The following is a 143,854-nucleotide window of genomic DNA, read 5'->3' on the forward strand; positions in this document are numbered from 1 at the left end:
GGAAATGGCTGAAGTTCAGCCTTTCTCAGTCTTCTCATTACATACAGCTCTTCCCTGCCTTCCTGAGGCAGTTGGCTTGGAAATCCAGAGGCCTGGGTCTGTGCAACTTCTGTCACGGTGGGACCTGGGGTTCTTCCCTTCCCCTCTGCGGGGCCCCCTTGTCCTCAGCTGTACAATAGGGGTGGGGCTTCATCTGACGATCTCCAGTGTCCCCTGAAAGCTCAATTGTTATATTGAGTTTATAGCAATCAAATAAATCTGCCTTGTGCACCCTCTAGGCGAAGGAAGGGTTTAAAGACTCAACGTGGATGAGGGGCTTTGGAAAAAGTCCTGCCTAGAAATTCTAGCAGGTGGGACAAAGTGGGGGGAGGGGGAGGGAGAGCCACAGGTCATTGCCATACCCACAATCCCCTCGGGTGTCCGATGGCCCTGGTGGCCCAAACCTGGGGAGTAAAAAGGGAGCCGTCAGCCCCAGTCACACCAGCCCTCCCTTGGATATCTGTGCCCTGGAACAACGCCCAGCTCGTTGTGCGCTAGTTCCTGCTTTGGGTAGGAAAATGGGAGGTAATTATAGGAGGGCATAAGTAGGAAGAGAGGCCAATTAAGACGTGTAGATGAGCGTGGAGGAGGAGAGGTCGGTCTGACAGGTAGCTGGCTGGTCTCTGCCCTGCCCTGCCCTGCCCCAGGGGATCAGCTGGGTGGATGGAGCCTCTTCCAAGGGCTTTTTTTCTGAAGGCTGCCAGGGTGCCTCCGACAGGCTGACAGGCGTGGGGGGAGGGGGGATTCGGACGGGGGGGGGGGTTTGTCGCGGTTGGGCACTTTCTCCCCGGGCCAGAGATGGGGGTGTGAATGAAGAGCATCTTGAATAAAATGAGTCTACGCTCTCTGCGAGGTGGTATAATGCGGGGGGAGGAGGGAGGGGGGGCACTGCTTCCCACTGAGGTGCCCCCTGCCCTGGGTCTTTCTGTTCTTTCCGAGGGGAGGGGGGAGAGAAACATCCTTCCCTGGGGTCTCCCAGGTCCAGGGCGGTCCGTGGGGCCAGGGGACCCTCGTCCTCAGCCCGCGTCTCTCTCTGCCCTGCCCCCTTCCATCCGCCCACCGCACGCAGGCGGGGGAGCACTTCTAGGTACTTCAGGCCCCGCTGGAGTTAAACCCGGCTGGCCGCGGGCGGCTGAGGGGGTGGACCCACGTCAGCCTCTGACGTCAAGTCCGTGCCGGAGCTTGTGCGCAACTCCGCGGCGGTGGCCGTGGCCGTGGCGGCGGCGGCGGGGCGGGCGAGGAAAGCCCAGAGTTCAGATCGTGACTGATAGGCGCCCTCGTGGGGGGACGGACGGGGTGGGCGCGTCGGCCCCCGGCGGCCAGACGGGGACGGATGCATGACCACGGGACCCGACCACACCGGTCCTGGCCAGCATCGTAGAGCCCAGCCCGCGCAGTCACAGCTAGGAGAGCTGGAGAGCCGAAATGGCCCAGCTGCGAGGACATTTAGAACCCAACCCCCGACGTGCCCGACTGTGGCGCAGGGATCCGAGCTGCCTTCGGGTTGGGCGGAGCTCGGTTCGAGTTCCAGCTTAGAGCTGGGTCCCTCAGAGCAAGTCCCTCCAGCTCGCCGGGACTCAGTATTCACACCTGGAAAAGGAGGGGGTCCGACCAGACGCCTCTGGGGACCCTTCCCGCTCTGGTCTCTTAAGTATTTGACAGCCCGTGAGGAGAGGGCCCTTTGAGATGCGCGAAACCCACCCTCTCGTCTTACAGAGGGAGAAACTGAGGCAGCCAACGACCCAGCACGTTTTAAGGCTGGGGGGGGGGGGGAGGATGCAAATACAAGAGAGCCAACTCTGGTTCCTGCCCTCTAGGAATTTCCCAGGTTTGAGCCAGGGGAAGGGAAGGGAACCCCCAGAGTTGGGGATCAGAATTTTAAGCCAGGGCTCTAGATTTGACCGTCCAGTCCCATCTGCTTTACACCAGGCAGGGGTGTCCCCCCCCCTCAAGGATTCCTCCTTCCCCTCCCGGAAAGCCCCCTGTGTGGCGTGTTGGGTGGGGGAGGGGGTGTCCCCAGACTAAACTCCTCGGACCCGAGAGGTCCATTAGCAACTTTGGACTCCCCCCTCTTCGAGTAAGCCATCTTTAGGAGGTCCGGACAAGGGTCGGGGAGGCTCAGGGTGGTCAGGAACGGGTCTCTTCAGGCCCCAGCCTGGGTGTTTGGCCCCGCGAGGGTAAAGGAGCGAGGAGCGTGGACTTCTGCCCAGGCCGGGCCCCGCCCCTCCCCCCTCCCTCCTTCCTTTCCGCGCAGGGCGCCCTAATCTGGGGCCGCGGTCAGGGACTTGTGGGGCTGCCCTCCTGGAGGGAGAGGAGGGGTGTCTGCGGGCGGCGCCTCTGGCTGCCGGGAGACTTTAGCTCAGATCCTTATCTGGGGCCCGGTGGGGAGGAAGAGAGGGGAGGAGGGAGCGGGAGGCCCTATCTTCTTCCCCCTCCCCACCCCGGGCAGAGACTGCAAACCCAGCCATTAATCAGGGGGGACTGGGGCTAAGTGATAACAGGCCTGGGTCTGGAGCGGCGAGTGGAGGAGGGGCGGCGGGGGACCTGGGGGAGGGGACGGGAGGGGAGGGCGTGCCTTGAGTACGTGTGTCCGTCTTTGGGCGTCTGTACACTGTGTGTCTGTACCTCTGGCCAGCCCTGGGCAAAGGCAGATTCCAGCCTTGTTTCCCTTCCCCACCCTCCCCTTTCAGAGGCCAGCCCTTTCCTCCCGGCTGCCTTGGGAGGAGGTAGAGTGCCCTCATTTTACAGATAAGGAAACTGAGGCCCAGAGAGGGATTCAGGCCAGGGAATGCCTCAGGGAAAATGAATATACTCTGTTCTTGGCCTGCCCTGCCATACACTGGCTTCGCTGACGTCTAGCCTCAGTTTCCCCAGCTGTAAAATGAGGGGTTTGGCCAAAGTCTTGACCTATGTTCGGGTCTGGTTCAGAGTTCCTTTCAGCTGTGCCCCCGCGTGAGTGTGTGTGTTAAAGGGCCTCCTCCGTCTCCCGTTCCGCATTCTAGGGTTCCTTCTAGTTTTTCTTGCGTTCTGTGATTTATGTTCTAAGGCTGCGCCCCAGCCCTGCCTTTTCTGGCCTCCAGGCCCTCCGCGCCCTGCTAGCCTCTGGCCCAAAGCCCCTCGGAGCCCCTCTTCCTAAGGTTTGGCGCCTGGCCCGGCTCGGCCCTGGGCTCGACGGGCCCTCCCGGAGCGGCGGCCGGGTCTAGGAGTGTGAGGCGCTAAATCTACAGAATCTGCCTCGGCGGGCCGTGTGGGGGAAGGGAGAGCCGGCGGCCCCGGGGGCTCCCCTTTCCGTGCTCGCGGGCCCTCCCTCGGACCCCCTTTCCTTTCCCTTGACTCGGATTCCCGGGGACCCTTGAGGGGCAACCAGGCGGGTGGGCTCCGGGGACCCTGCTTGCTCCCGGTGGCCTTGACCTTCGGAAGAAAGCCGAGAAGGGCCTCAGACGTTGCAGGCTTAAATCAGCGGGCTCCTGGCTGCCAGTTCTGTGTCTTTAATTAAATGCAGGGGCCTGGGAGGGGGCAGGGAAGGGAGGCGGGTCTGGGCTGGGAGCCTGAGGAGCCTCAGTTGGCCCTGAGGCTCTGGGAGGGAGGCTCAGCCCAGAGGCTTAACTGCTTAGGGAGGGGGCAATGGGGAGGTCCCCAGTGCTGGGGAGGCTCCGCTGGGGCTCCCTTCTGGCCCTGTGCTTCTCAGGGGGTCACAGGACGAGGTCCCTTGGAAGGGGGAGTCAGCCCCTAGAACCAGCTCCCTGGGGGGTTGGGGGGCTCTTTTCCGAGGTCCTCTGTGGCCAAAAGAGGCTGCCTGGTCTGGGTGTCTGTCTCCAGGCCTCAGTTTCCTCCTCTCTAAAACTTCCAGCTTTGGATGGCAGAGGACGAGGGAATCCAATGCCTAGTCTGCCTCAGTCTTCCTGGAAGTGTGGCCCAAGTCTCTGAGGCTGTTTTCTGGTCCGTAAAATGGGAATCATCGCATTTCCTCCCTGGGAGGATCTCCATCAGTCAGGCAGCCAGAGGGCTTCCTCGGGGCTTTGTGAACCTGGAAGTGCTCTGGCCTTGGGAACTGGTGGGAATAGGATGAGCCAGAGTGGAGGCTTGCCCAGCTCGTCCCCCAAGTCCAGTTCAGAACCGACGGTAAAGGGGAGCTGGGGTCTGGCCATCCCCTTCTGCCCTCTGGCCTCCTCCCCCACCTCCCGAGTCTCAGCCGCCTCTCCCTTGGGGTGCAGCTCAGGTAGAGGCAGCGGAGGATGGAGGGAGCTGGGGAAGGAGGTGCCGCCCCCCCCCAGGTCCTCGCCACCTACGGATCCCCTCCTCCACCCCCACAGTTTGAGCAGAGTCCCACGGGGTGGGGCCCCAATCACGCAGGATGTGGTAGGGCCGGAAAGTTGCGACAGGAGGCATGGGGTTTTCTACTTTCTGGGAAAGGAGGCTGGACTCCCTGAACCACTCTTCCTTCCTCCCTCCCCTGGCCCACAAGGCCTCCCATCGAGAACTGGGGAGAGATCAGGAGGAGCTCCTCAGGTCTTTCCCCTCCATCCCAGCAGACCCCCTTCCTCCAGTTGTCCTTTGAGTCACACACCCTGCCCCCCACCTAGTTCCTCCCAAACCAGGTTTCCTGTTTTGAAATGTGGATGCTGTGAGGCTGGGGGGAGAAACAGCTCCAACCTGGCCATCTGTCTATCTGCTTCTCCTCCTCCCCTTCTCCAGGTTGAAGCCAGTGGTGGGGACTCCCCCACTCTACTGGGGGAGCTGAGGAACCTTCCGAGCCTTCTATCCTGTTCAGAAAGCCCTGGAGCCACAGACCAGGGGGCCTTGCAGCCTGACTTGGACATGCCCCTGGTCTTAGTCCTTCAGAAAATGACACATCTCCTCCTCTCTAGGCTGGCTGAGGACAGGGACCCTCGGACTGCCGGGCTTTGGGGCTCCTCTCCCTTACCGGAGAGTAAACGAGGAATGAGCCCTGGGGTGACAGACTCCCTAGCTGGTTGACCCTGGGCAAGTCACTCAACTCCAGTTGCCCAGTCCTGGCCACTCTTCTGCCTTGGAACGGATACTCGGTATCCATTCTGAGACAAAGGAGAAAAAGGAAATCCTTCATGGAAACTAGTCTTCTGGGTTGACTGAGTTCCTTTCCATTGTTCCCTATACTCTTTCCCCAAAGCTCTGAGGTGAGAATGCCAAGATGAGGGGGGAAAAGAGGGGATCATGATAAAAAAAAAATGCTATCGGGGCAGCTAGGTGGCTTCGTGGGCAGAGAACCAGCCCTTGGAGATGGGAGGTCCTGGGTTCAAATCTGTACTCACAGTCTAGCCATGTGATCCTGGGCAAGTACCTAAACCCCATTCCCTTGCCTTTTCCACTCTTCTGCCTTGGGATTGACACTTGGTATTGATTCTAAAACAAGGTGAGGGTTTATTAAAAAAAAAAAGAAGAAAAAAAGAAAAATGCCATCCACCTCTGGAGAAAGAACTGATGAAGTCTGAAAGTAGATCAAAGCCTACTAGTTTTTCACTTAATTTTCTTTGTATTTTTTGTTGTTGTTGCTTTATATTGGTCTTCTTCTACAACATAACCAAGGGGGAAATGTTTTGTATTATTTTACATGTATAACCTAGATCAAATTGCTTACCATCTTGAGGATGGGAGGGAGGAGTAAGAAAAGGAAAGAAGTTGGAACTCAGAATTTTGGAAAGCTAATGTTACAATTTGTTATTACAGGGGAAGCTAGGTGGCTCAGGGAAAAGAGAGCCAGTCCTAGAGATGGGAGATTCTGGGTTCAAATTTGACTTCAGATACTTCCTAGCTGTGTGAACCTGGATAGGTCACTTAAACTCCATTGCTTATCTCTTACCACTCTTCTGTATTGAGGAGGAGAAGAAAGGGGGAGGAGGAGGAGGAGAAGAAGAAGGAGAAGGTGGAGGAGAAGAAGGAGGAGGAGAAGGTGGAGAAGGAGAAGGAAGAGGAGGAGGAGAAGAAAAAGAATAAGAAAAAGAGGAGTAGGAGAAGGTGGAGGAGGAAAAGAAGAAGGAGGAGAAGGAGAAGGTGGAGGAGGAGAAGGTGGAGAAGGAGGAGGGGGAAGAAGGGGAGAAGGCAGAGAAGAAGGAGGAGGAGGAGGAGAACAAGAACAAGAAAAAGAAGAATGTGGAGGAGAAGAAGAAAAAAGAGGAGAAGGAGAAGAAAGACCAATTTCAAAACTTTGGTAATAGGATAGGAAGATGGCAAAGAGGGCCTATATCTGGGTGAGGATGGGTGAGTGGAGAGAAGGGAGAATATATCAGAGCTTTTTGAGGTTTTTCAAAGCATTTTCCTCACAACAAATAGTAGGAGCCAGATAGACAATGCAAGCCTTCTTAGGTCTTGGATGAGGAAATTGAGGCTCCAACATGAACTCAGTATCTATCACAGGATCTATCAGCTAGCACCCATCTCCACAAGGACTCAAACTCAGGTCTCTTTTGTTGTTCAGGTGTTTCTGTTGTGCCAAACTCTTCATCACCCCATTGGGGGTTTTCTTGGCAGAGATACTGGAGTGGCTTGCCATTTCCTTCTCCAACTCATTTGACAGATGAGGAAACTGAGGCAAACAGGGTTAAGAGACTTGCCCAGGTCACAGCTAGTGTCTAAGAGACAGATTTGAACTCAGGAAGAGGGGTCCAGACCCTGTGCTCTCACTCCTGTGCCACCTAGCTGCCCCCAAGCCTATTCTGAGGCCACACAAGTGTTGTTAATGTTCTGTGAGTCGTGTGGTTAAGAACTGAGAGACTCCCCGACTTTCTCCCTTCTCCCTGGGTGTGGGGCCCCACAGGCTCTGCAGGGAGATGTCTGGGAGAAGCTCCCCTCTGGGATAAGAGGTCGGGTGGATGGGCCCTGGCGCTGACAGCCTGGAGCTTGGCTCTCCCTCTTGCCATGTCCCCAGCCACCCCACACCCCTGAGAGTGACCACCAGCCTATTTTTACCCGGGTCTCCAGCTATTTTCAGAGCCTGAGTAAGTCTGGTCTTACAATCCAGCCACCTTCATAGGCTCGTCACCCCCAGCTGGGCAGAAGGCTAGCACTGAGCTTAGGAGAAAGGTGGGAAGGATCCTTGAGTTTCTCCTTAGATTCCAGGGATGCCTGAGGGAGCTCCCCCATTCAAAGGCTCCCATGGCTCCCTATTGTCTCTCAGGGTCAAAATCCAGCTGCCTGGGTTTGGCTTGTCGAACCCTCCACCATCTGAGTCATTCCTATTTTTGTAGCTGGCTTTAGGTCACTCCCCTTCTTGCATTCTGTACTCCAGCCAGACTGGCCGATTTGCTGTCTCCATCCCACTCTCCCTCACACAGGGCCTGGGACATCATAAGCGACCAATAAATAAAATGCTTGTTGATTGACCGACTGATCCTCTGTACATAACATTCCATCTCCTGCCTATGTAATTAGCCTCTGCTCTCCAGGCCTGGAATGTTCTCCCTCCTTACCTTTGCCTCTGGGACCCTCCCTCCATTCCAAGTTCAACTCAATGCCTTTCAAAAGGCTCTTCTTAATTAAAATAATAATAATAAATAAATAAATAAATAAATAAAATAAAGTGGTTAGCTGACTTGCCCAAAGTCACAGGTTTTGAGAAACAAGATTTGAACTCAGGGCCTTGTAAAGAATTTAAAATCACTATATTTTCTTTTTTAAAAAAAGGTCCTTCTTGCTACCCCTCCCACCACCAATTATGACTTGGTACTTATTGCTCTGCTTAGGTGTTACTTTCCCTTCAGTGGAATGTAAGCCGGCAGGGAAGAGACGATTTAGAAGCAGTAAGTTGGCACAGCAGATAGAGTTCAACCTACAGACAGGAAGACCTGAGTTCAAATCCAGATTCTGGCATTGAGAAACTAGAGGACCCTAAACAAGCCACTTAACCTCTGCCTCAGTTTCTTCCTCTGTAAAATGATGATGATAACAGTATTGACCTCCAAGGATTGTTGAGGATCAAATGAGATACTACTTATAAAGTACTCTGCAAACCTTAAAATCCATGTAAATATTAACTATCATTAATATTATTCTTTTCCTTTTTTTCCCTTTGTATCTCTGGTACCTGGCACATTTGGGGCATCATGTATGTGTTGAATTTATTTTAACAATTACTAGCCACGACTTAAGTGCAGAGTCCTCATATGGAGGAGGAAGGGGAAGAGGTCTGAGTTTGAAATTTTTTTTGTATTTGTGCTTTTTTCTTTTGCATTTTTTCTTTTTCATTTTTTATTTAATTCATTAACTTAGAATATTTTTCCGTGGTTCCATGATTCATGTTCTTTCCCTCCCCCCTCCCGGAGCCAAAGAACAATGTCACTGGGTTTTACATGTGTCATTGATCAAGACCTACTTCCATATTATTGATATTCTGAGTTCAGATTATGACTGGCACTTCTCCTCCCCTCTCTGGGTCTTGATCTGCTTCTTGGTGAGCTGTAGGGGTAGGCTGGATCACTCTGAGATGAGCCTCTGCTCCCAGTCCTGGAGTTTGGCTAATCCCTGTGAGGAGAAGAGTGTTGGGGAACCAGGCTTTGCTAAGGGAAAGTCTCCTTCCCTCCATTGTCAAGAATTTAGGAGTGAAAATCTGAAAATCCTTCTGAGGGCCCTTCTGGGTCCCAGCGTCCGCCACAGGAGCCAGCCAGGTTAGAACAGCTCCATTTTATCCAGGGCTCATCATGGATGCTCTTGTGGATTGATGACGAGGAGGTCTGGGTTCCAGTCCAGTCTCTGCCATAAACTCTTTCAGTGGCCTTGGGTCAGCCTCTTCTTTTTGTGCTCAGTTTCCCCATCTGTAAAATGAATGGGTTGGACTGGATGAGGCCCCTTCCAGTTCTGACCTTCTCTCCCAGCTCTGAATTCTGTATTCAATTCATCGATAAACATTTATGAAGCACCTACTATGTGCCAGGCATTGTGCTAAGTGTTGGGGATAAGATGAGGAAAAAGCCTTTGGGGAGCTTCCAGTGGAAGAGGGGATAGACCCAACATGAGGCTCTGAACAGGACAAATCAGAAATCATAGCAGAGGGAAAGCCCTGGGAAGAAGAGGCCTTAGGGAGGGCTTCCTGGAGATGGTGGTGGTGGCGTTTTCATGGAGACTTAGAGAGCAGGGCAGGTCAGGAGGCAGAGAAGAGGAGGGAGAGTGTTCCAGACATGGAAAGCAGACGCCTGGAGTCTGGAGATGTGTCTGGTTCAGGTGGAAGAGCCAGGGGGCCGGGGTCCTAGATTCTAGGGTGCTCTCCCTTATTCAGAGAGAGAAAGGAGGGGCTCTGGGTCCCTGGGCCAGGAAGCAGGTGTTTCTGTCTTCACTAGCTCCTGTTGCCTCTTTCCCAGCAGAGCTCCCTGCTGGCCCTTCTATCCTTCCCTCCCCCCTCCCCAAGGCCGTCATCTCTGCCCGAGCACTGGGGGTGGGGGTGGGGGCTGGGGAGAGGGCAGAGGAAGGTATAAATAGCACCCCCCCCCCTACTCCTCCCCACGCTGTCCCTGTCCCCGGCAAACCTACGTAGAGCCTGCATCAGCTCTGTGCGGGGCAGCTGGCTGCCATGGCAACTCTGACATCATCAGGGCAGAGGCAGGTACCAGGCTGGACAGCAGCCCCAGGAGAGGGGAGGGGAGGTCAGGGGGAGGAAAGGAGCAGCCTTGCTTGCCCTCAGCTGGCACTCTACTGGGCTGGGCAGCCACTAGCAAGGGCTCTGGGGGAGATTCAGCACCCCGACACCGGTGGGCAACCAATGGGGCAAGGTCATGCTCCATCCTGGCCGTGGACCCCCTCAGAGAAGGTGATAGACTGCTGGACTTGTAAAGAGGAAGACCAGAATTCAAATCCTGCCTCAGATGCTTCTAAGCTTTTGTGCCCCTGGGCAAGTCACTTAACTGCTGCCTGCCTCAGTTTCCTCCTTTGGGAAAATGGGGTTAATTTTGGCACCTACCCCCATAGGGTTATTGTGAGGAACAACTGGGTTAACATAGGTAAAACTCCCTGCACGTACTATGTAAATGTTGGCTATCATGATTATTCTGCTTCAAGGTGGGTGCTGCTCTTCTTCCCACTACACAGAGAGGGAAACGGAGATACAGGAGGTTTCACACAGGTTCACACAGCTTAGTGTCTCAGGGGGGATTTGAACCCAGCTGACTTCAAGTCCAGGACGTATCCTCTCTGGGACTTGGGGTTCCAAATCCCCATTTTCTCCTCAAGCCTGTGGGACTGGACAAGTCACTTCTTGGCCTTATTGGACATTAGTTTAGTTTCTTCATGTGTTACAGAGAAAAGTTGGATTGAAAGAGATCTAAGGTGTTATACTGGAGAGTGGAGGGGGGGGGAGGAGAGAGAAAGAGAGAGAAAGGGAGAGAGAGGGAGAAAGAGGGGGGAGAGAGGGAAAGGGAAAGAGGGAGAGAGAGGGAGAGAAAGAGAGGGGGAAAGAGGGAGAGAGGGAAAGGGAGAGAGAGAGAGAGAGACAAAGAGAGAGAGGAGAGATGGAGAGAGAGAAAGGAAGAGAGGGAGAGAGAAAGAGAGAGGGAGAGAGGGAAAGGGAGACAGAGAGGAAGAGAGAGAGAGAGAGAGAGAGAGAGAGAGAGAGAGAGAGAGAGAGAGAGAGAGAGAGAAGGAGGGAAAGGGAAAGAAGGAGAGAGGGAAAGGGAGGGAGGGAGAGAGACAAAGAGAGGGAGGAGAGAGAGAGGAGAGATGGAGAGAGAGGGCAGAGAGAGAAGGAGGGAGGGAGAAGAGAGAGAAAGGGAGAGAGAGAGGGAGAGGGAGGGAGGAAGAGAGAGAGAGAGAGAGAGGGAGGGAGAAGAGACAGAGGAGAGGGAGAGGGAGGGAGAAGGAGGGAGAGAGAGGGAGAGGGGGGGAGGAGAGGGAGAGACAAAAGGACAGAGAGGAAGGGAGGGAAAGGGAGAGGGAGGGGAGGGTTTCAGGGTGGTGGTGATGAGGAATGTCTGTTCAGTCTTTTTTCAGTTATGTCTGACTCTTCTTGATCTGACTTGGAGTTATCTTGGCAAAAATACTGAAGGATTTACCATTTCTTTCACCAGTTCATTTGACAGATGACAGACGAGGAAACTGAGGCCAATGGGGTTAAGTGATGTGCCCAGGGTCACAAGCTAGGAAGTGTCAGAGGCCAGATCTGAACTCAGAGAGATGAGTCTTCCTGACTAGGTCCTGCACTCTGTCCCCTGTATCACTTGGCCACCTGAGGGGTATGTAGAGGGACACAATCCTCCTTCCCAATCCAATGTAATAAATATATATTTTTCAATCTCTTACCTTCTGTCTTAGAATCTAAGTCTTGTTCCAAGTCAGAAGAGTGCCAAGGGCTAGGCAATTGGGTTTAAGTGACTTTATTTCTCTCTCCTTTAAAAAGATATTTAAATAAATCTACCTAACTTAGTAATCATTGAATTAGCACCTGTTCATTTATTCCAGAAACATTTCTGAAGTGTTTTACATGTGCCAGGCACGATGCTAAGTGCTGTGTCCTTGCCCTCAAGGAGCCTCTGTGCTATTGAGGATAAAAAACCACATCCCTAGAAAATGATTAAAAAGGGCAGCAGTGGACAGAGGACTCGGGTTCCAGTCTGAACTCAGATGCTTGCTAGCTGTGTGATTTTGAGCAAGTTACGCAATTGCTCTCACTGTTCGTCTACCTTGGAACTGATGCCTAGTAGAAGGAGAGAATTTGAAAAAAAGAAAAGAAATCTATATAAACTTATTTTTGAGGGGGAAGGTTCTAGCAGCTGAGGGCAATCAGGACAGGCTTCCTGCAGGAGGGGGCTGCTCTTGATCTGGCCTCTGAAGGAAGCTGTGGTAGCTCGGGAGGGTGAGGCCTCCCAATAAAGAGAGAACCCAAGTTTAACTGTGAAGTAGATTAAAGATTCTGAGCCATGCAGTGTCTTACAGTGAGGAATCATCTGAGGCTCTATTTGAACTCAGATCTTGTGCTCTAACCACTGAAGAACCGCTGCCACTCCATTAAACTCAGACTTACATTTTCCTTTTAACATTGGAGAAAGCCAAAGCCATACCTTAAGAATAGGCAGGCTCTGGATTTGAACCCAGATCTTCTGACTCAAATCCATGTTCCGGGGAGACTTAAAACTGGTGCTGTCAGAACCTAGAAGGCCCTAATATTCCCCATCATCTAACCCTCCTCCCTTTACTCCTGAGGCAGGAGGAATGGGAGGCTCAGGAAGTCCTGGGTCGCTGGGGCCGTCACAATCGTGTCTCCTCCTTTGTCAAAGGCTGACCTGGCCCAGCTTGTCCCAGGGCCTTCCTGCGCTGGTCTCAGATGGGTCGGACACCCTCGGGAGGTTCCCCGCTGCAGGGCCTTTCGGTGGTGTGGCCCAATCATCTCTGAAGGCTTTGGAGCCTCTCAGAGAGCCTCCACTTCCTCCTGGTAGGTAGAAAGTTGGGGCCAAGATCCAGCCTCGATGGCAAGGAGACCATAGACATTTGGAAGATGGACATGAAGGAGCTGAGGCTGGGTCCCAAGGAAGGCTGCCAGGGTGCACAGACCCTCTCTCAGCTCCCGCCTCCAATCATTGACCAGATCTCTGCCAGGCACCACCTCTTCCCCTCTGTCCCCTTCCCTCCAGCCAGGTTCCAGCCCTTCTCACCTCTCCCCTGTTCTCCTGCAGCAGCCTCCTCACTGACCTCCTTGCCTCCAGGCTCTCTTCCCTCCCATGCATCCTCCACCCAGCTGCCAAGGGCACCCTCCAAGAGGGCGGCACTCCCTTTCTCCAGGATCTTCCGTGACAGTAGCTCCATGCTATCTCCAGGAGGAAATCAACTCCTCAGCCTGGCATTTCAATCCAGTGGACTTCCAGCCTCCCACCCTTTGGGCACCCATGGGTCCAGGCAAACCTGCCTCCGTGCTGGCTTCCCAAATGAACATTCCAGGTCCCACCCAGAGGCCTTTGCCAGGTCTGCCCACCCGTCCTACCTCTCCTCCACCTCCACGGCTTAGAAACCTTGACTTCCTTGAAGGTTTGGCTCCTGGGAAGTCTTTCCTGGTTTCTCTCCTTATTAGCTCAGTTTCCTCACCTATAAAATGGGGTAATAATAACAGCTGCCTCCCGTGCTTGTCAGAAGGATCAAATGTGTAATATTTGTTTTGGTTTTGGTTTTGTATGTCGATAAGTTTATTTTTTAATTTATTTATTTTAAGAATATTTTTCCATGTTTCCATGATTCATGTTCTCTCCCTCCCTTTTTCCCTCTCCCCTCCCAGAGCCAACAAGCAATTCCCCTGCGTTATACGTGTATTGTCACTTGACACCGGTTTCCATGTTATTCCAAATGAATAGCATTTGTAAAGTGCTTAGCATGTGTGCATGCTTTGTAGTTGTCATTTATCATCCTTTAGTCGTTTTTCAATCGGGTCCAAATCATTGTGAGCTCTTTTGGAGTTTTCCGGGCAGAGGTCTGTCATTTCCTTCTCCGGCTCTTTTGACAAATGAAGAAACTGAGGCAAATTGAATTAAGTGACTTGCCCGCTTAGCAGGGGCCCACTGCTCTCTGAGATTGGATTTGAACTCAGATCTTCCTGATCCCTCTGTGCCACCTTGTTACTCTGGCTCATAGTAGGCATCTCATAAATAGTTATTATTTTGCATTCTATATTCGATTATTGAAGTATTCCCTTCTCTTTCTTCTGTGCTTACCTCTGGGATCAAATGTCACCTGCTCTTTGGCATTTCGCGCTCTTTTTAACCTGGTCCTCTCATCCCTCCGTTCTTAGATATTAATCGTCCCCTTCCACTCCCTCCCATGAATGAATCCATCAACCATTTATTAAATGCCTGCATGCGTCAGGCACGGTGCAAAGGGCTGGGGATACCAAAAGAGGACAAAAGACAGTCCCAGCCTTCTAGGAGCTCCTAATCTAGTGGGAGAGACGATGGGCTAACAAATATATACAAAGCAAGATACATATAGGGAATCATCGAGAGAGGGAAGGCATTGGAATCCAGAGGAGCCAGGGAAGGCTTCCTGAAGAGGGCAACTTCGAGGAAACTGAGGTCAGTAGGGAGAGGAGAGGAGAGATTCCACGCGGAGGGGACATCCAGAGAAAATGCCCAGAGCCGAGAGATGGAGGGGCTCGTTCGTGGAACAGCCAGGAGGCCAGGGTCACTGGACCAGAAAGGGTTTGGAAGGCTGGCTAAGTAGGAGGCAGCCAGGTTAGGAAGGGCTCTGAAGGACCAACAGCATTTTATGCTTACTCCAAGAAGCCATCAGAAGCCACTGGAGTTTATTGAGGGGAAAGGGGGCAGCCTTGAACATGACTAGGCCTGCACTTTTGGAAAACCACTTTAGTGGCTGAATGAAGGATAGACGGAGGTGGGGAGAACCTAGCAGCAGGCTATTGCAGTAACCAGAGGGTGAGGTGCCGAGGGACCAGAGCAGCGGCCGTGCCAGAGAAGGGGACATATTTGAGAGATGTAAAGGGGAACACCAAACAGGCCGTGGCAGCTTTTTAGATGTGACAGATGAGCGAGATGGAGGAATCCAGGGCTCCTAGGATGCAGGTCTTAGGGACCAGGAAGAAAGTGTTGGGTGGGATGCTGGGAGGGCTTAAGGGGACGCTTCGGACATACATACATGGCCATCTAAGTCACTCTCAACATTCCATCTCCCACGTTCTTACCTTTCCACTGGTCATCCCCTCTCCCTGGAATCCTTGGTCCCCCCAGCTGCAAATGCCTCTCCCTCCAAGTTTCCCTCCTAGCCTGGAGATGCAAACAGCCAAGACCAGCAGAGAAAGCTCAGCTGGGTGGCTCAGTAGATGGAGATCCTGGATTGAAATCTGGCCTCCAATACTTCCTCACTGAGTGACCCTGGGCAAGTCACTTACCCCAATTATCTAGCCCTTATGGCCCTTCTGCCTTGTGGAACCCATACTTCGTATCCGTTCTAGGGCAGGAGGTAAGGGTTGAAAATAAATGAATAAATGCTTGCTGGATCTGCTGGTGCACTTGTATGGTATGCCTCCAGTAGAATGGAAGGCCCTCAAGGGCAGAAATCGTTTCTTCTCTTGCCTTTCTCTCCCCACTCAGCCCTGTGCTTGCCATTTTGTGTCATGTGCTCTGGCTTTGACCCTGGCCATCGGAGGTGGGCGGCCAGCTCTCTGAGCTCGCAGGACCTTATTCTGCCACCTGCTAGCAGGGCCGTAACACGGCTATATTTATCTTGTCGTCATCCAGCAGGAATCCTTAGACGCTGGTACTCTGCAGCTTGGAACAGACTGGGAAGCCTCAGCGCACTCTCTTTCTATATTGCTATTGGGCTCACAGCTTCCCAGCCCTGAAAACAACCCGAGACCATCTAACAGCACTGTTTTACAGATATGGAAACTGAGGTCCAGAGATAGGGAAAGACTGGCTAAAAAAACCAAACCCTCAGCAACAGAGGTGGGCCTCGGACCTAGCTAGCTCTCCGGATTCCTGGTTAATTCCATTACACGTCATTGGTGTCCATAAACATGTAGTAGAGATGTGCTGGGTGGCACCAGGGATGGGTGCTAGGCCTGTAGTCAAGGAGACCTGAATTCAGAAGCTTAGACACTGGGAGACTTGGGGCAAAATCATTTCCCCTCCCAGCCTCTGTTCCTGCATCTGTAAAGTGGGGCTAACCGTAGCCCTGTGCTCCCGGGGAGATTGTGGAAGATGTAATGAGATAACATGGATTTTTTTTAACCTTTACCTTCTGCCTTAGAATCAATACTATGTACTGGCTCCAGGGCAGAAGAGCGGTAAGGGCTAGGCAGTGGGGGTTGAATGACTTGTCCAGGGTCACACAGCTAGGAAGTGTCTAAGGCCAGATCTGAATCTAGGACCATCCAATGAGCCACCCAGCTGCCCCTGATAGCATGTATTTTTTATAAATCTTAATTCAAATGTGATGCATACTACAAACCTGAATACAAATGTTAGCTGCTATTTGCCAGTGGGTGTCAAGCTAAGTACTAAAGATATACAGAGTCATTTTCCTGGGGGAAAGTTCAGTTCCTTATACACACCTGCACCCCACCCCACCTTCCCATTTTACAGCTTGTCTGACCTTGGACAATCTTTCTTTCCTCCCTGGGCAAAGGTACCCCCCCCCCCAGCTCCATGCTGTGACCATAGGGGGAGAGAGAGAGCGGGAGAGAGACAGACAGATAGACAGAGAGAGGGAGGAGAGGAGAGATAGAGAGGGAGAGGGAGAGGGGGGGATGGGGAGAGAGAGAGAGAGGGAGAGAGATGGGGAGAGAGAGAGAGGGAGGGGGGAGAGAAAGAGAGAGGGAGAGAGAGGGGGAGAGAGAAAGAGAGAGGAACAGGGAGAGAGAGGGGGCAGGGAGAGAGAGGGGGAGAGAGAAAGAGAGAGGAAGAGAGAGAAAGAGAGAGGAACAGGGAGAGAGAGGGGGGCAGGGAGAGAGGGGGAGAGAGAAAGAGAGGAGAGAGAGGGGGAGAGAGAGAGAGAGGGAGAGAGATGGGGAGAGAGAGAGAGAGAGGGAGGGGGAGAGAGAGAGAGGAACAGGGAGAGAGAGGGGGCAGGGAGAGAGAGGGGGAGAGAGAAAGAGAGGAGAGAGAGGGGGAGAGAGGGGGGGGGAGAGGGAGAGGGAGAGGGAGAGAGGGAGAGAGAGAGGAACAGGGAGAGAGAGGGGGGCAGGGAGAGAGGGGGAGAGAGAAAGAGAGAGGAAGAGAGAGAAAGAGAGAGGAACAGGGAGAGAGAGGGGGGCAGGGAGAGAGGGGGAGAGAGAAAGAGAGGAGAGAGAGGGGGAGAGAGAGAGAGAGGGAGAGAGATGGGGAGAGAGAGAGAGAGAGGGAGGGGGAGAGAGAGAGAGGAACAGGGAGAGAGAGGGGGCAGGGAGAGAGAGGGGGAGAGAGAAAGAGAGGAGAGAGAGGGGGAGAGAGAGGGGGGGAGAGGGAGAGGGAGAGAGAGGGAGAGAGGGAGAGAGAGAGGAACAGGGAGAGAGAGGGGGGCAGGGAGAGAGGGGGAGAGAGAAAGAGAGAGGAAGAGAGAGAAAGAGAGAGGAACAGGGAGAGAGAGGGGGGCAGGGAGAGAGGGGGAGAGAGAAAGAGAGGAGAGAGAGGGGGAGAGAGAAAGAGAGAGGAAGAGAGAGAAAGAGAGAGGAACAGGGAGAGAGAGGGGGGCAGGGAGAGAGGGGGAGAGAGAAAGAGAGAGGAAGAGAGAGAAAGAGAGAGGAACAGGGAGAGAGAGGGGGCAGGGAGAGAGAGGGGGAGAGAGAAAGAGAGGAGAGAGAGGGGGAGAGAGAGGGGGGAGAGGGAGAGGGAGAGAGAGGGAGAGAGGGAGAGAGAGAGGAACAGGGAGAGAGAGGGGGGCAGGGAGAGAGGGGGAGAGAGAAAGAGAGAGGAAGAGAGAGAAAGAGAGAGGAACAGGGAGAGAGAGGGGGGCAGGGAGAGAGGGGGAGAGAGAAAGAGAGAGGAAGAGAGAGAAAGAGAGAGGAACAGGGAGAGAGAGGGGGAGAGAGAAAGAGAGAGGAAGAGAGAGAAAGAGAGAGGAACAGGGAGAGAGAGGGGGGCAGGGAGAGAGGGGGAGAGAGAAAGAGAGAGGAAGAGAGAGAAAGAGAGAGGAACAGGGAGAGAGAGGGGGAGAGAGAAAGACAGAGGAAGAGAGAGAAAGAGAGAGGAACAGGGAGAGAGATAGGAAGAGAGAAAGAGAGAGAGACAGGGAGAGAGAGGGAGGGAAAGAGAGAGAGAGAGGGAGGCTGTTGTGGTGGAATGACTTGACCAGGGGCACACGACAGGATTCGGACTGAAATGTAGCACGCTATTCCTTCTACCTCCCTGCTTCTTGACCAAGGGAAAGGGAAAGGCTCGTCTCTCCCACATATATTATATGGGCACGTGTGTGAGTCTATCTGATGTGTGGCTGTGCTGAAGCCAGACTGAAGGCTCTTCCAAAGACATCGCTTCCGGGAGGCAAAGGAAAAGCACCTTTAGTGGCGGGGGTGGGCAAACAGGGCCTCTCCTGCCCGTCCCCTTTGGGCAGCCTTGGTCAAGGTTCAAAGGATTGAACCAAGTGATCCGAGGTCCCCGTCCAGCCCCAGCACTTTGGAATGGGTTGTAAGACAAGCAGGCTCAGAAAGGGAGAGGCCGGCTGGCCTGGCTCCTGGGGTTAAGTGCGGGCCGCTGGGGGCCGGGCAGGCTTCCGTAGAAGGCCCAGAGCCCTGGGCCCCCTCCCAGACCCAGGGGAGGTCTTTCCCTTTGACCTCTGGCCCAGCCCAGGCCTGCCCGACAGTTTTATGGCCAGGAAAATTTGCTGCGATGGTCATGGAATGAACTTCGTGGGCTCCTTGGGGGCGCGGGAGACGACCCCCTCTTGTCCTGAGGCCGAGGTCCCCACGTTCAACTCAAGGGAACCCCGGGCCGTGATGGGGTCCCAACACAAGGCAAGAGGCAGAGGCCGAGAGCGAAAGAGAGGCCCTAAAGCCTCTGGGGTGGGGTGGGGAGAGCCGGACATGTGGGCCCAACTCCGCCCTGTTTGCTTACTTACATGATATGTGGCCTGGTGCAGATTCCTTCTGAGGAGAGAAACCGTGGTGGGACGGAGGGCTCTGGAATCAGGTCCTAGCAGTGTGATCTTGGGCGCATCCTCTTACCATCCACCCAGGGGCTCCGTTTCCTCATTTGTAAAATGAAGAAGTTGTACCCTTCCAGCTCAACATCTATACTCCTGGAAGCCCGCTTTACTCCTTTGTGAAACAGGGGCTCCTCTTTGTCCTAAGTGGCCTAGAACGCAGTTCTGCTTTCAGTCGTGTCTCTAGGATTTTGGTCCAGCGTTGGAGTTCTGCTTGAGGAAGGACTCTGAGAGGGGAGAGGGAGGCCTCCCGAATGACTCACCTAGGATGGCAAGGGGCCTGGAAGCCATGCCGTGGGAGGGTTGTCCAGCGGACCCGAGGATGTCACCGAGAAGGGAACCGGCATTTTTTATATGGATATTTTATTTTACCAATTATATGTACTAACATTTTATATATTACACATTTTATATAGTTATATATTAAAATTTTAATATATTTAATATATTTTTATATTTTACATTACAAATGTTATATATTACAAATCACCTCCTTCTCTCCCCCTTCATAGAAATGGTAAGCAATTTGATCTGGGTTACATTATCAGGCAAAAGTTTCCATATGGTTTGAAACAGCATTTTTTAAGGGCCTACTGTGTGCCAGGGACTGTGGAAGGGCTTTACAGTTATCTCATTTAAGCCCAATGATAATCTGCATTTTCCAGTTGAGGAACCTGGAACAGAGGTTAAGTGACTTGCCCAGGATCACACAGCTAGTATGTGAGGCCACTGCTCTATCCATCCCCTGAGCCATCCAGCTGCTGAGAGGGGATCTGGGGGTGAGTGGGGAGAATGAGCTGAACGCCATAGCCTCTGAGATGCCTCCCAGCCTTCTGGGATTTTGAGAAGTTTAGTGGCCAAAGAAGAGGTTTGATGTTCATTTCTGAGGAAGAGAGAGCTATGCCAGAGGGCACAGCTAGATGTGAAGGAGTTAGTTTAATGGATACGGAATTTTTTTTAATGAAAAAATTTAATTAATTAATTTTGAATATTTTCCATGGTCACATGATTCATGTTCTTTCCCTCCCTTCCTCCCACCCCCCTCCCATAGCCAATGAGCAGTTCCACTGGGTTTTACATGTGTCCTTGATCAAGACCAATTTCCATATTATTGATATTTGCACTAAAGTGATCATTTACATCCCTAGTTATATCCCCATCGACCATGTGATCAAGCAGTTGTTTTTCTTCTGAGTTTCTGCTCCCACGGTTCTTTCTCTGGATGTCGATAGTGTTCTTTCTCATAAGTCCCTCAGAATCAGATGTGAAATTTAGATGAATCCATCTGAGCTGTCTCCCATTTGCAGAGAAGCTTGGGATTGGGGGGCAGCAGAGAGAATAGTAGAGACAGGTAATGAGCTTGCCACCCTTGACAGTGTTCAAGCAAGAGGTGAAAGGATCACTCGGGCAGGATGCTGGGTGGAGACAGATCTCCTCTTCTCTCCCTTCCCCAACCTAAAAGTCCATGAAGACACCCCATTTAGTAACTGCTTATTGCTGGGGTCTGAGGGGCCTTCTGCCAGCCTAAGCAAATCACTTCTTCTTCTTTTTTTTTTTTTTTATAAATGACGAAATGCAAAAAGCATCCTTGAAAAAAAGGGAAAAGAAAGGCACAAAAATGCCACCGTTTGCTCAGTGGAGACTTTCCAGGGACAACGTCACTGGGCTCAAGTGCCTGTCCTCCCTCCCTCCCTCTCTCTCCCTACAGCCCAAACTTCTGTGGGATTTGTGGAAAAAAGGCCCAGCCCACTAAAGAGCAGGATTCCTGATGAAAACATCCCTCGTCGCCGTGGTGATGGGGAGAAGCCCAGCTGGACAGGAACAGCCCCTCTCCCTCTGTCTCCACCCCAGAGATGCTGGGCTGACCAGCAAGAGTCCCCCCCCCCCCCCCCCGCTCTGCTTTTGGGGGGCAAAGGGGGAAAGCCTGGTCCCCTCCTGCAGAAGAGGAGGAGGAGAGGGAGGGGAAGAAAAGGCTTCAAGGGAAAAGGATGGGGTGGGGGCAGGGGGAGAGGTTAGGAAGACAGGCTGAGTATTTTTAGACACTGAACACAGGCCTGAGTTATTTCTCGGGCCCCTCCCTCTGGCTTTCAGGACTGGCTGTGGAACTATTCCTAGGTTCCCTCCCAGCACAGAACCTATGAGTCATGGCTGGTCCGAGTCAACAGAGCTGTGTATACTTTGCAAAATAAGTGCTCTTATAAAATGAAAGATCACGTGGCCCCAAGGTAAATACTTGTTTAAGCCAGTACACCATGTTAGGCTCAAGGGGGCTGAGGCTTGGGCCGTGAAAGGGGGAAGAAGAAGAAGAAGAAAAGCTGAACAGGATTACTTTATGCGGCACCATTATGTCCATTTGACAGATGAGAAAAACTGAGGCCCAGAGAAAGGAAAGCAGCTTGTCTCAGTGGCCTCTAAGGTTCTTTCGAGCTCTAAATCTCTTACCCTTGAGTTTCTTAGCTCACCATTTGCTAAAAGACCAATGTTGGCCAATTCCATCCGCCATGATGAACAGGTGCATTCTTTCTTCCTCTCGGGCAAGCTGACCCTGACACAGGGCCTCGTTACTCATGTTTTGGTCCTTGAGCCAGAAGCAAATAATATTCTTCATCATGGTTCAATACTGGAACGTGGAAGTGGCCTTAGAGGTCCTCGAATCCCCACAGCCTTTTCTTGGAAGATGAAGAGCATGAGTCCAGAGGAGCTAAAGGTCTTCTTGTTCAAGTTCACAAGGCACGTCAGGGGCAGGTTATGGCTGGGAGAGTCTTCTCTTGGCCTACCAGTTGGCCTCCCTAAATCCAGTGGTCCAAGTTTATCCGCCATAACCGAAGACATAGACTATTGGATTTCTAAGCTGGGATAGACCTTGGGACATGGAGCCCAGAATGTAGAGCTGGAAGGGGCCTGAGAACACGGATTATTGAAGGTCAGAGCTGGTGGGAGGGCGAAGAGCAGAGTCAGGAGAGGGAGCTTTAGAGAGGAAAATATAGACATTCAGGGCTGAGAAAACCCTTAAAAAATGGAATGGGTTAGCTGAGAGCAGTCTCAAAACAGGGAATGGGAGAGCTAGAAGAATTTGAGAACATGGAATGTCAGAGTCGGGAGGCAGAACCGGGAAGGTCCTTAGAATATAGGTTGTTGAGTAGCGAAGGATTTTGTAACAGAATGTCAGAGCTGTGGACCCCACAGAAAATAGAATAAAATACCAGAGATGGGGGAGCCCCAAGGACTCAGAATATCAGAGCTGGGCCCTTCCAATGCTGAATATAGACTGTCAGAACAGAAAGGGCCCTTAGAACATGGAATATCAGAGCCAGAAAGGACCAACCTACAACGTCAGAGATGAAAGGTTCAATAGCACCAAGGACATGGAATATAGCTTGTTGGAGCTGAAAGGAGCCTTAGAACACGGAATAAAGGATGTCAGAGCTACAGGCCACCTTAGAACTGTCATAAGCAGTTGGGCCTTTAGGAGATAGACAGTCACAGCTGGGAAGGACCTTAGAATTTAAAGTGTTGGCACTGGGAGGGCCTTAGAATACAGGGTAATAGAGACGTGGAGAGCCTTAAAATGTAGAATGTCAGAGCTGGGAGGGCCCTGAGTACAAAGAGTACAAAGAAGGCCCTTAGAACACAGAAATTCAAAGCTGGAAGGGCTCTTAGAATGTAGAGGGGAGGGAGGGAAATAATGTGATTATTGTAACCAAGGAATAATGTTCTAGATTGACTAAATAAATGTTAAAAAAAAAAAGGAATAGCAAATCTAAGATCTGATTCCAAATTAAAAAAAAAAAAGAATGTAGCATGTCGGGGCCGGGAGGGCCTCAGATCAATTGTCGGGGCTTTACAGGTCCCTTAGAACACAGCGTGTCAGAGCTGGGAGGGCCCTGAGAGCACCAGGCTAGCTCTCTCATCTTGACTTCCCTGACATCCAGCTTTCTCCCTTGTAATTTGGTAGCCCACATGATCTGTTCTGACCGACATGGGGGGTATGGCCCTCCTGCCCTTTCAGTGTCTGTCACCAAATAGGGAGACGGCATAAAACACCCTTAAAATAACCTGGCACTGCGTGAACTCCTGCAGTCTCTCTATCCATGCCTGCTAGCTGGATGCCAGGGGCAGCAGGGGGCACTCCCAGCTCCGGTGAGTCATGCTGTCCTAGCGGCTTGGAGTGGTAGTTACAGCATTTTAGCCTGTTAGCAAAAGTCAGGAGTTAAGGGGGGCACCAGGGGCTCTTCTGCCCCCTCCCCCCACATCCTCGTTCCACCTGCCGAGACAGGTAACGCACCTGGTGCTCGGGTCTGTAATAGCTGGCGCCCCGTGATTAGGCTGAGCGAGGAGCCAACGTCTGGACTTGAAGCTTATTATCAACCAGATAATAACTGGTTAGGACTGCTCTCTCCTGAGTAGAAGGGAAGGGCCTCCCGGCTCTAAGGGATCATTACATGGCAAGGAAGGCCCTGAAAGGCTGACATTAGGAACTGGTTCCTTTATAGTCAGTTTCTCTTCTTGTTCTGGGGAGCCGGAAGCCAGTTTCTCAGAATCCCAGAGAGGAGTGTGAGGATGAGGTCCCTGGTAGCCTGTGTGGGTGTGCCCGTGCTAGTGGAGAGGGCACGTCCCAACTCGCTGCTTGGTCATGCTTGAAAATCGGAAGTCCCTTGGCAAGGGGGAGAGGGGCATGGATTCTAAGGCACGGGCCGGGGGACCATCCCCAGGGGAGGCACCGTGCCCTCCGCCGGGACGGCTCTGATTCAGCGATGCTGGAGAGGCAAAGGTTCCCATCAGAGGCCTGGCCCGCAGGATGGATGCACAAAACACAGGCTCTGCTCTCAGAGCTGACATTCGGTTAGGGAGAACCGTCCACAAGCGAAAGTAATCGGGCACTAGCCATTGGGGGAACCCTAAGAGGTTTCCCCTAGGGGGAGGCACCTAAGGTACACCATCTCGAAGGGCAGCAGTGAAGGGGAGCATTCCAGGCCTGAGGTCACAGACAGGGTCAGTCTGACTGGAAGATGGACGTGGAAGGGGAGGCTGCTCTTCCATCGCGCCACCGGAGGTATCGCTCTGCATCCTTGGCATTGAATTGTTTGTGCCTTCCTCGTGTCTTTTTCATGCAAGCAAATGGCATTGTGATTATTTTATATTCCTGCTTTATCCCTTTTGGGGCAAAATTTGGGATGAATTGTTCAGACCTTGTACCCTACCTTGAATGGGGTGGGGCCATTTATTAAATCTTCACTGAATGGATAAATTAAGCCATTTCCCAAAGAAAGGCCAGTTGGGAAGAACATCAAAGGTAGGATTTCTACCTAATCGAAGCAGCAGCAACAAGGCTAAGAGAAACGAGGAAAAACAAGAGGGATTTGGGAAAAGAAAGGGAGGACAGTGTAGCATGGCAGCCAAAAATGCCAACTCCATCTTAGGGAGCACTAAGAGTACAGAAGAAGGGAGAATCTCACTCTCCTGCCCTGGTTAGGCTATTTCAGGAGTATTGTGTTCAGTCCTGAGTCCACATGAAGTTGGAGAGCATCCTGGGAATGACCACTAGGATGGCGTTAGGCCTTGAATCTGTGCCATGTAAGAATTGATTGAAAGAAAAAAGAACAAGTAGCTTGGACAAGATGGTATTTGAAGGTCTATTACATAGGAGAATATGGAATAGGCTTGGGATCAGCACTATGGTTACATGGAATCTCTGAAGCCATCTGGTTTTCCTGAGAAAACTGAGGTCCAATTTAACTTGACCAGGATCACACAAGGAAGAATTGTCAGACAGTGGGATTTGAACCCAGATCATGACTCCAGAGATAGTGCTTACTCACAGTACAACATTCTCTTTAGCCCCTGAGCAGAACCAGGAGACATATAGGAAGCTGCAGATTTAGGCCAGAAGGAAATACTTCCTAACAATCCCAAAAGTGGAATAGGCTGCCTCATTAGGTAGTGACCCCACCCTGCCCGCCATCACTAGCACAAAGGGTTAATTACCAATTGGTTGGGGATATTAGAGAAAATTCCTACACAGGATTAAGTCAGACTAAATGCTTTTTCTGGCAGCCAGACAGTTCAGTGAATAAAGTGATGGGTTTGAAGTCAGGAAGACATCAGTTTAAATTCAGCCTCACTCACTAGCTGTGTGACCCTGGGCAAGTCACTTAACCTATTTGTCTTAGCAAAGCTTAGAAAAGCAAATGGCAATTCACTCTAGTATCTTTATCAGTGCATGGTATGGACTGCGGGGTCATGAGTTACTTCAGCATGCCTGAACAAGATGTAGTGAGGCCTTTTCTGATTTGGGGATTTTGTAAAATTTAAGATTTTAGGCTAAATCCATTATTCAGAACTTAGGTTAACCAGGGAGAATTGACTAGACAGAAAGGTGTGACACTTGCATCAGTAGAAGTAACGTAGGCCGGTATAGACAACAATTCACATGGAAAAGATCTGTGGATTTTCACAGCTATAAACCCAACTTCAGTCCACAAAGCAGCATGGTGCCCCCCCTCCCCCCAAGATACTTTGATCCTACTATTAACATAGCATCCAGACCAACTGATTGGACCTGCCATGGTGTGTCCAACTGGTACCATGTCTAGCTCTGGCTACATTTTATGCAAGTCATTGACAAATAAGAGTCTAGAAGAGGGCCATAACGATGGGGAGAGGCCTAGCAGCTCTGCTAAAAGGGAAATCTGTTAACAGAATAGAGGCTGAAAAAGACTTCAATGATCATGTCTTCCAATACCGGAAAGGTGATCATGGGAAAGATGGGAGCAGACACTACTTTGCCCCAAAGGGTAGAACCAGGACCAATGACAGGAAATTGCAGAAAGGTAGATTTGAGCTCTCTAGACCACTTGTCAATAATGTATAGAGGTGATTCCAATTGGAGCCTCATATAAACTTACAAGATTTCACTTATGGCAGTTTAATAACCTTCCCAGGGAGGAAAAAGGGTTCACAACAGTTCATTTAAGGGAATGAGTTGTAGCTCCACTGAGACTGCCGGAGATGCTGAAGAATTGTGGCAATGGGTAGGAGGTTGGACTAGATGACTTCTGAGGTTCCTTTCTAGTTCTCAGTAACACGATTCTAAGATCTGGAACAATTTCCTTATTCTCTGTAACATAAATGTTCCAAGTGCAAAGATAGGGAAAATGATGTGGGCACAGCTTGGCCAAAAATATAAGAAGCAAGTAATAGTCTACAGGTTAACACTGTATTTATTCCAATCACCATTCAGGATGGATTCAACCACGTTATCATTAAGAAAATATGCATGTATAAAACCACATTAACCTATGTTTATTGTTGCTGACAACATTGAATATGGTTTGCTTTTTCATTTTTACCTTTTAAAAATGGGAGTCACCTCTCAGATAAAACCTTGTCACCTGTAACATTCCCAGCCCAGCCCCCCTCCCCAAAATCTGGCTCTTATTTTTCAAGATAAATTAGTAAGACAAAAATAGACAATCTCTTATTTCTAGAGGATACAGGCTTCTTATTTCTAAAGCAGTTCGAAAAATTCAAGGAGAATATTTTTTCAAGTATTTCTTGCTGCATCCCTATACGGCTTCAGTTTGAGATTTTCCCAGAATCAGAAATAGTAACTGTCAGAGACCCAGGATAGCATATACATGGTATGATTTCCCCTACTATACACTTTAAAACAGGGGTCCCCAAACTGTGGCCCCCGGAGGCCATTTATCCAGCCCCCACCACATTTTCAGAAGGGGCACCTCTTTCATTGGTGGTCAGGGAGAGGAGCGCTATATGCGGCAACACCACAAAGTGCAGCGCCGCTCACGTACAGTACCACTTCTGGTGACATAATCCTTTGCGTGGCACCTTGTTCTGAGAGCAACTGAAGGAGAACAAGGCACCGCACAAAGGACTATGTGGCTGCACAATGGAAGATGTCAGCATGGTGAGTGGCGATCTGGAGGAGGGGATTCCACACTGTGTATACTGCTGCCTGGTATAGTGGTGGCAGTGCTGGGCCTGTGCAAGGTGTGACAGGCCCATCACAGCCAGCCCTGCAGCCTCCACTATCCCAGACAGCGGTATACAGTGTCACAGGCCCAGCACTGCCACGGGCCTTCCAACAATCTGAGAGACAGTGAACTGGCCCCCTGTGTAAAAAGTTTGGGGAACCCTGCTCTAAAAGATACATCCAAAAGGTTGAAGTCTGCCCATATTTCAGATGTATCTCCAAAAGTTCTCCCCACACATTTTCAGAGAAGCATTTCAAAGCAAAATCCTGGCTACAATCTTCATACATCAAGTGTCTTTGAAAAAGTAGAAAAAAGGGGAAGGGGAGGGGAGAATTTTTTCTCCCTAGAAGATGAAATGAATGTACAGGATGATATTAGAATTTCAAACTTCTGAAAAAGAAAGGTATAAATATTATGTTTTTACCCCCAGAATCTCGAAGTTTAAAAGGTTCTGTGAAATAACAAGTGTTTCTGAAAACTATTCTGTATGCGATATACTTTTTTTTTTTAAACTCTTGCCTTCTGTCTTGGAATAGATACTAAGTATTGGTTCTAAAGCAGAAGAGTGGTAAGGGCTGGGCAACTGAGGTTAAGTGACTTGCCCAAGATGTCTGAGGTCACATTTGAACCCAGGTCCTCCCAACTCCAGGTGCTCTATACTTCAAAGAACCCGGAGAAAATAGGTTTGCCAGTAGAGCAGCTCTAGTGTATAGTGAACATCTAACTTCAAAACCCAAATCCACCATTTTTCTATGGAATGGGATTTCCTAAGAAGCCAGAGTGGAAATATGTTCCACAGCAGCCTGAGAATGAACAATCAACATACTCGTCTGTTGAGCATGTAGAAAAGAATTATTCATTTTCAGCTTATGGTTGTATTACTTTTATTTCAGTCACAAACTCAAGTGGTTTCCCCAAAACAAATACTGGGAGAACGGGAAAACAACTCTGATAATTATTCTCTGAAACAAGTTCCAACCCCTATTTTTAGTTAAAAAAAAAAAGACAACAACGACAAAAGAAGCAGCAGCAGCAAGGCTGGAACGTACTAAAGGAAACACATCCCTGACAGTTTCAGGGCTTGTAACTTTGAAGGAAAAAACCTGCCATGTGTCAGAAATGCCCAAATCCTAAAGCAAACATCACAAGACAGACGGCAGTATAATAAAACCCCTCTGGAAATGCCTGAAATATTCTAAAAACAGGAACAAGGCACACTACATTCAGCTATACTTAAAAAAAAGTGTTCAGAATCTTTAAGATGAAATAGCACTGAACTTTTCTTAGGAATCAAGTTCCTTGGAACCAAGAATATAAAAAAAATGAATAGTATCAGCACATTTCTAACTCTAGAAGGGCAGCTAAAACATGTGAGGAAAGAATACCCTAACTTTACCTAAAGAAGACAATTTGAAAGAATTACAAAAGATGTGATTGATGGGATTTCCCCCCAACACCTGCCCAGCCCCCAACTTTCCTTTTTTAAAAAGATTCATTAACTGAAAATTAGAAACGCAACTCCAAATCACAAGGGCAAGTACAGGGCAGCAGCAAAGGGTCTTCCCATCAGTCTCACTGCTTTCCAGCCTGCCGGCCTGGCTTCTTCTCCTGCTGCCCTCTCCCGCTGCCCGGAATGCCTCCTCGGCCTCGGCCTCCAAACACACCTGTGGGAACACAAAAATCTTGAGTCTAAGTCAGTCCTTTGTTTCTCTTCATATTGTTCTGTAGCTGATTATGTTTTCCCACAATATAAAGCATCAAGCACCCTCAGGAAATGGAGCTACACTCAAATCCATATGCAAAAAGGGCTGCTGCCAAGATGGATGGCCACATTTAGCCCACATTCTTGGTGTAAAGTCTTGACCTGTTCAGGCACATTCACCTCATTCTGATTATTTTAGCTGCCCTGTGAGAAGTGAAGGAGGAAGATTCTGCTTGTTTAATCACAAGATCAGTAGGAAAGACTGGAGGAAAACAGCTCTCAAACACTGTCACAACTAGACTTGGATCTATTGACTGCTGACTGGAAACTCAAATCTGGTCCAGGTTTCAGGGGCTACCTCTCAGCCTCATACCCACGCATTGGGAAGAAAAGGCTGCTGACAAGACTCCAGCTGCTCCCAAAGCCATGTTTTCTGAAGGTGATAGGATATTGAACCTGGGATATAATGCAGAATCTATTTAAGACATAGTTGGTAGATGAATGGCAACAATTAGATTTCTCTTTCACAAATCCCTATAATAGGGCAACATGCTCAGAGAATTTGTAGTCTATGATTACTGTCTGATGGGGAGGCCATTGGAGCGCTTGGTGGGAGACCAAATACTAGAGCTTATCATCCCAGAAACTGAAAGTCTCCAAGGATGTTTGCTCTCCACTTCTAGGACACTCTCCTGGCTAACAGATTGGATAAGCAAGGCAAAGTGGAACTGTCTTAAGCATTAAGTTAGCCATAAAAAAAAAAAAGCAACAATTTTTGAGATTCTTTCCTGACAGCCCATAGTCCTCTCCAGGGGAATTCAATTATTGAATTAATTTATAGCATTAAAGTAAGAGAAGTAAACACTGGGGTAGAGCGGGGAACAACAGAATTTTGCTAAAGAAACCCTAAACACTAGCCCAGGAGTTAAGAAATCCCAGTCCTAGCTCTACTCGTCACATGACCTCAGTCATGTCACAAAGAGGCAGCATTAAGCTTAATCTTAGAAAGAATGTTCTAACAATGAAAGCTGTCAGAAAATGGAATGGGCTGATACATGAGATACTGAGCTCCCCAACACTGGAGGTATCGATATATGAGATATGAGAGCTTGTTGGGTATACTAACAAGTAGTCCATCTTACCTCTGGCTTTCTATATATTAAGGTTCTTCCTAGCTCTAAAGTTTTATGCTCAAAATCCCCTGCCAGCTCTGATATTCTATATTCTAAATGTTGCCCAGATGTCACATTCTATATTCTAAGATCTCCCCATTTCTAGCTTCAAACATCCAATGTTCTAAGGCCCCTTCCAGCTCTGCCATTCTGTGTTTCATTCAAGACAACCAGCAACTAAGGCTTCAGTAAATAACTTTGGTTGACTTAGAAGTAAATCCTGGGGAGCAGCTAGGTGGCTCAGTGGATTAAGAATCAGGTCTAAAGATGAGACACTCTGGGTTCAAATATCCTTCCTAGCTATGTGACCCTGGGCAAGTCACTTACCTTCCATTTCCTAGCCCTTATCACTCTTTTGCCTTGGAAACAATAAACAGTATTGATTCTAAGATGGAAAAAATAAGGGTTTAAAAAAAATTCTGACAGGGTTTTATAAAAGGATCGAGTTATGGCAAAGTCTCCCCCAAACTCCATATAGCACGAGCCTTTCTTATGAACTGCTTTTTGAAATAGGCAGAAAGAGACCATACGTGAGTTTTAGTGACTGAAATGACAGTCTCAGCCAAGGATGTCAATGCAGAGTTAGAAGATGGGTAGCCACCCTACTCCCTGTCACCACCTCCTTTTCAGGGTTAAGTCCCAACAACGGGTCAATGTTGGCCAACCTGCCACCCTTGAGCCCGCCAGGCTCAGCCCAGGGCCAGCTAGAGAACTCACCTCGGCCAGCTCCACCTGCTCCACGCCCCTTCTGCTGCTTCTGCTGTTGTACACCACCTCGGCCTCTACCCTTGGACACCACCTCTTCTTTTACCATGTCAATAATCTCATCAGGAATCCGTAAGTATTTAATGGTGCTGCCTCGGATATAACATTCAGGCATGCGCCAGAACTTATCACCATCCTGGGGAGGAAATAGCAGTGTTTTCAGGCTGGAGGGCAGTGATATCACTGTCCACCACAGAGCAGTTACTCCCTCTCACCCATCCCCTCCAGGCTTAGGAAGGTGTGTGTGTGTGTGTGTGTGTGTGTGTGTGTGTGTGTGTGTGTGTGTGTGTGTGTGTGTGAAAAACAACATGTAGAAGTTTAGAGTGCATCTCATGGAGCAGAGCTCCCTCTGGGGCCTGTGAACTGAACATGATCCTTTCCAACTCTAAATCCAACACATTGTTCTTTTTTTTTTTTAAACTCCTGGAAAGCCCTTTCCCTTCCACTGGGCCCCCATGAAGAGACCCTCCAGGAGGCCTTTCCCAAACATTCTGGCCCACAATCATTTCTTTTGTCATGAAACAGCAATATCAGGGCTGGGGATCATTTTGCCCAACCTCATTTTATAGGTGGAGAAACTGAGGTCCAAAGAAAGGAAAGGCCTTTATTTTTCTCATTTGCTAAAAAAAGGAGATCAGATGATTTCCAGGATCTAAAATTCTATGACTCCATTAAGAGGGTTCCTCATCTTCCCACTCAAAGCCACTTCATTCCACCTAATCTAACCCAATATCACCTATCACCTTGGACTGTTCTCTTTGTCATTTTACACGTCTAGTCCTGACTCCAGAGCCTGCAAGTCCCTTAAAGGCAGTGATTACCTCTCATCTTTCTTTTCTGTCTCTTGTAATACTTAGGACAATGCATATAACCCAATAAATAATTGACTAACTAACAAGCAAAACCCCAAACTCCTTTAGACACAAAATAAAGGAAATTAAACATGCCCAATCTGCAGCAATAGCAGCAGCAGCAGCAGACTCCATCCTGGTCCTGAATTCTGACCCTCTTAAAATGAGAGTCTTAGACATCACCATACAGGGTCCATTATCTGTGTTTTACACTTGAATGCTTTTCCAACTCTGACATTATGAATATGAATAACAGCTTTTAAGTTGCTTTAAGGTTTACAAGGCATTTCCTCTACATTAGCCCATTTGATCCTCCCAACTCTGGCTCTATCGGAAATTGTCTCTAAAGGTATCATCGCCATTCTCATTTTACAAATTAAGAAATAGAGGTTAAGAGGATAATTATCTTTAAGCCATACAGTCAACCAATAAGTACCTGAGCCAGAATTCAAACTATGGCCTCTTGTTACTCTAAGAACATTCATTCACTATAAAAATTTCATTTAAATTGGTCAAAGAATTTATCCCCCTGCTTTTTTCTGCCTTTTACAGAGGCAATTGAATTGGTTGGTACAATGGGCAGAGTTCTGAACTTGGAGTCAGGAAGATCCAAGTTCAAAAACAGCCTCAGAAACCTAATTGGCTCTGGGACCTGGGAAAGTTACTTAATTTCTCTTAGCCTCAGTTTCCTCACCTGCAAAATGAAAATAAAAATAAACCTGCCTTAAAGGGCTATTCTGATACCTGTAAAACATTCTGCAAACCATAAAACACTATATAAATGCTGACTTTTATTATTACTTGCACTTTGCCCCTTTCCCTTCCTGGTCTGAAATTCAAATTCACCAGAATGTATTATGACCTTCATGTTATCAGTCCCCTGTCCCCACCCCAGTTCTGATATTTTACATTCTAGGGTCCCTTTCTGCTCTAAGTCCTACCTCCCAATTATTTGGCTATAGCCTGAAGAGAAACAGCCCAGTGCAGAATGGGAGATAAGGAGTTCGGAGATCTCTAGGGTCTACTCTTGGTTCTGATTCTAACTAACTTGTCATATGGTGAACGGCAAAGGAAAAGCCCATCTCCCGGGCTTACGTTTCCCCATCTTTGGAATGACAGAGTAGGGACTAGATGACTTCTAAGCTTTAAAGCTCTGTTCATTAAGTGTAGAAGATATTTCAATGAATACCAAAACAAATTTAAGAGAGAATTTTAGCATTAAAGACGAACCCTCCATTCACTTCATGAGCCTATGCTGGGTAGACAGAACCAATGCCTCCCCTTCAGGGTTGCCATTAGGAATAACCTTCTTATTTTCTACAAACACACAGGGAGAAATCTTGCTACATTTAAGACAACTTTCCCAGGGGAGCGGTCCATCTTGGACCATGCTGGGTGGCATTTAACTCAGGGTACAAGGAAGGTTGGTAGCCTGTTTTGTCTCTTTACTTCCTCCTTTCAGTTCTCTGCTGAGGAATAAACAAGCTAATCTTTCCTTTAGTGCCAGCAAAGTGCGTTTTTTGACTTCCAATGCTGTTCTTGGCACCATCTAGTGGCCATTTCTAGGTTTTGTTCAGAAATGGTTATCCCCCCCACCCCCCCCCCACCCCTTACCTCCGCTAGAATGTTCCAAGTCCATTAAATGACAAACTTTGCTTTAGAGCCCATTGGGACTCTAGTTTAGTACAGGACTTCTTGACCTGTAGTCTGTGAACTATTAAAAAACATTGATAACTATTGTTGTTTAGTCATTTTCCAATCCTCATCTGACTCTTCTTGACCCCATTTGGGGTTTTCTTGACAAAGATACTGGAGTGGTTTGACATTTCCTTCTCCACTTTTCAGATGAGGAACTGAGGCAAGCAAGGTTAAGTGACTTACCCAGGGTCACACAGCTGGGAAGTCTCTATGGCTAGATAGGATTTCAGGAAGATGAGTCTTCCTAATTCCAGGGATGACACTCTATCCAATTTGTCACTTAAGTGACCACATTAAGAACTGTGCCTCACTATAATTGATTTCCTTAGTAATCCTAAGAATTTTTATACATTTAAAAATGCTATTCTGAGAAAGGTTCTATAAGCCTCACTAGATTGCCAAAGGGATACACGACACAAAAAAGTCAAATCCTGACCTAATCTAAGCTTTACTTTACAGACGAAAAAGCTAGAAGCCCACAGCAGGAAAGAAGCTTGTCCAAGGTTATAATAGTCTAAGAGAGTTACTAGGATCTAGGTCTTTTTTTTTTTTTAACCCTTACCTTTTGTCTAAGAATCAATACTATGGACTGGTTCCATAGCAGAAGAATAGTAAGGGCTAGGCAATGGAGTGAAGTGACTTGCCCAGGGTCACACAGCTAGGAAATGTATGAATCCAGATTTGAACCCAAGACCTCACATCTCTAGGCCAGGCTCTCAATACACATCCAGCTGCCCCCAGGACCTAGGTCTTTTGAGGCACTTAGGGTTACGAAAATCAAGTTAAAAAAAAATACTGTCCTTAACATCAATCAGAAGCAAGCATCCTCTGTGATAAAAGAAAAAAGGCAGCCAGCTGCTTAAACTCCAGCCAGCTGGGCCTAGCAGTCTTGGTCCAATCTACAACCCGAAACTTCCCTCAATTAAGTTACCATGATGCCAGAGTAGAAAGAATACAGGATCTGGAGCCAGGAAGATTTGGATTCAAATCCAGCCTCAGAAAATTATTACCTATGTGACCCTGGGCAAGTCACTCCACCTCTGATGCCTCAGTTCCCTCAATTATAAAATGAAGTTAATAATAGCACCTATCTCACAAGGTTATTGTGAAGATCAATTTAGACATGTGTAAAGTGATTAATTCTGTGCTTGGCACCCGGTAGGTGCTATGTAAATGTTCACTTCCTTCCCTTCCCTTCCCTTTCAATTTTACTATCCCATGAGTCCTCCAAAGTCACTCTTCTTCATCTAAATTAATATTGGTCAATTCTAACTTTCAATGCAGCAGGTCCCTTGGAAGTAGTCTTGATGAGTAAGGGAGAGAAAAATATTAACAAGTCACAATGTCGGCCTTAAGGAACTTTTGGCTGGCAGCAAGGAAGGAAAGAAAGAAGATGGATTTTCTTTTAAAATCAGTAGTCTCCTCTATGTGGGTGGTAAGAAGGAGCCTGGCTCTGAAGGGGGAAGTCCAACCTCCACAGCAGGGCCCTGCTGCCCAGCAGCTAAGTGAGTCCAGCCATCTTTCTTCACCTTCCTAAGTCTGTTTTCTCCTTTGTAAAATCAAGGTAGGAAGACAGTACTTTGAAAACCATAAAGCATTTTAGAAAGTTTGGTTCTCATTATTAATAGTAGCAACAGCAACAAGAACAAGTGATTCTAGTAGTCTAGTGCACAACAATATGCACACTCAGGTGAGCAAAATACATTTGCCAACTAAAGCAGCCAGTGAATTTTACAGAAGAGACTTGGAGACAGAATTAGGAAGCTCAGTAGCTAAAGTGTGAGTGGAGAGATATTTGTGTGACTCTGGCCAAGACACTCAACCCTAATGCCTAGCTTTGGAACCAATACATAGTATTGATTCTAAGATGGAAGATTAAGGACTTAAATTTTAAAAAAAGAGAGAGAAACTAGGAAGGACAAGACTACTATAAGGAAGGCTATTCCTAGGCAGTTTTCAAAGGAAGAAATCTAAGTTATCCAGTCTTATGAAAAAAAAATGCTCCAAATCACTCACAATTAGAGAAATGCAAACAAAAAATATGAGGTTCTGTTTCATACCTATCAGATTGGCAAAGATGAAATCTCTCTTGATTGGAGAAATGCAAATTAAAACAATTCTGACATACCACCTGACACCTAGAAGACTGGCCAATATGACAGTAAAGGAAAATGATAAATATTGGAGGGGATGTGGCAAAATTAGGACACTAATGCATTGTGCAGAGTTGAGAACTGATCCAACCATTCTGAAGGGCAATTTGGAATTATTCCCAAAGGCATATAAAAGAATGCATTCCCTTTGATCCAGTAATACTACTTCTGGGTCTGTATTCCAAAGAGATTTAAAAAAAAAAGGAAAAGGATCTGTTCAAAAATATTTATAGCTGCTCTTTTTGTGGTGGCAAAGAATTGGAAATTGAGGGGATGTCCTTCAATTGAGGAATGGCTGAACAAATTGTGGTCTATGATGGTGATGGAATACTATTGTGCTATAAGGAATGATGAGCAGAATGATTTCAGAAAGAGCTGGAAAGACTTCCATGAACTGATGGAGAATGAAATAAGCAGAACAGGAGATCATTATACACAGAACCTGCAATACCATGGAACAATGAAATGTGACAGACTTTGCTACTAACAGCAATACAATGATCCAGGACAATTCTGAGGGACTTATGAAAAAGAATGCTATCCATATCTAGAGAAAGAAATGTGGGAGTAGGAATGCAGATAACATAGGATTTATCACTTGTTTATTTGTGCATTTGTTCTGGGATTTTAGTTCTATAAGATTATTCGCTTACAAAAATGAATAATATAGAAATGTTTTGCATGATAATACATGTATAACCCAGATTGAATTGCTTGTCAGCTCTGGGAGGGTGAAGGGGAAAAGAGAGGGAGACAATATAGAGCATATAACTGGAAAACTTGTGTGGAAATTTACTATTAAAATAATAAAAAAAAAATTGGCAAAGATGACAAAAAAAGGAAAGTGATAAATGTTGGAGGGGTTGCAGGAAAATGGATAATGTACATTAATGCACTATTAGTAAGGCTGTGAACTGGTCCGGCTATTCTGGAAAGCAATTTGGAATTATTCTTTCAAAATCCCTAAACTGTGCATCACCTTTGAATCAATGACACCACAACTAAACCTACTTTCACATCAAAGAAAGGGGAAAAGAACCCATATGTACAAAAATATTTGTAGCAGTGTCTTTTTTTTTTTGTAATAACAAAGAATCAAAAAGAAGGGACTGCTCACCAATTCAGGAACAGTTCAATAAATTATGGTATATGAATATAACAGAATACTGTTGTGTTTTAAGAAATTACTAATGGTACTGAACCCTGTTGGCAATTCCTGACAGGGTTATTGGATTCAAGATGCAGAATAAGACATATATTTTCCAACGGTCAATGAAGAAATTTGGTTTTGTTTGTGTTAAAAGGTTTTGCTAAAAGGGTTCATTTTTCATTTCTTCTCAATAGGGTGGTGATAGGATGGGAAAAGAGAAAATACATTTTTGTTAGATAAAAAAAAAAGTCACTTTGGGATTAAGGAAAATCTGGTCCAGTAGAAATAGCACTGGGCTTATAGACAGATGACCTAGGCTTAAATTCTACTTTGGCATCCCATTTCAAAAGAAGTTTCTCAAGGGCAGGGCCTGCCTTACTTTTATCTTTGTATCTCAGATCCTAGCAAAGATCCTGGCACATATGAATGAACACATAGATGGCTGTTACCTTTGTGACTTACATGTTCTATTTCTCGATTTTCAGATTTATAACAGTAACAGGTCCCCTCTAGCTTTCAATTCAGTGAAATATATATATTTCTATAGTTTGGGTCAGAGGCTACCAGGAAAGGTGTTCTGCAAAGGCCTACTTACCCTGGATGTACAGATGACCTCTCGCAAATTGATGTTCATCCAGTTATCACAGCTCACAAGGTGCCCATTGTAGGTTTCACCATTTTTTAGTTCTACCAACTAGAAAAATAAAGTTCAAGCCATAAATCAGATAATCAATTACCAAGTATTTATATTTGTTATGTGCTAGGGATATTATTGTCTTCAATAAACTTAATCATGCACCTATGAAGAAATACTATAAAATAGCATATAATTAAGTGCTAATGGTTCTAAGTTTTCTGTTTCACAGGAGTATAAGGGGGAAGAATAAAAATTATAATACTCATGAAAAGAGGCTGACTTGAAATTGGACCATTAAAAAAAATAAAACCCTTACCTTCTTAGAATCGATACTAAGTATCGGTTGCAAGGCAGAAAAATGATAAAGGCTAGGCAATTGAGGTTAAGTGACTTGCCCAGGGCACACACTGGAAGTGTCTGAGTCCAGATTTGAATCCTGAACTTCCTCCTGTCTCTAGGCCCAGCTCTCTATCCACTGAGCCATCTAGCTGCTCCTAAAATTGAACCATTCTTTAATGGCTCAGATTTTAACAGTAGGGGATGGGACAAAGGATAATTCACATAAAGGCAATCAATGTGAATGAGTACAGAGGTGGGAATGAGCATAGCTAAATCCTGGAACAGTGAAGAAACTGACATAATTGGATAGAAAGTATGACCTTAGCCACAAGTAAGAAATAAGGTCAGAAAGTGGTAGGGTGAGGCCCCTTCCAGAAGGGTCTTAAAAGCCAGGCAGTTTTTGCTTTGATTCAGTAGGAGAAAGGAATTATTAAAGATCTAGAGGTATGGTAGAAAGAGCAATCTGACATTGGTGTGCAGGTGAAATTACAGGAGGGAGACACCAGAAGTAGGGAGGCTAGCTTCTAACCAGTAGAGAAGCAGCTGTGGTATACTGAGAAGACCAGTCCATTGAGGGTTAGAGAGACTAGGTTTAAATCTTGGCTCTATAACTACTTACTTACCTGTGTGATATGGGCCAATTCAATTCCAAAAACATTCATTATTCTCCTACTCTGTATGTGCTAGGCACTAGGCTAGGTGCTGGTGATACAAAGGTAGAAACCAGTCTTTGCTCTCAAGGCACTTATATTCTACTGGGGGCACACAATGAGTATACAAATAAGCACAGTTCTATGTGGATGCTCCCAAGATCAACCCAGGCGGCAATCGAGCTATAATGTGTCTCCCAAAAATTTAGTTTCCAAGTTAAAAAAAATTCACCCCACCCCCTGCAGTCCACTGACTAAAGAGACTCTCTGAAATAAATCAGATGAATGCTAAGTAAGACAAGCGAACTACAATCTGTCATGGGGCCCACCCTCAAGCCTTTCCAGCTTGACAGGACCTACATTACAGATGGTATCTATAAGCATGGGAAACATGGATATTCCATCAGATTCCATTGCTGCTCTGCATGAACTGTCTTGGTTTTGCCTTTTCCCTTTGTTATAGGAATGTCTCTCTGCGTAAGGAGGGGGAAAGGGATGTAACTGGATATCAAGGTGATGTCAAAACAAAAGATCTCAAGATAAACATTTCTAATAAAAGAAAACATGGATATTTTCCTAGCCAACCAAAAATTAAGAATAGAAACACATAAGGTTCAAGATCTCTTTTACTCTTCATGTTCTCCTCTTTAGATTTTGTCCAAGACTGATGTTCATCAAGCAGTCGCCACATTGGCCTACTTACCATGGGGTGATTCTGGGCTGTCTTCAATAAGGATAAGGGCAGCTAAGAAAGCAAACAAGACAATTGAGAATTCTACTGGCTAAAGCATAAACCTGTCTTTCTTCCAACAGAGATCACAGTTCCCACAAGATTAGAACACTGGACCTTAAGAGGCCCCCTAGTCCTTCCCCCTCATTTTCTAGGTGACATGTGATTTTTAAATAATGAAGATATAAGCAGTGATTCTTGAATTGAACAATGAGATTTACCTGGGCATTAATCCATCTATGCCTACAACACTATATTGATATTTTTCCTCTCCCTAAAAGCCCCAGGATGCCTGCCCAAAGTAGCCAATCCCTTCATGGACCTTACTTTCAAGTAAACGCTCCTTTAGCAATGGACACTATTTTTCACTTTAGTTTATTTGTATTTTTATTTGGGGGTTTTGGTTTTATATGAGTATTCTCTTATAACAGTGACCAATATGAAAGTATGTTTTGCATAATACATATACAACTAGAGACAATTTGGAGCTTGTAATTTCAGAAAATATATGTTGGGAAATTGTTATTACATGTAACTGGAGAAATAAAATACTTATAAGACAAAAAAAAATTTCACAAGTCTTTTCACTATGGACTTATTTTTCAATCATGTTATTGAGTCATATAAATAGCCCTGGAATGGGAGTCTTCAGTTCTGGCTCAGCAACTTATTTAATGTGTAGTTCCAGGCACTGAGCCTCAGTTTTCTCCTCTATAAAATAAGGAGGTTGGAGAGGATGATCTCTAAGAGCCTTTTCAGCTCTTATAATCTATGGTCCACAGCCAATCTTGAGGAGCTCTGGGAAGGAAGAAATACCACAGATTTTAAAATTTCAGTATGTTACTAGAATAAGCATCTGAGGATTTTCCAAAGAAAAGGAGCTCTGGGGAATCTCCTTCAATGGATCACCCATAAGCATGAGCCACTGCTAAGCAGGAAAAAGTCCATTGCCTTAGCTGGTTTCCTGAAGGAATTCTGTGATGACCAAATGTGCAGACCTGCAGCTAAATGACAGAGAGGAGGTCCAGCACAGGAAGAACAGGGAAAGAAAAGGATAGAAATAGAGATGAAACTTAAGTTTAAACAGGAGGAAGTAAAGAAGCCCTACCCTTTTTTACTAGAGTTCCTTGATTATACACATTCTTGAACCCTACCTTCTTCTCACAACTCAAGGTGGATGGAAAAAGAAATAAAGGATGGGTGAGAAAGGAGAGCAAAACTATTGGCAAGATGAGAGAAAAAGACAGAGAGAGAAGGGATAAAAGTGGTGGTGGTAAAAATACATGAGGTGGTAGTGGGGAGAGGAAAATAAAGGGGATAGGAAAGGAGGTAGAATATGGAGAAATGATGGAGGATAAGGGAAAATAAGAGATAAGAGAAGGGGAATGAATAGGGGGATGAAGTGTTGGGGATGAGGGAGAGAAAGGAGAAGAGGGGGATGAGTCAGGAAAGAAACATTTATTAAGGGTCCATTTTGTACAAGACACTGTATTAAGTACTAAAGATAACAAAGTGTAGACAATGAATAAATAAATATGTACAATCCTACTATGTACAAGATAAAGAGTAATCATTAACAGAGGGGAGGCACCAGAATTAAGAGGGAATGGGAAAGGCTTCTTGCAGAAGATTTTAGTTGGAACTTAAGAGGAAGTCAGAAGACAGAGGTAAAGAATGAAGGTATTGAGGCATAGGGGACCACCAGAGAAAATGCTGGGACCTAAGAGATGGAGTGTCTTGTGCCAAAGACAGCAAGGAAATCAGTGTCTCTGGAACGAAGAATACGTGGTAGAGAGTAAAGTGTAAGAAAACTGTAATAATAGGAGGGGGATAGGTTATGAACGGCTTTGAATGGTATGTAGAAGATTTGCAATTGATTTTGGAAATGAAAGGGAAGAATGAATAGAGGGGGATGGGTAGGATGGGAATGAGAGGCTGTGGAGGGAGGTATGAAAAGAAAGATTGTGAAGAGAGGAATTAAAGAGGGAGATGAGGAAGAAAAGGAGAAAGGATGAGGAGGGAGATGTGTAGGAAGGGGAATAAGGAAACGAATGAAGGAAGAGATAAGGAGGGAGATGAAGAGTAGGAGTAGGGGAAGGGGAAGAAAAGATTGAAAGGAATGGGAAACGAGGAGGACTGAGATATAAAAGAGGATGAGGAAATGAGAGGGAAAAGGAGTGAGGAAGAGGAATATGAGAACGACAAGAGGGATGGGATGAAATAAGGGCTGAGGGAAATGAGAAGGGATATGAAAAGGAGGAGATGAAGGGGAGACCAGGTAGAGTCTCGCCGTGCCAGACCCGCCATAACCCCCTAGGTTTACCGAGAACCAGCCTCCCTCCCTGCTCTCCTCGTGCCAGTGCCGGGGACTGAGCCTCGGAGTAGCTCCCGCCCGACCCGTCTCCCCCAGAGTCCCCTCACCATGGTGCCGGCCGAGCCGGGGCGGGACTCCTCTGGTCACTTCCGCCGCCGCCCGCCGTAGCTCAGGGACTCAGAATTCCCTCCAGGCTTCACGGTACGGAACAGGGCGGGCTGACGCCTCTACCAGCCAATTCCGCCCCAGTCCTACGCCACCTCGACCAATCCCGAGAGGCGTAGGGGGCGGGAAAAAAGGCCGAGAGCTCCAAGAGGTGGAGAGTGACCTCGCGCCCTGGACACGCAACTGCCGTAAAGCAGGCCTCCGTCAGGGGCTGAAAAGAACTGCGCGGCGCGGGGCATTCTGGGTAATGTACGATGGGATTGGCACGCTGTATTTTTCTAAGAGGAAACCTGGAGGCAGTGGGAGTCTTTGGGCCTCTCTCAGTGTGTCGGCTTTGTGAAAAGGGCCGAGTAATCGCAATATACGTGGGGATGAGGGCCTAGGGTGCCTTAGAAGGGGCGTAGAGTAGTTAGGCCTTGAGAGAGGACGAGACTTGAACACCACCTCTTACACAAGGAGGCACCTGGGAGAGGTAGAGCTCAAGCTCATAAGGCTTAACTCCACATTCAAGTCACTTATGCTCACTGATTCCCAGTTTCCCCTTCTGTAGAATGGAAACAATAAACCGCACCCGCTTCCCCAAGGCTTTTATAAGGGAAGTGCTTATTCAGAGATACAGGGGCACTATAGGAATGGGATCTTCAGCTTCCAAATCAGCCCCCAAGCCTATACTAAGTGCAGAATGGGAAAGTGTGTTCCCCACAGGGCAGATGATAATCCTGCTCCCTTCTACCCTGTTCAGATCACTCCTGGAGGATGGTGGTGAGTTTGGGGGCCATATCTAGGATGTGAGAGCACTGGAGACCCCAGAAGGAGTTGAAAGAATTGCAAATGGTTTTATCTTGGAGAAAAGATTTGGCAGAGCTGGAGGGTTCAGCTGTCTTCTAGGATTTCCAGAGTGGTCCTGTGAATTAAATTTGTTACAAGCAATGGGAGGAAGGTGCAGAGGGCCAGACTCAGGGTTCAACATGAACCAGCTCCCAATAATCATAGCAATCCTTTTACCACCTTGAAGATGCATGTCATTGGAAGTTTGCAGAGCATATTTTCAGGTTACAGAGTCTAGCATTTGAGTGAGGTTCAAGTGAGGATTTTATGAAGTGCTTTGCAAAGCTTAAAGCATTATGCAATTGTTTTTTTTTTTTATTGAACTGTAATGCAAGAGAAGAAACTATTATTGCAATCACCTTTTTCTGTGTAAATTATTGTGTTGGGCCCTGGGGAATAGCCTTGTATTTGAAGTTGGAAGGAATCTTATAGATCACTTTTCAGATAAGGAAGCCAAGACCCAGAGAGGTAGTGGCTTGCTAGAAATTAAGACACAGCTCCAAGGTGTAAATCTTGAAATTTCTCAGACTTGTGAATGTTAAAAATTTCCACATTGAGGAATCCTCCATTGGAACAAATTCCCTACTGGGAAACATTCCCCATTTTGATGTGAGAACTCGACAGGATCAGAAATGGGAGGACCTCTACTCCACCGGTACTTAAGACTGCTTTAGGGGAGAAAAATCCTTGCTAAACAATGAAAGTACTTGGACCCATGTTTATAATAAGGCAAGGAGTTCTTTGAGCCATGCCTGTTTTTTAGAATTGATACAATGAGATGCTAGGTACCTAAAAGGGTTGGGCAAGTTTTCTCTTAATGAGATTAGTTGTCTCAGCCGAGTTTTCACTGGTTCAGATTTACCGAGGAGATTAGTTGACTTAGCAGGAATTCAGATGGGCAGTCCTTTGGAAAATGTCTACAGTGATTGGTAGATGTAAGGACTTAGGGGAGGTTACATAGGAGAAAAACCCCTATATAAGAAAAAGCAGAATCTCTTGAGAGGAAGAATCCTTTTGGAGGATCTCTGATGAGGATTGCTTGGGAAGAATCTCTTGAGAGAGGCTCTGGAGAAGGGAAGCTCTTGGAGGACAATCTCTAAGGAGGTCTCGCTGGAGCTCCTCTGAGGGGACTCTGTCCCTCTGGAGGCTCTGGAGAGAGGCCCTTTGGAACAGTCTCTGGCTGGAAGGTTCTTTAAAGGAGGACTCTGGCTGGAACTCTCTCTGGTGAAGTCAGTTGAGATGGAGCTGGCCTGGTGTTACTAGAATCCTTGCTTAGACAGACCTTGTGGTGAGTGTTAAAAGACTGACTGACTGATCTCTCTCTCTTAAGACTCAGGTCTAGGCCATGTTGGCTTAAGGCCCTTCATACTTATTTCCCTTTTCTCTCTTTTTCTCTTTTCTTTAATTCCACATTTGTATTAATTAAAATCTCTATAAAACCCAGTTGACTTGGGTATTTGAATAATTGGGAATATTTCCCTGGCGACCACCTTATATTTGATTTAAAAACCAAGACACTGTAGTGAAACATATTTTCTGCGGTCAAATTTACTCACCCTCTCTTATATCTATCACAATTTATATCTTCCACCATTTTAACTCACTACAGTTTACAACATCACTCTTTTAACTGTTACAGTTTAAGGCCTTCAACCATTTTAAATCTAACAAAGGTCTAACATAAATGTTCTGAAGGGGAAAGAGCTCTAAAGTTAAAATCAGTACCTTAGTTTAAAACCCAGCTCTCCTCCCAAATAGTTGTGGGGCAAGTCAGTTTTATGTGCATCATCTTCCTCGTCTGTAAAATGAGCAAGTGTGACTAAATGATTTTCTTTATAATGATTATAATTATTTGTCTACTGTCCAGATAACTCTATGTGATAAGTGCATGGTGTTAAACTGGAAAAAATACAGGGCAGTCAGTTAGCAAACTTAACAGTGATTGAACATGAGTTATTCAAATAATGAAAAGAAAAGGGTAAAGACCTCAGTATCCATTAAGTAGGGTAACATGAAAGGATTTTGAGCAGAGGAGTGACCACAGCTATGTGGAATATTAATCTGATATTAGGGAAAGGATACATTGGACCGATTGTAATTTTAAAATTATTTTTAATTAGATCAGACAAGAGTAAAACAAGATAAAACAGTAAAAACAAAGAAGACAAGATGTTCTAAAGATTAGATTCCAACACTGGCATACAGAAATAGAATGTCCTAGTGACCCTATGCTCTCTACCTAGTCCAGTGTCTCCCTTTCCTTCTTCCACTTCTCTAGGGCCTCATTTTCTTCCTCTGCTTGTGGGACCTCAGTCTTCAGGTGCCTTAGTTGTCTTACTTTTTCTCTATATTAGGGATAAAAAAGTTGTTGCCAAAAGATACTCCACAGTTAACTATTTCTGAAACTCCCCTACACAGAACTTGTACGCTGTTCACAAACAAGCAACATATGCCCTCTAGTGTCCAGTTCTTTAAAAGCTTTTCAATTTCCTTACTAAATGGTTGAATATATATTGTAGGTATACTTTCCTCTAAGAACTTCAAAGAATAAAGTAAAATGAGTTCTTAGAAATTCTTCAGCTTTGCTTTCATCTCATATTCTCTCAAGGAAAAACTAGTTGTCTTTTTTACAAAGGTAAATTCATCTCTTTTAACTCATTCTGTTCTCTTTGAGATATCTTTCTCCTTCCTCTAGCTGTAGAAATTCTACATCTTTTAAGATATAGTAATTCAGATGCCCTCTCCATGAAGCTTTCTATGATTGTTGCTTTTGATCTTCCCCCTTTAGGTCTGAAATTTAGTTTTCATGTCTCATGCATCTTACATAGCATGTATCATGGTTATTTGAATGTATGTTTGACTAGATTGTGAACACCACAAGGCAGGACCATATCTTTTTAGTGGGTACTTAATGTTTGTGGAAGTATAAGCCTTTTAACATGTACTGTATTCAAAACTACTCCTTCATTGTTTAGATGGACAAAAAAACGGCTAATTCATTAAACAAATTCCTGTATGCAAGGCTAAATAATCTATATTTAAAGATGAACAAGATCCAGTCTCTGCCTTCAGGGAGTTTACAGTCTACTTGAGATAATCACTTACAGATAAAACTCATAACTTTTCTCTACAGATAATCTTTAGTACATATAGCTTTTTTGCAGATAAAATATAGAAATTTTATAACTAATAAAATATAGGGCAGTGCCAATCTGCTAATATGCTGATTTTCTTTAAGCTCAACTTTCAAGAACTTCCTTCCTTCCTTCCTTCCTTCCTTCCTTCCTTCCTTCCTTCCTTCCTTCCTTCCTTCCCCTCCTTCCCTCCCTCCCTCCCTCCCTCCTTCCTTCCTTCCTTCCTTCCTTCCTTCCTTCCTTCCTTCCTTCCTTCCTTCCTTCCTTCCTTCCTTCCTTCCCTCCTTCCCTCCTTCCCTCCTTCCCTCCTTCCCTCCTTCCCTCCTTCCCTCCTTCCCTCCTTCCTTCCTTCCAATTTGAACTCAGGTACTTCTTATGCCAGGCCTGGCACTCTATAAGATGCTACCCATCTGTCCTAAGCACCCCTTTCTACATGAAGCTTTCCAGGTCCCTACAACAGCTAAAGCATTCCCCCCCAAATTACTGTGCATATATTTTGTATATGTTATATATATATGTTGCCTTGCCCATCTAAATGTAAATTTCTTGAGGGCAAGAACATTTGTACTTTTGTCTGTGCTGTGCTTGACATATTGCAGGGGTTTATAATGTTATTGCTTGATAAAATCCAAAATAACTTTACAAATAATGGGGTTATAGAAGTTTAAAGGAAGAAGAGATCCACCTGGAATGATCCAGTAATAATATCTTACATTTATATAGCAAATATTTATTTATATTCTTTTGTTTGACCTTTCATCCTTTCCTCAGTCCTCCTCTTTGATCTTCCCGCTACTTTTGGACACTCTCCTACTATATAGCCTCTCTTCTCTTGGCTTCCCTGATACTTCCTTTTTCATTTTGGGCCTAAATTATCTGACTATTCTTTCTTAGTCTTCTTTACTAGATCATCATCATCTACCCTCACCTCCTATGCATGACTGTCCCACAGGGATCTGTCCTGAGCCCCTTCTCTTCATATTTTATATTATCTTCCTTGATGAGAATATATTACTCCCATTTACTCCTATGGATTATCTCTATGCAGATGAGTCCCAGATCTACATATAAAACCCTAATGGCTTTCCTGGATGTTGATCCCATATCACAAACTGCCTTTTGGACATTACTACCTGGATTTTATTTTAGCATCTCAAATTCAACATACCTAAGACAGAAGTGATTATCACCTCCTATACACTTGCCCCATCTCCAAGCCTTATAATTTGAGTCAAGAGTACTAACATCTTTCCAAGTTACCTCAATATATAACTTCAATTTATTCTTAACTCTTCTTTCTCCCTTATCCCCTGAATCTATTCAGTTTCCAAGTTTTGTTGCTTCTTCCAAAAACATCTAGCCACCAACATAGGCTTCAGAAGGGTCATAGAGTAGTCAGAACTTAAGAGACTTTCCACCCCATGTCTTCTGAGGTGGCAGCTCAGCCTGCTTTCCTACCTGAATGCCACCTTTTACAGAGGGAGGCACCTGGGAGAGGAGAGCTCAGGCTCCCAATGCTTTCCTACACATTCAAGTCACTTATCCTCCCTGGATATCAGTTTCCCCTTCTGTAGAAAGGAATCAATAAGCCCCACCCCACCCCCAGGGTTTAGAGGCACTATAGAAATGGGGTCTAAAACTTCCAAATCAGCCCCTAAACCTAAGCCAAGTGCAGAATGGGAGAGTATGTTCCCAACAAGGCAGGTGATAATCCTGCTGCCCTTCTACCCTGCTCAGACCACCCCTGGGGGATGGTAGTGAGTTTGAGGGCCATATCTAGGATGTGAGAGCACTGGAGACCCCAGAGGAGTTGAAAGAATTGCAAATGGTTTTAGCTTGAAGAAAAGAAGATTTGGCAGAGCTGGAGGGTTCAGCTGTCTTCCAGGATTTCCAGAGTGGTTCTGTGAATTAGATTTGTTCTAAGCAATGGGGGGAAGGTGCAGAGGGCCAGACTCAGGGTTCAGCATGAACAAGCTCCCAATAATCATAGCAATCCTTTTACCACCTGGAAGATTAGGGAGATGCATGTCATTGGAGAGATGTTAGAGGGAGAATTACTGCTTCAAGCAGGGGGTGAATTAGACATGTTCTCTGAGCATATTTCCAGGTCACAGAGTAGCATTTCTGGAGGTAAAAACCTGCTTTTGAGTGAGATTCAAACAAGAGTATTTTGTAAAGTGCTTTGCAAAGCTTAAAGCATCCATACATATATAATTTTAAAAATTGAACTGGTACCCCAGAGAAGAAACCTTAATTGAAATCATCTTTTTCTGTATAGAGTATTGTGTTGGGCTCTGGGGAAGAGGCTTATTTTTTGAAGTTGAAAGTGATCTTTTCCTCCCATTATTTTATTTTTTCCCACTTGCACATAAAGATAACTTTTAACATTAGTTTCCTAAAACTTTGAATTTCAAATTTTCTCTCCGCTCCCTCCTTCCTGAAATGGTAAGCATTTTGATACAGGTTTTACATGTGATACTATATAGAACATATTTCCATATTGGTCATGATGTGGAAGAAGACAGATGAAAACAAACCCCATGAAAATATAGTGAAAAACAGCATGCTTTGCTCTGTATTCAGACTCCATCAGTTCTTCTTTGGGGATGGATAACATTTTTCATCATAAATCCTTCACAATTATAGTGGATCATTGTATTGCTCAGAATAGCTAAGTCATTCGCTGGTGATCATTATAAAGCACTGTTGTTACTCTGTACAGTGTTCTCCTAGTTCTGTTCACTCTGCACCAATTTATTTCAGTCTTTCCAGGATTTTCTGAAATCATCCTGCTCATCATTTCTTCTTCCTTTTTTTTTTAATTTTATACATTATTTTATTTGGTCATTTTCCAACATGGAAACAAAGATCATTTTCTTTTCCTCACCCCCCCCCCTTCCACCACCCCTCCCATAGCTGATGTACTATTCCACTAGGTATCACATGTGTCCTTGATTCTAACCCATTTCCATGTTGTTAGTATTTGCCTTAGGGTGTTCATTTAGAGTCTCTCCTCATTCATGTCCCCTCAACCCCTTTAGTCAAGCAGTTGCTTTTCCTCGATGTTTTTACTCCCACAATTTATCCTCTGCTTGTGGCTAGTGTTTTTTCTCCTAGATCCCTGCAGAATGTTCAGGGACATTGTATTGACACTAATGGAGAAGTCCATTACGTTTGATGGTACCACAGTGTTTCAGTCTCTGTGTACAATGTTTTCCTGGTTCTGCTCCTCTCATTCTGTATCACTTCCTGGAGGTTGTTCCAGTCTCCATGGAATCACTCCACTTTATTATTCCTTTTTGCACAATAGTATTCCATGCTCATCATTTCTTTTTTTTTTAAACCCTTACCTTCTGTCTTGGAGTCAATACTGTGTATTGGCTCCAAGGCAGAAGAGTGGTAAGGGCTAGGCAATGGGGGTCAAGTGACTTGCCCAGGGTCACACAGCTAGGAAGTGGCTGAGGTCAGATTTTAACCTAGGACCTCCCGTCTCTAGGCCTGGTTCTCAATCCACTGAGCTACCCAGCTGCCCCCTTCATCATTTCTTATAGCACAATAGTATTATTATTTAGAAAGGACCTTATAGATCACTTTTCAGATGAGGAAGCCAAGGCCCAGAGAGATAGAGTAACTTTCTGATAATTAATACATGGTCCCTAGGTCTAACACAAATGTTCTAAAGGGGAAAGAGCACCAAGTTTAGAGTCATTATTAAGTCTGAGGGGTAGCTAGGTAGTGCAATAAGCAGATAGAGCAGTGAGGGCAACTCTTTTAGAGACCGAATGCCCAAACTGCAACCCTCATGCAGCATGTGAGGTACCCCCTTACCCCAGAGATGGGAGGGAGAGAGCACTCCCAATGGGCTGCTGGGCAGAGGGGCAGGTGATGTTAGAAATGTCCTTAGGCATGTGTGGAGAGGGGGAAGGGAACAGCCCCCTCCAGCACATGTGCTATAGGTTCACCAACATGGAGATAGAATGTCAGTCCTGGAGGTAGAAAGACTCATCTTCCTGAGTTCAAATCTGGTCTCAGACACTAGCTGTGTGATTCTGGGCAAGTCACTTGATCTTGTTTGCCTCAGCTTCCTCATCTTCAATGAGCAGGAGAAAGAAATGGCAAACCACTCCAGTATCTTTGCCAAGAAAACCCCAAATAGGGTTATGATGAGTTGGACAGGATGGAATGACTGAACAACAATAACAACCTAAGTTTGAAACCCAGCTCTGCTCCCTAATAGTTGTGGGACAAGTCTTATATGTGCCTTATTTTCCTTGTAAAGATAGGATTAACTCTCCCCTTGTCTGTTTTTAGCTAATCGAATCAAGAACTTGAAGTACCCCTACTTACAATTAAGTATGAGAGTTCACAAGTCACTTAGTAGAATTAGTGACAACTCCAAAGGCCACTACCCCCTTCCCCCTTGGACAGTGCTAGGCAAATTGAAAGGCTGAAGGAGTGACAGGAAGTGAAGTGGGGAAAAAGAGGTATAAAAAGAGACCAACATGGTCTAGCATTCCTTCCCTTCTTGGCATTTGGAGAGATTGGTTCTGGAGATCCCAGCCTTGGCTTGGAGGAGACCTTTTCCCTGGGTCTTGTGTCAGCTTCCTGGGTGAGTGGCTGAGAGTCCTGCCTTGGCTTTGGAGGAGGCTATGTTGGTGGAACTCTGGCTGAAAACACCACCAGGACTTCTGGTTGAGGATTACCAGGAAATTGTGGAGACAAGGGACTGGGGAAGCCCTGTGGGGTTGAGCCTCACTTTACTAGAGAAGAGCTGGTAGGCTTGTTAAAATCTGTCTCTTTAACTACATTTTTCCACTTTCACTCTTTCCTCCTCTTTGTAAATAAAGCTGCTAAAAATAATTTTGACTTAAGCTATAATATTTTAAATCTGACAACCACAATATTACTTTATAACTATCATATTTAGCATAAAACCTAAATTGAAACTCTTACATCCTCATCTGTAAAATGAGCAAGTATGACCAAATGATTTCCTTTCCAATGTCCAAATAACTATAAGATATGATATGTAAAATGGAGATACAATTGAAGAGTAAGGCAAAGTTCTGTATGAGACACAGATGGAAGGAAAAATAATGATCCCAATGATAAAAGATACCTTTTGACTAATAACTGTAAGGACTCTCTCTTTTCCTTCGCAGGATGTAGGATAATATTATTGATGGAGATGATGTTCCTACAGGAATATAGTGGTGAGAGGCTCCCAACTCTAATTGAGGCCCTTTATCCCTCCTTCTCCCAGCATACCCCCTGGGGGAATCCAACTAGATGAGGACATGGGACACATAGCAGAGCACACTTTGTCTTCAGTGCTGAATGATAATAGAAATACTACCAAACTTCACCTCTGATATGTGTAGCCAAGACAGTGTTTGCTTAGCCCATGAAGAGCAGTTCTGACAAAACCCTTTATACAAAGTGTATTCCAATAAATAGAATTCATAGTATAATATAATAGATCAAGAAAAAGAAAGGAAGATAATTTATAAAGTGTTTTCTTATTACAACTTTTTGAGGCAGGCATGGTATGGATTATTGTTTTAGTTTTATAGATGAAAAAACTATGGCTCAATGAAGTGACTACCCTCAGGCTCATACAAGCTGTGAGAGGCAGAGCCAGAAATCACTCAGTTTTTCTGGTTCTCAGTTAAGCGCTCTTCATTATACCTCACTGCCCATCAACAGTCAGTTTTCAGGTGAAGAAATCAAAGCTATCTATCTATAGTCATGAGGAAATGCTCCAAAATCAGTATTGATTAGAGAACTGCAAATCAAAACAACTCTAAGATACTACCTCACCCCTTTCAGATTAGTCAATATGAAAAGAGAAAAATGACAAATGTTGGAAAGGATATGGAGAAACTGGGATACTAATGCACAGTTGGTGAAGTTGTGAAGTCGTCCAAATAGTCTGGAGAACAATTTGGAACTGTGCCCAAAGGACTATGAAACTGTGCCTACCTTTTGATCCAGCAATACCACTAACTAGGTCAGTCAAGGATCCAAAAAAAAAAAAAAAAAGGGAGGGGGAAAGAACTTATACATTCAGAAATACTTATAGCACCACTTTTTGGGGTAGCAAAGAACTGATAATTGAAGGGATGTCCATGAATTGGAGAATGGTTGAACAAATTGTAGTATATGATTGTAATGTGTATAATTAACATTTTGAACCCCAGGACTCTCTCTCCCAGCATTCCATGTTCCTTCTCACATTATGTGCTAACATAGGGAGGATATAAGTTTTGTGTAGCTCTGCCCTCACACTCTCTTCTCCCAGAAACGTGGCTGTTGTAAAGATTAAAATTTAGGGGAGATGGGGAGACTGAGGCAGGTAGAAATTAGTTTCTCTCTGCAAGGAGTATTATATTTTTTAGAGGTTTATTAAAGGTTAAAGATTAAAGAATATACAAGTAAGAAACATGTGCCTAGGCCAGAGGCCTAGACAAAATAACCTCACATCACGCAAGAGACCACCTGCTCCAAAACGGAAGTCCAAAAAAAGCCAAGAGAGAGAGAGAGAGCCCTTCAAAAGCCTTTGAATCAGCTTAAATACCCTCTCGATCTTGGCCCAGGTGAGATTACAAGGCATTCTGGGGAAGTGGAGCAAAGGCTCGTGGGGATTGTAGTCCTGTATTCGAGTCTATTTTTTACATTTCCCCGTCTGATCATTTTTGGAAAAATTAATTTTTCCCCAAAAGGATCATAAAAACATAATAAACTTAAAAGATTACAATAGTGTGAGGATAAGAGAAAAAAAGAATAAAACCAATAATTGCTGAACACATTGACAAAAAGCCGTTAGGGGGCAGTCCCCTTGACATAAAAGTATACATACAAATAAACGTTCAATCAACCACACCCAAAGTTCAATTTTGTGCAACTTGTGGTCTGGAGGCTTCTTCATGGTGGCTTCTCCAACAGTTCAGTTCTGGATTCAGAGAGGTAGCATCTTCTTTACCTAAAATTCTTCTCAAAAGGAATTTAAACTTTGCAATTTAAATAATGATTTTTTTACATTCCCCCGTGTTGTGGGTGATTGAAAGATTCAGAATCAGTTAGGGATACATGGCTGAGGTATGAGGTATATGAATCAATTGGCAAGAGATATTAAAAAGACATCAGAAAATCCAAAAGAAAAGAAAATTTCTGGATGAAAATATAGACTATCAAAGTCTTATGTGTAAAAATTCCAAGTAGAAGAAAAATAAATCTATAACAGGTCCTTCAATCAGGGCCCAATCAAAATGATCTAAATAATGATGCATTTACCCAATCAGTGCCAGGACTACAGAAAGGTACCACACTATGAGAGGCAGAAAAGGGGACCAGATTATAGGAGCCAAGGTTTCGGGGATACTCATCTGTGAGTATCTTCAGGGTGAGTGTGGATACAAGGAAAGCCTATGTCTTAACACATGTTAAACATAGTAACCTCGAGTCTTCACACTAGGTTCAAGACCTTTGTATTGGCCTAGAAGTGCATCAATCCATCCTAGACTGGCCTTTCTTTGGCCCTATGAAATGGCTCTTGTGTGTATCTCTTGTCCTGGAATCAGACAGAATCATTAAGCAAAGCCCCATAACTTATTTAAATAATTAGTGGCATCATTTTTATAGTCACAAGCCTTTTAGGGCATGTATTAGCAAATGTATCTTAAACTTAAAAATCAAAAGGTTAAAGAAAATCTTAATACTGGTGACATGTGCTTCAAATATAAAAAGGAGAGAAAAAATAATAAAAAACTGAAAAAGTATATTGCACATGCAAGAAAAATATAATAATAAAAGAGCTTTAAAAAATTCAAAAATATAGTTTATAACCATTGACACTCTGTGTCAGTTAAGAAAATATAAAATACAAGGCTTTCTCACCAAAAAATGAGATCCATTTCCTCTTTGTATCTGGCCATGATCACTGTGAGTAGAAGGCAAATGAATTGAACAAGGTTAACAATTTTTTCATCTTTAAAAATACAGTAGTACAAATATATAGATATCAAAATCCCCAAAATTCTCAATAGCCCAATTAATTACAATAGCAAACAAATACACTTTCATATTTCACATAAGTTGCTGTATGACATTTTTAAAACCTATGAATTGATGGACATTTGTCACAATTTTTTACAAACATAGCAATCCTTCAACCTTGGTATTTAAACATATTTTTTAAAACAAAGTAAAACTCATCTTGGGTTTAGAACATAATCAAGAAATCTACATATCATTCTGGTGCAAGTAAAGTAGTGAGCTGAAGAGCATAAATAAAGGGGTGCTCCTTTTTCTTGGAAGCTTATAGGGATACAAATGCCCTGAGATTAACTGCCCAACTTCCATTCACATGTGGGAAGGTTGGGGGTTTATAAAATGTATTTCACTTAAGCTAATGGGCCTTACCTAGTGGTAGAGGCAGGCAAAAATAACCAGATTGTTTTAAAAAATTCCAAAAATCATATTTAAAAAAACCCTTAAAATCAAATCATTTGAGGTATTTAGCACATTAAAATTCCAAAGGTTGTTAATACAATTATAACCAGTTCTGAAGTCCATCTATCCTCAGCAAAATAGAAAAAAGCTGTTTTTTCATATATGGGCTTATTCACAATACTATTTGTTCAACACAGTTATAGGGGAAAAACAACAGAATTTCAAAACTCAGTACAATCAAAATAAATTCAATCAACCTTCAGTTCACAGAATAATACTCAATCCAGTAATATATGAACTTAAAATCACAAAGTTATATCTTAAACAAAACAATGCAATAGAATACAGAGATTTTTTTATAAACCATTGGAGCCTGAAATGCCTTAGAATATAGCCTTTAGTCTCTTCAAAGTTCCTTGGGTTTTTTGTTTGTTTGTTTGTTTGTTTTTAATTATCCATTTAAATGTCTATTGTCCAAAGGTAGAGTACTAAAGGCTAGGCTATGGGGCTCAAGGGATCCGTCCAGGGCCCCATAGCTGGGAAGCATCGGAGGCCAGATTTTAACTAGAGACCTCCCGTCTCTGGGCCTGGCTTCCAGTTCACTGGGCCACCCATTTTCCTCCCCAAAGTTAAAGTTGAATCTTTGGGCTGAGTCCACTCCCTGACAGGCAGGTAAAATCAATGAAATTGCCAGAAGAGTCAAAAATCCTTTTAAACAGCCCATTGCTTTTTAGGTTTCTGTTTGAAAAGATCTGTTTCTTCTCTCTAGTCTTTTCTCTCTTTCCCCTCTCTGATACCCCTGTGGCCAATACCCCCATCCACGTGGAGGCTTAGCCTAAGGGAAAATTGCCCAGTCTCCTTTCCCTCTTGTCTCTCCCCTCCGACCATGTGGCCAATACTGTTACCAGCTGGTCGCAATTAGTCCTCAGCAATCTGCTCCAAGGATCTGGGTGATGAGCCGGCTGGGGTCACGCTCAAGGGTCTGGGGGGCAGAAATAGGCAGGCAGCGGGCCGGTGAGAGGCCAGGAGCTGGAGCGGCTGCAGGGGTGGGCAAGGCAAGGCCTGGACCAGGTACCAGGTGAGGACGATCAGGGCTGCAGGCAGGAAGCGGTGGACGAGCCAGGTGGGGTGGGCAGCAGGTCCGGAGCCTGTAGCAGTTTTTCGAGGGTAGAAAACCTTCACCAGAAAGATATGGCTCAAAAAAATTTTTTTTCTAGGTACTAGCTATTAAAAGTTGAACTAAAGATCAGAAAAGAATTCAGAAGATTGAGGGGTTTTTTTTTGTCCCTTCGTGGTCGCCAAACTGTAAAGATTAAAATTTAGGGGAGATGGGGAGACTGAGGCAGGTAGAAATTAGTTTCTCTCTGCAAGGAGTATTATATTTTTTAGAGGTTTATTAAAGGTTAAAGATTAAAGAATATACAAGTAAGAAACATGTGCCTAGGCCAGAGGCCTAGACAAAATAACCTCACATCACGCAAGAGACCACCTGCTCCAAAACGGAAGTCCAAAAAAAGCCAAGAGAGAGAGAGAGCCCTTCAAAAGCCTTTGAATCAGCTTAAATACCTTCTCGATCTTGGCCCAGGTGAGATTACAAGGCATTCTGGGGAAGTGGAGCAAAGGCTTGTGGGGATTGTAGTCCTGTATTCGAGTCTATTTTTTACACTGTGGAGTGTTAGCGATAAAAGAGTGGATGCCATAAACTGTGACTGCAAAAATATGGTTTCAAGACAGTGTCTTGATTTAAATAAAAAATAAGTGGTTGCCATGGGAAAAATTCCCAAATATGAACTACCCAAGTCATCTGGGTTTTATGGAGATTTAATTAATACGAATTAAGGAATTAAAGAAAGGGAGAGAGACAGAGTAAGAGAAAATAATAGGAAAAGAGCTTGGGCTTAGGCCAATGGCCTAGGCCTTTCTCCTTAAGAGAGAAAACTAAGTCAGTCTTTAATCACTCACCACAAGATCCTTCCAAGCAAAACACTAGTGTTCAGAGAGCCCCTCCAATTCAGCTTTCAAAAGCTGAACTAAGTTCAGAAGCCTTCTGACCTTTTAAAGAGAATTTTCTCCTATGTCACCTCCCCTAAGTTTTCACATCTACCAATCACAGTAGACATTTTCACAGGACTGACCATTCTTAATTCACATCTTCTTTAGTTCTCAACTTCTCTGGGTAGACTAAAACTTCACATCTCTTTTGTTAAGGTTGTCCCTTGAAAGTTGCCTGAACTTTTAGTGATTAATTTGACTTTCCCAGGTACTTAGCACCTTTTTGTATTAGATCTAAAAATAGACCTAGCTTAAGGGCTTGGCCTCACTAAAAGTATGGGTTGGGGACTTTTTCATTGTTCAGTAAGTAGTTTTACAACTTTATCTTCCCCTAAAGTATGCCTAAGTATGGGTGGAGTAATGTTAGAATTCTCACATACATTCCTGATCAAGTACCTCCATTGTTTAAATGGGGAATAGCCCTAACTAAAAATGTTCCAAGGTAGAGTTTGAGCAGTTTTAAGATTCACAATCCTGAGAAATTTTAAGATTCACAGGAGGTAGGGTGAGATGAGAGACAGGAGAATTTTACTTAGGTTTTACTTTTGTCCTTTTATTTCTTCTACTTCAAGTGATTATTAATAAATCTTATAAAATATAATATTTGGAGTTAATGAATATTAATTTTAATATTAAATTTCTGGCAAGCAACAATGGAAAACAGAATCCTTGAAATTTTTTTTTTAAGAAAGCCTTTGAGTAAAAAATAGGAAACAGATAAATTTTGCTCCTGTTCATAAGCTGCTTTTTGCCTTGATGTTTTTTGTTGGTTTTTTTTTTTTCATTTTTCAACAGCTATCTTCTAGCTACTTTAGTTTGCACTGTCGTTCCCCTCGCTCTGGATGAGGCCTCCCTACCGCTGCTGTTTGCCCAAAGGTCTGAGGGCTGTTTATTTCTTTAATTGAAAAAAATTAATTAATTTAGAATATTTTTCCATGATTTCATGATTCATGTTCCCCCCCCCCAGCTGATGCACAATTCCACTGAGTTTTACATGTATCATTGATCAAGAATTGCACCTGAGTGATTGTTTAGAATCTACACCCCCAATCATATCCCCTTCCACCCATGTGGTTGTTTTTCTTCTCTGTTTCTACTCCCACAATTCTTCCTGAGGGCCATTTAGAAGCACCTTTTTTTTTTCTGCATGGAGGGTGAGGTATAAATCCCCTCCCCACCCCATCCCACATGGATCTCAACCCTGCAATAGCGTGCGTGGAACAGCCTTTCCACACTATCCACCCAAACCCCAGCCTGGCTAACCCAAGGGGGCTTCCATGCTCCTGGCTATGTATATTTTTCATTAATAATTTTCTTGCAAGGTTTTTTGTTTTCCATAGTATTGTAAGTTGATTTTGAATTTATCTTTAGGTAGGTTTGTTTCTGTAAGAGTACAGTTAAATGTATGTTATTTTTGTAATTGCAAATATCTGTAATTGTAATGTGTGACTTGCATTTTGCAAGATATTTTAGATTGCTTTCTTCTTTCTTTTTACTTCACTCTGTCTCTAGCATAGAAACTATAAAATAAGTTTAGTTTAAAAGATTCATTGGGGAGAATCATTCTCCCCAATGAATCTCAGGGGGAAATATTCATTATAAATAGTTATTAATTAGTTATCTAGTCTAATTAGAAGCAGAGATGAAGACCAAAGATAGAGTTGTAATTTGAATACTGTTTTCTATAAGAGAGAGAACAGCCACAGAATGTTTGCTGTAGGCTCTTTAAGGAGAAGCCTTGGAAATAGAACTTGAGGGCTCTTTAAGAAACCAGAAGAAAGAAGATTGGCATGCTTGGAAGGCAGTTACAGAACACTGGGGCTATCTCTTGAACTCTCTTGCTTGAGTAGGTTTGCTGGAGACTATCCATTAGTGATTTCTGTGAGAGTTAATTTTGAGAAGTTGGTTGGATATCTGTGAAGCTAAAGAAAGTTGTTTGGAATTGAGAGCTTTCACCCAGAGAGATAAACTGCCAGGAGGGGGCTCTGTTTCCTCTCATTGGAACAGCATGAGTTGTCTTGCTCCCTGCTAGGAGTGAGACAGGCTAGCAATCTCTAACAGTCATATCTGGCCGTTAGAAAGGCAGTTGGTTAATTTTCATAGATATTTTAAGGAGGTTAATATAAATTGAAGTTCACATATTAGAATAAGTTTGGTTAGATAGAAATTGGGTTTAGATAGTTGAGAATAGTTTAAAGAGATTCACCTTGGTGAACAAGAAGCAAATTCATGAGGATTTAGATTGGGGGGTTATATTTAGAAATCTTAGAATTAGGATAAGAGTTTTCCTACTTTATTCATACCTCCTTTATCCTGTCCCTGCCTCTCCTGATAGTTATAAATATGTGTTAGATTAAGTTGGGTCCAGCTAGTTCATCCACCACCATCAACATAGATACCCTGACAGCATTAGCCTGAATTTACCACCTGATTAGTATCAACCAGTTATCAATATCTAAATCCCAAACAAGATTAATATTACCCATAACAGGGGATAGGGACTAAGGTGTCATGAGGCCACTAGCTTTATCCCCAAAGGGAGGGGAAGGAAGGTTACTCTTCCAAACCTCTTAGCTAACTCCTAGCCAGTACATACTAGGGTAATGCCACCTAGGGACAGGAAATAGAATTGTAAGCATGGCCCAGTTTCCTGTCTATCTCAAACAGCTCCTGTTTCTGGAGTGCCTTGCCGAGCTTGCACAGCTCAAAGTTTTAGGATGTATTTTCTTCCTACCATTCCAGGGTGCGCTTGTCCTTGCTGATAGCTTAAGTAATCTTGAAATTCAGAGGGGAGATTCATCTCCCTATACCCACTTGCCATTTTGGCCTGCCCAGCCCTTACAACACATCTAATATGGGGTTTGTACACACTATCCTCAGTGTGGGTATAGGGAACCCCAGAAGTATGACCAAGAGAATCTAAATGGATGATGAAACTCAGGAAGGGAAGGAACCTTAAAAAAACTGGAGGTGAATTTTAAACCTTTTCGGACTCCATTTGCCTTATTGATGTTAACTTTTTTAGTTTGTTCCCCTCCAAATAGTGAAGAAGTCTCTAACATGGCTATTGGAATTAGAGAAAAGGACACTTGAATTTACTGCTCACATCCTGTCACATATATTTGCTGATTGTTTGCTTTAAAATTCAATTTTGTTTTTTAAGTTCACATATTAATCTAATCTAATATGTTCTGTTACACTAAGTCATTTTCAGCTACTGTGTTTTTGACTATAAGCTATATGTGCTGTTACAATGTCTTTATTTGTACCCTCCCCTATGACTGGGACTGGAGAAAATACCTTTACAAAAGTCCAAAAACAACTTGGACAAACCCTTTTCCATGGCAAATCCATAGGTGCTTATGGATTCTGGGTTTGTCAGCAGAGCCATTGAGGTCACATGTTGCCTAAACAGCTTTTTATTCCTTTTTGCCTTTGTTAATTGTCACATAGATGATGATGGATGGACTCCATCAAACTGGTTAAAACCTGAATTAGCAACCTTTGGAGAAATTAATGAGCTGAAAATTTCAATTTGATTTTAAGGAATCTTCAGAAGTGATTTTCAGATATCTAGTAGCACCACTACTTCTGACTGATCATTTGCCTAGCTTTGAGTTGTTTGTATCAAGAGGTAAGGATCCATTTAGTAGTTGAAGTGAAATGCAATAGCATTATTGTATTCCCTACCTCTACATTTATTAAAAATGTAATGGATGAGACATCAAAAGTGATTTTAACTATTATAGTTCTTCCCTCCACATTGCAATGAATGGGACATATAAAGACATGCCTTTTAGGCTGTTACAGTCTCATACCAGAGGAGGGATGTTTCCCAAGGGGCCTGGTTATCCTGTGATGGGTTATCATCTCAACTGGGTGGTGGGAAGGTTTTCCCAGGGGGCTTTGTAACCCCTAGATGGGTTTTTATATTTGTACTCTTCAGCTTCCTGTGCCCTTTGTAGTAAGGAAATTAGGATGTTGATTAAAATATTAATTAAAATAAGATATTTGATAAAGAGATCTCTGAAGGTAAAAGCAAGATAGAGAGCAGTATGTGAGACCAGAATGTGGAAGGAAAAACTGTGAATCTTAAAACTGCTCAGACTCTACCTTAGAATATTTGGTTAAGGCTATTCCCCATTTAAACAATGAAGGTACTTGATCAGGAATGTATTGTGAATTTTAACATTACTCCACCCATACTTAGGCATACTTTAGGGGAAGATAAAGTTGTAAACTCCTGATGGAACAATGAGAAAAAGTCCCCAATCCATACTTATAGTAAAGCTAGAACCTTAAGCTAGGTCTATTTTTAGATCTAATACAAAAGGGTGCTAAGTACCTATGAAGGTCAAATTAATCACTAAACGGTCAAGCAACTTACAAAGGGCAAGCTCAGCAAAGAGGTGTGACGTTTTAGTCTACTCAGATGTGAACTAAGAATGGTCAGTCCTGTGGAAAGTGTCTACTGTGATTGGTAGATGTGAAAATTTAGGGGAGGTGACATAGGAGAAAATTCTCTTTAAAAGGAAGTCAGGAGCTCAGAGCTGGGGCCTCTGAACTTAGTTGAGTTTGGAAGCTGAATTGGAGTCTCTCTGATCACTGGAGTTTTGCTTGGGACAAATCTTGTGGTGAGTTGATAAAAGACTGACTAGTCTCTCTTAAGGCCTAGGCCCTTTCTACTACAAACTCATCTCTCTACTCTTTTTCTTTCCTTAATTCTTTCATTTATATTAATTAAAAATCTCCATAAAACCCAGCTGACTTGGGCATTTTTCCCATGGTGACCACATATTTTTTATTTAAATCAAGACACTAAAAATTATCTTTACCAGTGTGGCCAAAACCTTACAGTTTGGCCATTTACACATTTTCCTGGTCACAAAACACAGGAAAAAGTTCTGTCAGTTGGTGAGGTCCTCTCACTTGGTCACTGACTGACTGGGTCTCTCAGTAACTGGGCTTCGGTTAATGAGCTTGCTCTCGCTCTGGCTGCTGTTGGAGACTATAACCTCCTGTAGTTACATATTAAAATTCTCGTGGGTGGACACCTGAGAAGGAGATTGGAAACTGAGGGAAAATGGATAGAGGAGAGAGAGAGAAAGAGAGAGAGTGAGAGAGAGAGAGATAGAGAGAGAGAGAGAGAGAGAGAGAGAGAGAGAGAGAGAGAGAGAGAGAGAGAGAGAGAGAAAGGAATAAAGACTCAGAGACAAGGAGTTAAAAAATATGGGTTCCATTGTCAGTGCCCCTCTGATGGAATTGAGAGAGGGCACTATGTGTGCCTTCAAACTTTTATTGGAGAGTTTAGGAATGTGGAGAGGGAGGTAACTAATGAAGTTGTGACATGGCATAGGCTTTAACATTGGCTCAATTGACAATCATGTAATCAAAGAGGAGGAGGTTAATCAAACATGTGACTTGGTAAAGAATGTGGTCTAACAAGGTGGGAGCTAGGACCCTGTGGCAAATAATGTCCTGCTCAGGAATTCTTTTATCCTTTGTATTGAAGATTTGGAAATTATTGTATTTCCATAAGTAACATGACCATGAGTCTGGTATATGAACATATAAGATACAATATCAATACACCAATCATACTTTCAAGATGCTAATATGCCTGGTATGCTACAGAGACAGACATCTGAAACTTTACTCTTGGCTAGTGAAAGGGAAGAAAGAACTCTGAATCCAATCTGAAGGGTGTTTCTACTTTCCTGATCGAGAAAAGTCATCTCTAAGAAGAAACTGGTAGATCTGCTTTGCTGGATAACAGTTTTGGAGAAGGAGAAAGATTGAAGCTGTTTGTCTGGACTCTGGGCCATAACAGGGTTGCCGGATTGTCAGTTAGTAGCTGCCATCTTGGCTGACTGGATTTATATAAACTTGGAGAATCTCTTTATCAAATATCTTATTTAATCAATACTACACCTTCCACCAGAATGATGTAGATTCTTGGTGACATTTTAGACCCAAAAGATTTTCATCAGCAGTACAGAGGTTTTTTGTTTATTTGTTTGTTTGTTTTTCTGGTTTCTCCTGCCATATTTTGGAATGCTGGCAGTAATAAACTTTGTTGGAAATATCTTTGCCAAGATTGAAAGATTGGCTAGATCTGGAGAATTTGTGCCAACTATTCATGAGCTTCAAAGGTTTTAAATGTCACACAGAAACTCATGTAAATCCTAATGATAGTGGGTTTGTTTGCTATTGTCATTAAATGAGCTCTTTTGATTTGGGTGATTTTGGTACTTCTTTGAATGTGCATTAGCTTCTATACTACTGTTTTTAAAAGCTGTTACTTAGTGAAAATTATGTACACTCACACTGTGGATCATGACCAAGTTCAAAAGGAAATGGGTCTCATTTATATTGTGCCTCTCCTTGGCTAACACAATTTGTCATTGATTGTGAACTATATATTTTTGATTTTTTAAAAAATTTATTATTGTTTTTCCTTCTATGTACAATAGAGTATTTAAGGGTTTTTCCCTCCCTCTCATTTTTTGTACTTGAAGCACATGTTACTAATATTAGTGTTTTGTTTTTTAATTTTGTACTAGGGTAAGTTTTTAATGTCCATTAGCCCTAATGTCAATACATACCCCAAAGTTTTAGACTATGGAAACCTACTATTGATTGTTAAATATTATGGGACTTTGATTAATGATTGTGTCTGATTCCAGGAAAAGGGATCACAAAAGAGCCACTGCCCAGTGCCAGGGAGCACAAGGTCAAGGAGACCAACCAATCCTGGTGAGATTGATGAGATTCTGAGCCAAGATAGGAAACTTAAATTTATTTAGGGGTTCAAGGAAGCGGCTGTTTGCAAAGTCAGATGCAGGATTCCATTGTGCAAGACCCAGACCTCTACCAAGTACCTCAGTTTGGCTGCCATTTTGGCTCCCCTATCTCTGAGAGCAAAGGTAAAAACAGACCAGGGAATTTAGGGTTGATATTTCCCTTTTGCTTCAAAATCTAATCCCTTTTCTTTCTGTCATAGTATGGCAATTTTCTGTAGTCCTGACTGCTGATTGGGAAAGTGCATAATTGCTACTATTGGCTTGTAGGACATAAATTACTTTAATCAGGCCTTGATTCAAGGCCCTGTTATGGGCTTATTTTTCCTTACTTAGAATTTTTGCACATGAGACTTTGATATTTTATGTTTCATCCAGAAGTTACTTTTTTCTCTTTTATTTGTTTTTTTTTTTATGTTTTTCATTTTCTTTTGACAGTTGATTCATATACCTCATAACTCAGCCATGTATCACAGGGTGATCCAGGTGTTGGTCAGCACTCTCCTCAAGGGGGATTGTATTATGATCCTATAATGCAAAGTTTTAATTCTTTTGAGGGAATTTTAGTATAAGAAACTTGCTACCTCCAAGAATCAAGAAAGTAAACAGTTTGGAGAAGGTGCCATGGAGAAGCCTGCAGAAACCACACACTGCACCAAAAGATCCAGAATGAACTTTAGGATGTAGTGAAATTGAACTGTGGGGGGTTGAACGTATTTATTTTGAATATAAACTCTTATGCCAAAGGGGACTGCCCCCAATTGGCTTTTTGTCAGTGCTCCCACCAATCATTGGTTTTGCTCTCTTTCTCTTTTATTTCCCCTCTTATCCACAAATTATTGTAATTTCCCCTTACAAAGTACAATATTGTATGTACCTCTAGTTAAAGATCTTTAGAGATATAAATTGATTATGTGGACTGATTCATTAGGGAAACTAGGCATATAAATCTGGGAGATTTCTACATGCTTGTTTCCCAACGGAATCACAGGGGGATTGTATAATTAGCATTTTGAACCCCAGGACTCTCTCTCCCAGCATTCCATGTTCCTTCTCACATTATGTGCTAACATAGGGAGGATGTAAGTTTTGTGTAGCTCTGCTCTCGCACTCTTTTCTCCCCTAAATGCGACTGTGGAGATGCAGTGAAGTGAGAGACAGGAGAATTTTACTCAGGTTTTACTTTTGTCCTTTTATTTCTTCTACTTCAAGTGATTATTAATAAATCTTATAAAATATAATACTTGGAATTATCATATTAATTTTAATCATACAAATGGAATGTTATTGTGCCATAAGAAATGATGAACAGGAAGATTTCATAAAACCCTGGACTTATAGGAACTGATTCAAAGTGAAGTGAACAGAACTGGGAGAACATTGTACACAGTAACAGCAATATTGTACTGAGATCAACTGTGAATGACTTAGCTCTTTTCAGCAACATAGTAATCCAAGACAACTCCAAAGGATTTATGGTGGAAAATGCCACCATAGAAAGAGTTAGGGTCTGAATGCAAATCGAAACATACTATTTTCACTATATTTTCTTCATAAGTCTTTTCAATGATATGTATCTTTTTCCACAACATGATGAATATAGAAATATGTATTGAATGACAGCACATGTATAATCTGTATCAGATTGCTTACCATATCAAGGAGAAGAGAGAAGGAAGAGAATTGGGACCCAAAATGTGAGAAAATGAATGTTAAAAATTGTTTATACATATAATTAAGAGGAAAAAAAGCTATTGCAAATTTTTTAAAATAAATCTTAGAAGAATTTTCATTCCTAGTTGATCAAACACTACTACAAATGTGGGTTAATCCTACATTCATGTCTTGATTTCTCATAGTAGGAACCTATTGAAGACTATGTAAAATTGGTGGTTTCTAAACCACCTTTAGAGCACATACCTCTCTATCTCCTCCACTTCCTCCTTGAGCAGTTGGAAATTCCATCTCCTCAGCCAGACACTAAAGTACAAGGTTTGAGCAGTAATCAGATGAGAACAGACTTCAGAGAAGAGTGCCTTTTTCAGCACCCACCCAATTTCTCTAGGTAAAACACACTCAAGCCATACTGGGTGGAAAGGGCACTGAGATCTAATTTGAAAGATCTTGGTTCTGGTTCTCAGTAGCTCATGAGCTTGGCTAAATCATGTAACCTTTCGGAGCCCTCCTCACCACCTTTCCCCTCTATAAAATGAGATTAAAATCTTTGTATTTCCCACCATGCAGAGCTATCATGAGGAAATTATATGCCCACTGTAAAGTGCTATAGAAATGAGAGTTGTTGCAATTTCTTCTGCAATGATCATTTCTATGAATGAAAACACAGGTTTGCATCCACAGAAAAGGGTCATTGGCAACATCTAAAATACAGCTTGGATATACCCCAGCCTTTTCCTGGGAAGTGGATGCTATGGTCTAATACTTCTATTTCTGTTGGGTGTTTGGAACAGCAGGATTTGACCCTTTGTCTATTTTTGTTTCTCAGAATGAGAAACAGAGTAATTATACTCAGTTTCAGTTCTGAGAATATTGAGATATACAGATATTTCCCATCCTCTCCTATCTCCTTTAACTAGCACACCATGGACTGTTAGGCATATGGGGAGGAGGGCAGTTTCCAGAGAACAGTCTATTCTTTTGGTTCATTTTGTGCTCTCCCAAGGCCAAGCCCAGACCTGCTTTCATATTGCCTAACATATGCAGAGTAGCAAGATAAATGAAAATAGCAACTTGTCCACCAAGTCAGTGTTCCTGAATTTGCACAAGCCAGACCCAGAGTTCTGCTCCATCAAGTATAAGCAAATAGACTATTCAGTGGCATAGGAATGAACTCTGTACTAGATCTTATCCAAACCCCCAGTTATTAGTCAGATGGGCAAATAATTAGCCAATGGACTTTTTAAAACAAGAGTCTGACTCTGCTCAAAATAATGCATCCATTCTAGACTTTGGACCCCTCCTAAAGGAATAGCCAGGAATCTAGACATCTTTCTGAATCTGCAGCTCCCTACCCCCACTCCCTTTGGAAAGAATGCACTATAGACAAACCCTTTGTTTACCTTAGGTCCCTTCTCAGAGCAAAAGCAAAACCCTTAGGGGCAAAATAGGCAGTTAGCCCAGAGAAGTTGGAGTTCTAGGCCAAAGCCTTATCAAAGCAATAAGTCACCATGATGACCTTTGCAGAACCAACACCGAAGGCCATAGTGATCATAGCTCCACTGGGAGCTAGAGTTGAGGCAGGAGAAAATAGTCTTCTTTTGGGGGGTTCACTGTTCATTTGGCTGTAGGTGAAGGCAGGAGAAATGTGCATTCTATGGTCTAAGGCACTTTTAGCTCTTAATATTCTAGTTCTAGGCTTTCTTCTAGATTTGTCAAAGTAAAGTAAAAATCAAGACAGACTCATGAACTGTCACTGCAAAACTGGCCTTCCTAGAGCCGTGCTATCTCTCTCTAGCCCATCCCTACCTTACAAGGACACATAAGAAGCCCCCCTTGTTGAGGACAAAAGTGGCAAAAAAAAAAAAAATATATATATATATATATATCCAGTGTTGTATTATCTTTGTATCCCTAGAGCCTTGTCCAGTGCCTAGCCTTTAATTGGAGCTTTATAGGCAGCTTCAGAGTTAGTTGCCAAGAGCCACACAGCTAGCATGTGGTAGAGGCTGGTCTTGAGCCCATGTCTTGGAAATTCCCAAGACTAGCTCTTTTGCTTCTCTGAATATATTGTGGGTGGAGAGGATAAGACAAAAATGAAAAGTGTTTGCCCTCAAGGAACTTCCATTACTGGGGAAAAGAACAAACATTTATTAAATGCTGACTAAGTGCCAGGCTCTGTGCTATCACTTTACAGATATCTCACTTTATCCTTTATTTATTGGGATGAAACATCATGTTCACTGATTAGTAAATAGTAAAATGGTAAAAAGAAAAACAGTAAATAAAAATTATGTTCAAAGTACTAAATAAAAATTGGAGGGAGGGTAGAACTGGAGGGCAAATCATTCAGCCAACAAGCATTTATTAAGCTTAATGACCTAAAGGTCTAAACTTCTTTTCTGAACTTCAGTTTCTTCATCTGTAAAATGGAATAGTAGCCACCGTTGGGCCTTCCCTCACAAGCTTGTGACTACTTTATGAAATGTCTAAGAAAAATCTTTGAAAATGATAAAAATTTAGTAAGGTGTCTATGTCAATTCTGTCAAGCTTTGTGGATTGGATGGGAAAATGTAAACCTAGGGGCAGCTAGCTAGCATAGTGGATAGAGTGCTATTAGATAATTTTAGGGTTGTGACTTTAAGTCTAGATTTAAATGGTCTCCAAATAAAATGCCCAAGTCAGTCTGGAAATTTATGGTAATTTATTTAATATAGAGGGAAGGAATTTGAGGAGAAGGAAGAAAGAGGATATAGGATTTCTCCTACCTGGCCTATGCCAGGGGGAGTTTTAAACTCCCCATCTCTAGGTCTTTGAAGAAGATTAGAGACTTCTGAGAGGAAAAAGTTGGAAAGTAAAGGAGGAAAATTCAGGAAGAAACTCACCACCAATCCGGACAATCGCTTGTAGCCACGCTAAGATGCTGAAGGGCTCAGCACACTCCTCTCAGCTAACTCTCCACCACCAATCACGGAAAGGGAGAGAGAATGTCTTTGAGGGATGAAAAATCTCAAATATATAGACCTTTCATCCTTGTGTCTCCTTCTCTAAATTTTCACATCTACCAATTACATTAAAGGCTTTTTCTCCAAGACTGCCCATACTTTTAGTTCTTTTGATTTGATTATATCTTTAGAGTTACTTAACACTTCTTTGTTAAGTTCACCTTTTGTTAGTTACTTGACCTTTTTGTGATTAATTTAGCCTTTATAGTTACTTAACACCTTTTTGTATTAGATCTAAAAATAGGCTTAGCTTAAAGTTCTAGCTTCACTATAAGGTGAGAACTAAGTACCTTCATTGTTCAATCAGGAGATCACAACTTTATCTTCCCCTAAAGTACAGTCTAAGTAGAGTGGAGTAGTTTTTAAAGTTCATAGTGCTCTGCTGGAGTCAGGAGTATCTGGGTTCAAATCTGGCCTCAGATACTTCTTAGCTCTGTGACCCTGGGCAAGTCGCTGAACCCTGATTGCCTAGCCCTTACCACTCTTCTGCCTTAGAACTGATATCTAGTGTTAATTCTAAGACAGAAGGCAAGTTGTCTTTTTTTTTTTTAAACCCTTACCTTCTGTCTTGGAGTCAATACTGTGTATTGGCTCCAAGGTAGAAGAGTGGTAAGGGCTAGGCAATGGGGGTCAAGTGACTTGCCCAGGGTCACACAGCTGGGAAGTGTCTGAGGCCATATTTGAACCCAGATACTCTAGGGCTAGCTCTCAATCCACTGAGCTACCCAGCTGCCCCCAAGTTGTCTTTTTTTAAAGAAAATGTAAACCTGGAGGAATTGGGGTGAATGAGATAGGAAGAAGGGAGGACAGGTGGAAATCTTTCATAAATATTTCTTGAAAATAAGTCTTTCTTTTTCATCTCTATTCCTTTCAAATCAACAAGCATTTATGAAGTATTTCTATGTGTCAGGCACCGTGCTAAGCTCTGAGAATACAAATATACAGAAAGAAAGACAGCCCTTGCCCACAAAGAGGTACATTCTAAAGGGGAAACACAATACATAAAAGGAGTCTGGGGGTGGGATAGAGAGAAGGTATTTGGCAAGGGGGAATGATAGAGAACAATCCTATGGAGGTGAGTTAACAGTACAACCTGGAGAAGAATGAAAATATGGTTTGCCTAGGTCTCCTCCTTCTAATGGAGGTTTGGGGAGGAACCAGTCAATCTGAAGGAGCAAGAGGGGACTTCCTAAATGAGTAGTCTAGGCATGGAGTGAGTTTCCTAGGTGAAGAGGATTCTCTGACAGGGTAGAAAAAGTTCTATAGAGATAAGCCAGCAGTGAAGCTTTGATTTTGGAGGAGAAAGAAAAGGACAAAAGTTCTCTTCACTCTCCTCCAGAAATTCAAAGGCCAACTTGCTCAAGCTGGGTCCAGGTCCAGTGCCCTCAGCTCTGCTTGACTACTCAGAGGCACTCTCTGTCCTTGCTGCATTTCCCACTATGCTTGGGTTTGATAGTTCCAGCTCCAGTCCTCCTTCTCCTCTATCCTGTCCAGGTGCCTCCTGGCCCCAGGTTGGAAGCAGGGTCTTCTCTAGACTGAGAAGTAAGCCTGGGTTGCCATCAGAAAGTAGCTGGGCCTCCTTTGGTCCAGATTCTCTTCACCTCTGAGCTAAAACTGGACAAAATTGATTAGGAGGCAATATCTCTAGTCTCCTCATAATACCTCCAAAGCCCTCTTCTTCATGCTTCAAGAGGTTTTACATTGTTTAGCCCTTTCTAAGGTAACCGTCTTTATTTTTTTGCAAAAATACTGGAGTTGTTTGCCATTTTCTACTCCAGTTTTTTTTTTAATTTAAACCCTTATCTCCCGTCTTAGAATCAATAGTGTGTATTGGTTCCAAGGCAGAAGAGTGGTAAGGGCTAGACAATGGGGGTAAATGACTTGCCCAGGGTCATACAGCTGGGAAGGGTCCAAGGCCAGATTTGAATCTAGGACCTACAGTCTCTAGGCCTGGCTCTCAATCCATTGAGCTACCCAGCTGCCCTTGCCTACTTCAGCTTATTAATGAACAAGGAAACTGAGGTAAACAGGATTGACTTGCTGGTGTCACACAGATAATAAGTGTCTGAGGCTTAGGCTGGTTTTGAACTCATCTTCCTAACTCCTGGCCCAGCACTTTAGCTATTATGCTACCTAGCTACCTTATTGGTCTACCAAATAAAGCTCAGGCTGACATTTCAAACCTTTACACAATCTGATTCCTCTGGACCTTTCCAGCCCTCTCTCAATATTCTACTTCAAAAGATCTGCCCTTCTGACCAGAAGTGGGATTCCCTTGTCCTAGTCTCCAGGTCTTTGTTCCAGTCCTGCCTTTAGCCTCCAAATGTGCTTCTTTACCTCCATCTCCCTTCAACCCTGTTGAACTGCCCAGCTTAGATACTAGCTTCCTCCTACAAAGCTTACCCAGATTTGGAAGAAAAAAAATTATGAATCCTGAGGAAGCATATTCAAAAAATTTAGCCAAAAATGGTAAGAAACAACGTTCTGGGAAGCAGCCTCTCTCCTTCAGAATTACTTAGGATGTCCTCTCTAACTAGACTGTCTAGAAGACAGGGGAAAGATCCCTGGATAGGATCTGGTCTCAAGCTTTTCTTTTCAGCCCCAGCGCCCATTCCGACTGGACTAGATGGTCCAAGAGCAGCCTCTGTCAGCTCCCAATGGGATGCTCCTTGAGGGCAGGCCTCGTTGGTTAGTCGGTGTGCCCCAGAGCCAAGGACGAGCTCTTATTTAGTAAGGATCAGGATCGGACAGAGAAATAGCTGTTGAGAACAGGCCTAGCTATATCGTTGGTCAAGTGCAAAGTCACGTGATTGGGGGCTCGCCCTGACCGCGGCGGGCCTTCCTCTCCTCTAGGGGAGCACTAAATAGTCTCTACGCTTCAGAATTCTAGATCTCCTTCTCCTCGGCGGGGGGCGGGGGCAGAAGGAACCCTAGATTTGGAGTGAGAGTCCTTCCCTACGTTACTACTGCCTGGGCAGTCAGTCAGTAAAATAACGGGGGAATGGCGCAGTCCGAGAGGTAGCCGCACAGCCTTAAGTGGGGGTGAAGGAAGGGGAAAAGGGGAAGCCCCAGCCCTGCGGGAGAAGGAGGAGGCGTGGAGCAAAAGAGGAAGAGCGCGCACGCCTCTTTCACTTTCTAGGGGGCGCGCACGCCTGCGTCCGTTCCGAGCTGGGGTGGAGAGGGGAGTGGAGCAGAGGGGAGGGGGCGGGACCTGGGGGGCGGGGACAGGGCGGGGGCGGGTCTGTGGGTTAAGACAAGACCGCAGCCCGGCGCAGACAGCTACAGCAGCTGGCGGGGTTGGTGGCGGCAGAGTTGGCGACTGTAGCGAGTGTCCGCGATGGAACAGCCCAGGAAGGCGGTGGTGGTGACGGGTAAGAAGGATCCTGCTGGGGAAAGGGCAGCTCTCTGAGCGAAGGGGCAGCCCCGAGGACACCTGACCGCCGGGCTCCCGGAGATGTCCCCTGGGCCTGAAGTTGAATCCCTTCCCTTCCCCGTCCTTCACGGGCTTTGGATAGGAGTTGTGGGAGGAGGTGCCCCACTCTCCCCCCCCCTCCCAATCTCCATCGTCCCTCTACCCCTGCCCGGGTCGGCAGGGACAGGGTCCGAAGCAATCTCATCCCCCGGGGGCGGCTCCTGAATGACAGAATGGAGCGGACGGGGGAGGGGGTGCCTGGTCTTTGGAAGGAGTGACCGGCTCTTGCCCCGCTGCTGTGGACTTGTCCGAAAGTCGCCTTTCCCCACCCCCTCGTCCCCCAGAGTACAAAAGGAGAGGTTGATTTGTGGGGAAGAAGGCGTCTCGGTGACAAATGAACCCTCTCAGGAATTGTGTAGTGTTCCCTTCACCAGTGCCCAAGTTGAGATTGGAGTTTAAGATATGCAGGATGGGGAGGGGGGAGGACGTGTTGCTGTAGGGTTAGTTAAGACGGATGACCCGGGGGAGAAAGTGGGAGGGGCTTTGTGCGCATACCTGAACTGTCCGTTACCCAGGGGCATCAGTGCCAAAGGTCCTGCCCGCCTCCCAGGTGGGACAGGGAAGCACCTGTCCAAAGGGCTTCTCTGACAACTTTTCTGCCTCTTGGTATACGGGAGGTGGGAGGAGGGTGAGAAACACGGTTTGAGAGTCGTGGCTAACCTATTTGGCACCATCCTCCTTTTTATGAGGTTAGCCGACAGTAAAGACTGGGTTTTCTGTTAAGAAAAATGTTTGAGGGTTTGGTTTTTGGGGGGTGGGTGGAGGAGACGAGTAAGAAAGGAAGGAAAGGGGAGGAGGCAACGTCTTCAAGGTTTTTTTTGCAGCTGAGTAGCTGTAAATTATCTTATGTCACATTCTTGTCTCCCTTCGCCCCAGATGCCAGAGTTCTCTGGGTGTTCTGGGCTGTTTATCTGATGGCATAGCCCAAAGAGTAAGAGCTCTCAAAAGTTCCACTGATGAACCAGGATGAGCCTCTGGCCATCCTCACATACCTACTGGTTTTCTAGTGCTGTTGAGAGTCTTGCAAATGAAAAATGGGCTTTCTCCACCTGTAATAATACTCTTTCATTTCTGTAGCAAATCACTTTCCTCACAACCACACGATGAGAAAGTAGTGCAACTATTATTTACAAATGAGTAAACAGACTCAGCTAAAAAGTCAGAAGCAGAACTCAAACCTAGGTCCCCTGCCTGTTAAGTCCCCTTACTCCTTTTACTTGCCACATTGCCTTCCTATAGGGAATCTAGCTATTCTAGCAGTGAAAGAAATGCCAATTCACTTCCAAGAACATGTCTCTATGTCTTTTTTTCGTATAATTAAAATTTTCTTTTCTCCCCTTCTGAAATGAGTGTCTTTCATTGGAAGGATTATACAATCTTTTGTGAGGACAGTCCAAGATTATTATTTTTTTGTGACTGTTAATCTTTTTCTTGTTTTCTTTTAGTATTTTGTGTGCCGAATTTAAAAGTCGAAGGCTGAAATAATTTGCCTAAAACTAAATGAAATGAGGGTAGAATAGCTGCCAGTCTTCAGGGAATGTCCAGGTAACAGGTGTCTACTTTGTTCCTCCATAAGCCATTTACTAACTGAAGCAGTGGATAGAGGATCAGCCTGTAGCAGGAATCAGTCAGGAAGATCTACCTTCAAACCTTGCCTCTGGCACTTAATAGATAGTTGATGTGGCAGTAGATTAATAATTTAACCATTCAGTACTCCAGGCAAGCCTAAATGACAGAAATGTAACTGATGAGAAAGTTTACAGAGTTACATCACTGAAAGGTCTTTCCATACCTGTTGCCCCCCAAACTAATAAAAATCACATACCCAGACCAGATTGTGAATGCTTCCCCCATCTGAAAATGTTGATCCTCTCCATCCATATGCACATTTAGTTTTTCCAGTAGTAACTAGAGAGGGGGATGGTTAATGAAGTGCTAAGCACTTAATCTGATTGTGTGTGAACCTGGGCAAATCACAACCCCTCTAAACCTCATTTTTCACCTCTGTATAAGTAGGAGATTGGACTAGATGAATTACTTAGTGATGAGGTGAAAATAGTTTGGAACTGGACCTGGGTTTGAATCTCCTAATCTCTAGGACCGTTTGCCCCTCCTAACCACTTTGGCCTCAATTCCTTCATCTATGGGATAAGTGAGATCTTTAGATCAGTCTTTTTATCTCACTCCAAATTCTGTCATCTGAAATGAATTGACTAGTCTTGACTGCAGAGATCAGGAGCAGGAAAAGGATTTTTTCTTCTCTGTGGAAGGGTGGGGGGTAAACCACAGCTATAGAATGTCAGCCATCAGGTCAGGTGCCAATAGTTTTATTTACATGTATTTCTTTGTTAAAAGAGAGGCCTCCAGCTGTGGGGAGCGCAGGTGGCACTGGGAGAGTTTTAAAAATCATTAAAACCCTTTGAAAAAAAACCCTCTGATCTCTTAAGGCCTCTCAACTCCACATTTTGTAGCTATAGGCCTGTCCCTATTCCTATGTTGATAACATGAATACTTTCCTTGTGGCTTGAAATGTTTTTGGATGACTCGATAATTGTTTTGTGCTCACAAGTCACTTCTGGATACTTTAGTCTGCCAAATTTTGAATATATCCAAGTAACTTCATTCATGTTGACATCAACAAGAAAGATGGTTATATTGGAAAGCTTCTTTTCTTTGGTTATTTATCAAAAGGAAAGAACATAATGTTGGCTCTAGCTTCTGGGAGAGCCATCAGCAGCATCCTGTCCACTTTTTCTCCTGCATTCAAGTTTGTCAGAGACTCCACTGATCTTTCCTTGTCCCTCCTGTGAGCCTTCCCCAACCATCTTTCTTGACTTCTTTGAAGCAGGGTGTTGTGGAAAGAGCACCAGGCTAGGGAGCCTCCAAAAGAAGCTGGGAAGTTTCAGCTGCCATACTTACTAGCCAGGTGACCTGGGGCAATTGGTGTCCCTCTCTGAGCTTCAATTTCATCCTTTGTAAAATCAGAATAATGATCCTTGTGTTACTTACCTCAGAAGGGTTGTTGCTGTTGAGATCTGAAGGAAATAATTTGTGTGAACAAGTTGTCTATGCCATAAAGAGTTGTACTCGTGTTAAAGTTTTGTTCTTTTGTGGATGTGTTGTGGAGTCATAGACTCATTCAGCTAAGAACAAAAATGCTGGCTTTTATGATAGCAGCTGACTTCTCTGCTATCAGTAATGGTGGAAAATAACCCAAATACTTTTTCATGATTCTTAGAACATGTCTTTAGAAAACCTCAGAGTTCTTTTCCATTTGCTCCCCCTACCCCTTACTTTCTGTCTTAAATAACTCTTGAGGCAGAAGGGCAAAGGGGGTTAAGCCCAGGGTCCTACAGCTAGGAAGTGTCTGAAATCACATTTGAACCCAGGTCTTCCCAACTCCAGGCCTGACACTCTCTCCATTGTGCTACCTAGCTGCCTCTCCATTTGCTTTTTGACACAGATAAAACTGATCATTTCTAGGAGCTGATTATAATAGAGTCATAATTAGGGTTGAAAAGGATCTTAGCAATCATCCAGTGTAGCACCTTCATTTTCCATGGGTGGAAACTAAGGCTCAGAGAGAACCAGGGGCTTGCCTGGGGTTCTGAAGTTAATTAGTTACAGACCCTAACTGGTGGCTCCCTTTAGATTTGCAAATCACTCTCTCCACCACAGCCCAGTTAGGAAAGAAGTAAAAGTATTATTATCCCTATTTTACTGATAAGGAATGAGATTAAATGGCTTGCCTGTGGTCACCCCACTCTGAGTGAGATAGGGAGGCAGGTGGTGGGTGGGTGGGAGCTTCAGCCCTTCTCCACCTCTAGCCTGTTCTGATTTTGAGTCAGTTCTCCCCAGTCACCTTCCATTGTTCTTTCTATTATTTCATGCCACCCCTCTGAGTAGGCATCCTACGAAAGAATCCCTGGCCTGCTAAAGTATTCCATTGGGATGGACGGAGACCTGACTGTGTCCTACTGGTTGGAATGATTGTATCCTCATCATATTCTCCTTTGCTTGCAGGATTTGGCCCCTTTGGAGAGCACACAGTTAATGCCAGCTGGATTGCTGTTCAGGTAATAGTATACTTTCTAATACTGTGTACATATGCAAATATGGGATTGGGCTGCTCTCCTCAACCTGAAAATATTTTGTAAGAAAGAAAGGCTTCGCTGTCTAAGAGTGCCTGCCACGAAATGGTGAAGAACATATTGAGAGGGCCTGAATTAGGTTGGAATCCTATACCTGTAGTTTATAATTTCCCTTATTAAACCATTTTTTAAAAAACCCTAACCTTTTATCTTAGTTCCAAGGCAGAAGAGCGGTAGGGGCAGTTTGGGTTAAGTGACTTGCCCAAGGTCATACAGCTATGTGGTGTCTGAGGTCAGATTTTAACCTAGCACCTCCCAACTCCAGGCCTGGCTGTTGCCCACTATGCTACCTCCCAGCTCCTTTCCTTATTAAATCATGGTCAGTATCTATGGGCATTGACTGTAGATTTTGTCCCTTGGAAATTAGCTCATGTTCTGCATGTAGGAAGCTGTGCCACCCGGGGAGGGGTGGGAGAAGCAGTGGATTCAAGAGGTTAATATTCTTGGTCAGCCACATTCCCAGTCAGAAATGGGCAGAGTTCATTCCTTGGAACGGACTTTGTCCCTGGGAGAACCACAGTGTCTGGGTGCCTCTGTGCGAGACTTTGGCATCGCTGCCTCTATAAGGATTATTCCCCAAACCAGCTTTGTACTCTTAAATGTCATTCATAATGTTATTGTTAACGATAAATCATAAAGGCAGCAGGGCGTAGTGGTTAGAGCCAGAAGCCCTGAGTACTAGCCTATCTCTGACGCACCTCGTGTCTCTGGGACGATCCCCCCAAAGAGTGCCCCCTGGGATGTCTCCACGGGTGCCCAACCCAGCTTAAACCGCCCCTGGGAAATCGTTCATTAAATAAAGACGCAGAGAATGAACACAGATAAAGTCAATGCATGGCTTAGCGGCCCCATTTCTATCTGAGTTAAGGCTGCCAGCTGCAGAGAAGATGCTGGCCTGCACTGATGAAGGGAATTTCCTGAGCCGGGAGTTCCCGATTACAGTGAGATCCTGGGTCTCGTCACGGCCCCCATGACTAATCTTTGTATAAGATTTTACTGTGAAGAAAGCTCTTTCACAGCCATTATCTCTAGAACAGGGAGAACTCATTAGGAACAGTTATCTCTCGCTCATCCTCCCTTCCTCTATTAGCCCACGCAATCTTGAATATATACAAAGTTCCATCTTTATCTTCCGCAAGAGAATTTTAAGAGAGAACTCTGTGTCCTTTCCAGTGGAATTTGGGGCTGTCTTTCCTTTGTCAGAGCAGAGTTCTTCATGCAGATGTATTCTACTGGTTGGGTTGGGGTTGTTTTTTGTTTTTTGTTTTTTCAGTTCAGCTTTCAGATGAAATAGGGTGAAAACAAGCCCCAAGATGCCTGACCCAGCTGTCTCGGAGTCATGCTTGGGCTGTTCTCTGTGTTGCTTTCCACCTCTGATCCTGGGGGTTTGCGGGGGCCCAGGCACCCTTCTAAGGTTCCCGGCTTAGCCCAACTCGAGGACAGGAGGAGTCGCTGAAATGTGGAAAGGCACACCCCAGCTTAGCGGGCTCCGAACAACTGCAGACTGGCTCTTGGCCAGCTAGGGTTTAGTCCAGCTGTCCTTAGCCCAAGGTCAGCCTGGGCAGCCCATTCCCATCTTGGGGTAAGAAGAGGTGTTAAGTGGGATGGCATCAAGAGAAGAGAATTCTAAGCTTGGGTGGAGAGAGAAAAGAAAGCACGTGCTTTCCTGTTTGTAGTTTGTCACCTACGTTGAGTTTGTTGCAAAACAGAACCAAAAAGTATCATTCATAATCTCATCGGGATTCCCATGGTTCACCTCCCCTGCAAGGCCTTGACTATAGGCGGATCTCAGCATTTGTAACTGATTAAAAAATCAAAGTTGCACATCCCGTTTTCAACCCAATCATTGGTTTTTGTGACCCTCCCTTGAGTGGCGGCCTCAGCGGCCCTCTTTCCTCCAGGGTTAGTTTGGCACTCGGGCGAGGAGCATCTTTAACTCTGAAATGTAAAATGTTCAAACAGCATGGAAGGGATTTGCCTTTCCTAGCTATATTCCCGTCCCAAGAGCCCAAAACAAAAAGGAACAGCATGTCTCTAACACGTGCAAGTCTGGTATTGTGCGAGTTTCAGACAGGGGACTTCATGGAGCTGCGTGGACACAAAGACATGTGTCTGAGTTTCTGAATCCCAGACGGTGTGATCTGCATCTTAATAGAAGAAAAATCAATTAAACAATCTTTGTAAACCCTTTCTAGCTTTGGGGCTAAGCTAGTTCTGGTTTATTGCATCTTTTATTTTCCCGCAACCAGAGGATAAAATTCTTCTCCCCACCCCCATCTTTCCATCCCTCCCCTTTCGAAGTTCCCCTCTCAGTGTTTAAGTTTATGAAATATAAACGATCTACACATTAGCCAAACATTTTCTTTTGAATCAAGTACGTTCCCCAAGAAAACACGCCATGCCTGGATGTTTCGTGTTTTCTGTTTGTGCAAAACAGGAACAGAAGTTACTTTGATAAGCAACCGTAGGCATCTTGTACACCTGCTGGGAGGAATATAGTTCGTGTCATCAGCCACGCTGGCAGGGACACCTATGTTTAGTTCTTGTTTTCAAGGGGTTCTCAGGTTTGCAAAGCGCTTTCTCCATCAGGCCTTGTCAGTGCTGTCCCCATTTTACAGAGAAGTAACGTTAAGGGAGTTGGCCACAAGTTGGTAGATTTCATCAGAGTTCAAACCCAGCACCCCTCCCTTCTAATCTTTTCCCCATTTTAGACCGATTGCACACCATTTTACCATCCGAAAGGCACTTCGACATCTACCGTTTCATTTAATCGTCGCTGCCCTTTAAAAGATGTTACAAACCCATGTTGTAAATAAACTTCCCATTTGGTAGATGACCAAACTCTCAGAAAATGAGTAACTTGCCCACATTCGTGGCTAGTTAATAAGAGAGCAGGTGCTCTGATCTGATTCCAAGTTGACTCTTTAAGGGGAAGATTTCTCCTTGTCTGCCCCAAACGGCTCCGCTGAGGCACAGGCTGCTGCTCGCTCGTGAAGAAATCCCTTTCGGTCCCAAACGTGTGTTTGTTTGGTTTGGTTTTCTGATCCCTCAGCCAACGTTCCATCTAGCTATCTGGAGTGAACACGGACCGTGGCACAAAAACGAACGCTTTCCCACGGGCCACATTTGGAGAGTGGCTGTGTGGGGCACTGAGGGATGACCCCCTTGTTTTCAGGGTGACGGCCCTCTCTTTTCTGCTTCTCTCTCCAAGCTGCTGCATTATTCATGCAGACAATTTCCTGTTTACACCAGGTCTCATAGTTCTCCAGTATGGTGGGTGGCTGTGTATATGCTGCCTTAAGATGTATAATTCATCTTAGACTCAGGTGTGTCCTGTGGACTGTGAAGCTAATTGTATCATGTGGCCAACCTACTTGAGCCGGATGATGAGAAGATGGGTCAGAGGGCATTTTGGCATTACCAGGGACAATTGCTGTCAGGGTGTCTAGACAGACCTGATAAGGATATTAAAGGCTAACAAAGAGGCTCATTGTGGAGGGGTCAGGGAATCGGTCAAACATGTTCGTTTTTCTATATTTGTCAGGTAGACAAGGCGGTAGACAATAAGTTGTCTGGGGGCCAGAGGACTCCTTTTCACTCGTGAATAGCCGTGCGTGTGCACTGGGTTTGGTAAAATGGCATTTTGATTTTGAATTAGCAAAATTGCACTTTATAGAAGATGCCGGGAGAATGGCGAAATTCATTCTTAATGAGGCCTCAGCAGAAGCAGGAAAGCGAGGGACGGTGCTGCCTATTCAGGGCTTTGGGAAGTGCCATTGCGATTGTGAGATGTGAGAGCTGAAAATGGCCCTAGAATGAATGAGTCCGACTCCCTCCCTTTGCAGACAGGCCTAGGAAGGGGAGACACGTTTCGCCCAAGGTCACCCAGTGAGTTCGGAACGGAGCCGAGACTTGGGATTTATTCGAGCTTGGTTGAACTCCAAGTGTAATCTTTCTCTACTATCTCCGGGGAATCGAGAGAATTCCCCAAAGCTACCTCTGCTTCTTTTCTAGCATGAAAATTCCATTTCTAGGACAGGCTAGTAAGGAAGGCATCAAATTTAAAATCTCCCCTAGTGCTAGGGTGGGAAAACAGGAGGGGAAGGACCTGAGATCCATATTAAGGAGAGGAGGTAGACCAGCACTTAAGAGTCCATTTCTAATAGTGACTCTTGATGTGTTACAGATACTAATCAATAGAGCAAGCCTTTAATATCAGACGACTTGGCCCCAAAGCACCAGCTAGTAATTAATCATGGCTGTTGGTTAGCACTCCAGCCCTCTATAAGATCCTCTGGTCAATTACTAACCTTTTTGCTTCACCAAATTTTGTTTGAATATAAACACATAAACAAAAATTAGAAGCACCCTCTCTACCAAAAAAAGGGGGGGGCAAATGGGTGCTTTTGTTGAAAATCGTGTACCTAAACTTTAACTAGGATGTGCCAACTTTTCTTATTTGATAAGTATTTATAAAGACCTACTAGGTGTTAGACTTCGAGGATATAAAGCCAGATTGTAATCAGTCCATGCTGTCTTTATTTGTACGGGTCTAGTCAGTGTGTGTCATCGCTTTAACTACTGCAAACATGCATGCATAAACCCAGAGAATCTTAGAAGTAAAAGGCACTTTTAAGATCAATTTAGTCGAGGCCTCTTCCCAGAGCATGAATTCCCTCTACCGCATCCCTAGCAAGTGGTCATACTGCTTCTGCCTGATGACCTCAGGCCACCATAAATTATCTATCTAAACACAAAATCCTATTGCCTGCTCAAGCTCGTCCAGACCCAATTTAAGAAAGGTCAGCGTATGAAAGTTTCACTGAAGTGGTATTCTTCACATCACAAAAGCCCACACTCTAGTCAGATTGAGCCTCAGAGACCTTCCAGGTTGTGCTTACACACCTACAGGAAAGAGAACTATTCCCCCCCCCAACAATCCATTCCTCCTTTCAAGGGTTCGGATGGCCGGGGCACTTTTCCTTGCAAATCCAAGTGGGCTTCTACAATTTCTACTTGTTCTGGGTTCTGCCTTCTAGAGCAAAGCAGAATGAATCTAACTGCAGCCCCTCCTCCACATCAGTCCTAGAAATACTTGGAGCTAGCTATTTTGGGATTCCTCCACCTCTCCTCCACCCCTCCATCTCCTCCAGACTAAACATTCCCAGTTCCCTTTACTGGTACTCGTATGGCATGTGTAGCAAGTTCCCTAAGACCCTCATTGCCATGATTTCCCTCCTCAACATGGGCCTACTTTATGAATTCTAAAGTTCTACATTTTTCTAAAATTCAGTACTCAGAACTGGAGTTTGACTTGGGGAGAGTACATTTAAGGTTCTGGGATTTCTTCTTCTCCTCTGTCGTAGTATCAATTCCAAGACAGAAGAATGGCAGGGACGAGGTAATTGGGGTTAATCAAGTAGCCCAGGAACCTACAGCTAGGAAGTATCTGAGGTCAAATTTGAACCCAGGTCCTCCAGACTCCAGGCCTAATGCTCTATCTATTGTGCTACCTATTGCCCTAAGGATTTCTTTTCAATAGCTCTACTCCTTTCCCATTCTCTCATCTCCAACCTCCCCTCACCGCCCCAATCCGTGATTAAGTACATCCTGTACATATTTTCCACTAGGAAGCAAGGTAGAGAAACCTAGAATCATAGAGTACCACAGACAAAGCCTCAGGAGTTATCTAGTTCAACTCCTAGCTTATTAGATGAGCCTCCTTCAATAATATTCCCTCAAAGAGAGGCAATCAAGGCTCTAGCTGAACATTTACAGCGAGGAGACACTCTAGATCAGGATGAAATTCATTTTTAGACAACCCAGTAATTAGGAAGTTCTTCCATTGCCCTCAGAAATGCTTCCAAAAACCCCAGTCTTATAGTGATAAGAGCTTCCCTTTGTTGTAGATTACTTATAAGTTAAGAGAAAGCAGATCTGAAATTCTAATGCAAGTCCATCGGAAAAGGTGATTTGATTTACTGTAATTCTGCAGGAACACATCTATTGTGTAAATTCCAGCACACCTGGGCTAACATTCCTTACCTCCTAGCCTGACATCCATTGTCAGAGGTTATTGGCCCTGGGCAGGCGATTCTTTGAAAGACTATAGTTTGCTGTGACTGTGTCTAGTTGTACCACCGAATAAACATTTCCAGTTCCTTTTATTTATCCAAGCATAGCTTTTCTGCAAGGAAAAAAAAGATGAAGAGAATGACTTAGTCTTAAGGGGGAAAAAAGTGTTACTTTAGAGGAACTCATACTATTCCTTCCATAAAGAATTATTAATTTATTATTGTATACAAGAAAACATGGGTATGATATGGGTAGAAATACCAAGTAGCACAGAGTTTTTAAAATTGCCTTTTGTTTCTGACATGCATTTTTAAAAATTTTGAATTCAAATTCTCTCCTTCCCCCTTGCCCCTCTCCCACCCATTGAGAAAGCAAGCAATACGATGTCAATTATACATGTGAAATCATGCAAAACATATTTCCTTATTAGCCATGTTAGCACAGAGTTTAAGGGAAATTAGAATGGGATGCTTCTCTCAACAATTTTACGATTAATCCAAAAGATGGATTAGGTAAAAGGATTAGCAAGAGAAGCAATTGTGAATATTAATCAGCAGCATTTATAACTGGAATCAAGAAAATCAGAATCACAGAGAAACACAGACTTTCAGAGTTGGAGGGGACACAAGAGGTCATTCAGTCGACCTCCTTTCCCATTGGACAAACCTTCCATTATGATCGCTGTACGAGTGGTCACCTAGCTTCTACTTTAATACCGTTAATGTTCATGGTCAATGTGTGACAGTAACTGCAATAAATGTTGGTTGATCGATTGACAGTAATGAGAAGCCCACTATCTGAGACAGCAGCCCCTTAAAATTTCTGTAGCTCTGATGGTTGGGGAGGACGTCCTTAGATGACCTAAGTTATGATGAGCCAGTCATATATTTATAACTCCAGCCTTTGAGCACCCACAGACAGACAAAAAGAGCTATAGGTGTTAGGTCTGGGGAGCAGTATTTACGTTGTTTGTCATGTAGGAAGCCAGAAAAGAGCTTTTCAATGATCGTCATTTATATGCCTTCTGATACTCGAATGCAGGTCTTTGCCATTAATGGGAATTATATTCTTTAGTTGTGAAATAAATTAGATGCCCTTTAGCATCAGAACTAAGTTTAAGATTGGAAGATCATTGAGTTTTTTAAAGCCTTACCTTCTGTTTTAGAATGACTACTAAGTATCAGTTCTAAGACAGAAGAGAGGTAAGGGCTAGGCACTGGGGGGTTAAAATTGGACTTCGCCCAGAGTTACACAGCTAAGAAGTGTCAGAGGCCACGTTTGAACCCAGAATATCCCATCTCTAGGCCTGGCTCTCTATCCACTAGGCCACCTAGATGCCCCCAGAAGATTGTGTTTTTGGTTTTTTTTTAAGTCTTCACTTAATCATAGGCCAATCTGTGATGCTTAACCTAATTGAATGTTCAGGTTTTGAGAGGCAGCATATGCTTCACCCTCAGATCACATCATCAGTAAAAGGCATTGGAAAGCCATCATCCATCTCTGTTTTGCTCCTGCAACATTGTGCTCTTTGAGCCAGACACTGAGGCAGGCCCATCAAACCACAAGTTCTATATGAACAAAAGTGCCAGCCTGTTAAAATCCCAAAAGAAGGTTTAGGCAGATGTAGTCCAGGTACAGATGGGAACAATGGTTTGCTGTGCTTCAGAAAGCAAAAGAGAGAAATGCCTAATAATGTCTTTGTGCTAATTTTTTTTATTAGTCAACTTACAATTGTTAGGCACCTACTGTGTGCCAAGCACTAGAGTAGCATTGGTGAAGTATTGGCACAGGTGCCGGCTCCAGCACAGGGAGGGGCTGCTCTGTTCCCCCTCTCCCAGCTCCCAAGGATATTTTTTGCATGCCTTGCCCCTCTGTCCAGTCACCCAAAGCGAGCACTTCCTCTCTCCACTCTCTTGGGTAATGCAAGTAATGTGGCAGGGCTCACAGACAGCTTGAAGTTGTCCTCTGGGCACGCAAACTCAAAAACCTTCACCAATGCTGTACTAGGGTAAAAGCTAGAGTTATGGAAGGAATAAAACAGTTCCTGTTCACATGGAGCTCACAGCCTTTTGGGGGACACAATGTGCAAAAAAAGCTACATACAAACAAGGATAAATTGGGGGGAATCAATAAAAAGAAGGTACCAGAATTAAGGGGGATCAGAAAAACTTTCTTACAGAAGGTAGGATTTTAACTGAGACTTGATGGAAGTCAAGAAAACCAGAAGGTGGAAGTGATGAGAGAGATCATTCCAGGATGGGAGACAGCTAGTATAAACACTCAGAGTTTGGACATGCCATGTCTTGTGCAAGGAATTTCTGGGGGGACAGGGTCACTGGGTCATAGAGTAGTAGGTGGAATAGAGTGAGAAGATTGAGAAGGTAGAAAGGGGACGGGTTAGGAAAGACTTTAAAAGTCAAACAGGATTTTACATTTGATCCTGGAGATGATGGAGAGTCACTGGAATTTTTTTTTTAAGTTTATTTATTTAATTAATTAATTTAGAATCTTTTTCCATGGTTACATGATTCATGTTCTTTTCCTCCCCTCCTCCAACCCCCCTCCCATAGCCGATACCCAATTCCACTGGGTTTTACATGTGTCATTGATCAAGACCTATTTCCATATTATTGATATTTGCACCAGGGTGATCGCTTAGAGTCTACATCCCCAATCATATCCCCATCGACCCATGTGATCAAGCAGTTGTTTTTCTTCTGTGTTTCTGCTCCCACAGTTCTTCCTCTGAATGTGGATAGTGCTCTTTCTCATAAGTCCCTCAGAATTATCCTGGATCATTGCATTGCTGCTAGTAGAGAAGTTCATTCCATTCGATTGTGCCACAGTGTATCAGTCTCTGTGTATAATGTTCTCCTGGTTCTGCTTCTCCACTCTGCATCAATTCCTGGAGGTTGTTCCTCATTGGAATTTATTGATTAGGGATGTGATGTGGTCAGAACTGTGCTTGGGGAAGGTCCATTTGACAGCTGAGTGGAGGATGGACTAGAGTGGGAAGAAGCTTGAAGCAGGGAGACCAGCCAGCAAGCTATTACAGTAGTCTAGGCATGCATCAAAGGAGATGATATGGAAAGTGCTTAGCCCAGACTCTAGACATAGAAAATACTATAAAACAGCTATTATCATAATTATCATTATTGAAGAGAAAAGGGAGCTTACACAAGAACCGTTATGGTAAAAATGATAGAACTTGACAACCAGTTAAATTTGATGGGTGAGTGAGGAATTGAAGATGACAGGTTGGGTATTGAGGTGGCCAGTAATAAATAAGTTAGGAAGAAGAGAGAGAGTTTGGGGCCTAAATTAGAGGGAATAGAATGTACTTGGTGGAAATAGAAACCTGGTCTGTCTGGTTCCTCTGTTTCCTCAAGTGAGCAAACAAGCCCAGAAAAAGGGGAAAGCTCATACCTCTAAAGTTGTGGGCCACTTTTATTCTGGTCCTTTAGTAGGTTTGTGAAAGTCTTCATTTCTGGAGGATCTGAAATTTTAAAAGTGTCATTCACCATGAGTTTGACAATTTCCATTGAAGGTTGTTCGTCTTTGAGTTTGGGCAAGTTTGTTTCTCTCTTCAAAACACCTGACACTCCTCTTCCTCCTACTCTTTGGGATCTCTGATTAACTAGTCATTCCTGAACAGACCAGTAAGAGCAGGTCTAAGCACAGATAGCTGATTTGGAGTATGTGGACTACAGCCATACCACCCTGAACGCGCCCAATCTCGTCTGAAGTATGTGGAGCTGGCACGGACGGTTAGAGCTGGAAATGGCCTTAGAAATCATTTGGTTGAATCCTCTAAAAACTGAGGAAGCTGAGTCCCAGACTGGGGCAATGAATTGCCCAGAAGCATTAGTTGACAGCTAGAATTTTGAAGCGGATCCTTCAACCCTCTAATCCAATGGCATTTTCATTTCTGACATCCCAATTCAGAATTCTGAGATGGACTGAAAGAAAGAGGAAACAGATTACATTGACTTGGGCTCTTTAGACCAGAACCAGGAACAACCAGGTAGCTGAAAGCATCAGGAAAAACTTTGTACCAGAGCTATCCAAAACAGAATAAACTGCATGAGAGTCGGGAGGAAGAACACTCATGGAAGGCAGATTGTTGCCTTTGGGAGGAGCTGGCCTAGATTGCCTCTAAGATTCTATGAATCTAGAGTCTAATGAAAATGACCCCACCTAAACCTGGTTAGATAAAGGCAAACTGCAGGTTTTATGGAATTAAAGTTTCTGATTTGAATTTGATAACAGAAGGTAAGGGTTTAAAAAATAAAAGGTATTTAGGGAGGCAGCTAGGTTGCCCAGTGAATAGAGCTCCAGATCTAGAGTTAGGAGGACCTGGGTTCAAATTTGGCCCCACACATGTCCTAGCTGTATGACCTTGGGCAAATCACCTAACCTCAGTTGCCTAGCCCTTGCCATTCTTATTGATACTAAACTAGAAGGTAAGGATTTTTTTAAATGATTCTAATTTGGGCCTTCAGTCTGTATTTTGGAAGGACTTTCCTCTTTTCTCTCTCTCTCTCAAGTTCTTAAAAGAGACCTCTCCAGGGTCACACACTTAGGAAGTGTCTGAGGCCAGATTTGAACCTAAGACTGTCCCACTTCTTCAATAGAGATCTTCCCTGTAACAAAATCGAAACAGACTATTATGGCTAATTATTTCTCTACGTAACATACCTTTGAATTTATATAAAGGCTATGATTTTCTCTTCCTTCTCTCCCAAACCATGTCCGTTTGTTTTACGAGGTCTCCTCTTATCTGAAATAATAATGAAAAACCATGTTGCTGCCTCTGAGGAACTCTCTAAAACCAGGCTTCAATATGGCCTGTGTTTAGAGTCTTCTTCAAAATGTGGGTGACCCTACTCAAAGATACTTGGCATAGAATAGGAAAATCAGGTAGCAGGCAATTTCCCCCACCCCAGAAAATGCTCAAGACCCCCAACCTAGGAAGCACACCATGACAAGCACATAAAATATGTTACAGAGCTCGGGACACTCATTCTGTTATTTTCCCATGAGGTAAAAAGCCATTTGTGGCATGGCTGGTCAGTCTTCACATCTACCTCAGATCTGTCTGGTCCCCCCAACTGGATGAAAAGGACACATAAGCCCAAGAAGGTGACCAGCACTTAAGCTTACTTAGGCAATCATATTGTATCTTGGGCGTGTTTCAGTTACAAAAGATAGTGAATGGTAAGGAGAGGGGGAAATCCTCTTTCCTCCTTGCTTGAAGTTTGAGAGTCAGAAAATTCTGGAAAAGAATCCTAGAGAGAGACCGCAAAAGAGGGTAGGCGGAGCCATTTATAGAAGGGAGGATCCTCTGGAGGAATCTTATCTTCTTTCATAATCCTCCAGTCTATGGGACTGATCAGGAGTTGCTTTCTATCCCAGGAAGGTACAGATCTGTCCTTTAGGAGGCAGATCTCCATGGAGGCACCTCTTCCATGAAATTTCATTAAGCAGATTGTGAGGATGTGACTGATCAAGGTCATCCCCTCCTCTATCTCTCCCCCACCCAATTTTCTGCCACAAAATTAACTGCTCAGAGGCCCTTACCTTGAGGTGAATTTGGGAGAGCATCCTTCCTCCTAGGCCCACTAGAGAGATTTCGTGAACAAGAATGAATAGCCTTATAAATGAAGAAATGTTTTTTAGCAAGTCCGATTAGAACTAAGGGAAATTAGACTTTTTTTCTTTCAGGTCCTTCTTGACTTTTTATTTATTTATTTTTAGATTCTTACCTTCCGTCTTGGAATCGATACTGTGTATTGGTTCCAAGGCAGAAGAGTGGTAAGGGCTGGGCAATGGGGGTTAAGTGACTTGCCCAGGGTCACACAGCTAGGAAGTATCAGAGCTAGATTTGAACCCAGGATCTCTTATCTCTAGACCTGGTTCTCAATCCACTGAGCCGCCCAGCTGCCCCCACTTTTTGACTTTTTAAAAAGCTCATTGGTTTGCAAAGTCTAAAACACAGAATTTCCCCAGCTTCTAGAGGATTCTTCCTCATCTTGTTGTCCCCAGCATGCTTCTAGGCCAGGCTAAGAGCTTTCTTAAGTGAAAAAATGAATTTCCACATCACTTAACAAAGTTTTTGGAACTTTAAAGTCTGATTTTAAGGTTATTTACCTTTTCTTCTTAGTCTTTACATAACCTGCAATATCACAGAGTTGCATTAGATGATGTCTAAGGTTTCTGACATTCTATGATCTAAGGTCTATTTCAGCTTTATTCTATCAAATCAGCATTTATTTCTACTGCTTCCTGTGGGTTGCACACTGCGCTGACGCTTGGGAAATTACAACACCAAGATTAGATATGGTCCTGACCATAAGAGTCCGAGGACCCTCTCGTCTCTAACATTATCCACTTCTGACATTCTTTGTCTCTGAACTTAGCCTATTTAATGGGAATGGATCTTACTATTTCCCATTTTGACAGGTTATCCTTGCTAAGCATTGGCTTTCAGGGCTAGCTAGTTGGCTCCGTGGATAGAGTCAGGCCTTGGAGGCAGGAGGTCCTGGGTTCAAATGTAACCTCAGATACTTCCTAACTGTGGAAGTATCTTGACCCCAGTTGCCCAACCCATAGCAGTCATCTGTCAGAACCAATGCGTAATATCAAATCTAAGACAGATGATAAGGGTTTGCTTCTTCTTCTTTTTTAAATAGACTTCCTTTATTTCTTTCAAGGCTGTATCTATTTAACAAACACTTAGTTCCCTTCTGAGTACAAGGTATCAAACTGAGCTGGAGATACAAAGACATAAAACACATGTCCGTAAGGAGCTTTGTTCTCCTTGAGGATGTAACATGTACACAGATAAGTAAATACAAAGTATTTACAAAGTACTTTCTGTGGGGAGATGGAGAGGTGTGGAAGTCTATGATAGAGACATCTTTGTATACTGGATGGGAACTGAGCCTCAAGAGCCTTGAAGGGAGGTGGGGATTTAAAAAGACAGAAATGAGAGAAGAGAGTATTCCGGGCAAGGGGGCCAGCTTGAGCCAAGGCCCAGGGGTGGGGTCCTGAATCACCTCAGGTATATCATAAAATTATAAAATAAATACTCGGGAATGTTAATGCGCCCAACAAAAATGTTAATCAAATTTGAAAAGGTTGCATATTCCGAGCTGAAATAGATCTTGGGCCTTCTCTAGAACAACGCCTTCCTTTTATGGTTAAATAAACAGACCAGAAAATGTGAAGATCTGCCCAAAGTCATCCAAGCGTCTTCTTTCTTATTTTTATTTTTAATTTTTTGATTTTTAAAAACCCTCACCTTCCATCCTGGAATCAATCCAGTGTATTGGTTCCAAGGCAGAAGAGTGGTAAGGGCTAGGCAATAGGGGTTAAGTGATTTTCCCAGGGTCACACAGCCAGGAATTGTCTGAGGTCATATTTGAACCCAGGACCTCCCATCCTTTGGGTCTGACTCTCAATCCACTGAGCCACCCAGCTACCCCCATCTTTTTTATTTTTTTTTTTAACCACTACTTTCTCTAAGACAGAAGGGCAAAGGCTAGGCAAATGGGATTAAGGATTTGCCCAGAGTAGCACAGCTAACAAGTGTCTGAAGCTAGATTTGAACCTAGGTCTTCCCAACTCCAGGCCTGGCACTCTATCCACTGTGCCACCTAGTTGCTCCTCAAGTATCTTCTTAAGTGGCAGAGCCAGGATCTGAACACAAGGTTCTTGAAGTCAGCACCTTTTGATACCTTGTTATTAATTAAGCTCTAATAGCACCTTTATTATTAAATTTCACTCTTCATCCATTCAAGAAGCAATTGGACTTGGTGTCAAAATCAATTTTCAAACAAAAAATAGAGAGAAGGGAAGCAAACCCAGTCACACCGAGCAAGCCTTGCCTGCCCGCCCCAAATGGGCATTAGCAGATAAAATAGCTCCTGCAAAGTCTCCGGGGAGTTGAAGTCCACGAGACCAAGTTAGGTCCTTGTTGCAGAGGCAGGTACTTATTTAGCAGCATGGCACTGGAAGGGCCCTCAGAAATGATTTCGCCAGCCTCCTCTTTTTACGGATGAGAAAGCCGACCCTGGGGGCTGAGATGACTTAACTGAAGTCACCCAACCAGTTACTTCCAGAGCCAAGACTTTGATAAATGTTGCCAACAAACTAAGAATGTGAAGGACATAAATTGCAAGTAGTGTGAATTGGGTTTATATTCTCAGTTATCCTGAGATTAGTCCTAAAAGAGCCCTATTGTTGGCCCTCATTATCTCTATCATACTTTGGAGTTAGATGAAAGGGAGTCACCCACAGAATATGTAGCAACAACACATTCTTGACTTAGAACAGTATCTTTGTTACCCAGACTACTTCCCTCCCTTCTCTTCTGCGTCTGTGGCTATGGGCACCTACACATTGAAACTCCCTCAGGCAAGAATGTAGGGTAATTAAAAGAACCCTGGACAGGGCAGCTAGGTATAGAGTGGATAGACCTCTAGGCCTGGAGTGGGGAAGACCTGGGTTCAAATGTGGCCTCAGACACTTCCTAGCTGTGTGACCCTGGGCAAGTCACTTAACCCCCCTTTGCCTAGCCCTTGCCCTTCTGTCTTAGAATTGTTACTAAGACAGAAAGTAAGGAGTTTAAAAAAAAGGGGGAGAACATTGGACTTGGCACCAGAAGATGTAGGACCAATGAATAATATGGAAATGTATTTTGTGTGATATAACCCAGACTGAATTGCTTTCCGGCTCCAAGAGGGGGAAGGGAAGAAGGAGGGAGACAATTTGGATCACATACTTTGGAAAATGTGGAAATTTGTTATTAAAATGTTTTAATTAATATAAATTTTTAAAAAAGATATAAGACCAAGTTATGGTGATCCTCCTAACCAGCTTGGGCAAATCCCTTCACCTCTCTTGGCCTCAGTTTCCCCATGTGTAAAATGAGAGTTGGGGAGAGGGATTGGACTATATGATCTCTAAAGTTTATTTTGGTTCTAAAATTCTGTTTCATTGTTTCTTGCCCTCTCTGATCCTATTTCCATATCTATTCGATGCAGATAATTAATACTTGTACCTCCCACCCCACCGGGGTGGTAAGAGTATCAGTGAAAGGGTAACAGTGGTCCATAAGCATAAGGTGGTATTATCTGTGCTGTCAAAATCAGTCACATGACCAGATAAAGTCCAACTGGCTCTGGAAGCCCACAAAACAGATTTAATACATGGCAGAACTCTGGAGTCCCTGGTACTTCTTTCTTTTTTTTTTTAAACCCTTACCTTCCATCTTGAAGTCAATACTGTGTATTGGCTCCAAGGCAGAAGGTAAGGGCTAGGCAATGGGGGTAAGTGACTTGCCCAGGGTCACACAGCTGGGAAGGGTCTGAGGCCAGATTTGAACCTAGGACCTCCCATCTCTAGGCCTGGTTCTCAATCCACTGAGCTACCCAGCTGCCCCTCCCTAGTACTTCTTATGATGAAATAGGACCCAATAGAGTTCTCAAAGAAAATTCCCTCCATGCACCTGCCATTCCCTGGGTAGTACGCTATTCCTGCCACCTAGAGAATCAGAATTTCTCTGCTAAGAATTATTGTCCTGAAATTATGCCTTTTTCTTCTTGCTTATTTCTCTACCATCCGTCTCCCCCTGTAGCCCGGTACACTTACTCAGCTGTTGAAAGGGCAGAGGTTATTTTATCATCGTGGGAGGGGACAGGGAAACACATTAGGGGAGTTACAGGAATAATCTCACATTATTCTGTTGAACTTGGGGCAGGTTCACACAGACAAGGCTCTTACAGTTGTTTGGAATCTTCATAGAATTATCAAGCACCATAGCAAGGAGGGATCTTAAAATATAGAATCTAAGCACTGAAAAGGAACACATAATAATAATAATGCCTGATATATACACATATGTTTTTTAAATCTTATTCTATAGCACTGTACATTCATTTTCTCTTTTCTTTACAAATGTAAACCCTTACCTTCCATCTTGGAATCAGTACTGAGTATTAGCACCAAGGCAGAAGAGTTGTAAGGGCTAGGCAATGGGGGTTAGGGGACTTGCCCAGGGTCACCCAGCTAGAAAGTACCTGAAGCAAGATTCGAACCCAGGATCTCCCATCTCTGGGCCTGGCTCTCAAAGCACTGAGCTACCCAGCCCCCTCTTCATTTTCTCTTTTGAGCCACTCAATAACCCTCTTATGTGGTATTAGAGATATTAGTGTCCTTATTTTACTGCTTAAGAAATTGAGATTTATACAGGTTAAAGAATCTCTTGAATCCAGCAGTTAGTCTGGGTCAGAGGAGAATCAAACTCAAGTCCCAAGTCCGGTCCTCTGCATATCAGAGCCAGAAGGGGCCAGAGAGTATAATATCAGAAGAACAGAGCTGGAAGTACATAGAATAGTAAAACTTTTAGAACTCTTTTTTTTCAAATAAGGAAGCTGAGGGCCCCTCCAAAGGCATGCAGCTCTTTTGCATCAGGCCTGGGATATTCTTTCCTTTATATCATGTTGCCCTCCCGCCACTTCCTGAAACAACCTCATTTCTACATCTAAGACCAACCTGTCTTTCTCTCAGTTCCCTTGGTTCCCTTTCTGCTGAGGGTACGGCCACATACCTTGGCCTCAGAAGCCATTCAGTCATTTTCTGGGATTCTGTCCATTCATCCATCCATTTAACAAATATTTATTGACATCCACCATGTGCAAGCTATGATACCAAGCTCTGGGGAGAGACAAAAATAGCTAAAATGCAAATCCCAACAACCCTCATGGAGATTTATAGCACAGTCAAGGAAGACAACGTATACACACATAATTATAACGCACAGCATGATGTGATAAGGCCTCTAAGGAGACCCAAGACATGCCACGGAAGATGAGGATGGATGAATTTTGTTATTTTTTGTCTTTTCAGGCTGAGGGAAAGTCTGAAAAACTTCATCAGAACAGGGAATTCAAGCTGGGTTTCGGAATGAGCGGAACATAAATTGATTCATGACCAGATCATGGAAGGTCCTTCTGCTCTCGGAATTTTCCTGAAGTAGATTCTTTCCTGGCCCCTCTGCCCCTAGTTAGCTTCCTTGAGTTAGACTCTGGGCGTCTTTATCTGCCGTATTTCACCATGCTTGCACGGTTTCTCATGCTTTCTGACCCCACCGTTTATCTTTAAAGAAATCTTGAGGCTGTACACAATTCTCTTGCCTGTCCACACCCCACTCCCTCCGCATCACATCACCTTTCCTGGCTGGCACAGAACTCACACTTCCAGTTCTAACTGGCTTCTCAGAGAATATTCACATATGGAAAATCCATTCACACTTTGATTATCTAATGGCTTATTCCAATTGAAATAAATGCAGTCGACATGTGATTTTCAGTGAAAGAGGTTTTTACTATGCTCTTCTGGTACTATAGGAAGGAAATACTCTTGTGGGTTCATTTTTGACCTTTGTAGAAAATTATAGTGTGTTTTTTAAAAATCAACAAGCCTCAAAAAAAAAAAGAAAAAATCAAAATACCTCACCCACATTACTTAGAACCGGAGTTTCTTAAGTGCTGGAAAGACCCTTAAAAGCCACACAGCCCAACTATACTGAAACAGAACTCCCTTTAAAATATCTTTGCCAAGTGATCATCCAGTTTGCTCATAGACCTCCGGTGAGAAAGAACTGACTATCCCTAAGGCAGCTTATTCCATTGATTTCAATTCTATTAAATGGATTTTTAAAACACCTACTAAGTGTAAAGACAAGTATAATGCAGTCCCTTCTTTCATGGAGCCTACTATCTAATGGGGAAAGGAAATTTGAACAAATAACTATAATATAAGAGAATATGATGGCATTTTATTTTTTCCAATTGCATGTAAAGACAATTTTTCACGATCATTTTAAAAGATTTTTGAGTTCCAAATTCTCTCTTTTCTTCCATCTCTCCTCCTGCTGTCAATGTGAAAGCAAGCAATTTGATAGGTTATATATGTGTAGTAATGTAAAATGTGTTTCCACATTAGTCATGTTCTGAAAGAAAAGACAAAAAAGAACCGTAAAAAAATAGTATGCTTTGATCTGCATTCAGATTCTATTCATTCTTTTTTTAAAACCCTTACCTTCTGTCTTATACATAATTCTCTTACCTATTCATACCCTGTTCCTTCCACGTCACCTTTCCTCGCTGGCACAGAACTCACACTTCCAGTTCTAACTGGCTTCTCTGAGAATATTCACATATGGAAAATCAGCCCATTCCTACTTTGATTAGCTAGTGACTTATTCCAATTGAAATAAATCCAGTTCACATGTGATTTTTGGTGATACTAAGTATCAGTTCCAAGGCAAAAGAGCAGTAAGGCCGAAGCAATTGGGATTAAGTGACTTTATCCAGGGTCACAGAATGTCTGAGGTCAAATTTGAATCCAGGACCTCCTGCCTCCAGGACCAGCACTCTCTCCAATGATCCACCTTACTGCTCTCAGACTCTATTAGTTCTTGAGATTTTTCTTTTTACTTAATCTTTATTTTAAAAAGAGTACGAGATAAGCACAAAGGAGAGACCAAACGCTGTAGTAAATTTAATTTTTCACCTGAGGGAGTCAAGGAAAGCTTGAGGTGATATCAAAGAGGAGGTGATATCAAAGTGGGACTTGGAAGGAAGGACTTCAGTAGAAATTGGGCAACTGGAGACATACCTAATCCATATATGGAAGATCAAATAATCAAAAGAAGAGATAGGAGGTAATAGGAAAAGCTCAAGAGATGGAGAGTAGCCTCATTTGACTGGAGCACCTAGGATTGAGGGGGAGATGAGGTCCCTAAGATAACTGGGAGCCACATTATAGAAGGTCTTAAATTGTTGGATGTATCTGGTTCATATTAATTCAACAAACATTCGGTGCTCGGCATATTCCCCAAGAGGTTTGTTGATAAAAGGAAAGGCTCCAGCCATACACTCTAAGATATTTAGACATCTTTGTGGCAGCAAAGAACTGAAAACAAAATAAATATCATTGATTGGGGTGTGGCTAAACTATGGTACATGAATGTAACGGATGGAATGTAAGGCTATAAAAACTCATGAACTTGACGGATGAGGAGAGGTCTAGACTTACAGGAATGAACGCAGAGTGAAGTGAACAGCCAGCAAAACAATATGCACTATGTGAATAATAATATAAATAGAAAGAACAACCACAAAATAATCAAAATTTAAAGTTGCAAAATTATGAAGAGCAAACTTGACCCCAAAAGAGTGATTGGGAAGACATTTTCTCCTGCCACCCTGAAGAGGTGAGGGTCCACATTACTCACAAAGTCATATTTTTTTCAGTTATGCTGATTGGCTTTATTGGAGTGGGGAGGGTTCCTTTTTTTGGAAAAATAATTCTTTGTTATAAGAAATTGCTTTCTGGTAGGAGGAAATAAAAGGATACAGAGGGGGAAATATATTAATAAGGGCTGCTTTCTTCTGGAGATGAGGGAAGAACACTTACAACCATCAGGGAGTTCAAGAAAGACTTCCTGAATGGCATTCAAGGAGAGACAAGGACATCTGCTTAGCTGCTGTATTGTAAGGACCCATGGGACCTTTGAACTGCAACTATAACTTCCCCCAAGTGTTGTGTCCCCCATTAGAATGTGAGCTCCTCGAGAGCAGGAATTGTCTGGAAAAAAAAAAACTTCAAGAAGAAAAAGAAAGAGGGGGAGGAAGGGAGGGAGGAAGGAAGGAAGGGCAAGCAAAGGAAGGGAAGAGGGAAAGAAAGAACAAAGGAAGGAAAGAAGGAAGGAAGTCCAAGGGGCAGAGAACAGTAAGATCAGTCTAACATGAACAAACCAGTTCATGAGCACATATGAAGCACCTACTGTGCACCATGCTCTATACAAAGTATTGAGGATGCAAAGATGAAAATGAAAGGAACCTTGTATCCTGCTTGAGGGGAAACAACATGAACAGAGAGACATCAAGTAACTCCTGAAAGAGAAGGAGGAAGAAGAAACTAGGGAGATGAGGAGAGGCTTCATGCCAGAGGTGGAGGTTGAGCAGAATGTGGCAGGGAACTAGGACACATTCTAGGTAGGGGATTGTTGTTATTGTTCATCATTTCAAAGAGGACCAATGACATCATGGGATTATGTCTTAACTTTTGAGTTAATTGAATTGAAGTGAGGTAGAGTTGCACAAAACTGTCGGCCTTGCTCCCTCTTCCTCTTATCCAAGTCCAGTGACAAGACAAAAGTCGAAAGGACTGGCGATGGACAGGAATGCAGTGAATGACCTTGGCATCTTCAGTGTCTGACCAAGCTCTAGGCATTCCACAGTGCCTACTTCTGCGGCCTTCATGGACATTGGAACAAGGAAGTCTTCACGTACTTGGAGCAGGCATCCCCCTAAATTATCAACCTGGTTTAGCCTGTCTGGAAAGAGAGTTTTACCAGGATGTGGCTACTGTACATGCTTCAGCCTCTTGGAGCACAAGGGATACAGCCTGCAAAGGTGTGGAGGCTAGACATGGAATATTATATGTAAAGGATGGCCAGAACTAAGGGGAAATAGTATGGAAATCAGCCTGGAAAGGTAGATAGGACCCTGACTGCTAAGGGCTTTAGGTGCCAAGCCTTGGTCTTAGAGGCAATAGGAACCACTGTAATTTCTGGAGGAGCGACACTTTGGGGGGCATGCCCAGGGATGCTTAGGAATATCACTTGGCAGCTGTGTGGAGAATGGGAGATGGGAGAAATGGGAGACTGTCACAGTGCTTTGGGCAAGAGGTAATAAGACCTGAAACTGGGGTGATAGATGTGTGTGAGTAGAGGGGGGAGGATGGATGTGAAGGCTGGGAGCAGGGAGGGAGGGGGCATAGTCAAGCCAGGAAACCTGGCTAAATGAGGAATGGCAGTGTCTGACCCAAAGAAGGTAGGAGGTCAGACGGGGCAAGCTCACATTGAGTCTTCTTGAGCTTTTTTCACACTTAGTTCTACTCTTTGAGGCCAATCAAAGCAAACCCTCCCTCCTTTGACAACCGCTCAGGTATTCAAAGGGCCCGAATGTGTCCTCCCTGAGTGTTGGCTGATGCAGTCCACTCTGACCCTCCTGCCTCTCTGCCTGCCCATGAGGTACGATTCAGTATTTCCCAAGAAGAATTGATTAGGTCATTAGAAAATCACAGAGTTTAGTTGGAGGGGACCCCACTAGCTCTCTAGACCTACCCAAACCCAGTGTTTGTTCCCTAGAAAGGAACAATACAAAGAAATCTGGGAAGACCTACGAAATAACAGGTGAAAGAAGCCAAGACTATGACGGCTGGGCTACAAGTGTATGTAAAGAAACAGAGACAAGGCCTGAAGGAATACCTAGGGACAAAGGATGGGAACACGGGGGTCTCTGCCCTCAGAAAAAAATGTTTGTCCAGTATTTCTAATGCCTTTGTTTCTGGGAGCTTTGAGAACTGAGGACCATTTCTGTAGCTCCTGGAAGATATTTGCTGTTGCCTCTTCCCTCTCCATCCAAAATGCTTTGTGGAAATGGTGAGCCCTGCTTTAACTGTTTCCATTCTTTCTCAGGAGCTGGAGAAACTGGGCCTGGGAGACAGTGTTGACCTTCATGTGTATGAAATTCCTGTGGAATACCAAACAGTCCAGAGGCTCATACCTGCTCTGTGGGAAAAACACAGCCCTCAGGTGAGTGAGAAAGCTGGTTCCCTCTCCCCCAGCCCACACCCACCCACCTCCACCAGATCATCCCCAGATCCCTACAGTCCGGAGACGCTTCACTATTCAGTCCTGTGCAAATGCTAACCGCAGCTCCCCAGGGCCCAGAGTTTGCAGCATCATTGCAATAGCTGGGCATGGGCAAGCGATTCTCCATGCCATTAGAGGAGCAGTGGCCTGGAGCGTATCCCATCTCTCACACCCAGCACTGAAGGCCCACCCCTCTTCTCTCTCAGACTCCCAACACATTCCGGTTTGTGGGTGAAGCATGGTGGCAACTGTTCATGTAGAAGAAGTGCGAGAAGGTGTCTCAAAGACATCCCTTCCCCTACCCAAGCAAGGGCTGCAGTGCCCCTATTTCATGATGCCTTGGCTGGGAAGGGCACAGCTAATTTCTGCTTCATGCCTGCCAGAGCATGGCTCCCTCTACTAGTTCTCAAAGGCTTTGCCAGCAAAGCATAAGCCCGAGCAGGTCCCACCATGTTGGAAAAGCTTTGTGTGCAGACCAAGTAGTGAACCGTCTGTCTGTCGTTGGAAGCCAGGGCTACCCAAATGCAGGAAAGCATCACGAGATAAAGCGAAAGATGAATGAATTGTTCAGCCCCGGCAACTGTCCCAGATCATTTACTGTGTCGTAGAAAAGCTGCAGTCTGACATTGGTGAGGGGGATTCCCTTGTTGATGAAGTGACGAAGCTCTGGGATATTGTTGGAAGAGGCATTCATTTAGATTATGACTTCCAGGAATAATGGCAAAGAGATCTGCTAAGATTTATACTGGAACCACAAATCCTGTTTCCTTTCAGCCCTTCTGGTCATTGTTAAGCATTCTGAATGTGAATCCAGGACGGGTCCCCTAACAGATGTGTGGTGTCAGCAGGAGGTCCGAGGCTTTCGAAAGGCCTGTCCTACCCGCTGAGCTGTGTCATAGCTAGGTGTCTCTTGGGCAGACCCCCGTGGCCCCATCCTTCCTCGCTGGGGATTCGCTCCAGCCTTGTCTCTATGTTCCTTTGTATGCAAGCGTAGCCACTGGTCTTGGTCACTGAATCTGCTTCCTTCATCTGTTATTTCATGTGTCTTCCTCATGTCAGCCATTCTTCATCGCATCATAGTACTCCATTACTTTAACATGTCAGGTTTTTTTCATCTGTTTTTCAGTTGGACATTTCATTTTTTCCAGTTTTTTCTCAACTATAAATAATGTTGTCTATTGTTGAACGGTTGGTGCTTTTGTTTGTGTTATTGTTCTTATGGCATACTCCCAAAAAGAGGTCAAAGAGTATAATTATTTTTATAACTCTTGCATCCTGCCAAATTGTTCTCCAAAAAGATGGCATCCGTTTGTAATTCTACCAGTAATATATCCAGAGACTGGAATTTTAAGTAGCACTTACCAGACAATTTGGAAAGAACCGAGAACCAAGTTCCAGAGTCTAAATTTTAGGTTATCTCAAATCGAATCCTAGAAGCTGACATAGTTTGTTTTTGCGGACCAACTAGCCCCCTTTCCGCATACCTTGAGCCTGGGCAAGCTTGCTGGCTACTGCCATGCATTCCTAGGTGAAAGACTCTGCCTGGCCTCCTAACAAATTGACCCTCCATGATGCATCTGATGGCCTCCTCCACTTAGCAAGGCAAGACCAACCAGCTGCATTCTGGGGATCCTGTGCATGTTTCACACTTGCCCCAGCCCTGCTACTCACTCGAGCCATTTCCTCAGGTTCAGACTGAAGCAAAGGATGATAAATATGTCTAAATATTTCTAGTTCGCATCACTGTTAAGTGCATCATTCCTCTGCAGCTGGTAGTCCATGTAGGGGTGTCTGGCATGGCAACTACAGTTACCTTGGAAAAATGTGGCCACAACAACGGATACAAAGGGCTGGACAACTGCCTTTTCTGTCCTGGCTCCCACTGCTGCGTAGAGGATGGGCCAGAATATATTGACTCCATCATTGACATGGATGCTGTCTGCAAGAAAGTGACCACCCTGGGTCTGGATGTCACAGTGACCATATCCCAGGATGCCGGCAGGTATGATGGATCCTCTGCAAGGGCTGGGGCTGGAGGAAGGGCTGTGACCTTTTTTTAAAAAGTATTTTACCAAATGACTTCTCAAGACCCTGTGCTATGATTTAGTGATTTTTATTCTGGAAAGTTGGGGCTCATCGGGTGTCCCAGGGCTGATCTTGTCCTCAAAAACCAACCCACTCCTTTTTTTTGGTAGAATCACAGAGTTAGATTTAAAAAGGTTCCTGGTAACTCTCTCATCTACCCTCCTTACCTCTTATCCATGTTCTTTTTTTTTTTTAACCCCTTCCCTTCCACATTAGAATCAATACTGTGTATTGGTTCCAAGGCAGAAGAACAGTAAGGGCTGGGCAATGGAATTAAGGGACTTACTTGCCCAGGGGCACACAGCTAGGAAGTGTCTGAGGACAGATTTGAACCCAAGACTTACTGCCTCTGGGCCTGACTCTCAATCCACTGAGCCACCCAGTTGCCCCCTTATCCATGTTCTTAATAGATGGTCTTACAGTCTTTATATGAAGAGCATGAGATTTGTTTCTTGTTGAATCAATCTGTTCCATTGTGGGATGGCTATGATTGGTCAGGAACTTCTGTATAAGGAACCAAAGTCCAGTTCCCAGCATTTCCCACTCATTATTTCTAGTTTGGTCTTCTGGGACCAACTAGAATAAGTCTTATTTCTCTTCCTCCTACTACAGCTGGAGTTCTGGATCTGGAGTCAGGAAGACCTGATTTCAAATCCATCCTGAGACACTAGCTTTGTGACCCTGGGCCAGTCACTTAAACCTCTGTTTGCCTCAGTTTCCTCATCTGTAAGATGGGGTTTATAATGATAGCCCTTACCTCCCAGAGTTGTTGTGAAGATTAAGTGAGATAATATTTGTAAAGCACAGTGCCTGGTAGATAGTAGACTATATAAATGCTCATCCCCTTCCCCTTCCTGCCCCAAAGACTATACACTATTAGAAACAGTAATTATGTCCAAGTCCTCTCTTTTTTAGGCTTTTAAAAAATATAACAAACCCGTCCCTTCTGTCTTGGAATTGATACTTAGTATTGGTTCTGAGGCAGAAGAGCGAAAAAATGCTAGAAATTGGGGTTAAGTGACTTGCCCAGGGTCACAAAGTTAGGACGTGTGGGAGGCCAGAGTTGGACTCCAGACCTGGTTCTCTATCCACTGAGGCACCTGGCCGCGTCATGAAGGCTTTTTCTAACATCTAGTGGAGACTAGAAACGAAAAGCGTGAGGACCAGAATAATTAACTATGTGTATTTCTGGGAGGTGGACAGTATCCATAGAAATGTTCAAATAGCCCGGTGGCTGTAGCGTGTATGGGGACCCCCTCAATACTGTCATCCTTTAGCCCATTTAGAGGCACCCCAAGAACCCCCCTGAAGGGCTCCAGTCTGCCTAAGGTCACTGCAGTTCCCTGTCGTGGTTGGCTTCCATCTGTGCTCACTCAGCGTCTTCTGGTATGTCTCTGGCCCCCCCTCCTCTCCTCACACCGCAGGTACCTGTGCGATTTCACTTACTACACCTCCTTATACCAGAGCCACGGCCGGTCCGCCTTCGTGCACGTCCCTCCGCTCGGGAAACCCTATAACGCAGACCAGTTGGGCAGAGCCCTGCAAGTCATCATCGAGGAGATGCTGGACATGCTGGAGCATTCGGAAGAGCAGATCAGCTACGGCGGCCAGCACTGAGCGGGCCGGGCGGATGCTCACGGTCACCCGGGGGCCGTCCCCTGCTGAGGACTCCAGGTATGCCGTCCAGCCCTGCCGTGCGGGCCGCGACCTCCACACGCCGGCACACAAACTCGGCTTTGCTCCATTTCTCTGATGCTCCCTTGGCACCCGTGAAGGTGATTCACGAAAAGGGGCAAAGGTTTCTCTTCCTCCTTTCCTTTCCTTTTCCTTTTTGAAAGCCACCTGCAACCGGTTACTCTGTTTCCTGAAGTGGCCAAACTTTCCGCAGAGTCTATCCATTAGTCCAGTGGCATCGGCAGACTCGATTACATGCTGGGGTCCAGACGGTCAGGCCTGACATCTGGAAGCGGAGCGTTTGGTTAAGGGGAAACTGGGGGATGGCCGCCCCTCGCCTCCCCGTGGTGCCCGGCTGGCCTTCATCTCAAAGGCCGGCCCAGGCTTTGTGTAAAGTCAAAGAGGGGCCCCCCTGGAGGCCGCTCGGGAGAGCCTGCGTGAAGACGCACGCTGAGTCATCCATGATCCTTTGGGGCTCAGAGTCAAACATGAGACAGCAAAGGCTTCTTTGGGGTTGCTTTGGGGCTTTCTCCGAAGCTGGGTTTCCGTTTCTTTCCCTCAGCCCCGAAGGTTCAGGCCAGCAAGGTGGCTCTGAGCCCCACTGTTTGTCTGGGGGCCCTTGAGAGGGGCCAGATCGATCTTTCCAGCTGCCCAGAGCGTGGAGGGGAGCCTCCCCTTCCCCGCGGCGCCCTCCTTGCCAATTGCCCCACCTCTGCCCAGAGCAGAGGCTTTGTGTGGCCTGGGAGAAAAGGCTTTGATTTATGTGTGCAGGAGCGGGATGTGTGGCTCCCAAAGCAGAGCCCACCCAGCAGCTCGCCCAGCTCAAGCAAACCAACCAACCCAAAGCTCCAGGGCCTCCGTAGCTGTGTCCTTCGCCTAGCCTTGTGGCCTTCCAGGCCGCCCCAACCGCCCACCTTTGCAGGGCTTCTTTATGGGCTCTTCTTTTTCTGCTTTGCCCCTCTCTGGACTGAGGGGGGGTCCGTGATAGGGGCTCTGTTTAAGAACTGCTGATGACTGCATTACGTTTGACCCTTTCCAAAGGGGATTCCCGGCAGCACTAAAACCTAGCAGCCTCCTCCCTCTTCCTTGGATACACCTCAGACCTGAGGAGGCCTCCAGTGGGGTTGGGGGAAGGGGCTGCGAAGAGACCGGAGGGTAGCAGGAGCCTCTGGGACCCTGGCGGGGGAGGTGGGCCAAGAGAACAGGAAGGGAGCCAAGCATTGGGCTTTCCAGCTTGCCCCCATCCACAAAAAGTGGCCTGTGACTGTGGTTGTGCAATAGCGGGCAGCACACAGCATGACCAGAGTCCCTGTGGGCCAAAGCGAAACCAGGCATTGCTGAGCTATGTTGTACAGACATAGACAACGTAGAAGCCACGTAGACACAAAAGCCGAGTCCAGCGACTCCTGAAAATAGCCACATCTCAGCGGCCTCTGCTCAAGAATCCCACCTTTTCCTTTCCAAGCCTTTTTCTTTTTCAGATAAATATGATTTTATTATCTAAATGTGAAAGATGCCGGAGTTGGACTCATTGAGAGCCATCATATCAGCATTTCCCAGCATCAGATTCCTTTTTAAACATATTTTTTAATGAAGGAAAAATGCAAGATTTTTTTTTTGAGGGCATGAGCAGTTTCTCTTCTTTTCTCTTCCTTCGGAGACAATATGGCTTAGTGCTTGAAGGGCTGCGTTTGCAACCAGGGAGACCTGAGTTCAAATCCTGCCTCTGACATTTCCTAGCTAGCTGAGTAACCAAGGGCCATTGTCTCCTCTAGGAATGGGGATAACAATACCTGTAGTACCTACCTCACAGGGCTGTTGTGAGGCTCTAACGAGATCATGGCTGTGAAGGGCTTTGCCAAACTGAAAGTCCTGTATAAACATTGAGTTATTACTTCCTGAGCCGCAGAACCTTTGGAAAACATACCCATTCTGAAGGTGGGATCTCTCTCCAAAAGGATCAGGGAATGGGAACAGGAACAGGAATGGGAGCTTTGTGCTGAGTGGAGCAAGAAGTCTGGGAAAGAGTCCTCAGCGCCTACCAGATTCCAGTCTCGGGGCTGCTTTGGTACAGCCAGGCATTCCCATGCCTTCCAGCTCCATGGGGCCATCTTGCCACTTTGTTGTGTCTGACCTATCACCATACACTCTCCCAGGAGGCAGCCCTCTCCTCTCCCCATTCCGCTCTCCATCCTGAAGTAGCCACATGTCTGATTGGGCAAGGTCTGAGTTCTTGGCCTGGTAGCCTGAAGTGTTAGAGGAGTGTGTGAGGAGTGTGTGTGTGTGTGTGTGTGTGTGTGTGTGTGTGTGTGTGTGTGTGTGTGTGTGTATGCAAGTCGACAATTTCCTATTGGAAACTCTCCTATTTAAGCTTTTTATAAACAGGATGTTTGTGGAGTTTGTGACTAGTCAATCTCAATGTAGATGAGGGAGAATACTCTGGAATGTCTTCTGAGGCCATGAACTTTGGCACTACCTGCAGGGAAGAGTGTGAGGCAGGTGGGAGAGAAGTAGCGGAGGAATCCAGGGAGAAGGGACAGCCCTGAACAAGATAGCCTTTGGGGGACTTTTCTCAAACACATTTTGTGTCAGTCAACCTGTCTCTGGATAGAAAACTTCCCCTCTCTCCAAGGTTCTGCTCATTTCGGGGGGTGGGGGAGGGTTCTTTTTGTTTTATTTTATTTTATTTTTTGGTTTTTATTTCCAATCCATGTTTAAAGCATTGTGTGATTTTATTTACTAGAACTATAAATTATTCTATAATCATTGATTTTTCAACTGAGTAAGTAAGTAGCTGAGGCCCATCTGTAGAGATGGGGCTCATATCTTGTCCTTAGTGAATTTTTGTATAGCGATCACAGTCATTGTGGTATTCAGCTCATTTTATTTAATCTGATTTAAATTAAACATTTCACTCATCATTGCCAACTTTTTCATTTTCTCCTTTGGTTCAATCATTCATCTCTACCTCGTCATTTCTCTCTGTTTCAGTAGCCACAGCCTCAACGTCCCTACAAGGGACATTTTTCTCTTGCTTTGATTTTAGATTCACAAACCCCTGGGTGCTTTTGGACAGGGATGATCTGAGGAGTGAAGTTTGGGTTAGCCGGGGTCAGTGGGAGCTATAGAGGGCTCCAGAAGGCTCCCTAGAGGACTTCCAGGAAGTAGGCAACTGTCGTGGCATGTGAAAGACAGATGAAAGAAATGTAGTGAGAGGAGGTCAAAGAAGGAAGAGTTGGGGGATCCTCAGAAGACAGCCGATGAGTCTTTACTTCCCTTAAGAGTATGACTCTCTCTGCCAGTCTGCTAGACTGCCCCCTCTGGGCAGCCAGGAATTGGGTACCGATTGTAGGTGTGGGACTAAATCGGGAGATCTAAGTAAGAGTGTTCTGGACAGGACCTTGGGTCATTGGGAGATCTGGATTCCGGTCCTCATTCTGCCACCAATATGCTTTGTGGCCTCGGGCAGGTCTCTTCCCCATCTGGGTATCAGTGACCCAGTCTCTAAGATGAAGAGTTGAGCCAGACGCTAGTTCCACTCAACTAGGACTTTTTTTAATTGAAAATTTTTATTTAATTAATTCATTTAGAATATTTTTCCATGGTTCATGTTTACATGTTACATCATGTTTACATGATTCATGTTCTTTCCCTCCCCTCCTCACCCCCCCCCCCCATGACATGCAATTCCCCTGGGTTTTACTTTATGACTTTTTTTAAGGCAATCAATCAGGGTTAAGTGACTTGCCCAGGCTCACACAGCTAGGAAGTATCCGAGGCGAGATTTGAACCCAGAGCCTCCAGGCCTAGTACTCTATCTACTATAATACCTACTAGCGCCTCAGCTAGGACTGTTTATGAGTCCTGACATGTGTGTCTGGCTTCGAGAAGCCTGGAGTTCTATCTGATTGGAGTTTCCCTTTCAGTGTCGTTTCCGCCCTTTTGTGGAGCTCTGACACCCGCTTCCCTGATCTCTTCTCCAGCCTGTCCAGAGTACAGGCCCCGCCCCTCCAAAAAGGAGCCCCATGGCACACTTTCCAAACAAATAAATCTAGCTTTCAAGCCCTGGCAGCTCCCAGAGGCGACCCGTGTCTGGCAGAGCGAGCCTGGGAATCACTGTTAACACAGGGAGACTCGAGGGTGCAGAGAGGGCCGGAGGGAGGGGAGGCGAGATCCAGGCGGATCAGAAGAAAGCCTGCAGGAACTGGAAAGGAGCCAGAGCCGTCAGGGAATCCTGGAGCGTCCCATCTGGAAGGGGACCTCAACCCCCTCTTTTTGGGCCGCTGAGGAGATGGAGCTCCCCCAAGGCCACAAGTTATTGGTAGAGTAGCAGCTAGAACCCAGTTCTGGCTCCCATCCCGGAACTCTGATAGAACCTCGAGAGGAAGAGTCAAACTGTGAAGATTATACTTTCTAAAAAATGTCCACGGCCCTTGAACCCAAGGGATAACCTGCAGAGTGGGGCTCTTCTAAACCCAATTGAAAGGTGGCTTAAAAACACAAACAGCTCTACCTTCTGTCAGTATCAGTTCTAAGGCAGAAGAGCCGCAAGGGCCAGGCAGGGTTAAGTGACTTGCCCAGGGTCACAAAGCTAGGAAGTGTCTGAGGTCACATTTGAATCCAGGTCCTTCCGACTCCAAGCCCTCCCCCCAGGGGCGCTTTTTATTCCTTGTCCCCTGTGTAACTGCTGCTGCTAATACCCCCAAAGACTTCCTTTGTGTCCCCTCCTGCCACCCCTCCCTCCCAACATCCCACAAATGAGCCTTGTTCTGTGGCAGCTCCTGAAGGCGTTCTTCACTGGCCCGGGTTCTCGGTGCGTGGCTCCCTAATACCGCTCCGGCCTATCCCGGCACCGAGACAAATCTCAGAATGTCCTTTTGGGAGAACCCACGGAAAACACAATAACTCCAAGCGCCACTTGGCCCCCTGTGCCAGGCCCCCAGGAGAGCTTTTTTATACGTTCCTTTTTCCTTAATAGCCTGAATTATTTTCTACCTTGATGCCCCAAGTGGCCCGGTACCACCTCTGTGATCGACAGGCCACAGTCCAGGATCTTAGGATGAAACGTGCACTCGGGCGGGTTACCTGGGAAGAAGGCCCTCCGCCAGCAGTGAGGGGAAGGGGCTTCCCAGGCAGCTTTCTCTCAAGGCCGAAGACATGTGAAAGTCTCCTTTCTCCTGTTTCTGAAACAATGGTGCACTCGCAGTTGCTGCAGGTGTCTCCCTGGGGAGCAGAAACAATAGTGGGCCTTTTCCATCTGGGGCCCAGCCAGCTGGCCCCAGGCTCCCCCTCCAGGGCCGCTTCCTGCCTCCCTCGTCCCCGGCCCCTCCTCTCTCCCTAAACGGCCACCACAACCACTTGACCAAAGCAGCCACCTTGGCCTCAGCCGTCCACACCCAGGGGACCCCTCCCTAGAGAGGGCCGGTCACGTGTGCTCCCAAGTCCCCCAGGGCTGCCTTCTGCGCCCCCCCTTGGGGGCATCAGCTGATTGCTTTTGACAGCGAAAATGTTTACTTTGCTTTCCCAGGGAAGTGCCTTCCCCTACACACGCCCTAGTCTCTCCTGGGTAAGATAGGCCATTTACCCTGGGAGGGGATGGAGAAGAAAGTGTCCTTTATCACTGCTGCCCTCGATTGCCTGAGCATCCCGGAGAAGTCTGGCGCTGAGCTCCTCCCCAGACATGCCCCCAGCGCTCCCAGGCCTGGCCCAGGGCTGCAGGGAACCAGAGGCAGACTCAAATGCCTCCGGCCCAGCCCCAGGGTCTCCGGCCCTCACCTGACTGCAGGCCTCCACCACGATTTATGGGGAATCCTCAAAGGCCGCTCTTCTCTGTGGAAGCCAAGTCCTTTCAGGGGCCTTCCTCCTCCTCTTCCACATTCTCAGGGTTTGCTTAGCTCTCTTAGGCTGATCAGGACACCCAGGACCTTCTCTCTGCCTGTCTGTCTCTGTCTCACTGTCTCTCTCCTCTTCTCTCTCCTTCTCTCCCTTTCCCTCCCTCTCTCTCTCTCTCTCTCTCTCTCTCTCTCTCTCTCTCTCTCTCTCTCTCCTTTTCTCTCCTTCTCTCCCTCTCTCTCTCTCTCTCTCTCTCTCCCTCTCTCTCTCTCCTTTTCTCTCCTTCTCTCCCTTTCCCTCCCTCTCTGTCTCTCTTTCTCTCTCTCTATCTCTGTCTCCCTCTCCCTCTCTCCATCTCTCTGTCTCTCTTCCTCTCTCTGTCTGTCTCTTTTTCTCCCTTTCTTTCTCCCTCTCTCCATGTCTTTCCCTCCCTCTCTCTGTCTCTCTCTCTCCCTCTCTCCCTCCCTCTTTCTCTCTTCCTCTCTCTCTATCTCTGTCTCCCTCTCCCTCTCTCCATCTCTCTGTCTCTCTTCCTCTCTCTGTCTGTCTCTTTTTCTCCCTTTCTTTCTCCCTCTCTCCATGTCTTTCCCTCCCTCTCTCTGTCTCTCTCTCTCCCTCTCTCCCTCCCTCTTTCTCTCTTCCTCTCTCTCTATCTCTGTCTCTCTCTGTCTCTGTCTCTCCCTCTCTCTCTCTCTCTGTCTCTCTATCTCTCCCCTCCTCTCTCTCCCTCTCTCCCTCCCCCCTCCCTCTCTCTGACACTGAGAGGGCAGCTAGGCAGCTTCTTCCTTGTGGGAGCTGCTCCTGCGCGGTTTTTCTCTGCAGTGCCTTGTCAAACCAATGTTGTGTTACTCAGAGCAGGGACTCAGGTTTTCAGATTTTGCCTTCCTGAACTCTGTATGACCTGCAACCAACACTTGGAAAAGCAAATAAAATGAGTGAACTCTTATTGATGTTTGTCTTCTTCTTGTATCCCTTCCTGGTTCCCAGTGCCGAGTTCTCCTGCTGGCCTCATGGTCATCGCAGCCAGGCCTGGTGGCTGGCCTTCCCCCATGAAGCCTGGAGCCGCAGACTCCTGGAGGGTTCTCATGAGCTTGGGAACAGATGAGTGGTGCCTCTTGGGCAGATTTCTTGGGGGAGTAAAACCCCCCAATATAAGGAATGGCAGGTGGGTAGACATGTGTAAGGAGGCAGAGCCAGAGAAATTGGGCTGTCCCCAACACCTTACAGCATGTCACATTATATATTCAAAACAGGTTCGTTACCTTAATAATAAAGCTCACACCATAAAATTAAAAGGAGAGATCATATGCCTTTCTGAACTATGGGTAGGATATATATTCTTAACCCAATATGAGATGGAATCAATTACAGAAGATAAAATCAATCACTTTAACTGCATGAAAATGAAAAGGTTCTGCACAAACAAAATTAATGTATCTATGATTAAAAGGGAAGCAATCAATGGGAAAATATCTTTGTATTAAATATATCTGACCAAAATTCATTCAAAGGATAGGAAGAAATTGTTCTTAAAAGATCAGCAAGCTATTAACAATCACATGAAGAAAATGTTTCAGGTCCCTAACAGAAAAGATGTAAATCAAAACAACTTTGAGGTTTCATCTTTCACCTTGAAAATCAACTGAGACAAAGCACTATTTTAGAGGGGTTGTGGGAAGATGCACACAATTAATTACATTGATGTGCTAAGTTGTAAATCAACACAATCATTTTGAAAAGCAGTTTGGAATGAAGAAAATAAAGGGACTTTATCCATCTCTTTTGACCTAGAGATTCCACTACTAGACTTATGCCCAAAAGAGGCCATTGATTAGAAGAAAGTTCCCATATTCACTAAAATATTTGTAGCAGCAATTTTGTGAGAGTAAGAAATTGGAATCAAAGTAGATGCCCATTGACTGCGGAATTGCTAACCAAACTGTGGCACATGAATATAATGGAGTATTACTGTGCTATGAGAAATGATGAATGTGATCTACACAGAGACACATGGAAAGATATACATGAAGTGATGCAGAGTGAAGTAAGCAGAGCCAAGAAAACAGCCTACACAGTGGCCGCCACAATATAAACGGAAGGAATAACCACAGAAAAAGTCAAAAGGGAATGTTGGCAAAATTACAAAGAATAAGCCTGGCCCCCAAAGAAGAGATCTAAGAAGACTCCTTCATGCTATCCCTTTTCAGAAATGGGAGTCCCACCAGGGTGATACTTTGCAACTTTCAGACTTTTGCAACAACTTGATCAATTTTGCTAAATTTTTTCTTTTCTCTTTAAAAATATTTGTTATATGGATTGGCTTTCTGAGAGAGGGAGGAGAAAGGATACTGGGGACATTTTTTTGTGACCTCAATAAAATTTTATTTTAAAAAATGCAGTGCCAGATGTTTAAGAACAGGTCAAAGCTGGGAGGTCCCCTAGAATATCAGTGATTGAAGGGGCCTCACAACATAGGCTTCATAATCAAAAAAGCATTTATTTAAGTACCTGATATATTCCCTGCTCTGGAGATACAAACACAAATAATAAAACAATCCCTCTCCTCGATTAAGTTTATATTCCATCCAGAGATCCAATCTGTATAAATATAAGGAGATATTAAAAAAAATTTTAAACCCTTACCTTCTGTATTAGAATCAATACTGGGTATTGGTTCTAAGACAGAAGAGTGGTCCTTAGGCAATGGGGGTTAAGTGACTTGCCCAGGGTCACACAGCTAGGAGGTACCTGAGATCAGATTTGAACCCCAAACCTCCCAAGTTCATCATCTCGGCATTGTCCTTCTTGCCGGAAGTACTCACCAGTGATAACTGACTGGATATTCAAGAGGAAGGTTCGATTTGCCAATAACTGGATTCCTGGGAGAAGGGAAAGTGAGAAGTTGAGGACAGTGAGAGGATGAACCTGGGAGACTATAATAGTGGTGCCCTTGACAGAAATAGGAAAGTCTGGAAGGTGATTTGGGGGCCAAAGATGGTGTAGACATTGTAGACATTATCTAGTTTGAGATAACTGGTTTGAAATGTCCACCAGTGAGCAATGTGGACCCGAAGTTCAGAGGAGAGAGAGACTAGGGCTGGATATACAGATCTGAATCATCTGTATAGAAAAGATCATTAAACCACACATGGAAGAGGTCACCAAATTGAAAGAAGGCTAAAGATAAGAAGAGACTCAACACAGGATCTTAGGGGAAATTCACAGGTAGAGAAGTGAATAGAGTGTGGGGCCCTGGAGTCAAGAGGACCCGAGTTCATATCTGAGCTCAGATACTGGCTGTGTGATTCTGAGCAAGTCATTTAACCCTGCTTGCCTCAGTTCTTCATCTGTCAAATAAGCTGGAGGAGAAAATGGCAAACTACTCCAATATCTTTGCCAAGAAAATCCCAAATGGCATCACGAAAAGTAAGACACGACTGCACAACAACAACAATTTGGGGATATGATTTGGATAATAGCTTCAAAGGAGAATGAGAAAGAGTTTACATTGGCAAGGGAACCAGGTAAGATATTAGCATCATAAAAAAAGAAAAGAAAATTCCATACTCTACGATCTAGCAACACAGACCTTCCTATTCCTCCTCTGGAACACTTCACATCCTGAGTGCCTTTGCTCCATGCCTGGAATGCTCTTTCTCCCCACCTTGTACTACTGACCTCCCTGGCTTACTTCAAAAATCACTCAAATCAGGGATAGCTGGGTAGCTCAATGGATTGAGAACCAGTCCTAGAGACGGGAGGTCCTAGGTTCAAATCTGGCTTCAGCCACTTCCCAGCTGTGTGACCCTGGGCAAGTCACTTGACCCCCATTGCCTAGCCCTTACCACTCTTCTGCCTTAGAACCAATATCCAGTATTGATTCTAAGATAAAAGGTGATGGTTTTTAAAAAATCACTCAAATCCCAAATTTATTCAAGAGGCCTTTCCTGGTTCTCATCTTTGTCCTCCCAGTTCCTTCCCTTTGAGATTATCTTCCATGTATTTCGTTCAGAATCTATATATACAGAATTGTTAGAATAATTCCCTCTCTAATGTCTATCAATCAGGGAATGCCTGAACAAACTATGGTATATGATTGTAGTGGGATACTATTGTGCAATAAGAAATTATGTGGGAGATGATTTCAGAAATGGATTACAGATGATATGATAGTATACTTAGAGAATCCTAGAGAATCAATAAAAAACTAACTTAAATAATTAATAACTTTAGTAAAGTTGCAGAATACAAAATAAATCATCAGCATTTCCATATATCACCAACAAAGTTCAGCAGGAGATAGAAAGAGAAATTCCATTTTAAATCCCTCTAGATAATATAAAATACCTGGAAATCTACCCGCCAAGAGAAACCCAGGAATTATATGAACAGGATTACAAAACACTTTTCATGCAAAAAAAAAATCAAAATAAATGGGAAAATATTAATTGCTCATGGGTGGGCTGGGCTAATATAGTAAAAATTATAATTTTACCAAAATTTACTTATTTATTCAGTGCCATATCAATCAAACTATCAAATATGTACTTTATAGAACTATAAAAATGAATAACAAAATTCTTCTGGAAGAACAAAAGGTCAAGAATGTCAAGGGAATTAATGGTAAAAAACTGTGAAGGTGGCCTAGCAGTACCAGATCTCAAACTGTACTATAAAGCAGTGATCATCAAAACACTTTGGTACTGGCTAAGAAATAGAATGGAATAGATTAGATATATAATATACAAGGGTAAATGACCTTAGCAACCTAGTGTTTGATAAACCCAAAGACCCCAGCTTTTGAAATAATAACTCACTGCTTAACAAAAACTGCTGGGAAAACTGGAAAACAGTATGGCAGAAACTAGATATAGACCAATATCTCACACCCTATGTCCATGTTGGCAAACCTATGGCACACATGCTGGAGGAGGCTGTTCCCCTCCCCTTTCCATCATGCCTGAGGACACTTCTCACATCAGCCACCCAATGGGAGCACTTCCTCCCTCCCCTGTCTGGGGCAAGGCAGGGGGGCTCACATGCAGTGTGATGGTTGCAGTTTGGGTACTCAGTCTCTAAAAGGTTCACTATCATTGCCCTATACCAAGATATGATCAAAATGGGTATATGATTTAAACATAAAGAGTAATACCATAATTAAATTACGGTAACAGAATAGTTTCCCTGGCAGATCTATGGAAAAAGGAAGAATTTATGAACAAACAAGAGATAGAGAGTATTTTAAGATGTAAAATGGATAATTTTGATCATGTTAAATTAAAAGGCTTTTGCACAAACAAAACTAATGTAACCAAGATTTGAAGGGAAACAACAAACTGGGGGGAAATTTTATAACAAATTTCTCAGAAAAAGGTCTAATTTCTCAAATCCATAAAGAACTAAATCAAATTTATAAGAATACAAGATGTTCCCCAATTGACAAATGGTCAAAGGCTATGTACAAGCAATTTTCAGATGAAGAAATTAGAGCTAACAATAATCATGTGAAAAAAATGTTCTAAATCACTCTTTTTTTAAATTTTTTTAAATTTTAAATTTTTATTTGGTCATTTCCAAACATTATTCATTGGAAACAAAGATCATTTTCTTTTCTTCCCTCCCCCCCCCACCTCTCCCATAGCCCACGCGATTCCACTGGGTATTGTTACAAGGGAATCACTTTAAAAGACTGATATATATTAATTTAAGGTCGCCAAGGAATCAGCTATGTAATTCCTAAATGAAAAACTCAAGTCAGCCGTCAGCCTTTTTTTGGAGTTTAATTACAATAGGAGCAAGAAAGGAATTAGAGATATATATAGAGAGAGAAAGGGGAGAGAAGGGAATAGGGCTTAAATACCCCTTCTGTTTAGGCTGGGCCAAAAGGCCCAAGCCCTTAGATAGCTGGGGCAAAGAAAAGAGATCAGTCCCTTTCACTCACGTGTCCAAAATGGAGAAACAGTCTCAGAGGCCCCCACCTTCAGCTTCCTTCAGAGCAAGCTTCCTCAGAGCCCAGGAACCACACCGACCAAAAACTCAATCCTCCCCCCTTGAGTCTCCAGACCCTCCTATCTTTAAGGACACCATCCAAGTTGCCTCCCCTCAGTCCTCACATCTACCAATCACTCTTCATCAATTTCCCTGTCAATGGAGGCTCTTGCTTAACCCAGGACCGCCCAGAGGTTTCTGGCTTTTGCACATGTCTGTTGAAGGTCATATTTTTCAAATGATTAAATCTTTACTCCTTTGTTCCAGCCCTTTCTAAATCCTGTTAACTTGAGTATGGTAGAGATTGGAATAATTAAATTTTGATCTAGGCTGCAGCCCTTACTCAATCCTATTAGGACTGAATAGGGTGGAGTATCTCCATTGTATCAATTCTAAAATCAATCAAGACTCAAAGAAATTCCTGTTCTATGCTGAAGCATAGGTCAAAGTCCTTTCCATTGTTCAGCAAAGGGTTTCTGTCCTAAAGTAATCTTAAGAAGGGAAGAGAAGGAACCTCCCATGCCAATGGAGTTCCCATTCCAATAGACTATCAGTAAGAAATTTTCCAAGTATGAAATATCCCAATGGTGAAATTTCCAACATTTATAAGTCTAAGGAATTTTGAGGTTTACAATCCCCCCTGATGATCATTGGGAGACTAGTCTCCCCATTGATCATTTAATATAATCATTTTGTAGTTCTAAATTCACTTCTAACTAAAGATATATACAATATTCAATTTTCTAGGAGAAATTAGAATAGTGAGAGAGGAAATAGAAAAGAAAAGAAAGCAAAACCAATGTTTGCTAGGCGCATTGACAGAAAGCCAAATTAGGGGCAGTCCCTTTTGGCATAAATGTTACAATAAATGTTCAATCAAAAGTTCAGTCCAATCAATCACATCCAAAGTTCATTCTTGATCTTCTTGATGAAGTGTAGGTTTTTGGCATCTTTCTGCAACAGTTCATTCTCTGGATATAAAAGTTTCAAGCTTCTTTCTTGAAGATCTTTTCTCGAACAAAAAAAAAAATTTTTTTTATAACAGTAAAATCTTAAACAAAAGTCTTGGATTTTTATAAAAATACAATCTCAAACAAAAAAAATTCAAAAATTCTTAGATTTTAAATTAAAATACAATCCCCCCTGAAGTAAGTATTTAAAAAAAATATATCAAGTTTAGCTCAGAATGCAATGTTCAGTTATGGGGGTGTATGTGTCAATTATCAAAAGAATAGAAAAATAATCAAAAACATAAGAAAAATTCAAAATAGGCCTTGTATAGGTCCAGTTTAAAGTAATTTCTATCCCACAAGTATGTAGGACAGAATACAGTAATATTTCACTTAGCCATTTGTAGCCAAGACTACAGGAAGTTGCCATAATATAAGAAGGAAAGAATTAGAATTTTATTTTGATGGGGAAATGTCATTCCCTTGTCTGATTTTTTTCCTCAGGGATATAGGGAGCCAGCATGATAGTCAAGCTTTGTACTTGTTTGAGTACTTCGAAAAGAGTGTAGATACAAGGAAGTCCTACGACTTAAACATAAGTTAAGCGTCGCAACCTCGAGTCTCACTTTAATATTTCTAGTGTGCTCTATTGGCACTATTCAGGTTTAGTCTGTGCTCCTTGTTTTTATCCCTTTTCCTGGAATCAGACACAAACATTAATCACAGTCCTATAATATTTTATCAATAAATGACAGGTTCCCATAGTTTAAAGCCTTTAGGCATATATTGATATTATAGCAAGAGTATATATATTAACTTGTATTACTGCAGGGAAAAAAATATTAATATTAATTATGTGTACCTTCAGTACAAAAATGAAAAAAAAATCAAATATTCTGATAAAAAATAAAAGAAAAGAAATAAGAAAAAATAAGAAAAAAAATCAGTAATTCAATATATTCTTGAAAGAAAAAAAACCAGCATCCATTTGTCTATGGATTATTATCTCCAATTCTTATGATAAGATAGAGTCACAATTCATATGATAGGATAGAGTCAATCAGTCTCAGCAGAAGATGCTTTCTTCACATGTGAGCAGTGAATCCAAGAGTCTCTTTCTCCAATCTTTATAGATGTTGGAGTAGTTAATAATATTTGGAATGGTCCTTCCCATGAAGGTTCAGTTGCTCCAGTTCGCTTGAAATTCTTGATATAAACTTTATCTCCTGGGTTCAGGTCATGCAGAGAAAAGTCTAATGGTCCAGCTTGTACTGCAGCTCCAGATTCATGAAGTTCACGTAGTTTGTGCTGTAACCCCTGTATATAGGAAGCAATAGTAATATCTCCCCCTAATAGCGATGTATAAGCCGGGGAGAAAGGCTTAGCCTGTATAGGCGGATGTCCAAAAAGCATCTCAAATGGTGAAATATGTAAGTCTCCTCTAGGCCTGCTTCTAAGATAAAATAGGGCCAGAGGGAGAATTTCAGGCCATTTTAAATGGGTCTCAGTGCATAATTTGCCAATCATAGTCTTAAGTTCTTTATTCATCCTCTCCACTTGGCCTGAGCTCTGGGGGTGATATGGAACATGGAATTTTGGAGTTATCCCCAAGCAAGAATATATTTGATTTAAGACAGAATCGGTAAAATGACTCCCTCTATCGGAGTCAATACGTGCTGGTAGGCCAAACCGAGGAATAATTTCTTTTAAAAGTATCTTTGCAACAAAATCTGCTGTGGCTCGGGTCGTAGGAAATGCTTCCGGCCATCTGGTTAGTTGATCTACAATTACTAGACAAAATTTATAACGTCCAGCTTTTGGCATTGTAATGAAATCTATCTGTAGATGTTCAAAAGGTGTGTAAGCCAGAGGACGTCCCCCAAAGGCTTTTCCACGATATGCATGTTGGTTATATGCCTGGCAAATAGGGCAGGCTTAACATACTTTAGAGGCTACAGTAGTTATACCAGGGGCTATCCATACTCTCTTGACAGAGTCCACGATGCCCTGGGTGCCAAAATGACCATTTTTATGAATAGATTGGCAAATTTGGTTATAGAAACTTCTAGGGAGCAGGGGTTTTCCTTCAGGTGACACCCATACTCCATTAATTTGTTTTGCTTTAAATTTTTGTTTCCATTTTTCCACTTCCTTTTCATTATAGGAGAGTGATAAATTTAAATTATCAGTGGTTGTTAATGTTAAAATTAATCCAGGTCCTTCTATGGCTGCTAGTTTTGCAGCGGCATCTGCTCGGTCATTTCCTCTAGAGACAGGGTCAGAGCCACCTGTATGGGCAGAGCAATGAACTACAGCTAGGGCTTTAGGCAGTTTGAGAGCAGAAAGAACTTCATTAATAATTTCTGCATTAGCTATGGATTTTCCAGCTGAGGTTAAAAATCCTCTTTGGAGCCATAGCATCCCGACTGAGTGACAAATGCCGAAAGCATATCTAGAATCTGTATAAATTGTTGCCTTTTTATCCTTGGCAATTATACAAGCTTGTTTTAGAGCTATGAGTTCTGCTCCTTGAGCGCTAATGTTAGAAGGTAGTGAAGCTGACCATTCAGTGGCAAATTCTGAGACTACGGCAGCTCCAGTGTAACGTATGCCATCCCTCATAAAAGAGGAACCATCGGTAAATAAAATCAGATCTGCATTGTCTAAGGGAGTGTCCAAGAGATTATCTCGAGGCTTTTCTGCCATGGACACTAATGTTTCACAGTTATGTAGTGGTTCTCCTGAAGTAGGTAAATCTGGAAGCAAGGTGGCAGGGTTAAGAGTTGAACAGCGTTTCAAGGTAATATTTTCACTATTTAATAAGGTTATTTCATACCTTGTAATTCTCTGATCCGAGAATGCCTGTGTTCTATGTTTTACCAATAATGCTTCAATCTCATGTGGGCACATTATTGTTAATGGACATCCCAATACTAAATCAACGGTTTTTGTTACTAGTAAGGCTGTAGCAGCTACTCCTCTAAGGCATGTGGTGCTGCTGCTGCTACTGGGTCTAGTTGGGCAGAATAATAAGCAATTGGGCGCTGAGAAGGTCCCAAAGTCTGAGTTAACACACCAGAGGCTACTCCTCTTCGCTCATGCACATATAAAGTAAATGGCTTGTTGTAATCTGGGATGCCTAGAGCAGGGGCAGACATGATAGCCTTTTTCAGATCTGTTAGAGCTGACAAGTGTTCAGGCTCTAATTTGAGGGGTTCAGGAACTGAATCCTTTGTTAATGCTATAAGGGGTTTAGTGATTTCCCCATAGCAAGGAATCCATTGTCTACAAAACCCTGTTGCTCCTAAAATTGCTCTCAGCTGTTTCTTAGTGGTAGGAGCACTCAATTTTTGAATGTTCTCAATTCGTTTTGGAGAAATATAACGAGCACCCGCAGTCAAGATGAATCCCAAATATTCTACTTTTTGGAGACACCATTGAACTTTATCCTTAGAGATTTTATGTCCTCTTTTGTGCAATTCCAAAAGAAGGTGTTTGCTATCTTCTTGACATGTTTCTGCATCTGTTGAAGCCAAGAGTAGATCATCTACATATTTGATTAATTTGCTATTTTTAAATGTTATATTGTCTGTGTCTTGGCTCAAAATTTGCTCAAATAAGCTCGGACTTTCGACATAACCCTGTGGCAGCCGACACCAGGTATATTGTGAGCCCTTCCAGGTGAAAGCAAAAATATGCCTGGAGTTTTCATGTATTGGTATGGAAAAGAAAGCTGAACACAAGTCTACTACTGTAAAGTATGTAGCTGTGCTAGGAATAGATGAAATAATAGTATGTATGTTAGAAACTACGGAGTGTCTCTTTATAACATGATTATTCACTGCCCTTAGATCCTGTATGAATCTATAGATGTGCTTGCCATCGGGTCCTTTTTTTGGTTTTTTAATTGGCAGGATGGGCGTGTTGTATTCAGATTTGCAAGGGATTATTATTCCCTGTTCTATTAATGAGTTAATAACTGGTGTAATACCCTCAATTGCCTCCTTTGAGAGGGGATACTGAGGGATAGAAGGAGGTGGGCTAGATTTAGTTTTTATCTGCACAGGAACAGCAGATTTAAGTAAGCCTACATCAGAAGAAGATGTGGCCCAAAGAGACTCCGGTATATCTTTAGGTATTTCAAAAATGGAAGGTTCTTTTGCCTCCTGGTTTTCAGAGAGAAGTACAGGGAGTAAATTTAAAGATTCCTCTGGTACTTCTAATGATAATGAGCCATCTGGGGAGCAGGTTATTGTGGCTCTGAGTTTGCATAGAAGGTCCCTCCCCAGCAAATTTAAAGGGGAGTCAGGCATCAAAAGGAAGGAGTGTTGTACCTCTAGGGGTCCTACAGACACCATTCTAGGAGGAAGTCTTTTAACTCTTTGGGTTATTCCTGATACTCCCATTACATTCTCTGAGCCAATAGAATAACATTGTAAATCAGGTGTTCTCTTTAATACAGACCAGGAAGCTCCGGTGTCTAATAGACAATCATAATAGGTGTTACCCACTTTTAAGGTAACATGGGGTTCATTAGTATGGGGAGGGCAGTGGATAGGGACAACGGGTAGTAGGACATCAGGGTCTGGGAAATCAAAGGTTGTATCCTCTGATTCCTGTGCCCCAGCCCCCCCCGGGCACCATCATTGTGTTTGGGATATTCCTTGGGCACCCCCCTGAAGGGCACCTCTCTGAGGGTCATTAGTACCTTGAGTAATTTTTGGACGAGCGCCATTTCTCATATATTGTTGAGTATTATCATTAAAATTTTCTTCAATTTGAGCATTGTCATTAAATTCCCAATTCCTATTTCTATAATTCTGGTTTCTAAAGCTCTTATTTCTATATTCATTATAGTTATTTCTATAGTCATTATTATAATTTCTAGAATTTTGGTTTCTATAACCATTATCATAATTTCTATAGTTATTATTTCTAAAACCATTATTAAACTGTGTATTCCTTCCAAACATCTTAAGAAAGGTTCTACATTCCACAGTGTTCTTGTGTTTTTTCTTATTTTTTCTTATTTCTTTTATTTTTTTATCAGAATATTTGACTTTTTTTCATTTTTGTACTGAAGGTACACATAATTAATATTAATATTTTTTCCCTGCAGTAATACAAGTTAATATATATACTCTTGCTATAATATCAATATATGCCTAAAAGCTTTAAACTATGGGAACCTACCATTTATTGATAAAATATTATAGGACTGTGATTAATGTTTGTGTCTGATTCCAGGAAAAGGGATAAAAACAAGGAGCACAGACTAAACCTGAATAGTGCCAATAGAGCACACATGAAATATTAAAGTGAGACTCAAGGTTGCGACGCTTAACTTATGTTTAAGTCGTAGGACTTCCTTGTATCTACACTCTTTTCGAAGTACTCAAACAAGTACAAAGCTTGACTATCATGCTGGCTCCCTATATCTCTGAAGAAAAAAAAATCAGACAAGGGAATGACATTTCCCCATCAAAATAGAATTCTAATTCTTTTCTTATATTATGGCAACTTCCTGTAGTCTTGGCTACAAATGGCTAAGTGAAATATTACTGCATTCTGTCCTACATACTTGTGGGATAGAAATTACTTTAAACTGGACCTATACAAGGTCTATTTTGAGTTTTTCTTATGTTTTTGATTATTTTTTCTATTCTTTTGATAATTGACACATACAACCCCATAATTGAACATTGCATTCTGAGCTAAACTTGATATTTTTTTTTTAATACTTACTTCAGGGGGGATTGTATTTTAATTTAAAATCTAAGAATTTTTGAATTTTTTTTGTTTGAGATTTTATTTTTATAAAAATCCAAGACTTTTGTTTAAGATTTTACTGTTATAAAAAATTTTCAAAGATTTTGATTTTGTTCGAGAAAAGATCTTCAAGAAAGAAGCTTGAAACTTTTATATCCAGAGAATGAACTGTTGCAGAAAGATGCCAAAAACCTACACTTCATCAAGAAGATCAAGAATGAACTTTGGATGTGATTGATTGGACTGAACTTTTGATTGAACATTTATTGTAACATTTATGCCAAAAGGGACTGCCCCTAATTTGGCTTTCTGTCAATGCGCCTAGCAAACATTGGTTTTGCTTTCTTTTCTTTTCTATTTCCTCTCTCACTATTCTAATTTCTCTTAGAAAATTGAATATTGTGTATATCTTTAGTTAGAAGTGAATTTAGAACTACAAAATGATTATGTTAAATGATCAATGGGGAGACTAGTCTCCCAATGATCATCAGGGGGGATTGTAAACCTCAAATTTCCTTAGACTTATAATTGTTGAAAATTTCACCATTGGGATATTTCATACTTGGAAAATTTCTTACTGATAGTCTATTGGAATGGGAACCCCATTGGCATGGGAGGTTCTTTCTCTTCCCTTCTTAAGATTACTTTAGGACAGAGACCCTTTGCTGAACAATGGAAAGGACTTTGATCTATGCTTAAGCATAGAACAGGAATTTCTTTGAGTCTTGATTGATTTTAGAATTGATACAATGGAGATACTTGGAATAAATCTCCACCCTATTCAGTCCTAATAGGATTGAGTAAGGGCTGCAGCCTAGATCAAAATTTAATTATTCCAATCTCTACCATACTCAAGTTAACAGGATTTAGAAAGGGCTGTAGCAAAGGAGTATAGATTTAATCATTTGAAAATATGACCTTCAACAGACATGTGCAAAAGCCAGAAACCTCTGGGTGGTCCTGGGTTAAGCGAGAGCCTCCATTGACAGGGAAATTGATGAAGAGTGATTGGTAGATGTGAGGACTGAGGGGAGGCAACTTGGATGGTGTCCTTAAAGATAGGAGGGTCTGGAGAGAGGGAGGGTGGAGTTTTTGGTCAGTGGTTCCTGGGCTCTGAGGAAGCTTGCTCTGAAGGAAGCTGAAGGTGGGGGCCTCTGAGACTGTTTCTCCATTTTGGTCACGTGAGTGATAGGGACTGATCTCTTTTCTTTGCCCCAGCTATCTAAGGGCTTGGGCCTTTTGGCCCAGCCTAAACAGAAGGGGTATTTAAGCCCTATTCCCTTCTCTCCCCTTTCTCTCTCTATATATATCTCTAATTCCTTTCTTGCTCCTATTGTAATTAAACTCCAAAAAAGGCTGACGGCTGACTTGAGTTTTTCATTTAGGAATTACATAGCTGATTCCTTGGCGACCTTAAATTGTGTTTTTTAGATCCCTGCAGATTGTTCAGGGACATTGCATTGCCTCTAATGGAGAAGTCCATCACCTTCGATTGTACCACAATGTATCAGTCTCTGTGTACAATGTTCTCCTGGTTCTGCTCCTCTCACTCTGCATCACTTCCTGGAGGTTCTTCCAGTCCCCATGGAATTCCTCCACTTTATTATTCCTTTGAGCACAATAGTATTCCATCACCAACATATACCACAATTTGTTCAGTCATTCCCCAATAGATGGGCATCCCCTCATTTTCCAATTTTTGGCCACCACAAAGAGCACAGCTATGAATATTCTTGTACATGTCTTTTTCATTATTATCTCTTTGAGGTACAAACCCAGCAGTGCTATGGCTGGATCAAAGGGCAGACAGTCTTTTATCACCCTTTGGGCATAGTTCCAAATTGCCCTCCAGAATGGTTGGATCAATTCACAACTCCACCAGCAATGAATTAATGTCCCTACTTTGCCACATCCCCTCCAGCATTCATTACTTTCCTTTGCTGTCATGTTAGCCAATCTGCTAGGTGTGAGGTGATACCTCAGAGTTGCTTTGATTTGCATCTCTCTGATTATAAGAGATTTAGAACACACTTTTTCATGTGCTTATTAATAGTTTTTATTTCTTTGGCTGAGAACTGCCTGTTCATGTCCCCTGCCCATTTATCAATTGGAGAATGGCTTGGTTTTTTTGTACAATTGATTTAGCTCTTTGTAAGCTTGAGTAATTAAACCTTTGTCAGAGGTTTTTATGAAGATTGCTTCCCAATTTGTTGCTTCCCTTCTGATTTTAGTTATATTGGTTTTGTTTGTACAAAAGCTTTTTTAATTTGATGTAGTCAAAATTATTTATTTTACATTTTGTGACTCTTTCTAAGTCTTGCTTGGTTTTTAAATATTTCCCTTCCCAAAGGTCTGACATGTATACTATTCTGTGTTCGCCTAATTTTCTTATAGTTTCCTTCTTTATGTTCAAGTCGTTCACCCATTCTGAATTTATCTTGGTGTAGGGTGTGAGGTGTTGATCCAAGCCTAATCTCTCCCACACTGTCTTCCAGTTTTCCCAGCAGTTTTTATCAAATAATGGATTTTTGTCCCAAAAGCTGGGATCTTTGGGTTTGTCATAGACTGTCTTGCTGAGGTCACTTACCCCAAGTCTATTCCACTGATCCTCCTTTCTGTCTCTTAGCCAGTACCAAATTGTTTTGATGACCACTGCTTTAATAATAGTTTGAGATCTGGGACTGCAAGTCCTCCTTCCTTTGCATTTTTTTTTTCATGATTTCCCTGGATATCCTTGATCTTTTGTTCTTCCAAATGAACTTAGTTATGGTTTTTTCTAATTCAGTAAAGAAGTTTTTTGGTAGTTCAATGGGTATGGCACTAAATAAGTAAATTAATTTGGGTAGGATTGTCATTTTTATTATGTTAGCTCATCCCACCCATGAGCAATCAATGTTTTTCCAATTGTTTAGATCTAGTTTTAGCTGTGTGGAAAGTGTTTTGTAGTTGTGTTCATATAGTTCCTGTGTTTGTCTCGGCAGATAGATTCCCAAGTATTTTATATTGTCTAGGGTGATTTTAAATGGAATTTCTCTTTCTAATTCTTGCTGCTGAAATGGGTTAGAGATATATAGAAATGCTGATGACTTATGCGGGTTTATTTTGTATCCTGCAACTTTGCTAAAGTTGTTGATTATTTCGAGTAACTTTTTGGTTGATTCTCTAGGATTCCTTAAGTAAACCATCATATCATCTGCAAAGAGTGATAGCTTGGTCTCCTCATTGCCAATTTTAATACCTTCAATTTCTTTTTCTTCTCTAATTGCTACTGCTAGTGTTTCTAGTACAATGTTAAATAATAGAGGTGATAATGGGCATCCTTGTTTTACTCCTGATCTTATTGGAAAGGCTTCTAGTTTATCTACATTGCAGATGATGTTTGCTGATGGTTTTAGATATATACTGTTTATTATTTTTAGGAAAGGCCCTTCTATTCCTATACTTTCGAGTGTTTTCAATAGGAATGGGTGTTGTATTTTATCAAAGGCTTTTTCTGCATCTATTGAGATAATCATGTGATTTTTGTCAGTTTGCTTGTTAATATGGTCATTTATGTGAATGGTTTTCCTAATATTGAACCATCCTTGCATTCCTGGTATGAATCCTGCCTGTTCATAGTGGATGACCCTTGTGATGACTTGCTGGAGTCTTTTTGCTAGTATCCTATTTAAGATTTTTGTGTCTATATTCATTAGGGAGATTGGTCTATAGTTTTCTTTCTCTGTTTTTGACCTGCCTGGTTTTGGGATCAGTACCATGTTTGTGTCGTAGAATGAATTTGGTAGAACTCCTTCTTGGCCTATTCTGTCAAGTAGTTTGTTTAATACTGGGATTAGTTGTTCTTTGAATGTTTGATAGAATTCATTTGTGAATCCATCTGGACCTGGGGATTTTTTCTTAGGGAGTTCTTTGATGACTTGTTCAATTTCTTTTTCTGAAATGGGGTTGTTAAGGTAATTTATTTCTTCCTCTTTTAGTCTAGGCAATTTATATTTTTGTAAGTATTCATCCATATCACCTAGATTGCCATATTTGTTGCCATATAATTGGGCATAATAGTTTTTAATGATTGCCTTAATTTCCTCTTCATTAGAGGTGAGGTCTCCTTTTTCATCTTGGATACTGTCAATTTGGTTTATTTCTTTCCTTTTTTTAATTAGACTGACTAGTACTTTGTCTATTTTATTTGTTTTTTCAAAGTACCAGCTTCTAGTCTTATTTATTAAATCAATAGTTCTTTGACTTTCAATTTTATTAATTTCTCCTTTGAGTTTTAGGATCTCTAATTTATTCTTCATCTGAGGATTTTTAATTTGTTCACTTTCTAATTTTTTAATTTGCATGCCCAATTCATTGACCTCTGCCCTTCTCAATTTGTTAATATATGAACTCAAGGATATAAATTTCCCCCTGAGTACTGCTTTGGCTGCATCCCATAGGTTTTGAAAGGATGTCTCATCATTGTCATTTTCTTCAATGAAGTTATTAATTGTTTCTATGATTTGTTCTTTAACGAACTGGTTTTGGAGAATTGTATTGTTTAATTTCCAATTAATTTTCAATTTACCTCTCCATGTTCCCTTACTAATTATTATTTTCATTGCATTGTGATCTGAGAAAGTTGCATTTATTATTTCTGCTCTTTTGCACTTGTTTGCAATGTTTTTATGCCCTAATACATGGTCAGTTTTTGTGAATGTACCATGTGCTGCAGAAAAGAAGGTGTATTCCTTTTTGTCCCTATTTATTTTTCTCCATATGTCTCCTAACTCTAATTTTTCTAAGATTTCATTTGCTTCTCTCACCTCTTTATTATTTATTTTTTGGTTTGATTTATCTAGTTTGGATAGAGGAAGATTCAGGTCTCCCACTAGTATAGTTTTTCTATCTATTTCATCCTTGAGTTCCTCTAGTTTCTCCTTTAGAAATTTGGATGCTATGCCATTTGGTGCATACATGTTGAGTACAGATATTTCCTCACTGTCTATACTGCCTTTTATCAGGATGTAATTACCTTCCCTATCTCTTTTAACTAGATTTATTTTTACTTTGGCTTTGTCGGATATCATGATTGCAACTCCTGCCTTCTTTTTGTCAGTTGATGCCCAATAGATTTGGCTCCACCCTCTTACTTTCACCTATGTGCATCTACCTTTCTCATATGAAGACATATGAGATGGCATATGGTAGGGTTTTGGACTCTAATCCACTCTGCTATTCGCTTGCGTTTTATGGGTGAGTTCATTCCATTCACATTCAGAGTTATGATGACTAGCTGTGTATTTCCCAGCATTTTGATTTCTGTTCCTTTTCCTGCCTTTTCTTCTTTCACTATTTCCTTCTACACCAATGTTTGCTTTTGAACAGTCCCCCTTGTCTCCACCCTTATTTTACTTCCATTTCTACCCCCTCCCTATTTATCCCCCCCCCTTATTTTCCCTGTAGTCTTTCTAAAATTAACCCCCCGCTCCCTCCGTCTCTTGTACTGCTTCCCTCCCCACCAGACCGTTTGTTCCCCTTCTACTCCCCTATAGGGTACAAATCTATTCTCTACCCCCAATGGATTGGATTGTTTTTCCCTCTCTGAGTCACTTTCAAAGCACGTAAAAGTTGAGTATTTCCTTTCTCCGACCTCTTTACCCTTCCAGTGTATTGACTTTCTCCCCCCTCCCACCATGAGCTTCTTTATGCCATATAAATTTACCCCCATTTGTTTCTTTTCCCATTTCTTTTAATACTAACCTATTTTTAAGCTCTAGTTATTTATATATATATATATATATATGCATACTCATTCATATGTATTTTTGCATGCATATATCTATATACCTATTTATGTCTTGTCCTTTCATCCTATACAGTTTGTTGCTGTTCCTCTAAGTATACTTCTTTTTGCTGCCCAGGTAATATCAACAGTTTTTAAGAGTTACCAATGACCTCTTTTCTTATAGGGATACCTATCATTTTAACTTATTGAGTCTCTTAAAATTTTTTTGTTGTTGTTTTTCTTTTTTCCCCTCTTTTTTAATTACCTTTTGATGATTCTCTTGAGTTCTGTACTTGGACATCAAATTTTCTGTTCAGGTCTGGTCTTTTCTTTACTAATTCTTGAAATTCTTCTATTTTGTTGAATGACTATACTTTCCCCTGTAAGAATATAGTCAGTTTTGCTGGGTAGTTGATTCTTGGTTGTAGACCTAGTTCCCTTGCTTTCTGGAATATCGTATTCCATGCCTTTCTTTTTTTCAGTGTGGATGCAGCCAGATCCTGAGTTATCCTCACTGTGGTTCCTTGGTATCTGAATGACTTCTTCTTGGCAGCTTGTAATATCTTTTCTTTGGTCTGATAGTTCTTGAATTTGGCTATAACATTCCTGGGTGTTGTCAGTTGGGGATTAAGTACAGGAGGTGATCTGTGGATTCTATCAATCTCCACTTTTCCCTCTTGTTAAAGGATTTCAGGGCAGTTTTCTTTAATAATTTTCTGTAATATAATATTCAAGCTTTTTCTTTTGTCATGGTCTTCTGGTAGGCCAATAATTCTTAAATTGTCTCTCCTTGAACGATTTTCTAAATCCTCTGTTTTGTGAATGAGATGCTTCATATTTTCCTCAATTTTTTCATTCTTTTGGTTTTGTTTTATAGTGTCCTGCTGCCTTGTGAGGTCACTCGATTCTTGTTGTATTCTGGTTCTTAAAGACTGGATTTCATCCTTAGTTTTTTGGTCATCCTTTTCCTTTTGGTCGGATTTTCTTTGGAGGTCATCTTTCATCTTCTTCACCTCATCTTTCATCTGCTTTGCCTCATCTTTCATCTCCTTTGCCTCATTTTCCAGCTGGTTGATTTTGGCTTTCAAGACACTATTTTCTGTTTCCAGATGACTTATCTTAGTTTTTAAGTTCTTTTCCCAATTGTCTTCAGCCTCTCTTAATTGTGTTTTGAATTGTGTTTTGAGTTCTTCCAAAGCTTGTATCCAATTCGCTGGGATTTCTGATTTTTCCTTTGCTGATCCCTCCCCCTCTGTTTCATTTGCTCTTTGCTCATTACCTGTGCAGAAGCTGTCTATTGTAATTTCTTTCTTCTTTTTCTGTTGTTTGCTCGATTTTACCCCTTCTTTGCTCCCCATATTTGGCTGTGCTCTTGCTCCTCTCATTTTGTTTTGGTTTTGGGGCTGTCAGTCTCCCCTCTTGGAGCTTTGTCAGATCTCTTGGTACAGTCTCTAGGGGAGGAATGTTAGCTTCCCTGTCCTCTGGAGGCTTTTGATTGGATTGAGTTCAAGTGGGTTGGGCTGTATGTGGTATGAAGCTCTGAGGCTCTGAAGACTCCTGGAAGGCTGGGCCACCCAGGCTCTCTCCAGTTCTCTCCAGCTGCTTCTCTGCTGTCTGCAAGTGCCTTTGCCCACCTCCCTAAACTCTGAGGAGTTCTGATGGAATTAGGAAGAACTGGATTGGTCTGGATGTGCCCCGAGGCAACAGCGAGACTGGAGCCCAATGGAGGGACCCAGCCACTGCCCCATCTCTCCCTGGCTTCCTCCCAGCTGTCCAAGCTGGATGCTCCGAGCCTGGCGCCCCGAGCCTGGCGCCCCGCTGCTCACAAGGTAGACCCTCCAAACCAGCACCTTTGCCCGCTCAGAGGTTCCCACTGCTGCTGGGGGCTCAGCCCTCTGGGTTGTGGGGGAGGGGTCCTGGGACCTTCCCTCTGCCTTCCCCTTAGCCCTGAGTATTCTCAGATTCCAGCTTTTGGGGGGCGTACCTTTTGATTTGAGTCCAGAAGGAGGGTTCCCCGCTTCTGTCCTGTTGTTCAGCTTGAATTTCGGTGCCCTAGGAACATTCAGTCTGTATCAGTAAGGAAGGGTCTTCCACAAGGTTTGAACTTTGGCTGCTTGCTAAGCCGCCATCTTGATTCCCTCTCCTAAATCACTCTTGATTGGAGAAATGCAAATTAAAACAACTCAGAGGTACCACCTCACACCTATCAGATTGGTCAATATTACAATAAAGGAAAATGGTAAATGCTGGAGGGGATGTGGGAAAATTGGGACACATGCATTGCTGGTGAAGTTGTGAACTGATCCAATCATTATGGAAGGAAATTTTGAACTATGTCCAAAGGGATATAAAAGTGTACATACCCTTTGATCCCATAATACCTCTACTGAATCTATATCTGAAAGAGATAATAAAAAGGGGAAAGGATTTACTTGTACAAAAATATGTAACCAGCTATTTTTGTAGTGGCAAATAATTGGAAATTGCTAGGATGTCCATTAATTGGGAATGGCTGAAAAAATGTGCTACATGTTGGTAATGGAATACTATTGTGCTATAAGAAATTGTGGGGTTTTCCTTAATGGACTTCCCTGACCAGCAGGGTCCCACAAGGGAAGGGGCTCACCTTTGTGATGGGACCCGAAGAGAGGTAGGAACCGAGAACCAGGGTGGAAATGAAAGACACTGACAAATCAGTGGTTGGATAGGGCAGGCAATCCCTATGATACTCCCTTTGATAGGAAAGTATGAGTACAAAGGAACACTAGGTGGAGGAGGAGATTAAGATAGGAAATGCAGGTTGAGATGGTTACAGCCTCGGGGAAGGAGAAGGTCTAGAGGAGAGAGAGACAGAGTCATTGAGGAGCCCAGTGGAGCTCCATGGAAGGGGAGAAAGGCCAAGAGGCAAGAGGAAGTTCATGGGATTGCCTCTGGATTTAATCCTGTCCTACTTGGGGGTACTCCCAAGGACGTAGTAACCACATCACAAAGTATAGACAATTAAGATTGGGTGGCAAGGTAGAGGGAACACCTTTGGGCGTGTACATTTGCGGCTTTCCCGGGGAATTGAGTCTGAGCATGTTAATGAGTTTGTCTTAGCCAAGGGCCGCATGGCCAGTTCAAGGTTACATTCACAAGCCTCATTGGTATAACCTTATGCTTGGAGACACAGTCGCCATACAGTCATTTATATTTCATAGATGTGAATATGCTTGGGATGCTACAGAAATGATAAGCAAGTGATTTCAGAAAACACTGAAAGATCTGCAGGAACTGATGCAGAGTGAAACAAACAGAATGAGGAAGAACATTGTACATAGCAAAAGTGTTATTGAGCAATGATTAACTATGAAAACTTGGCTACTCTCAATAGTGCAATAATCTGGGACAATCCTGAAATGCTCTCCACCTCCAGAGAAAGAACTGTTGGAGTTGGATGAATGCAGATCACAGCAGACTATCTTTCACATCAGTGTATTTATAATTTTATTTTGGGGTTTTGGATTTGTATGAGTGTGCTCTTACAACAATGACTAAATGGAAGTGTGCTTTGCATGATAATACTAGTATAGCCCAAATTGCTCATCATCTCCAGTTGGGAGAGGTAAGGGAAGAAAGGAGATGGTTTGGATCTCATAATTTTGAGAAAATGTATGTTGAAAATTATTATTACATGTAACTGGGAAAATAAAATATCTTTGATTTTTAAAAAAGGAAGAAAAAGAAAAAAGAAAAACCTGGAAAGATTACATGAACTGATGCAAAGTGAAGTAAGCAGAACCAGAAGAACATTGTACACAATAACAACAGTAGTGTATAGTAATCAACTACAAATGACTTGGGTATTCTCAGCAATAACAGTGATCTAATCTGATAATCAGAGAGATGCAAATCAAAGCAACTCTGAGGTATCACCTCACACCTAGCAGATTGGCTAACATGACAGCTATGGAAACTAATGAATGCTGGAGGGGATGTGGCAAAGTAGGGACACTAATGCATTGCTGGTGGAGTTGTGAATTGATCCAACCATTCTGGAGGGCAATAACTATGGCCAAAGGGTGATAAAAGAATGTCTGCTCTATGATCCAGCCATAGCACTGCTGGGTTTTTACCCCAAAGAGATAATAAGGAAAAAGACTTGTACAAGAATATTCATAGCTGCACTCTTTGTGGTGGCCAAAAATTGGAAAATAAGGGGATGCCCTTCAATTGGGGAATGGCTGAACAAACTGTGGTATATGTTGGTGATGGAATACTATTGTGCTAAAAGGAATAATAAAGTGGAGGAATTCCATGGAGACTGGGACAACCTCCAGGAAGTGATGCAGAGTGAGAGGAGCAGAACCAGGAAATCATTATACACAGAGACTAATACACTGTGGTACAATCGAAGGTGATGGACTCCTCCATTAGTGGCAGTGTAATATCCCTGAACAATCTGCAGGGATCTAAAAAACACTATCCACAAGCAGAGGACAAACTGTGGGAGTAAAAAGACAGGAAAAGCAACTGCTTGACTACAGGGGTGGAGGGGATATGACTGAGGAGAGACTCTAAATGAACACTCTAATGCAAATACCAACAACATGGAAATGGGTTTGAATCAAGAACACATGTGATAACCAGTGGAATCATGCGTTGGCTATGGGAGAGGGGGGGGGGGGGAAGAAAAGAAAATGATCTTTGTTTCCAGTGAATAATGTTTGGAAATGACCAAATAAAAATTTTTTAAAAAATGGTAGAATGGGAAAGAAGCATTTAATAGCTCCTTCTATGTACCAGGCCACTGCTCTAAGTGCTTCGCAAATATCTGCAAAGAATTGATAGGCAAAGAAAATAACTTCTCCTGCTGCTGTCCTGATTGCTGTGCTGTGCCCCATGGGGATGTGGTAGAGTATATATATGTATGTCTGTGTGTGTGTCTGTAATTAATATTTGGGTGTTGACTGACTAGTGGGTAAATTTGAGTCTTTGGATTTCACTCTCCACTCATAAGGACATGGAAAGGTTATCTAGTCCCTGAATCACCTTGGACAGATCCACATTTGTGTCCATTTTAGTATCTCCAGATATTCACCTTGGCATGTTTTCTTCAACTTAGGAAAATCCATCTATCTCAAGAGGAAAGTAACATAAATTGTATACTCCCTGATGTAATTTAATTTCATTTCCTCTTGTTCTCCTGTGGATAGGTTTTCTGGCTATTGAAAAGGGAGCTCTGAATGCCCATGCTCCTCTTCTTCCTAATAAGTGCTTTTTCATTCATTCAAGTCCGTGATTCTTAGTTTATCCATTGAGGTTTCTCAATAGAGATTTTTTCAATAGAATTTTTTTCAAGAGCAATTGACAGATGAGGATTCCAGGGATGTGTCTGGGACTTTGGCAACTAGTTGGTGGGCAGAATTCAGCATCCCAAATGCAAGAAGTCATTCCAAGTGAGTTGTCCAAATGGCTACAGACTGATTCTTACACAAACTGTTCTAAATATGTTAATTATGAATACAGTGTGGAACTAGATGCCACAGGCTATCCTGTGGGTGTCAGAAACCCCTCGCAGCTCCTGCCTGGAAGAATTCAGGATCATTTAACAGATCTGTGCAGGATGAAGTCAGAGAAGCCATAAAGTTATTTCCCAGAATTATCTAGGAAAGAAATTCAGGACCCAGAACCAAAAGGTTTGGACACCCAAAGTATTGACAGATTAATGGCATGAGCGTATCTCCTTGTCACAGCTCTCTAGACCAATCACAAGATTTAAGGGCTGTAATCAAGGAAGAATAATCCTATAGATTGGCAGAGGTACTCACAGAAGACCTGGGAATCTCAGCCTGGTGATCAGAGTAGGAATCTATGTTCATGATAGAAAAGAGAGAAGAGATGGAAGATTCTAGGTTAAGAACAACATTCTTTCAGAGATGTTAACTAGATTATATAATTATTCCAAAAGATAAAGTAATAGCAAACATCAAAATGCTTTTCAAAAATGTAAACTAACAGACTTCTTCCCCAAACCAATATTTTCTCACATTTTTAACCCAGACCTTATGTTGGCAGAGATGTACTAGAGTTAGTCATTTTGAGTGATTTAATCTTGAGATTCCAGCTTGCTCACTGCCATGCAAGTTGGGCAATGGTTTGTGTGATAGAACCTAAAACTCCATATCTATGGATCGGGCACTATATTTTAGGAAGGAAAAAGTCCTTATCTTTAACCACAGAGCACACAGATGAGGAAAACCAGCATGGTGAACAGCATTCAATTCCATGTCATGTGAGGATTAGTGAAAGGAATTGAGGATGTTTTCTTGAGTAGAAGACTTGAGGTGGGGGAATGTGATGACTGCATTCCGTTATTTGATGGGCTACTGTGTAGGAAGAGTGAGAAGGCAGCTAGGTGGCTCATTGGATAGAGCACTGGGCTTGGAATCAGAAGCCTCATCTTCATGAATTCCAATCTGACCTCAGATACTAGCCAAGTGATCCTGAGCAAGTCATTTAACCCTTTTTGTCTCCATTGCTCATCTATTAAAATAAGGTAGAAAGGGAAATGGCAAACCACTCCAGTATCTTTGCCAAGAAAACCCCAAAAGGGGTTGGGCATGACTGAAAATGAATAAATAGCAACAATAATTATATGAAGTTGGGATAAAATTTGTTCTGTTTGCCTTTAAGGACAAAACTAGCAACAAGGGATGGAAGTTTCAGAGGAACTGATTAGACTCAATGTTAGGAAAAACTTCTTGACAATTAAGACTATTCATGAGTAGAACAGACTGCTTTGAAAGTAAGTAGGTTCTTGATTGGAGGTCTTAAAATAGAGGCAATATACCTCCTTGTTGTGGTTGTTACAGAAGATTCTCTTCATACCTAATAACTAAGAACCTTGCAGTTTACAACACACTAGAGCTTGGGATTAAACATCTAGCAAGTACCTGAGACTGGTTTTGAACTCAGGTTACTCAAATTTATAAAGAGCTAAATCAACTGTACAAAAAATCAAGCCATTCTCCAATTGATAAATGGGCAAGGGACATGAATAGGCAGTTTTCAGATAAAGAAATCAAAACTATTAACAAGCACATGAAGAAGTGCTCTAAATCTCTAATAATCAGAGAAATGCAAATGAAAATAACTCTGAGGTATCACCTCACACCTAGCAGATTGGCTAACATAACAGCAAAGGAAAGTAATGAATGCTGGAGGGAATGTGGCAAAGTGGGGACACTAATTCTTTGCTGGTGGAGTTGTGAATTGATCCAACCATTCTGGAGGGCAATTTGGAAGGGGGATAAAAGACTGTCTGCCCTTTGATCCAGCCATAGCACTGCTGGGTTTGTACCCCAAAGAGATAATAAGGAAAAAGACTTGTACAAGAATATCCATAGCTGCACTCTTTGTGGTGGCCAAAAACTGGAAAATGAGGGGATGCCCATCAATTAGGGAATGGCTGAACAAATTGTGGTATGTGTTGGTGATGGAATACTATTGTGCTAAAAGGAATAATAAAGTGGAGGAATTCTATGGAGACTGGAACAACCTCCAGGAAGTGATGCAGAGCGAGAGGAGCAGAACCAGGAGAACATTGTACACAGAGACTAATACACTGTGGTATAATAGAACGTAATGGAATTCTCCATTAGGGGCGGTGTAATGTCCCTGAACAATCTGCAGGGATCTAGGAGAAAAAACACTATCCACAAGCAGAGAACAAACTGTGGGAACAAAAACACCGAAGAAAGGCAACTGCTTGAATACATGGGTGGAGGGGACATGATTGGGGATGTAGACTCTAAATGAACATCCTATTGCAAATACCAACAACATGGAAATGGGTTCGGAACAAGGGCACGTGTGATACCCAGTGGAATTGTGCATCGGCTATCATCAACTATGGGAGGGGTGGTGGGAGGGGAGGGAGGAAAAGAAAATGATTTTTGTATTCAATGAATAATGTTTGAAATTGACCAAATAAAATAATGTTTTAAAAAAAGTGATCTAAGACAATCCCAAAGGCCCATAATGGAAAAATGCTATCCACCTTCAGAGAAAGAACTGATAGAGGAGCAGCTAGGCAGTTCAGTGGACAGAGAGCTAAGTCTAGCGATAGGAGATCCTGGGTTCAAATCTAGCCTCAGGCACTTCCTAGCTCTGCTACCTTGGGCAAGTCACTTAACCCCAATTGCCTAGCCCTTACCCTTCTTATGCATTTGAACAGATTCTTAGCATTGATTCTAAAACAGAAGGTATGGGTTTAAAAAAAAAAAGAAAGAATAGAGTCTTAACACAGACCTATATATATATATATATATATATATATACATATATTTTTTTTTACTTTCTTTTTTTTGTTTGAGATTTTTTTTCACATGATAACTTATATGGAAAAGTGTTTCACATGACTGCAAAAGTAAACTCTATGTCAGCTTGCTTACCTCTCAGGGAGGGGAAAGAGGGAAAAGAATGGGAGTGAGGGAGTAGATTTGGAACGTATTAAAATTATTTTCACATGTAATTGGGGGAAAATAAAAATGTATTTTTTAAATGCATCCTCCATTGAATGTGGCAAAATTGGGACATTAATACATTGTTGGTAGAGTTGTGAATTGTTCCAACCATTCTGGAAAACAATTTGGAGTTATGCCCAAAGGTCTTTAAAAGACTGCCTGACTTTTCATCCAGCCATACTACTGTTGGGTCTGTACCCCAAAGAGATAATAGGGGAAAATACATGTACAAAAATATATATCTGCTCTTTGTAGTGGCAAAAAAAAAATTGAAAAATTGGGGGGTGTCCATCGATTGGGGAATGGCTGAACAAACTGTGGTATATGTTGGTGATGGAATACTATTGTGCTCAAAGGAATTAATAAAGTGGAGGAATTCCATGGAGACTGGAACAACCTCCAGGAAGTGATGTAGAGTGAAAGGAGCAGAACCAGGAGAACATTGTACACAGAGACTGATACATTGTGGTACAATCGAAGGTAATGGACTTCTCTAGTAGCAGCAATGCAATGACCCAGGACAATTCTGGGGGACTTATGGGAAAGATGCTATCTACATCCAGAGGAAGAACTGTGGGAGCAGAAATACAGAAGAAAAACAACTGCTTGATCACATGGGTCAGTGGGGATATGATTGGGGATGGAGACTCTAATGATCACCCTGGTGCAAACATCAATAATGTGGAAATGGGTCTTGATGTAAAACCCAGTGGAATTGCTCATTGGCTATGGGAGGGGAGGGAAAGGACATGAATCTTATAACCACGGAAAAATATTCTAATTTAATTAATTTCACATTGAAATAAAAATGCATCCCCCATTAAAAAGCAAGCTCTTTGAGGGCAGGGGAAATGCTCCTTTTTCACCTTTATTCATATTCCTAGTGCCTGGTACATAAGAATCCTTTAATAAATGCTCATTGACGGGTGCTTGTGTATCCAGAAGAAGAGAATGGTCAGCAAATGCAGCATATGCTTTGACAAAAATGAAGATGGAGGGGGAAACATCAGATTGGACCATTGAAATCATTAACTTTTCAGAGTCTTTTCAGTGGGATGATAAGGGTATTCGGGTATGTAGGCAGCATTTTCAAGGACTTTGGTTGAGAAAGGGGGGATAATAGCTTGAGGAGGTCATAGGTTCTAGTGAACTTTTTTTTAAGATAGAGGAGTCAATCTCTTGAAAGCAACAGAGGAAGAATTAGTGGATAAAGATGTCTGGGGCAGAGAAATAGTCCTCATTTATTCAGAAAGAAAACTGGGCTCTAGCAGTGAAGTCAATTACCCAATGTAACACAGATAATGAGTGGTACAATAGGAATTTGAACTCAGTGCCTCAGACTCCAGATTTGGGGTTTTTCCACTCTACTCTGATGTTTTTCAATGAAAATCTGGACTCTAAAATCAGGCCTGCTCTACTGCTGGCTCATCCTGAAACTTTCCTGGGCACTTAGGGTCTCTGCCCTGGGACATCCTACTGTGGAGCTGTGAACAAGTCCAACCATTCTAGAAAATAATTTGGAACTATTCCCCAAATCTATAAAATCATGCCTACCTTTTGACATATACCCTCAAAGAGATCAAAGAAAAAGGAAAAGAGCCTGTCTCAGACACTTCCCAGCTGTGTGACCCTGGGCAAGTCACTTGACCCCCATTGGCTAGCCCTTACCACTCTTCTGCCTTGGAACCAATACACAGTATTGATTCCAAGATGAAAGGTGAGGGTTTAAAAAAAGAAAAGGAAAGGAAAGAAAAGAAGAGAAAAGAAAAGAAAAGTAAAGTAAAGAAAAGAGCCCATATGTACAAAAATGTTTATAGCAGCTCTTTTCATGGTAGCAAAGAATTAGAAACTGAGGGGATGCCTATCCATTGGGATAATATAAGAATAAGTTATGGCACGTGAACGTGATGGAATACTACTGCAGAGCTATAAGAAATGAAAGGATAGTTTCAGAAAAAACCTGGGAAGACTTATATGAATGGATGCAGCGTGAAATGAGCAGAACCAGGAGAATGATCTCCATAGTAAGAACAATATTATAATGATTATCAACTATGAAAAATTTAGTAATTCAGATCAACATTAACCCACCACAATTCCAAAGGCCGGAGTAGTTGTTCAGTCATTTCATTCATGTCCAAACTCTTCCTGACCCCACTTGGGGTTTTCCTGGCAAAGACACTAGAGTGGTTTGCCGTTTCCTTCTCCAGCTCATTTTACAGATAAGGAAACTGAGGCAAACAGGGTTTGATAAGGTTTTCTGATTCCAAGCCCAGCACTCTAACTACTGTGCCAGCTAACTGCCCTTCCTAGAGAGCAGACATTGCTTTAATTTTCTCTTGCTATCTTCAGCGAGTTTTGGACATAGTAAGTAAGCATTTACTAAATCTTTTATTCAAGAAGTCAATCTGATGCCCTTCTAACACAGACCTGGAGAGCCAACCCTGCACCATAGAGTTCAAAGGAAAAGAACCAAAGAAGGTCCGTAAGAAATTGTATGTAGAGCATCTCAGTTGCATCCCTAAGATGACACTGGAGCAACTGGAGGCACAGTAGACAAAGACCTGGACTCCAGTCCAGAGGACCTGAGTTCAAATTCTGCCTCAGATTCTTACCAGTTGTGTGTGACCCTAGACAAGTTGCCTGACCTCAGTTTCATGAAATGTAAAATGGAGACAATAATAGCACTTACCTCCCAGGGTTGTTGTGAGGATCAAATGAGACAATAATTATAAAGCACTTATCACAATTCCTGGCAATAGTAAGTGCTAGATAAATCTTGCTGTTATTATTATTCAGATCTGGCCATGACACCTTCCTAGCTGTGTTACCTTGGACAAGTCACTTTTTAGTCTCAGTTTCCTCATTTACAAAGTGAGGATGCTAACAGCATTTATCTCTCAGGGTTGGGAAAATCAAATGAGATAAAAATTTATTAAAATGTGCTTACAGGGGCATCTGGGTGGCTCAGTGGACTGAGAGCCAGGCCTAGAGACAGGAGGTCCTGGATTTAAATCTGGTCTCAGACACTTCCTAGCTGTGTGACCCTGGGCAAGTCACTTGACCCCCACTGCCTAGCCCAACAGTTCTCAACCTCTCAATTTGTAGCAATGAGAATCCATAATGCATACCAGGTATTTACATTCCAAATCATCACTGTAGCAAAATTACAGTTTTGAAGGGGCCACCAAAACCATTGTTTGGTTTGGGGTCACTGCAACATGAGGAGCTGTATTGCGGGGTCCCGGCATTAGCCCTTGCCGCTCTTCTGCCTTGGAGCCAATACCCAGTATGGATTCTAATATAGAAAGTAAAGGGTTTTTTAAGCCATAGAAAGCACAATAGAAATGCTTTTTCCTCCCTCTCTTCCCTCGCTCGCCAAGTAGAATCCAGAACTTAGTCTGTTTGCTTCCAGCAGACAAGGATTTCATCCCGTCATTCATTTCTCATCTCTCCAAGCCAAAAGGAGACCGTGAGATTTGCATTCAGGCCACCAGGGGGCGCAGAAAACCTGAGAGAAAGCAGCCAGCCACGTTCCAAGTTCCAAGTTCCATTCATTCATGACTAGTCCCCAGAACATCAGAACCAGGAGAGCCCTCGGAGCGGCCAGCCACAGAAAGCGTTGTTATTGTGGAGAAAGGGAGGAGAGTGACTTGGCCAGGGTCACACGCCATCGGTGGCCAAGTGGGGGGCCCATGTCTCTTGCTTCCCAGTCCGGTGCTGAGATAGCCTGCACTTGCGACTGATTCTCGGGTGTGCTGTTTCTGGCATCTCCTCCCGCCCAGCCCTCCTCTCCTCTCCCTAACATGTCTCCCTTCTCTCTCCCTCTGTCATCCCCGCTAGCTTTTACCCCTCCTGCTCTCGTTTCATTCCTACTCCTTTGCCGGCTCCTTTCACTGTATGCAATTGTTATTTAGGTATTTCCGTCCTGTCTGACTTTGTGAGCGCACCTGGGGTTTGCTTGGCAGACACACTGGAGTGGTTTGTTACTTCCTTCTCCAGCTCATTTTACAAATAAGGAAACTGAGGCAAGCAGGGTTAAGTGACTTACCCAGGTCACACAGCTAGGAAGCATCTGAGGCTGGATTTAAATTCAGATCTTCCTGACTCCAGCTCCTATGCTCTAGCCACTGGGCTACCTCGGTGCCCCTCATGATAGATGGACCCTGGGTAAATCCCCAGCCTCCCTCATTCTCAGTTTCCTCATGTATAAAATAGGAATCATAACAGCACCTCCCTCACAGCATTATTGTGAGGATTGAATGAGATAAATTAGGAACTTTGCAAACTTTAAACTACTATATGAACTAGCTATTAATAATAAATGATTATTGAGTCAGGAGGTCTGGTCTTAGATTCGAATCTGGACTCAGATGCTTCTTGCTTGTATGATCTTGGCCAAGTCATTTAACTCCACTGCCTGGCCCTTACTTTTGTATTCTGTATTGGTTCTAAGACAAAAGCAAGGCTTTAAAAATAATAATTGATTATTTCATTAATTTTAACCTATCCCTTAAAAAATTTTCCCATCAGACCAGGGGCTAGCCTTCCCCTGAACATGACCACTGCAGATTCTCAAATACCCTCCATCTCTCAGATCATTTAAGTCATAAGGCACCTTGGAGGTTCTCCATCCAACCTTTCCCCAAAGCACAAATCTCTCCTTCTGTAATATCAGCCAGTCCATCCTAGTTTTCCTTCTTAAATGGTACTCAATATGTCTCTTTCCTATTCCACATGGCAGCCTTTGAACTCAGACTAATCTCCTGCTACTCCTCCCCACTTCCTTCAGGCTGTCCTCATCTGGCAGAGAGGCATGAGTCTACAACCCAAGGAGTTCCTCTCCAGCCATGCCCCAGCTTCTCTGGGTTCCTTTTAAGATGTGGCCTGCACCTGTTTGTACAAAACTATCCACGGCCACTCTTCTTGTGGTGGCAAAGAATTGGACACTAAAGGGATGTCCATCCATTGGGGAATGGCTGAACAAACTGATGGTGATGGAATACTATTGTGCTGTAAGGAATGATGAACAGGAGGATTTCAGAAAAAACTGGAAAGACCTCCATGAACTGATGCAGAGTGAAATAAGCAGAACCAGGATAACATTGTACTCACTAACTGAAACATTGTGGAACAATCAAATGCGATAGACTTTGCTACTAAGAGCAATGCAATGATCCAGGACAATTCTGAGAGATTTATGACAAAGAATACTATTCCCCTCCAGAGAAAGAACTGCTGGAGTTGGAATGCAGCTCAAAGCATACTATTTTTACCTCGTTTATTTGGATTTATGTTTTGGGGTTTGGATTTTATGAGATTATCCACTTATGAAAATGAATGATATGGAAATATGTTTTGTGCAATAATACATGTATAATCCAGATCAAATTGCTTGTCAGCTCCGGGAGGGGAGAGGGAAGAAGGGAAGGAGATAACATGGATCATATGACTTTGGAAAACCTCTAAAGATAATAATAATTTTTAAAAAATTAAACAATGCCTGACTCATAAAAAAATAAAATAAAATAAAATGTGGTCCATAGAGCTGAACACAGTGCTCAGGTGTGGTCTGAGCAGATCAGAGACCAGCAAGGACCACTACCTCCCTTGGTCTGCCCACTGCCCTGCTGTAAATGAAGCTTAGTATTAATTCGGTATTTGCTTCTCTGGCTGCCATATCACACTGGTGGCTCACAGTAAATTTAAAGGCCACTCAGACTCCCTGTGCCTAGCTAGGTGACACAGTGGATGGAGCACTGGGTCTAGAGCCAGGAAGACCTCAGACCCTGACTGGTTATGAGGCCCCAGGCAAGACACTTACTCCATTAGCCCCAGTTTTCTCATTTGTAAAATGAAATGCAAAAGGAATATCAGAGAGCAACTAGGTGGCTTAGCTTAGGTGGATTGAAAGCCAGTCCGAGAGATGGGAGATCTTGGGTTCAAACTGGTCTCAGGAAGAACTATGGGAATAGAAACACAGAAGAAAAACAATCATATAAAAAAAACAAAAGACTAATAAAAACATTTAAAAATGTGTACTGCATTGTATGACCCTGGGCAAGTCACTTAACCCCAACTGCCTAGCCCCAGCTGTTTTTCTGTCTTAGAATTGATAGTAAGACAGAAGATAAGGGTTTTAGAGGGAAATTTTATCCTGAAAATATATCTATGTATGCCAACTTCCTTCTACTAACTTTGATTACTAGTAGCTCATTACTTCTATTCATGCTCTCTGGGCTACAGTTACCATCTGCAAAATGGGAGGGTCGAATTGGGTCCTCAGGGTCCTTCTAGTTCTAATTCTGTGGTCCTGTGATCTTCGATCTTGACAATGTCACCCCTGATGTCGTCCCTGGCAACTTCAGCATGTCCTACACTGAAAGTCCCTCCCCTTTCTTTTTTATCATCCTTTGTATCCCTAGCACTTAGCACAGTGCCTGGCATGCAGTAAGCCTTAACAGGAGCTTGCTGACTTGACTTGTCATTGAGAGCCCATTGGATTCCTCCACCTCATGGTTGATTGACCGCCATCACTCTACAAGCCTCATCTATGGCTCCAGAGGCCATGGACCCACCTGGGGTCCATCAGTGGATCCATAACAGGGAGATTCAGTGATGGGGAATTCATTACCTCCTAAGGAATCCCATTCCATTGTAGACCAGGCCTGTCTCCATTAGTGTACCCGGCCATTTCTCAGCTTCATGGCAGTAATCCCTCTCCCAAATCTCTAAACCCTGGATCCCTTTTTTATCACAACTTCTTTCCCAACCCTAACCCTCCCCATCCTGCCCCTCTACCAACAAAACCAGTTTTGCCCTCTGTCCTTTCAGGAAGGTCTCTTATCTTGCATTTTCCTCAATTTCCCCAGGTTGGCTTCCTTAGTCAGGCATTTAGGTGGCAAAATGGATAAAGCTCTGGACCTGGAGTGAAGAGGACATGAGTTCAAATCTAATTACTGCCCAGCTGTGTGGCCCTGAGCAAGTCACTTAATCAAACTTTCTGCCTCTGTTTCTACTTATTTAAAATGGGGGTAATAAGAGCTCCTCCCTCCCAGGGTGGTGTTCAGGAATAAATGAGATAGTACTTGTAAAGCATAAAGACTGGTACATAATAGGTGCCCAATCGGTGCTTTTCCCCTTCCCTAATCTGAACTCACACTGCCTCCTCCTCCCCAAAAGAAAGGTATTTTTTAGGCACTGGTATGACTGAACTTGCCAGATCCTCTAGACTGACCTCTAGATCCAGGGGCCAGAACCATGCATGGTTCCTCCCTGTAGCCTCTAGCCCAATGCTTCTGTCCCCCCACCGGAGAAGTAGCATAGTCTTCCAAGCCAGGAGACCCAGATCTGGTCCCTAACTCAGCCGATAATTGGCCATCTGACCTTGGGCCTCAGTTTCCCTCCATTAAGTGAAGGATAATAATACCACACTTCTGTCTCACAGGACTGTCATGAGAGCCTGACTAGGAGAGAGTTTTTCAGCTGTGAAACACATGGCAGCTATTTTTAGTAGCAGTTTCCAATTCATTAACCACCTTCAGGCTCATCTGGAATCAGCCCAGGTTGGAACCTTCTAAATTGGAGGGTGTTAATCTTTACCCAGAGCCAGGTATGATTAAAGTTCACCAGGCCCCCAAGGGGGCCTGGAGAGGAGCTCTAGACTCCATACCTGGGCAATCAACCCTATCCCATCCTCCCCCATCACATTTCCTGGGCTGGAATGAAAAGCCTTTGCCTAGTTCTTTTTGTGCCTCAGTTTCTTCCCCTGTCAAATGGAGATGGCATGTGACTGTTAGGACCAGAATGGTAGGGAGAAGAGGGAGAAAGGAACAGGTATGCATTAAGTACCTACTATGTGCCAGGCACCATGCTAAGTGCTTTAAAAATATTGCCTAGTTGAGATAATGTTTATAAAATATTTCTCATTTGAGAACCAGACTGTCCTGTTCTCGGATGTGGACTTTCACCTTGAGTGAGCAAAAGGAGACCATTGAAGAATTCTGCCCATCCTTCTCCTCGCTTGATTGCTCTCTGGAGCAGCAGAACAAGAGGAGAAAATAAGGCAGACAGGGAAGGAGGGAACATGCATTGGGCAGTGCTGGGTGGTATACTGTGGTGCCAGCCAAAGACTCCCAAATTCATTCCTTCCCCGTGGGCTGTTTGGGTTCCACAATAGGGCTGCAGAAAGCATGAAGGGCAGGGGGACGGGGCAGCTGAATTTCTCCCCATGCCTGGAGAGAATTATAATTGTTCCCCTTTCTACCTATCTATTGGGTTTAGGGTTCCTAAAAACACTGGCTCCCAGTAGCTTTGTGGGATGGGCAGCTAGGTGGTATGAAGTCAGGAAGACCTGAGTTCAAGTCCAGCCTATGACACTTACTAGCTGGGTCACCCCAGAGAAGTCATCACTTCATCCTTCTGGCCTTAGTTTCCTCATCTGTCAAATAAGCTGAAGAAGGAAATGGCAAAGCATTCTAGTATCCCTGCCAAGAAAACCCCAAAAAGGGATCACAAAGAGTTGGGCATGACTGAATGTCAAAAAAAAAAGCCCAGTGAGACAGGTAGTACAAGTGAGGAAACTGAGACCCAGGAAGGGGAACAGACTAATAGTACTATCAGAGGAAGAAGAGTAGAAAGAACACTGCATTTAGAGCCAGAGGACCCAAGTTCAAATCCTATCCCTTCTACTTTTCTTTTAAACCCTTACTTGTCTTAGACTCAATATTGCATGTTGTTTCCAAGGCAGAAGAGTGGTAAGGGCTAGGTAATGGGGGTCAAGTGACTCGCCCAGGGTCACACAGCTAGGAAGTGACTGAGGCCAGATTTGAATCTAGGACCTCCTGTCTCCAAGCCTGGCTCTCTATCCACTGAGCTGCCCTGCTTCCTCATCCCTTCTACTTTTGACCCCTATGAAAGTGGGTCTTCTTGGGGAGGAGTGGGTTGATCATCTCATTTATAAAAAGACAAGGATCTTTCGAATAACTGATGGCCTTTCCTAGCTCTCTCTTGACTTCTCTGCAGTGTCAGCTATTATTCAGGACCCTCTCCTTCTGAATACTCTGGGTTCCATGATATCACCCTCCTGTGGTTCTCCTCTTACCTCTTCTCGCACCTCCTCACTGCAGGTAGGTCAGTCCTTGAGCCCCTTCTCCCTCTACACCTTTACTTGATAACCTCATCAGTTCCCATGAGTTCCAATCCTCATCACCTCTCACCTGGACTATTGCAACAGACTCCTAACTAGCATCCCTGCTGCAAATCTCTTCCCACTTCAGACCATCCTCTATATATCTGCTAAAGTAATTTTCATTAAGCTCAAGTCAGGTTGTCACTCCCCTGCTCTTTAAATTCCAGTGGCTCCCTATTGCCTCTGGATTATTCAATCATCATGCAGTTGTCTTCAACTCTCCATGATCCTATTTGGGGTTTTCTTGGTGAAGATCCTGGAGTGGTTGCTTTGCCATTTTCTTATCCAGCTCACTTTACAGATGAGAAAACTGAGGTCAACAGGGTGGTGACTTCCCCAGGGTCACACAGTTAGTTTACAATTTTCTTCTCCAGTTCATTTTCTAGAAGAGAAAATTGAGGCAAACAAGGTTAAGTGACTTGGCTAAGTCACACAGCTAGTTTGCCATTTCCTTCTCCAGCTCATTTTACAGATGAGGAAACTGAGGCCAACAGGGTTAAGTGAATTGACCAGGGTCACACAGCTAGTAAGGTTCTGAGGCCAGATTTGAATTCAGGTCTTCCTGATTCCAGACCTGGCCCTCTATCCAATGCATACCTAGCTTTTCTTGTGCCTCAAGGATCAAATGTAAACCCTATTTGACTCGTAAAGTCTTTCCTTCACAGACTGGCTCAATCTGCCTTTCCAAATTCATTATCAAATTCTTCCCTTCTTAAAATCTTTGATGCAGCCAAACTGTCCTTGCTATTCCTCATACATGGGCTTCCATCTTCTGCCTCAACACCTTTGCATTTGCTGTCCCCTCTACCTGGAATACACTCCCTTATTGCCTCCACCTTGCAGAATACCCAACTTTCCTGTGAGATTTATCTCAAAGGGGCACCTGAATAGCTCAGTGGATTAGTGGATTGAGAGTCAATCCTAGGGATAGGAGGTCCTGGGTTCAAATCTGACCTCAGACACTTCCCAGCTGGGTGACCCTGGGCAAGTCACTTGACCCCCATTGCCTAGCCCTTACCAATCTTCTGCCTTGGAGCCAATACACAGTATTGAATTCAAGACAAAAGGTAAGGGTTTAAAAAAAAAAAAAGAGGAGCTGATGATCCAAGAAAGGAGTTTTCAGAATTCAAAATCATGGGAGTAGCTGTTAGAAAAAACAAAAACTCTTTGGGAGCAGTTGGGTAGCTCAGTGGATTAAGAGTCAGGCCTAGAGATGGGAGATCCTGGGTTCAAATCTGACCTCAGACACTTCCTAGGTGTGTGACCCTGGGCAAGTCACTTGACCCCCATTGCCTAGCCCTTACTGCTCTTCTGCCTTGGAATCTTTACACAGGACTGATTCTAAGGTGAGGGTTTAAAAAAAACTCAAGCTCCATCTTCTTCCAAAAAGTGAGCTCACCACCTGCCCACCTTCCCTCCCTATTAGCTTACATGTTATCCTTCCTGAGGGAATATCAACTCCTTAAGATAAAGGACCATCCCTTTGGTTTGGGGGCATCCTCAGTGCCAAGCATGGTGCCTAGCACAGACGAGGTGCCTAGTAAAGCTCTCTGAATCCTGAAACAGGGCACTAGGTGGCACAGTGGATAGAGTGCTGGGTCTAGAGACACAAAGACTCATCTTCCTGAGTTCAAATCTGGCCTCAGACACTTCTTAGCTGTGTGACCCTGGGCCAGTCACTTCACTCTGTTGGTCCCAGTTTCCTCATCTATAAAATGAGCTGAAGAAGGAAATGGCAAACAGAAAATCCCAAAATGAGGTCACAGAGAGTCAGACATGACTGAAAAA

At 43.6% G+C, this 143,854-nt stretch overlaps 2 protein-coding genes across 4 annotated transcripts; one reads left to right on the forward strand and one right to left on the reverse strand.

Annotated features, from left to right (window-relative positions):
* Positions 1 to 27,473: 27,473 nt before the first annotated feature.
* On the reverse strand, positions 27,474 to 41,117 carry LSM4 (LSM4 homolog, U6 small nuclear RNA and mRNA degradation associated). Of its 2 annotated transcripts, none has more exons than XM_056822125.1 (5): positions 40,875 to 41,117; positions 38,427 to 38,468; positions 36,693 to 36,791; positions 30,198 to 30,381; positions 27,474 to 28,270 (listed from the first exon to the last, which is right to left on the reverse strand). In XM_056822125.1, exons 1-5 carry the CDS (start codon positions 40,875 to 40,877, stop codon positions 28,179 to 28,181), a joined length of 420 nt encoding a protein of 139 aa, XP_056678103.1. In that variant the 5' UTR covers positions 40,878 to 41,117; the 3' UTR covers positions 27,474 to 28,178. The 2 variants fall into 2 exon arrangements, with proteins under 2 accessions (XP_056678103.1, XP_056678104.1); XM_056822126.1 differs by having other exon boundaries at positions 40,777 to 40,892.
* A 15-nt stretch (positions 41,118 to 41,132) lies between these two features.
* On the forward strand, positions 41,133 to 102,991 carry PGPEP1 (pyroglutamyl-peptidase I). Of its 2 annotated transcripts, none has more exons than XM_056822124.1 (5): positions 41,133 to 41,176; positions 74,372 to 74,424; positions 96,128 to 96,244; positions 98,074 to 98,306; positions 99,814 to 102,991. In XM_056822124.1, the coding sequence occupies exons 4-5, from the start codon at positions 98,101 to 98,103 to the stop codon at positions 100,004 to 100,006; spliced, it is 399 nt and encodes a 132-aa protein (XP_056678102.1). In that variant the 5' UTR covers positions 41,133 to 41,176; positions 74,372 to 74,424; positions 96,128 to 96,244; positions 98,074 to 98,100; the 3' UTR covers positions 100,007 to 102,991. The 2 variants fall into 2 exon arrangements, with proteins under 2 accessions (XP_056678102.1, XP_007489295.1); XM_007489233.3 differs by lacking the exon at positions 41,133 to 41,176 and adding an exon at positions 70,094 to 70,247.
* The last annotated feature ends 40,863 nt before the right edge of the window (positions 102,992 to 143,854 follow it).

This window comes from Monodelphis domestica, chromosome 3 (genome assembly GCF_027887165.1).
Source record: "Monodelphis domestica isolate mMonDom1 chromosome 3, mMonDom1.pri, whole genome shotgun sequence".
In the NCBI taxonomy this organism is placed as follows: Eukaryota; Metazoa; Chordata; class Mammalia; order Didelphimorphia; family Didelphidae; genus Monodelphis; species Monodelphis domestica.

Coding starts and splice junctions, on each gene's coding strand:
- LSM4 (XM_056822125.1), bottom strand. Junction 30,382..36,692: donor AGGTCATCTGTACATCCAGG/GTAAGTAGGCCT, acceptor TTTCCTCCCCAG/GATGGTGATAAGTTCTGGCG. Junction 28,271..30,197: donor AGCAGGTGGAGCTGGCCGAG/GTGAGTTCTCTA, acceptor GTGTTCCCACAG/GTGTGTTTGGAGGCCGAGGC.
- PGPEP1 (XM_007489233.3), top strand. CDS start 70,214: ATGGAACAGCCCAGGAAGGCGGTGGTGGTGACGG. Junction 74,425..96,127: donor CCAGCTGGATTGCTGTTCAG/GTAATAGTATAC, acceptor ATTCTTTCTCAG/GAGCTGGAGAAACTGGGCCT. Junction 98,307..99,813: donor ATATCCCAGGATGCCGGCAG/GTATGATGGATC, acceptor CTCACACCGCAG/GTACCTGTGCGATTTCACTT.